This window comes from Mesocricetus auratus, unplaced genomic scaffold (assembly GCF_017639785.1).
Source record: "Mesocricetus auratus isolate SY011 unplaced genomic scaffold, BCM_Maur_2.0 Super-Scaffold_100022, whole genome shotgun sequence".
NCBI classification, from domain to species: domain Eukaryota; kingdom Metazoa; phylum Chordata; class Mammalia; order Rodentia; family Cricetidae; genus Mesocricetus; species Mesocricetus auratus.
This window is the reverse complement of record NW_024429203.1, coordinates 832,477-958,411: the sequence shown is the minus strand read 5'-3', so window position 1 is coordinate 958,411 and position 125,935 is coordinate 832,477. Positions and strand designations below refer to the sequence as shown.

General features: G+C 45.8%; 6 protein-coding genes and 1 pseudogene across 21 annotated transcripts in view; 2 read left to right on the top strand and 5 right to left on the bottom strand.

Moving 5' to 3' along the window:
- Olfm2 (olfactomedin 2) overlaps positions 1–15,073 on the top strand; it is a 73,406-nt gene extending 58,333 nt beyond the window's left edge. For 4 of the 5 annotated variants that reach the window (XM_040729784.1, XM_040729783.1, XM_040729782.1 and 1 more), the window contains exons 2-6: positions 6,395–6,544; positions 9,483–9,629; positions 9,902–10,124; positions 10,457–10,563; positions 14,014–15,073. In XM_040729784.1, the coding sequence (XP_040585718.1) occupies positions 6,395–6,544; positions 9,483–9,629; positions 9,902–10,124; positions 10,457–10,563; positions 14,014–14,691 (1,305 nt within the window). In that variant the 3' untranslated portion in view covers positions 14,692–15,073. The remainder of the gene's footprint in view (positions 1–6,394; positions 6,545–9,482; positions 9,630–9,901; positions 10,125–10,456; positions 10,564–14,013) is intronic. The other variant, XM_005078570.4, reaches the window with a different exon arrangement.
- A 3,475-nt stretch (positions 15,074–18,548) lies between these two features.
- Pin1 (peptidylprolyl cis/trans isomerase, NIMA-interacting 1) lies at positions 18,549–31,063 on the bottom strand. Its single transcript, XM_005078571.3, has 4 exons — positions 30,913–31,063; positions 26,981–27,199; positions 19,862–19,972; positions 18,549–19,090 (listed from the first exon to the last, which is right to left on the bottom strand). The coding sequence occupies exons 1-4, from the start codon at positions 30,968–30,970 to the stop codon at positions 18,981–18,983; spliced, it is 498 nt and encodes a 165-aa protein (XP_005078628.1). The 5' UTR covers positions 30,971–31,063; the 3' UTR covers positions 18,549–18,980.
- Positions 31,064–42,655: 11,592 nt separating this feature from the next.
- On the bottom strand, positions 42,656–44,321 carry Ubl5 (ubiquitin like 5). Its single transcript, NM_001281950.1, is given in 5 exon segments — positions 42,656–42,789; positions 43,535–43,572; positions 43,726–43,809; positions 43,958–44,024; positions 44,313–44,321. Coding segments are annotated over 4 exon segments (222 nt in total). The 5' UTR covers positions 44,014–44,024; positions 44,313–44,321; the 3' UTR covers positions 42,656–42,745.
- Positions 44,322–44,621: 300 nt separating this feature from the next.
- Fbxl12 (F-box and leucine rich repeat protein 12) lies at positions 44,622–51,207 on the top strand. Of its 7 annotated transcripts, none has more exons than XM_040729853.1 (3): positions 44,622–44,941; positions 46,877–46,949; positions 49,748–51,207. In XM_040729853.1, exon 3 carries the CDS (start codon positions 49,748–49,750, stop codon positions 50,567–50,569), a length of 822 nt encoding a protein of 273 aa, XP_040585787.1. In that variant the 5' UTR covers positions 44,622–44,941; positions 46,877–46,949; the 3' UTR covers positions 50,570–51,207. The 7 variants fall into 7 exon arrangements, with proteins under 7 accessions (XP_040585787.1, XP_040585785.1, XP_040585784.1 ...); XM_040729851.1 differs by having other exon boundaries at positions 49,476–51,207; XM_040729850.1 differs by having other exon boundaries at positions 45,919–46,949; positions 49,476–51,207.
- An 8,817-nt stretch (positions 51,208–60,024) lies between these two features.
- LOC101822680 (zinc finger protein 426) lies at positions 60,025–81,614 on the bottom strand. Of its 3 annotated transcripts, none has more exons than XM_013119403.3 (6): positions 81,187–81,376; positions 76,773–76,858; positions 74,375–74,501; positions 69,077–69,154; positions 67,974–68,026; positions 60,025–60,415 (listed from the first exon to the last, which is right to left on the bottom strand). In XM_013119403.3, the coding sequence occupies exons 1-6, from the start codon at positions 81,212–81,214 to the stop codon at positions 60,398–60,400; spliced, it is 390 nt and encodes a 129-aa protein (XP_012974857.1). In that variant the 5' UTR covers positions 81,215–81,376; the 3' UTR covers positions 60,025–60,397. The 3 variants fall into 3 exon arrangements, with proteins under 3 accessions (XP_012974857.1, XP_040585824.1, XP_040585823.1); XM_040729889.1 differs by lacking the exon at positions 60,025–60,415 and adding an exon at positions 63,690–65,301 and having other exon boundaries at positions 81,187–81,614; XM_040729890.1 differs by lacking the exon at positions 67,974–68,026 and having other exon boundaries at positions 81,187–81,381.
- Positions 81,615–93,646: 12,032 nt separating this feature from the next.
- LOC101836995 (zinc finger protein 778) lies at positions 93,647–109,260 on the bottom strand. 4 transcript variants are annotated; one of them, XM_013119402.3, is made up of 7 exons: positions 108,875–109,260; positions 105,348–105,541; positions 102,352–102,441; positions 101,541–101,667; positions 98,655–98,726; positions 97,956–98,038; positions 93,647–96,799 (listed from the first exon to the last, which is right to left on the bottom strand). In XM_013119402.3, exons 3-7 carry the CDS (start codon positions 102,382–102,384, stop codon positions 95,489–95,491), a joined length of 1,626 nt encoding a protein of 541 aa, XP_012974856.1. In that variant the 5' UTR covers positions 102,385–102,441; positions 105,348–105,541; positions 108,875–109,260; the 3' UTR covers positions 93,647–95,488. The 4 variants fall into 4 exon arrangements, with proteins under 4 accessions (XP_012974856.1, XP_021087765.1, XP_005078630.1 ...); XM_021232106.2 differs by lacking the exon at positions 105,348–105,541 and having other exon boundaries at positions 108,875–109,054; positions 109,174–109,233; XM_005078573.4 differs by lacking the exon at positions 105,348–105,541.
- On the bottom strand, positions 98,656–101,391 carry LOC110342530 (annotated as a pseudogene).
- Positions 109,261–125,935: the final 16,675 nt, after the last annotated feature.

Here is a 125,935-nt window from a genome sequence, read left to right as displayed (position 1 = left end):
GGCCCTCACTGGGGATTCTAGGCTGGGGCTCTACCACTGAGCCATGACCCAGGCCCTCACTGGGGATTCTAGGCTGGGGCTCTACCATCGAGCCACACCCCAGCCCCTCACTGGGGAATTCTACGCAGGGGCTCTACCACTGAGCCGTGACCCAGCCCCTCACTGTGTGACTCTAGACAAGGACTTTACCTTTACCATTGCCCTGCATGTCTCAGGCTTAATTACCCCTGAACCTGTTATGGAGCCTTGTGCTTAATTGGGGCAGCAGATTCCATGAAAGTATTGGAAAGCTCCAGCTTACAAAATGTGATGTGAAGAGGAGCTACTTGAGGGCATAGCTTATCCTCTCAGAGCCCATTAGCAGGAATATTAAGATGGGAACCAGAACTCAGCAAAAGAGAGACTGCCTAGGAGGCTGGAGAGATGACTCTCTCTTGCAGAGGACCTGAGTTCAATTCTTAGTGCTCATGAGAGGTGGCTCACAAGTGTGTTTAACTCAAGCTCCAGCAGATCCAACGCCCTCTTTTGGCCACTAAGGGTACTGCACTGAGGTGTGCATATACATACATATACACATAATTAAAATAAAGACCTCCCCCACAAAAGTTGCCGGGCATGGTGGTGCACACTTTTAATCCCAGAGGCAGGAAGATCTGTGAGTTCGAGGCCATCCTGGTCTACAGAGTGAGTTCCAGGACAGCCAGAGCTGTTAAACAGAAAAACCCTGACCGAAAACAAACAAACACTACAAAAAAACCTGTCTTTTGTTGAGAGTATGGGGTGGCTCAGGAGATGACTTGGATGGAATTAACTGGATAGGGTAAAACCAGAAGCCCCTGAGGTCTCACAAGGGGTTTAGGATCTGTCTGTCCTTTCCTGTAAATGGGACCATCCAGGAATTAGGGACTTTGGTACCAAGATAGAGAGACGCCAGCCTTGAAGAAATGGCATTTGGACACTTCAACATCAAGCCTTCTGGGCTATTCCCTCATCTTCCATAGAAGTAAACTTGATTGAGCATTTGAACTTAACCCTGCAGGGCAAAACTCAGGATTTTAGTGTGCTGAGACCCGGCGGCCAAACCCCGGGCATTTAATTACATAGCTACAGGCAAGGCGCGTGCCACACCGACAATTATTTCAGGAAAACCACAGAAGCCTTCTTCGTGATACCTGCTTCTCTTTTACAATTTGCTCTTTCTTGTGTCAGGAGAAGTCTTGTTTGTTTCAAAGGACATGCTGGAGATGCTAATTGTGCGGATGGGCTGCTTTGTGTCTGCATTAATGAGACTCTTTGGGGGGAGCTCTAGCCTAATTGCTTGGGGACCTGAGCCACTGGGAGGATGGCAGAGACGTTTCCGTTCCTGTTCATTGTTCAGTTTAGAAAGAATTGCATTTGTTCTTAAAGGAGACTACGCAATGGTGCTTTCTTCAGGGAGCAGGGCAAGTCTTTCGTGGTCATTTTTCCTGGGTTAGGTGGGGCTCCTGGCTGAGCCTGGTATACTAAGCCTGTAATACCAGTACCTGGATACATGGAGAGTACAAGAGGACTAGCCTGGGCAACTTAGTGAGACTCTGTCTCAGAATAAAAAGTAAAAAGAGGCTGGAGAGATGGCTCAGGAGTAAGAGCACTGGCCGCTTCTCCAGAGGACCTGGGTTCAATTCCCGGCATCCTCATGGCAGCTTGCAGCTACAGCAGCTCCATGGGCTCCTGTGTCCTCGTCTGATCTCTCAGGCATGTATGTGGTACAGACACACATGGAGACATGTACAGGCCACCACACAAGGCTTCACAGTGTGCAGTGCAGGCACCCTTGAAACCAACCTGGTGTGGAACAGCTTTGTTTACTGGAGGCTCTTGTGGAGTGCAGGAAAATTAGCTCACAGACCCAGCGCTGATGAACAGCCCAGCACTCCCAGCTCTGAGAAATATCCTAGAGTAGCCACGAGTTCTCCCATGGACACCAGCCACGGTGCCGTTGGCCTGTCATCCCAGAATTCCAGAGGTGAAGTTTCAGACCCAGCCTGGGCTACATGAAATTCTGTCTCAAAGCAAACAAAACAGAACAAAATCAAGAGTTCTCCCACAGGTAGCTGGGCATGGTGGTGCCACCTTTAGTCCTGGCAGGAGAGGCAGAGGCAGCTGGATTTCTGTGAGTCTGAGGCCAGCTTGTTGTACGAAGCAAGTTTCAGGATAGCCAGGGCTATTACACAGGGAAATCCTGTCTTGAAACACCACAATCAAACAAACAAACAAACAAAAACATTTAGAGTTCTCCCACAGTGGGCTGGAGATTTGGCTCAGTGATTAACTTGGCTGCTGTTCTTCTAAAGGGCCCTGGTTTCATTCTGAACACCCACATGGCAGCTCACAACTGTCTGTAACTACAGCTCCAGGAGACTGAAGACATGTTATATACATTCAGGCAAAACACCCGCACATATAAAACAAAACAAGCAAGAGTTTTGCACAGGAAGGCATGACTCACTAGGACATGGGGGTGAGGACCTTAGGAGTGTTGATGGGAGAGGTGCTTCTAGACTTCTTTCCACAGACTCGAGTAAACACCCACACCCGGTAGACAACAGTGTCTTCTGAGTGCAGAGTAGACTGTGAGAGTGGGAAGTGCATTTTCCTTTAAGTCTTTATTACCACATTATACATAATAATACTTATGACACTTTTTTTAAAGATTTATTTTTATTTTTTTATTTTTTTTGGTTTTTCGAGACAGGGTTTCTCTGTATTGTTTTGGAAGCTGTCCTGGAACTCGCTTTGTAGACCAGGCTGGCCTCGAACTCACAGAGATCCACCTGCCTCTGCCTCCCGAGTGCTGGGATTAAAGGCGTGCGCCACCAACGCCCGGCTTAAAGATTTATTTATTTATTACGAACACAACACCCTGCCCCCATGTACGCCTACACACCAGCAGAGGGCACCAGATCTCATTACAAATGGTTGTGAGCCACCATGTGGTTGCTGGGAATTGAACTCATGACCTCTGGAAGAGCAGTCAGTGCTCTTAACCTCTGAGCCATCTCTCCAGCCCCACTTATAGCACTTTTATAACACACATGCTGTACTTTAATCATATTCATCCCATCACCCTCTCTTGTCCCCTCCCACTCTTGCTAACTCCTCCCTCCTCCCAACCAGCACTCCCTTCTATTTTTGTGACTTTTTTTTTCTCAAGACAGGGTTTCTCTGTGGCTTTGAACTCTGTCTTGGAACTCACTCTATAGACCAGACTGGACTTGAACTCACAGAGATCCGCCTGCCTCTGCCTCCTAAGTGCTGGGATTAAAGGCATGCACCATCACTGCCTGGCTTTTCATGACTTTGTGTGTGTGTGTGTGTGTGTGTGTGTGTGTGTGTGTGTGTGTGTGTGTGACCTAGTGAGTTTCATGGGGGTTGCTTACGGAATGAAGGAGACAGGCTGTTCACAGGGCTGTGGGCTCCTCACCAGTGGCCACACCGCCGTTAATCCTCAGGCATGGACAGAGTGTTGAGCTTCCAACCCCCAGCTACCACTAACTGCTGGTCAACCCTCAGAGGTGGTTGTAGGCACTGCTGTCATTATCTGTCTGTCAACCCTCAAGGAGGCCGCATCATTGGCTTCTGCTGTATGAGTGAGCCTTGACTCTGCCTAATTCTATATGCAAGGTCGGTAGGTGGGTTGGCTCAGAAGGTAAAGGCACTTACCACGGAACCTGATGACCTGAGTTCCATTCCTGGGAAATCACACTGTGGAAATGGAGAACCAACTTCTGCAAGTTGACCTCTGGCTTGCACATGCACTCTGTGGTACACACTTGCCCACACACACACTATAAATAAATAAACATAATTTGTAAAGCTGAACAGAAAACGGAGTAGAGTCCATTCAAGGAAAGTCACGTGAGCTCTTACAGAGGAAGGTCCCCCAGTTTAGGCAGGGTGTATATAAGCACAGCCTGACTCATTACCATGGTCTGTGAATGGGTTATTTTCCTTATAAACTAGTGAGTAGTGGTGCTCACTGTGTAGTTAGCTCATTTACTCACATTTCACTACAAGAATCTGAGTGGGAAGAGAAGGCAGTGTGCAGCAGAGTCCCTGAGATTGCTCCTGACTCAGCCTGGCTTACCTCTGCCTCAGGTCCTGGGTTTTGCCTCTGTTTGGGATCAGTAACAGCCATGCAAATTACGGATTTCATATTGCTTGCTTCTCCAGAAAACACTTGTGGTAGGACACCCTGTAGGCTGGGCCAGGCTCTGCGGACAGCGTGCTTGCCCAGCATGCCCAAAGCCCTGGGTCCCTTCCTCAGCACTGAATGAACTGAGCATAGCAGTACGTGACTGTACAGCCTAGAGCTCACAAGGCAGAGGCAGGAGGATCAGGATTTCACCATCATTCTTGGCTACAATAGGGAGTTCAAAGCCAGCATGGGCTACATGAGCTCCTGCCTCAAAGCAAATCAACCATGCTAGACAGGATCAGGATTCTCCATTTCTTAACTCATGGCCACTACTCACAGTCGTTTGCCTGGACCTGAGCAGTCGCTCTGAGCTGGGCTCTTCCGTGGGTACCTAAGTTGGCGTGCATCTCTCTTCTGCTTAGAACCCTCCATGGCTGCAGCTTACCAGCTCCTTCTCTGTCACACTGTCCCCTTCCCACCCTCGCCTCCCTTCACTTAGCCCCTCGCTCACTCCGCTCTGGTCACCCAGGTCACGGCCCTGTCTCAGGCCCTGTCACTGCTGCTCCTCACACCTTCCCACACACATGATGCCTCCCTCCCTCATCCCCATCTAGTCTGCACTCAAACCATACCTGGTCACACCCTGAATATCACTTGCTTCCCCCACATCCTTTTCCCTGTGTTTCTTTTGTCTGTACTGCTCAACAATTTTAAATATTTGGTCTTCATCTATTTATACCTTTTATGTGTTTCCTCCACTTTTTAAAATGTGTGTGGGTGTGCACACATGTGTGCATACAACAGGCATGTGTGTGTATAAGTAGAGACCAGAGGACAACCCCAGGCATAGTGCGCCAGGAGCCATCCATCTGTTTTTGAGACAGGTCTCCCCATTAGCCTGGAGCTCACCAAGGAGGCTAGGCTGAGCAGACAGCACGGAGATCCTCCTGTAACCATGCCCCCAGAACTTGCACCACCGACTGCAAATTTTTATGCAGACGCTGGGGATCCAAACCTGGGTTCTCTCACTTACGCAGCAAGCTCTTTACCCACTAAGCCATCACCTCCAATGCAGACGTTTGCTCTTTAAGATGTTACCTCCACTTTTTCCTCTCTGAAATAGGGTTTCCTTAAGCACTACTGGGAAATCGCTGTGTTGATTTGAACTTAGTGTGGATAGCACATTCCAGCACAGAACTCCTGCACGTAAGCCATCCTCCTGCTTCAGCATCCCAACTAGCTGGGAGAGTAGTGCATCACTGCACCAGACTGAAGCAGGGTCTCTGTAAGTAGTCCCAGCAGGCCTCCGATTCATGATCCTCCTGTCTCAGACCCCCAGTGCTGGATTTACAGGCATGCAGTACCATGTCCCGCTCAAAGTCACTGCTTTTTCAGTGGCTATTTTTAGGTCCCTTTGCACACTAAGATTTAAAGTGCTGAGAGTTTACCTTCTTGGGCCTGGGGCTCAGTGGGCAGATGGAGGAGGCCCTGGGTTCCATTCCTAGCACCTAATAAGCAGAAGTGGTGGTGCACTCCTGTAATCCCAACACTCGAGGCAGGTAGATCACAGGTTCAAGGTCACCTTCAGCCATATAGTTAGTATAGGGCCAGCCTGGGCCTCAGGAGACACAACATGCACATGGCAATCCAAAGACAATCTTGGGTTTCAGTCCCCGCTGTCCACAGTATTTAAGACAGTGTCTTGTTCATCCCTGTGTACTCCAAGGTAGAAGATCCAAGAGCTTCCAGGGATGATCCTGTCTGCACCTCCCACCTTGATGTAGTAGTGTTAGGGTTACAGACATGTTCTGCTGCGTCTGGCTTATGTGGGTTGCGGGGATCAGAACTCAGGTCCTCACAGTTGCATTTACCCCTTGAGCCATCTCCCAGATCTCTCTTTGTATATGTGCATGTGTGTGTGTGGAAATCAGAGGAAGACCTCAGATGGCGATGTTCCTCAGGTCCCTCCGACCTTCTGTGTGAGACAGGGCCTCTCGCTGACCTGCAAAGGTGTCTAGTTGACTAGTATGGTCAGCAAGGTTCCGGGGATCAGCCAGTCTCTGTCTCTGGCTTTTCTCATGGGCTCTTCAGATCCACACTCAGGTCCTCATGCATGCAAGGCCATCTCTCCAACAAAGGGCTTCTGTCCTTCCCAGCAACATGGAGGGGAGCCCCTCTTTGGGTTCCTACTCTCAGACCACACCCTTTCTTCTGCAGACTCTCTTCCAGAGTCCAGAAGAGGGTTGGCAGCTCTACACCTCAGCCCAGGCACCCGATGGTAAATGCATCTGCACAGCTGTGATCCCTGCACAGAGCACCTGTGCCCGAGATGGTCGGAGCAGAGAGCTTCGGCAGCTCATGGAGAAGGTAGGGACCTGGCAGGAGCCAAGGTGGGGGTGGGGTGGGGGAAGGAGGAGATGGTCTGTGGGCTAAACCACAGAGATCCAGCCACACAGATTGTTCTAAAGTGACCAATGACTGGGATCCTATCTATGCAGATTTTTTATTTGTTTGCTTTTCTTTCTTGTTTATTAAATATGTTTATTCCTTTATTTTTTGAGACAGGGTTTCTCTATGTAGCCCTGCCTATCCTGGTGCTTACTCTGTAGACCAGACTGGCCTTCTGCTCAGAGATGTAATTGCTTCTGCTTCCCAAACTCTAGTTCTTGTAGTGCTGGGGAGGCAGGGAGTACCAGGGGCGGCATCCAAGTCCTTTCTTGTGCACTCAGGCCTGGCAGCCAATGCTCCATGCAGCCTTAGGTGACCCTGCTAAGAAGATACTTGGTACCCTCTTCAGGCAAGGGTCTAACCTGTCAGGGCTCATGCAAAGATTCTGCAGCTGGGAGTGGAACTGCTCACCTCTAATACCGGGACTTTATAGGCTGAGGCACAATGACTGCCACAAGACTGCGTGCACCCTGGACTACATAGGAAGACCCCGCTGGGTGGGAGGTGGGGAGAGGTGGGGAGTTGCCACCAAGCCTGATGGCCTGAGTTCAATCCCCAGGTCCCACATGGTTAGAAGACAGAATGAACTCCCACAAGGTGTACTCTGACTGACACACACCAAACAACAAATGCAATTTTAAGATACTTTAAGAGGGGAGGGGGAAGCTAGAGGTATGGTTCATTGGGTCACATGGGTAATATGGACCTGAGTTTGCATACCCAGCACCTACAAAAGCTAGGTCTGGTGGTATATGTCTGTAATCCAGTGCTAGGAAGGTAGAGAGACAGGCACATCTGGGAACCTGAACCCTCAGTATGAAGTGTGAGCTCCAGACTTGGGGACTGGGTCTCAAAAGAATAAGGTGGAGGGTGGTTGTGGAAAACAACCAACATCAGTCTCTGGCCTCCAGACACACTTATGTAGACATGTATGCACACACAAATATGCGTACATAGACACACTTATGTAGACATGTATGCACACACAAATATGCATACATAGATACACTTATATAGATATGTATGCACACACAAATATGCATACATAGACACACTTATGTAGACATGTATGCAAACACAAATATGCGTACATAGATACACTTATGTAGATATGTATGCACACACAAATATGCATACATAGACACACTTATGTAGACATGTATGCACACACAAATATGCATACATAGACACACTTATGTAGATATGTATGCACACACAAATATGCATACATAGACACACTTATGTAGACATGTATGCACACACAAATATGCATACATAGACACACTTATGTAGACATGTATGCACACACAAATATGCATACATAGACACACTTATGTAGACATGTATGCACACACAAATATGCATACATAGACACACTTATGTAGACATGTATGCACACACAAATATGCATACATAGACACACTTATGTAGACATGTATGCACACATAAATATGCATACATAGACACACTTATGTAGACATGTATGCACACACAAATATGCGTACATAGACACACTTATGTAGACATGTATGCACACACAAATATGCGTACATAGACACACAGATATATATGCACACACAGATACATATACACACAGACATGTATGCACACACACATACATACACGTAGATATACAGATTTGTATACACACACATTCACACACACAATTCCTTTTCACCCTGGCTGCCTCCACTTCTTCTGTCCCCAGGATGTTTTAGACTCTTTGCTGACTGAAGTCCCTGTCACTGCCCATTTGCCAGCTGTGATGCCTGCAGCCACCTCCCTCATTGAACAGAGGACAAAGCTGAGGTTTGGCAGAAGGGAGCACCTGGGCACCTGCAGCGCTCACCACTAACTCCCAGAATTCTGTTCTGCCCACCCGTACAGGAACTGCTTTTCCCCAAAGCTGTGGACTTCCATGTCGTGCCTTTAACTGTTCATAGTGGCTGAAAAAATAATTTTTTGGCATGGCTAATGATGTGTACCTCAAGGTCTTGTGTAGCCTAGGCCAGTAGTTATCGACTTGTGGGTCTCAATGCTTTTGGGGTGCTGAACGACCCTTTCACAGGGGTCTCCCAAACCATCAGAAAACACAGGTATTCACATTATGAATCATAATAGTAGCAAAATTACAGTTATGAAGCAGCAACAAAAGTAACGAGCTGTAGTAAGAGAGCCACTGGCCTAGGCTGCTCTCGAACTCAATATGTACACAAGGGTGACCTTGAACTTCTCATCCTCCTGGCTCCACTTCCCAAGTGGCCTGTGTTTCAGGTGTGCACGACTGCACCCAGTTTATGCTGGGGATGGAACCCAGCTTTGTGCATGCAGGCAAGCACCGAGACGCAGCTCCAGTCCCCTCCCACCCTGCCTCTTGTTCTGTTGTTTTTATTACAGGCAGGGCTCCACTCTGACCCATACTGCCTTGAAATTCATTCTGTAGCCTTAGCTGACCTAGAACTCATGACAATCCCCCTGCTTTGGCTTCCTGGGTGCCAGCATTACAAATGTGACCCACCACTCCTGGATCCTTTTTAAGGCTACTCTTGAAATTCTGAGCCTTTGGCCTCTACCTCCAAGTGTTCAGATTATGTGTGTGTGCCCCACCACACCTGGTTCTGATCTTCATTTCGGAAAACACCCTCTGTCATGCTGTGTGGAGAACAGCTCAGGAGGGTGAAAGCCAAGAGACAGGGAGGAGGTGACAGGTGTGAAGGGACGGGATTGGATGGAACCTGCTATTGGAAGGTTACTAGGGAGATCAGGGGAGAGCAGGGCTGGCAGGCATCTTTGCCTGCCCCTGTTTCTGTGAGTGGCAGGGAGGAGGAGCTTGTCTACTGAATGGTTCTCATTCTAGGTCCAGAATGTGTCTCAGTCCATGGAGGTCCTTGAGTTAAGGACATATCGGGATCTCCAGTATGTTCGCAGCATGGAGACGCTCATGCGGAGCCTGGATGCAAGACTCAGGGCAGCCGACGGGTCAGTCTCGGCCAAGAGCTTCCAGGTAGGTTCTTCCAAGTTCAGCTCAGAGGTCAAGAGAATGGTTGCAGAGGCGTGGGGTGGTGGCTTAGTGGAGTAAGAATGTTTGCTGTGAAAGCAAGAGGACCCGAGTTCCAAAGGATGGGGTCATGTCTGAGAAGAAATGAGAAGTTGACTAGGTTCTGGGGTCCCGAAGGCATCCTTTGGCAAGGCCTGAGCACTGCATCTGAGATGACAGAGTGACGGTATGGGCAGAGGGGCAGGGGTTGGGATCGGCGGCCATTCTCTCCTGGTAAGCAGGAACTGAAGGACAGGATGACAGAGCTCCTGCCCCTGAGCTCGGTGCTGGAGCAGTACAAGGCGGACACACGGACCATTGTGCGCCTGCGTGAGGAAGTGAGGAACCTTTCTGGCAACCTGGCTGCCATCCAAGAGGAAATGGGCGCCTATGGGTATGAGGACCTGCAACAGCGCGTGATGGCCCTGGAGGCACGACTCCATGCCTGCGCACAGAAGCTGGGTATGCATGCCTTAATCCCGAAGCTTGACCCCTTATCTCCACACCCAACCCTAATGCTGCCTCTGTGCTCCAAAGCTAGGCGTGGTTTGGCATCTAACTGCTAACCCCCCCCCCCCCCCGTTTGGGCTCCCGAGCCCAAGCCGACAGCAAGCCCCAAAGCTTGGTTTTGGATCTTGATTTCCAGCCTTTAAGCCCATGTTGACATCGCGGGGTCACACACTGGATGTCTCCTCCCCAGCCCTTGACCCCTTCACTTCCCGTGCAAACAGTGTCCTGCTTTCCTTGGGCTCCTGCTGCATCCTTTTCTCACCCCCACTGTTCCCGTCTCCCAGGCTGCGGGAAGCTGACAGGGGTCAGTAACCCCATTACCATTCGGGCTATGGGGTCCAGATTCGGCTCCTGGATGACTGACACAATGGCCCCCAGTGCAGACAGCCGGGTGAGTGAGTCAGCAACTGCCTGCAGGTGCCCGGAGAACCCACACTTGCGACTCTTAGGCTTTATTTTTATTTAGTGTATATGGGGCAGGGGTGGTAGTGTGCATGACTAGTGCTACTGACGACCAGAACACTGCGCTGGGTGTCCCTAGAGCTGGAGTTATAGGTGTTTGTGGGTCACCTGATGTGAGTGCAGGGAATTTAACTCGGGTCCTCTGCCAGAACAGTACCCTTAACTGTTGACGTTTTTCTTTCCCTGAGACAGTCTCCCTCTGTAGACCAGGCTGACCTCACACACAGAGATCTGCCTGTCTCTGCCTCTTGAGTGCTGGGATCAAGAGTGTATGCCACCATGTTCAGCCTCTCACTGTTTTATTTTCTATTAAATTATTGTTTATTTAGTGTGTATATGTACAAGTGTGACATGGCATGTGTGTGGAGGTTGGAGGACCACTTCCTTGAGTCATTTCTCTCCTTCCACCATGCGGGTCTTGAACTCAGGTTGCCAGGTTTGGCAGCAGGCTCCTTTAGCCTCTGAGCCATCTCAGGAGCCCACTCACACACCATGGACACTCATAGCACATCATCGTGGGTCCCTGGGTCCTTCAACCCTCCCTTGACTGCCTAGTGACCATGTGACTGAGGCTCTTCTACATCTACTGACTAGAGACTATGGCTGCAGGTGCACTCAGGGACACATTCTGAGAACTGCACAGGTAGGCATTCTTGTTAGAGTGCAGACATCAGATTAAAGATGACATAGGGTCAGGGAGGAAGATAGCATAGTGTGCAAGAATGTGTGCTGCACAAATTGAAGATCTGGGTTAAAGCCCTCGGTACCCACATAAAAAGCCACGAGCGGCATATGCACCAGTGCTGTGGGGAACGGAGGCAGGAGGTTCACCGGGGCTTACTGGTCAGCAGCTCAGGTTCAGTTATAGACCCCATCTCAGAGAAATAAGGTGGAGAAGAGTGACACAGCAGGACACCTCTGCCCGCCTCATTTCTGTAGTTGATAAGATTCTCTGACAAAAAGCAAATTAGGGAAGAAAGGGGCTTAGTTTAGCTTACAGCTCCAGGTTAAAGACCATCATTGTAGAGAAATTAAGGCAGGAGTTTAAAACATCGAGTCACATCACAACCACAGTCAGGATCAGAGAGATATCGATGCATGCATCCTGTTTGTGTTCAGTGCAACCTCTCCATTCTCATTGTGTTCAGGACTCCTTGTCTAATGAATGATGTTGCCCACAATGGGCTGGGTTAATGAACAATCACGACAATGCCGTACTGACATGCCCTCAGGCCAACTCAATGTTGAGAATCTCTCATTGACACTCACTTCCTAGGTAATTCTCAGATGTTTCAAGCTGATATTAATGCTAACTATCACAAGCTGGAGAGGAGGCTCAGTGGTTAAGAGCACTGGCTACTCTTCCAGAGGTCCTGAGTTTAATTCCCAGAACCCACATGGTGCCTCACAACTATCTATAATGGGATCTGATGCCCTCTTCTGGCATGTAGATAAAGCACTCATACATTACATACATACATACATACATACACCTTAAATAGCAACCAGCACAAGGGTGGTCACCAACTGTCACAGAGCACAGGCAGTAACTCAACACCATTCCACTGTGATCACTGACCTTGACTGATGACAGTGACCCAACCAATTGGTTAGTTTGGAATCAGATTTGCACTTATCTAGTCTTGTCCATTCTTAGCCAGGGACACTTGGGCAGGTGTCTTAATATTGTTCCTCTAATTTTCTTTTCTTTTTTTTTTTTTGGTTTTTCGAGACAGGGTTTCTCTGTGGCTTTGGAGGCTGTCCTGGAACTAGCTCTTGTAGACCAGGCTGGCCTCGAACTCACAGAGATCCGCCTGCCTCTGCCTCCCAAGTGCTGGGATTAAAGGCATGCGCTACCAACGCCCGGCTCCTCTAATTTTCTTATTCTTAATGTGATCCTTCAACAATGAACCTTAGCTTGATAATGAGGGCATTCACAAGTGCTTTTAGCTGATAATGGTGCTGCTGAGAGATTCAGTGACATCCTTTGTGCTTATGGGATTTAGCCACTGACAATGAATTTGGGTCAGGCATGGTAGCACACTCCTTTAATCCCAGCACTTGGGAGGCTGAGGCATCTCTGTGATGCTCAAGACGAGCATGATCTACATAATGAGTTCCAGGCCAGCCTGGGCTACATAGTAAGATCCTACTTTTTTTTTAAAGATTTATTTATTTATCATGCATGCACTGTTCTGTGTGGATACCAGAAGAGGGCACCAGATCTCATTACAGATGTTTGTGAGCCACCATGTGGTTGCTGGGAATTGAACTCAGGACCTCTGGAAGAGCTGCCTGTGCTCTTAACCTCTGAGCCATCTCTCCAGCCATCTTTCCCTTTACTTTGTAATGCTCATGTTGCTTGTTACAAGTTTCCTTTCATCTCTGTAAGAACTTATCTTAAAAACAAAACAAAAATATCTCAAACAAAATACAGTGACCTCAAAGTGACCCCTTATTACCCAATAATATTACTCGATGAGCGCTCTCAACCCAGTGTCCAGTGAATGTGACCCTGTGAGTCTCCTGGGAGCACAGTGCTCCCTGATCCTTTGGAACACCACCAATTTAGGATTTTTTTGTTGTGTCTGTTCATAAAGATGTGTGCACAGGCAGGTGTGTGCCTGTGCATGTAGCGGCCAAGTTAACAAGAGATGTTTTTCTCTACTGCCCTCCACCTTGTCTCTTTCCTTTTCGTATGTGTGTGATATGCACACAGTTGTGTGCAGGTGTGTGCACTCAGAGGCCAGAGGTGGACATCAGGTGCCCTGTTCTATACTTGCAGTCTTAGTCCCTAGACACAGACTATCTCACTAAGTCTGGCGCTAGGCTGGCAATCAGCAAGCCCCAAAGATCCTCTTGTCTCTGCCCTCAAAAGCACTGGAGTTACAGCACATGTGGCCATGCCCAGCTTTTCACGTGGTCTCTGGGTTCCAAATCAATCTTCATGCTTGCAAAGCAGATCTTTCCCACTGACTCATCCCCCACCCCCGTTAGTGGCTATTACAGAACTTGCAGCTCATCAGTATGGGTATGCAGAGTGGTCAATGAGCTCCAGAGATCTGTCTCTGACTCCCCCAGCACTGAAGGGTACAGCTATGTGCACCACTAACCCCGACTCTTTAGTGGGTGTTGGTGAAACGAACTCAGATCCTCACGCTTGAGTGGCAAACACTTTACCCCCTGAACTACCTTTCCAGGCTCACTAATACACATAGTCACCAAACTATAACCAGTCGCAACGGTCTTAGGAAGGACTATAACTGAGTAGTGACATGAAGATGATGGCTGATCACTGATGACCAAGGTTGAGCTTTCCTGATTGGCCATTCCGTGAGGGTCACAGGTTACTGTGACTGACTGGCTGCTGCTCTCGTAGGTCTGGTACATGGATGGTTATTACAAAGGCCGCCGGGTGTTGGAGTTCCGCACTCTGGGAGATTTCATCAAAGGCCAGAACTTCATCCAGCACCTGCTGCCGCAGCCGTGGGCAGGTACGGGCCATGTGGTGTACAACGGCTCTCTGTTCTACAACAAGTACCAGAGCAACGTGGTGGTCAAGTACCACTTCCGGTCGCGCTCCGTGCTGGTGCAGCGGAGCCTCCCGGGGGCTGGCTACAACAACACCTTCCCCTATTCCTGGGGCGGCTTCTCAGACATGGACTTCATGGTAGACGAGAGCGGGCTGTGGGCCGTGTACACTACCAACCAGAATGCGGGCAACATCGTTGTCAGCCGGCTGGACCCTCACACCCTGGAGGTCGTGAGGTCCTGGGACACGGGGTACCCCAAGCGCAGTGCGGGGGAGGCCTTTATGATCTGCGGCGTCCTCTACGTGACCAACTCTCACCTGGCCGGAGCCAAGGTCTACTTTGCCTACTTCACCAACACGTCCAGCTACGAGTACACGGATGTGCCCTTCCACAACCAGTACTCGCACATCTCCATGCTGGATTACAACCCCAGGGAGCGGGCCCTTTATACCTGGAACAACGGGCACCAGGTGCTGTACAACGTCACCCTCTTCCACGTCATCAGCACTGCCGGGGACCCCTAGGCGCCCCTGCAAAGGCTGTGGGGAGCCCTCCCACACTGCCCGTGACTCCCCCAGCCTTCTCTTGTCCATGCCCTTTCCCTGCCTAGATTCCTTCTCCCCCACCTTCCCAGCCCAGCTTTCTGTTCTCTGCATCTCTACCTATGCGTTTCCTCCATTTTATTGATCTCTGCTTTTGATACTTCACTTCTGAGTCTTTCTGCCTTTTTATGGATGCTCCTCTCCCTCGGTCCACTCCCGTTTTTTCCTCCCCTCCCAGTTTCCCACACATTCCTCATCCCTCCCTCCCTCCCTCCCCTGGATCTGAGTGCATGGATTTTTTTAATTTATTATTTACACCTTTTCTTTTTGGGTTGCCAGAATAAACTGGACCTTTGACATTTGATGCCTGCGTAGTTTTGTACCCAGTGGTGGTTAGAAAAGGAGAGAACTCCGAGTCCCTTTATTCTCTGTGCTTGGCGTGATCTGAGGTAGTGTCCTGTAACACCCCTTCCCCAGGCTGGCTAGCCCTTGGAGGAGCCCACCCAACTCAAAGGTGTTTCAATCAAAAGTGATTTAAAAGCAACCGGGATCACAACAACAGAGAATTCTATTAAGGGGATGAAAACTGGCTTTAAGTGAATATTCCCTGGTTGCTGCCTCACAATGGCACATCACTGAGCTGTCTGGAGATGTTCTAATAATTTGGGTGCTTTCGAAAGGTGTTAGAACGCCCCCCCCCGCCCCCGTTTCTTCTCTGCTTTGTAACTGCAGAAACTGTTTCTACACAAGTCATGCTAGCAGAGTTCTGGGAGGTGGAAGGCTGATGTGGAGGCGTCAGGTTATTTCTCCCTAGGTAACCTCCTGTCCCTAAAAGTCATCTCATTCTTCCTTAGTAAATCTATTCACTGTGCTTAAAAACACAAATCAGTAAGGCAAAGCAAGCTAACAAAAAGCAGGTGGAGGGAGGGTGACAGGTCAGAGCTGGGCAGAGAGGCTGGAGTAAGAAAAAGACTTACTTAGGGAGCAGGGGCCCATGCAGCACAGGCCAGCCTTTGGAAGCTACCAATGACCTTGAGCTTCTGATCTCCTGCTTCTGCCTCCACCACTGTGCCTGACATACATGGCACTGAGGATGGAGCCTGGGACTTCATGCTGGCCAAATACTCTGCCAGCTGAACCCCTGACTTTGTCAGCCCGACCTGCCTGCAGGATGAGGCCAGAGCTGTGGTTCTCAGCCTGAGTCTCAACTCCTAGCCAAACCTCTATCTCCAAAAACATATGACTCGTAACAGTAGCGAAACTAGTTGTGAAATAGCAATGAAAATAACTCTATGGTCGGGGTCACCACATGAAGAACTGTACTAAGGGTGGAAGCTTAGGAGGTTGAGAACCACTGAGCTAGAGTTGAAGCTGAGGTCAGGTGTCAATAAAAATGCGGGATGGGTTGCTAGAGCAGTGAGTGACGTGCAGGGCTTTCATCTGGAACAGGGGTAGTGATACATGCCGCTGCTCCTCCCCCATGTCAACCCATTGAACCCAGAGCAGGCACAGTATGTACGTGAAGATCTCCACTGGTTATGACCCCACCCTGCTGAGGCCACCAGGAGACTGCTGTCCCTATCTCTAATTAATGACCTCTGTGATTAAATCATCTCCGGGAACTTGGACTTGGATGCCGTATTGGGAAGGAAACCATGAATAATGAATGGGGCTGCCTAATGCACTCATTTAAAACCAATTTCTAAAGGCATCCTCACGAAGAGCAATTAATTCTCATGTAAGTGAACAAGCATTGACACTGGGGTGGGGATGAAGTCCTGGGTTAGCATGAAGAGACAGACTTTATGCCACTAAAAGCAGTAAAGGCTTGGCCTGGAGGCACCCCCACTAGTCATCCCAGTTCTTGGGAGGCTGATGTCACCTGTGAGACCTTGTCTCAAAATTCCAAATAAGAAAAAGGAGTTTGTCTGCCTTCTGCCTGTGACTTGTGCTCAAGGTGGTCATGGTCTCAGATATGGAGAATGAGGCTGAATCTGTAAGTTCTGGCCTTTGCAGAGTACACTTGTGCCTACAGACATGCTCCCACAAGGACAGGTCTGATGTGACAAGGTCTGTCATGTGTGGGCATTGAGTGTTTACTTGGGCCAGAGCATCTGGTGAATATCTACCCACTGTATCATTCTTACACACACACACTTAAGTACACACACGCACCCCACAAAGGGTGAACAAGCAGTCCTGCCCTCCTTACTCATCCATGGCTGCCAGATTCATTTGTGTGTCTTCAGCAATGTGGTGCTGAATTAACCAACTTTTCCTACATCATAGATGAGCATTTGGCTACAGTCAGGAAGCTGCCATTCCCTACTGCAGCAATAACAGAATCCCTGTCTGGTCTAAGAATGAGCGGGAGTCTGCACAAAGACATCTTTCCATCCCCAAGAGGAGGTGGGGGAGGGAGGGAAGGAGGGATACTACATTGTTGCCGTCCTAAAGGCCCAGGATTTATAGCCAGTTCCCAGCAGCAGGCTTGGGTGGGAACTTGGAGCAGGTGAGGGAAACCACAGGTAGATAATACATGTTGGGGACACTGAGTGGGCTCCTAGGGCACATTTATCTAACAGCAATGTTCAGTCTTGGGTTTTCACCACTGTATAGAGACAATGGAAGAGGGCCCAGATCATACAGAACAGATACCAAGTCACACGTCCATACACTGGGATGTACAAATTACCACTGTGGTAATACATGTGTCCCACAGGCCGTGGTTCATATGTGGCAGTAGCTCTGGGGAGATCCTTCTAGAATTCTTGCAAGCCAGGACAGGGGTCCTCTCCTTTCCCCTGAAGGAGCTCCACTGCCTCCTGAGCCCACCCAACTGCTGCAAGACAGCAGAGCTGTGGCTGCTTGCCTTGAGTACCCACCGGCCACTGGAGAACACTTTGCTGGAGGTGTAGCTAACTCAGCTCAGCCTGTGCCTGCCTGAGCTGGGAAGAAACTCATTAAAGCTTCCTAATGACAAATGCTCCAGCAGGCAGCTGGCAAAGAGAGATCGCTGTGGAAAGCAGCCAGATGGGAGCAGGTTCAGGTGACTGTTCATGAGACACAGGCCTGTGGGGAGGGAGGGCTCCCTTGGGGTCCAGGCTTAATAATGCTCTGGTCCCCAACCCTTACTGGTTGCAGCCACCTCCACCACTCATGCTGGCCCCATTACTTGTGGGTTACACAAAAACCTGATTGAATTCTGAGCCCTCAGGTCAAACTAGGCTCAGGGGCATCCTTGGAGGCGTGGGCCCCCTAGCCAAGGTGGGAGAGCCCCTTCCTTCTCCCACCAGCCACTTAAAGTAACATCCACTCCCCAGCTCCCTCTACCTGTTCTTCTGAGAGCTGACAAAGCCCCCCTCTCCTCTAGTGGAAGGGGCCTCTGTTACCATGGAAACAGCATCTGGAGGGTGTTAGGTCTGGTGTCTGAACCCAGGAATAACCAGCCAGAAGTGGGTGGCAGGTGCTGGATGCAATATGTTCTCAGCAGTAAGCAGTCTGTGTACAGGGGATGGAGTGTGCCAAGGCAGGTGCTGAGCCGGGCTCCCCCAGGATCTCTCCATGCCTACCAACTGGAAGCAGGGTATTGGGGGGGCGGAAGTGTCCTGTGTATCCTTGAATAATCTCTAAGGGGCTTGGCATAACTGCAGCTGCCCTGGGAGCTTAGCTAGTGGGAAAATTTCGTGCCAGCACCCCAGGCACTTGAAAAGGCAGCTTCTTAGGACTGGAGAACAGTTTGGACACCTGGGCTTGGGACATGATGGGTGACAGTTCCTCCCCTGAGAGAGGAACCCTACACCTCATCAGAAAAGTAATGAAATACAGTATCACCAACCAGTGGTTCCAGGTTTAATGGAAGGCGCACGGGGCGCTGCATCACACCCTGAGGCTAAGCTGCTGCATCGCCAGGTGTGGAACGTCTGCTTTTTGCAACTGAACAGAGAAATGGAGCATAAAACTAAAAAGAAACAAGGGCCCCTTGCCTGCCTCTGGGATGGGGGTGGGGGGGAGGGTTCAGGCCACCTCTGACCCCCTAAGCTTGGGGGCCTCCATACCCCCACTGCCCTTCTGAAGTTAAGGCCTTCAGAAGGAGCCTGGCTAGGACAGCCCCAACTGGGGGCAAACAGGGAAAAGGAAGCTCAGAGTCCTTATCTCAGAGCCCCCCCCCCCCCAGCCATTTTACGAATAATAAATACTGTGTGACAGTAGCAGGAAGGGGCGTCCATGGACTGCTTGGCAGCCTGAGCAGGCTGGCCAGTTGCCCGCCCTCATTCTGTGCGCAGGATGATATGGATGCCCGAATCTGTGAACACTGGCCCACTCATCTCCCCTGTCCGTAGAGCAAACGATGCATCCTCAAACGGTTTCTGCATCTGACCTGTGTGAAACAGCAGAGGTGGTGGGGGTCAGGTGCAGGTTGCACGGAGATGGGGCTCCTGCCTGCACCTAGTCTCAAGCACATTCATCACAGGCTTTATGGCCCTGTCACCCTGCAGCGCTGAGCTGTGGCCCAGCTGAGGGCCACAGGCCCATTAAGGAGGCTCTGGGAAGCCCAAGGACAGCATGAGGGATGGCAGGCAGCACTGCGCTGTACATTTAGACACGCTGCATGATGAACTCTCATGGTTCCCAGCTGAACACCATCTGTCCTGCAGGTAGCTTGGGCTGACAGCAGAGGGCCTTGCCAGACTCCCTCTCCCAGGCAGGTGCCCACACTAGAACCCCAGCCCACGACAAGGAGATGAAGGAGAGAAGGGAGGAGGAAGAATCCTCAGTTCCTCTGCCCTTGGCAGACACTCTTGAGCTCTGGGTCACCAACTGGACCTAACATTGCCTTGCCTGCCCATTTTCCCCATCTGGGAAAGAATAGGATTCTCAGGGATCCTGTCTTATAGCTAGATGCCAATGACAAAACAGAGTCGCCTTGATGGGCTGGTGAGGGTGACAATGACCCTGGAGGGAAGACACCAGGGAGGTTTTACATCCCTTTTTGCAGCACAAAAAATACAGGCCAAGAAGCCCAAGAGCTATGCTGCCACCTGGTGGATTAGAAAGGCACAGAACAGGGCTTCTCCTCCTTCATGGACCCAACCACCCCCAAAACACTATAGGGAAGGGGTTGGGTGTGGTGGTAAACCCTCTTGCCTACCTCTGCTGAAGGCACCCAGGTCTCCCCTGGCTTTGGCAGAGCTGCAATCGCTGAACTGTGAGGCCAGAGATTCAAAGTCTTCTTCGCCTGACTTAATCTTCTGGATGTAGCCTGCAGGGACACAAAGGGAGAGCCCTATGTCAGAGACCCAGGGGCCAGCCAGGACACAGGGAGAACAAGCCACTCTCAGGAGCTGGGTCAGGCCTGGCCTGTGCACCATGTTCCCTATAAAGACATGCTGCCTCCTTTCTGTTCTAACACCTGCCACCCCCTCATGCCCAAGCAATCACAACTGTGTCCTTATCGTGTACACCCATGAAGACCGTCCTCCCACATGCATGTCCCCAGGGTGCAAACCTGTCTCATCCCCATGCACCTACTGCACTACTATGGCCTTAATAGCCAGGTTAGTCACCCATCGGTGCCCAAGATTATTAGGACCCCCCCTACACACACACACACACACACACACACACACACACACACACACACTCTCTCTCTCTCTCTCTCTCTCTCTCTCTCTCTCTCTCTCTCTCTCTCTCTCTCTCTCTCTCTCTCTCAGTGACCTCTTTTCAGCCTTTTCAGCCCTGGAAACAAACGTTGGAACCTCACAGCAGATGACTGCCCACCCTTAGCCCTGGGGCAGTCTCAAGGCTCTGGAGACTACAGGTGGCTAGCACAGTCAAGCTCTGCACAGGAGCTGGTGACATCTTCAGCTGTGGGCATCAGGAGTCCCCACCTGTGCAACATGGGAGGCACAGCAGAGCTCTCACTAGGACACTCTGAAGAGACCCTGAGGCAAGGCTGTAAGGGATGTGTGTGAACGCCTGCACAAGTGTCCCACATAACAGGTGCCACAGTGTACTGGCAGAGCCAGAGCTCAGAGCTGCTGGAAGGAAGGTGAATGGTGACTGAAGCAAAGTCTCAAAATAACAACAAAGTCATGTGTCACAAAATCTGACTGAGTTCCATCCACGGAACCCACAACAGTGGAAGAAGAGAACCAACTCCTGTAAGTTGTCCTCTAACCTTCAAACACACTTGCCAACCACCAAACCCCACACAAACAAACAACAAAATGTAAAGAACCTAGACTTAGGGGAGTGAGACACAGCACCATGTCTGTATGACTTATGTCTCAGGAGCAGGATGCACAGCACCCGGATGCAAGTGAAACTGTTATGCACACACAGACGCGTGTTAGTTTGGGAGTTCAGGCAATGCCTGAAATGGGCAAAAAAGCCAGTGACATACAAGACACTATTCTGACCCAACCTACAACCATGGCACACACAGACTCCCAGGGCAGCTACCCTGACCTGATCAGCCTTCAAATTTTTCCCAGCTAACCTGGCAGAGACTCCCCAGGGAACCCTGTCCCTTTATTCCTGAAATAGAGCATCCTGCGCAGTCTGGGCTACCCTTGAACCTTCCTGCCTGAACTTCTGGAGTGGTGGGGTCACAGGCATGCATTACCATATTAGGCTCCACAACGAGCTCTTTGCAGGTGTGAGGGTGGCCTGACACAGCTGCTACCAGACTTCCAAAGGCTTCTGAACACCTGTGAGCTGCCCACTGCACACTTCGCTGAGGGTCCCAACCGTTGTCTGTCTGATGAGGGAGATTACTAGCTGTTTCACCAGTGTTTGGAGGTCCAGGAATCTAGCTACTTCCCAAGGGGTCTGGGCCTCAGGCTCCTGTAGGGTTCCAATGCCTGGCACATGGGGCAGGCAGTATGACTGAGAGCCCAGGAGTCACCCCTACCTAAATGCAATACAGGGCAGCTCCCTTGGTGTTTGATCTATATACTACCAGGATACACCTGACTATCAGGGGCTCCCCAACTCCCTTCTGTTCTGCCTATCCTTGCTGCCTTGGTCAGAACTAGCTGTCACCACCAAGCACTGCCTACAGACTGTCAGAGCCACACAATGCCATGTGCTTTGACACTTCTATCTGAGAGCCACCCTTGGTATTAAGAATCCCCTTGTACAGAAGGAATCATCTCAGTAACCCTGACCTGGTAAACCCGTTTCTCTTCTCCCTGGATGTCTGACTGTGTTCTCAGCTCCACCTTCACAGCCCTGACCTCCCCATGTTCTTCTGTGGCGATCAAAGGGTCCACCAGTAATCCTTCCCACCTCCAGTCTATGTCCACCTGGACGTAGCCATGGCCACAGGGATCTGTAGATGGGATAGCCAGGGATTCTTTCTTTTTAAATTTTTTAATTTCATGTACATTGGTGTTTTGTCTCCATGTATGTCTATATGAGAGTGTCAGATCTTTGGAGTCATAGATAGCTGACATGTGGCTGCTGGGAATTGAACCTGGGTCTTCTAGAAAACCAGTCAGTGCTCTTAACAGCTGAGCCGTCCCCCGTCCCCGTCCCTGTCCCCAGATCTAGATCTAGCCAGGTGCCCTTGTTTACCATTCCTACCCCTGTACCTAGACCTGTGCACGAGACAGGTTTCTGGAAGCCAAGGGATACATGAATAAGTGAAGCAGAGACTAGCCACGAGGAAGGGTAGCGACACTGCCATCTCTTGTTTTTTGTCACCTGGACCTCTGTACTCAAGGCCGAGGCCAGACTTCCTCCCGGACAAATCTCAGCCAGGACTCTGGAACAGCATCTCCAGAGCTTCTACACTGGAACAGGACCCTCTACTTGCTTTGGGGTTGTGGTGGTTTGAACACGAACAGTCCCACTGGCTCATACATTTGAATGCTTAGTCACCAAAGAGTGGAACTGTTTGAAAGGATCAGAAGGATTAGGTGTGACTTTGTTGGAGAAAATGTATTGTCAGGGATGGGCTTTGAGATTTCAAAAGCCTACACCAGATCCAGTGTTTCTCTCCCTCCCTGTGGATCAGGATGTAAGGTTCTCAGCTACTACTGCTCCAGTGCCATCTGTGCCACTACACTCCCTATGACGACGATAATGGACTAACCCTGGAATGGGAAGTAAGCCCCCAATTAAAGGCTTTCTTTCCTAAGAGTTGCCTTGGTCATGGTGTCTCTTCACAGCAATAGAACAATGACTAAGACAAAGGTGTTCAGGAGACCCTTTGATAGCAAGCCTAACAGGTCCATCTCTGCCGACGTGTGGGTTCAGCAGTCCCTAAGGTTCAGGAGAGATAGCTCTGACTCCAGCTGCTGGGATCTGATCCTGTTCTGTGGTTCCCCAGCATTATGAATATCCAGTGGCCAAGGGGAGGGTGATTCTGCTTCTGGGAGCCTCATAAAACAACTGGTCTATGAACTGGGGTATTGGAAAGCCAGGGAGATGGTCCAGTGGGTAAAGGTGCTTGTGCCATCCCTGACTAAGTCCCGTCCTCAGGACCCCCACAGTGGAACAGGAGAACCAATTCCTCCTACAGGTTTTCCTCTAACCTCAACTTACCTGCAGTAGCATGCCTGCATGCATACAAATAAATGAGAGTGAAAGAAAAAAATTAATGGGTTAATGGGAGCTCTCAGTTCAGAGGGTTATTCTGAGGCATGACTGCCATAGTCAAGGCTAATGCACAAGTCCTTGACAGATATAAATGTTCACTGCTCTGCTAAAGGATGCATGAGAAAGTCCCAATGTTCACTATGAAGAAGCCCTGGTTCCTGGTATGACTATCCTTGGAGATAAGGAGTCTACAAGGGTGGGCCCTGAAATGGTAAGTACCTGTTCATAGAAAGGGACACAGCCAGGCTAAGGTTTTAGCTCAGTTGGCAGAATGCTCGCCTTCGGGTGCCAGACCCTAGGTTCAATTTCCAAACTAGGGATGGTAGGCAAACCTACAATCCCAGCATTTAGGAGCTAGGTGGACAGGTTAAAAGCTCAAGGTCACCTTTGGCTGCACAGGGAGCTTAAGGTCAGGGCGGGCTGCATAATAATAAGCTCTATTATTAAAGGGGGTGGGTAGGGCAAGCATAAGATAGCCAAGGGGCACCAAAGGACACAAGAGAAACAATCTCAGCAGGGCCTGATGGGGAGAGTGAGAAAGGCACAGGTCTGTGGTGGCTGTTGAGAGTGGATCAGAGGAAAAGCGTGGGGCAGAGACTTCTCCAGAACCCTGATAAAAGAAACTTCTGTCACCTAAGCTTGTGGCACTATGTTACAGCGACTAAGGGACAAATGAACCAAAAGGGTGTCTCCTCATCCTTAAAGTGTTTAGACAATCCCCTTCCCCTTCTACAGAATCAAAGGCTCTCTCAGATCACAGGTGGCCATAGGCAAAGAGACTGGTCAGGGAGGAGGGAGTATCATCATTGGATATGCTATTCTAGAAGACCTAAGACCCAGCAGGAGGGGCCCAGAGATCCAGCCACAGGTCATCAGGCTGGATGGGCACCACTCCACCAGAGGAGACAGAAGCCTGGGAAGGGTGCTGTATGTACTCTTAGTTTGGACCTTCCCAAATTCGCAGGGCCTGGATGAGTAGTAAAACAAAGCAGCAGAGAACAGGGAGCTGGGGCCTGTCCACACAGCCAGGCTGCCTCAGACAAGGACACAGTGATGACACCAGCTGGGCCTCAGGTTTCTTCTGGCAGTTGTCCAGAGCTATAGAGGAACCAGTGCTGAAAAGGGAGCAGGGCTGCAGAGGTGCTGCTTCCAAAACAGGCGTCTGCTTCCTCAGGGCACAAGGAAGACTGATAGTACCCTCCAGACGAAGGAGGCAAATGGGGCAGGCCCTGTCCTTATCACTGTTACCTGATTCCCCCTGCAACAAGCTCTGGGTTTAAGGTGAGCCAGTGTCTCAAAACAAACATGGGACTGGAGAGTGAACCACAGGTCAGTGGTTCAATAATCAATGAAGGAATTTTGTTTTGTTTTTTACCTTTGTTGACTTTGGAACTCAACACAGAATTTTCTTCTTGGACCTAGGTTTGGGTCCTGGCACACATATGGCAGATTATGACTGCTTGTTACTCTAGTTCTAGGGGATCTGATGCCTTCTTCTAGCCTCCATGGGTAGCAGACATACATGTGGTACTCACGCATACACATAAAGTAATCTTAACAAATCACAGAAAGGGCCAGCAAGATGGCTTAGCAGGTGACTGCACTTGCTGCCAAGCCAGATCTGAATTTAATCCCCAGGACTCACACGATAGGTGAGAGCTCACCCCTGAGAATTATCCTTTGACTTCCCCACTTGAACACATGCATTCCCATAGACATAAAGATAAATATACACACACCCAAGAGATGGTGTAGAGCACTGACTGCTCTTACAAAACAACCTGGGTTCAGCTGCCAATATCCACATGGCAGCTCACAAATCTGCTTCCAATTTAAGGGAATGCAATACCATCTAGCCTCCTCTGACACTAGGTACACACACGGTGCACATACATACATGCAGGCAAAAGACACACATATATTTATCAAAAATAAACAGCCTGAAAGAAAAATCCCATAAGAAAGAATGATTGAATAACAAAGTCTGTCAACCTTGCTGTAAATTACAAGGAAAAAATGGAAGGGGTCAGCCTTTGTCTGTGGGGCAGCTGACTCCTTACTTTACAGGGCCAGCTCTGGGCTTACCAGACCCATCCAGATGCCCAGGCCCCTCCCTAATGACCAAAACTGCCTCCCATCACTGTACTGCTACAGTGGCTCTTGGGACAGGTAGGTATAAATTAATGTTCATTTTACAGAAGAGAAAACTGAGCCCTGAGTAAGGCTGAGTCTCTCAGACCACAGAGCTTACCTGACGCTGACACCATCTAACTAGGGTATGCTGGCTTTCTAGATCTGGTCACTTCAGATGGCAAATAGAGAGGAAGAGAGAGGGGCCTGCAGGGGCCCAGCTCAACCCACGTATAGGCACTTCTTTTCAAGGTCTTCAAGTAGCCTAGGCTGGCCTTGAACTCAGTATGTAGGACCTAGAACTTGAAAAATTTGCAGGGGCTGGAGAGATGGCTCAGAGGGTAAGAGCACTGGCTGCTCTTCCAGAGGTCCTGAGTTCAATTCCCAGCAACCACATGGTGGTTCACAACCATCTGTAATGAGATCTGGTGCCCTCTTCTGGTGTGCAGGCATCCAGGCACTGTTGACAGAATAAACCCTTGCTAGAGTTGGTGGCACACACCTTTAATCCCAGCACTCGGGAGGCAGAGGCAGGCGGATCTCTGTGAGTTCAAGGCCAGCCTGGTCTACAGAGCGAGTTCCAGGACAGGCACCAAGACAATACAGAGGAACCCTGTCTCGAAAAACCAAAAAAGTTAAATAAACAAACAAACCCTAAAAAAAGGAAAAAAAAACCTTCATTTATTCGTGCACATGTGACAGTTTTCACTGAGGTCAGAGGACAACTTGAGGGAGTTGGTTCTCTCTTTCAACTGCGTAGGTCCCAGGAACTGAATTCAGGCCCTTTGCCCACTGAGCCATCTTTCCAGCACCAAGCTCTATGCTGAGGTTACAGATATCAGGTTCACAGGGTACCAGAGACTGAAGCCAGGGCTCCCTGCAAACTGGGTGAGCATGCTAACAACTGAGCTCCACCCCCTTTCAATACAATCATTTCTCTAGATGCTGAGCAGCCTGGGCAGAGGGTCTGGTGGGGCTTCTGAAAGGCCCCCATGACAGTAGTGCTTATGTCAATGTGGCAGATGGGCTCTTGGGAACCCTGTGGGGACTGTCTTGATTATTTAGCTGATATGAGACGACCCATCTTACTTGTTGGCAGGACCATCCCCTGAGTAGGGGATTGAGCACTAACTAGCACAGGCACAGTGTTCTTTGTTTCTGACAATGTTGTGATGCCACTCACTCTTGCCACTATGACTGTCCGACTGTGGTGACCTGTGACCTGGAACTGTGATGTGAGCCCAAACAAACCTTTCTACCCTAAGCTGCTTACCATTTTAAAAAGTTTACATTCATTCGCTGGGAAGGCAGTGGGGGTGGGGGTGGGGGTTGAGAGGACAACTCCGGGGACAGGGTATCTCTTGCTGCCATGTATCCTGGGAATGGAATTTGGGTCCTTGGGTTTATCAGAAAGTGACTTTGCTGGCTGAACCCGCCTGCTGGCCCTTGTCAGGGTATTTTGTCACAAAACAGGAAAAGGAACATAGGTAGTCCCCCAGGAGGACCCCAAAAATCCCCCATCTCTCCCACTCACCATTGATCAGCTCCAGGGCCTCTTCCTTGCTCCTGGTGATCTTTTCCTGCCGCCAGGATGAGGGCCTCCGAGACTGGCTGTGCTTCACCAATAGGTGCGAGCAGCGCACCCTGGCAGGCTCCCCCTGGCCATTCTTGCTACCGCCTCCAACACTGCTGCCACCACTGGGCCGCTCCCATTGGCTGGCATTGGTGATGTGGTTGAAGTAGTATACCCGGCCTGGGGGAGAACAGTACCTAATTAGCTGAGGCTGGGTTGAGAAGGACTCCATCCAGAAAGCCAGGATGAGAACTGACTTGGGAGGATGCTGTCCCCACCAGGACCTACCTGTCTCAGACAGGACTATGCTAATGTTCTAGGTGGACACAGACAGACATTAAACCAGCAAACCAGAAGAAACAGCTTCCAGGTCTGCAGGATGGTTCAACAAGGAAAGGAACGTGCCCGATTCTGAGAACTCCAGGAATTGCCTAGTGGAAAGAGAACATACCCACCCCAATATGTCCTCTGACATGTATACTAGCCACTCTACAAAGTGATCAAAATAAGATCAAAAGTTCAGCTGAGAGGTGGTAGCACATGCCTTTAATCCCAGCACTTGGGAGGCAGAGGCAGGCGGATCTCTGTGAGTTTGAGGCCAGTCTGGTCTACAGAGTGAGTTCCAGGACAGCCTGCAAAGTTACAGAAAGAAACCCTGTCTTGAAAAACCAAAAACCAAACCAAACCAAACCAAAAACAAATGCTAGCTGGGCGGTGGTGGCCCACGCCTTTAATCCCAGCACTCGGGAGGCAGAGGCAGACGGATCTCTGTGAGTTCAAGGCCAGCCTGGTCTACAGAGTGAGTTCCAGGACAGGCACCAAGACAATACAGAGGAACCCTATCTTGAAAAACAAAAAGCAAAACAAAACAAAAACCAACCAAACAAACAAACAAAAAAACAAAAACAAATGCTATGGGGCTGGGGATGTAGCTTACTGATACAGTGCTTGCCTGGCATTTGTGAGGTTCTAGGTTCAAGTTCCAGTATCAGACATTCATGAAAAACGTAAGCATGACTGTTTCTATCCATCGCTCCACTGCAAGCAAAACCCAGGCAGCACCTCCTCTATCTCTGCTTACAGCAGCAGCAATTTTATCTTGTGCACAAGCAAAGGTAAACACCTCAGAGCTTTGGGGGGGGGGGGGGATGTCAAGACAGGGTTTCTCTGTGACTTCGGAGGCTGTCCTGGAACTCGCTCTGCACACCAGGCAGGCCTCAAATTCAGAGATCCGCCTGCCTCTGCCTCCTGAGTGCTGGGATTAAAGGCGTGTGCCACCACTGCCAGGCCCAAAGCTTTATTCTTAATCCCTACCCTGGTGGCCTAAAGTGAAGGGCAAGAAAGTAGGGGCCTGATGTCATCTAAGAGACATCTAAGTGACAGTGAGGAGCATAAAGGAGATGGTAACCTAAAACCTTGAGGGAAAAGCCTGGCTTGTTGGGGCACAGTCTAGCACTAGGGAGGCTGAGACAAGATAGGTGTCTGCTGTTTGAAGCCAGTCTGGGTAAGCTTGCAAGACAGTCTCAAAAAAGCGAAGGAGATCTGGTTGTGGTGGTATACACACCTCATTTGCTGAAGGAGGTGGAGGCTAGCCTGGGCTACACATTTTTAGCCAGGCAGTGGGGGGACACACACTTTAATCCCAGCAGGTGGGCTGCAGAGGCAGGCAGATCTCTTGTGAGTTCAGACCAGCCTGGTCTATAGAGTAAGTTCTAGGACAGCCAGGGCTACACAGAAAAACCCTGTCTCAAAAAAACAGAAAAAAAAAATAGTGAAGGAGAAAAGAGGAGGGGAAGGGAGGGGCATTGCAGGAGCTTGAAGGAAGGACCCAGTCGATTCTGGGTCACTCCAAGGACTTAAGAGTCTTTCTGGGTTACATAGGTGACTCAGCAAGCACTGAGAAGGACTGGATGGCAGGGTGGTGGTGGCTCACGTCTTTAGTCCCAGCACTCAGAAGGCAGAGACAGGCAGATCTCTGTGAGTTCCAGGCCAGCCAGAGCTGTTACACAGAGAAACCCTGTCTTGAAAAACCATGAAAATAAAGGGCTGGGTATTTACAAAAGAAGGCTATCATAGCTCCACAGAATAAATGGCAAGAATTGGTTCACTGCTAAGAAGAGGGTCAGGTTTTTTTTGTTTGTTTGATTTGCTTTTTAAAAGTCTCACTATGGGGGCTGGAGAAATGGTTCAGAGATTAAGAGCACAAACTGCTCTTCTAGGGGACAGGGGTTCAATTTCCAGCACCAACATGGAGCTCACAACTATCTCATTCCAGTCTTAGGGCTCTAGCACCCTCTTTAGACTTCACTGTGGGCACTGCACACACAATACCCAAACACATTTAAAAAGTCTATGTTCCCAGGATAATGATGAACTAGAGCCTCCTGCTTTTGCTTCTTAGGTACTAGAAATATGTGCTACCACACCCACCTAGAAGTATGCTTATGCCTGGATAGGAGCAAGGACTCTAGGGCTAAATCCAATAAAACCTTAGTGATAAGACAGGCCATCTCCATGAAGCTCAGCTTCTCATCTGAGAAACTGGGGGAAAGCAAGAGAATAAGGACATCAGAACGAGGCACAGTGGCACATGAGTGTAGTCTCAGTGCTCCAGAGGCTGAAGCAGAAGGACCAAGAGCTGGACGCCAGCTTGGGTTACACAGCAACTTTATTGTAGTGTGTGATCCTAATCTCAGCACTCAGAGAGGTGAGGGAGGGGACCAGAGGTTCAAGGAAGCAAGTTCAAGACTAGACTGCTTGTGCACGCGCACACACACACATTTTAAAAAGAAAATAGCTTTATGGGTAAATGTGCTTGCAGCCAAGTCTGAAGATGTGAGTTTGATCTCAGGTACTCTCAGGGTGGAAAGAAAAAACTGTCTGATCTCCACAGGCATATACACAAACTACTACTATTACTAATAAAGATTCTGTCTCAGTAAATACATTGGGCAAAGTGACGCATGCTTGCAATCCTAGCATTTAAGGGGCTAAAGCGGGAGGATCCAGCAAGTTGTCCATATGAGATCCAGTTTAACACACTTCCACCTCCCCTCCCCCACAAAAGGGTGAAAGACATGTTGATTCAGAGAGAGCTAACGTACAGTGTCCAGCACACTGATGTTCAATAAGAATTTTAAGTGAGCTCTGTAGTCAGCTGGACCCTGGGTTTACCTGAGATGCCTATCTGCTCCTCTGGGCGTTGCCACTGACACTGGCAAGGCGACTCTGGGGACACGAACTCACTGCATTCCAGGGCATTCCCAGTCCCTAAACTGCATCATTTGATGAGTTCTTTCCGTGTCCTGGCCTCAGTTCCCCCACTAGAAAAATGAGAGCAACTCCTCCCTTGAAAGATGGGCACGACAGAGAGAGGTGAGACGGGGAGAGGGAGAGAATGAGCCAAGGAAAAGGGGAGGGAGGGAGGAAGGGGGGAGCGGGACGGAGATGGAGAGATCTAGGGAGGTGAGGGAAAGGACACCGACGTTTAGACTTGGGAAGGAACTTGAGCTCCTTTAAGACATCGCTATCGCAGGATCCCGTGCTGGAAATGAGCCGGCACGTGTCACAGATGCTGCCCGAGAACCCAAATCAGGGTGGCCCACGCCCTCAAGAGGCACCGGGTCGGGGTCTCTTCTTCCCAAAGGAGCTCCGGGGTGCAGCCTGGTCTCCTAGGGACGTCCGGGCCCAAAAGCGAGGATGAGCCCGGCGTGCCCGTATCCGCCCCACCGCTTGCCTCAGCTTCTGGCTCTCCGGGCCCGTTACGCCGCGGAGCCCAAACCTTCACGCCCAAGGCAGGACGGCGGTGCGGCGGCCCTTCCCGGTGAGCTCGAGCCCGACTTCTGCAATCTCGCGAGGCCCTGCCGGGTCCCCGGCCGACCCCCAGGACGTACCTGAGCTGCGACTCATGCGCTTCTCCCAGCCCGGCGGCAGCTTCTCCTCGTCCGCCATCTTCCCTCCTGCCGCAGCGCCCGCTCCGCCTCCGCAGCTCTGACCCCGCGCCAGCCCAGCGCCACTGTCGATTGGCTCGCCCAGCAGAGACGCCCGTTGGCCGCCCCACGGCGCCGCTAGAGCGCTAGCATTTTATTGGACTCACTCGCGGTTTCCTGGACCGCCCCGCACACACTCTCCGCCCCCCGGCCCGACACCACTGCTGATTGGCTCATCTGGGGGCGACGTCCATTGAACGCTCAGGATTCCTTTAAGCGTCAAAAGGTGTCCGCAACCTTCTAGATGGGCTTAGTCCACAGAATAGAGCTTGCTGATTGGTTCCTGCGGCAGCCAATCCCGCCTTATTGAGCCGTTCTCGGAGGTCGGCCAGCCTCCACGCGGAAGCGGCTCGCTGGTAAGGAGGTATTTGGTACTTTTGCTGTATTTTGCCGTTGCCATAGCAATGCAGTTGCCTTGGTGACAAGAAGCCAAGTGCTCAAAGCCTAAATTTGGCTTTTTAGTTCTCCCTCTTCCCACCTGTTTCCTCCAAAGCGAAGTCAGTCCTTTTTGCAAGGCTAACCATTTCAACTGGTCTACCCACCCATTTTCCAAGTCTTTAGAACCCACTTCAACTATTCTCTACTTGACTCCTTCCTAGGTTGCTGGGCTGGGTGATGGCATTGTCACTAGCAGGAAGAAGCGGAAAGGAGAACGTGGTCGGCTCCGACGACAGGTTTAAGTCAATTGATAGTCTGTGGAGGAAACTGAGTGGTGGCACATTCCCAGAACTCAGGAGACAGAGGTCAGCCTGGTCTATGAAATGAGTTCCAGGAGAACCAGGGCTACATACAGAAACTTTGTCTCAAACAAAACAAAACAAAAGCAACAACACCTCCCCCCCCCCCCCAAAAAAAAGGAGAGAAGGAAAAAAAAGGTCTGTGGAGGGCTAACCAGATGGCTCAGTGAGGTTAAGAGCATGGACTGCTCTTCCAGAGGTCCTTTTCAATTCACCAGGTCTGCCCATGGTGCACATTCATGTATACATGCAGGCAAAACATAACGCTTTTAAAATGTTACTTTATGCCAGTGATAGCAGCATACACCTTTAATCTTAGCACTTGGGAAACAGAGGCAATAGGATTTCTCAGTTTGAAGCCAGCCCAGTCTACAGAGGTAATTCCAGGACAGCCAGAGTTACACATAGAAACCCTGTCTCTAAAAACCAAAAAAGTTACTTAAAAAAACTATTATACTGGGGATGGAGAGATGGCTCAATGGTTAAGAGCACTACCTGTTGTTCCTAAAATCCTGAGTCCAATTCCTAGCAACCACATGGTGGCTCACAACCATCTGTCATGAGATCTGCTGCCAGGGGAAAGAGGGCCATGTATTCCTTTCCATGCTACTTCTTGCTGACTTTGGGACGAAGTTAGGGGACCCAAGAAGGCTGAAATGCAAGTCAAAAGCAAAAAGGGAATTTAGGTAATGGGGTATCTATCTAGGAGCAGCTGATTGGCAGACTGTGTTGAAGAGACAGGGGGTGTCCACATCAGCTGAACTGGTTCACATCCACAGCAAGTTTAGGGCTCCCAGTCTTTAGGAGCAGGCTGTGGTCAGCAACTGATGTTCAGATGTGTTTGCCAGAAGTGGAAACCTGTTTAAGACATGTTTGAAACTGGGAACAGAAGTTAAAACTTATGTATTTAATTGGAACTCTTTAGACCCATAGTATTAGTGATCAGGAAGGTCAGGAATCCCATGACCAGGAGAGAAAATCTCATTCTCAGGAACAGACAGGTGGGATAACTGGCTGTACTTATCTGGAGTCCTCTTTGACCTGTGAGAAGTGGATCCACGCTGTATGACTTTTGATCCCCTGAAGCCTATGTAAATTTTGTTATACAAAAGGACATAAGGGTTATAAGTACATTAGCATTATCAATCTGTACTGAAATCTACATTGTAGAAAAAGCAGATATCTGGGTATCTGTATTTTGTCCTAGCAGAAACTACAGATTTGGGCTAGTAGTATACATTTGTCTTCTGTCCAGGGAGCCAGGTATGAATTGGACAGAGGTATCTTTGGCCTGATGAAAAGCCCTTTAAGTTTATACTTAGATGACAACCAAGATAAACCTAAAAACCTTGAGCTTGTGATTGAATAAGTATTTACATCCTTTGATCCTTATTGAGACATATTAAGGCTTGATTTTTACATAAATAAAATGAGCTATCAAGCTGACTATAGTCTTGTGGATTTGGCTGCCTGATGTCAAGTTGATAACCATTAATACTTTTAGAGATCTGAGAAGGATAAATTTTATACAGTCTCCGAATCTATTAAAAAGTGCCAGGTACCAGTCCATATACAGCCATACCCAAGTCTCCTTTACTAGCACTGGAGGCACAAGTATCAGGAACAGCATCAATCTCTACCAGGCCTGTAAGGTGAGTTTTCTTTCTCTCTGTGGAAGAGGGACATGGAAAAGACTGACCTTGTCTTGTCTCGGCAAAAGGGGTGCAATCAATTTTCCAGTGTCCAGCAGCTTTGTCCACATTCTGGGCCAGGTCCTGGCAGTAGCAGGTGTTACCTTTGAGCATCTTGCTCACTGGTCAGCGTTGACACAATCCAGGTGCAGGGACCGGGGTGCCTCGTAATCTTTTTTGGAGACTTTGGATCACTGTTAGGATCTGGCAGTCTGTCTGATATTACAAACTTTTAAATTAACATTTTAAATGCCATGTTCTGCAGGTCTCTGAAGTATTAGCGGTTTGTCTGCCTTAGGATTAACTGTTGAAAGTATAAATTTTTTTTTTTTGGTTTTTCGAGACAGGGTTTCTCTGTGGCTTTGGATGAAAGTATAAACGTTATTAACCTTTATAAAACTAGAACTTTATATTGTCATGTCTAGCTTTAAACATTTTAACAGTATAAATATTTTATAAACTTATAAATTGAAAACATTTTAAAAACTGTTTTTAAATCCCTTAATTTTTTTTTAATATTGAAAATTAAAATACATTTTAGGTCTTTAAAACCATTATTATCTGGGTGACTGTTAAATTATAAAACTCAGCATTCCTGTGTATAAAAGCATTAACATTTTATTTTACTTTATTTATTTATTTATTTATTTATTTATTTATTTATTATTTTTGGTTTTTTGAGACAGGGTTTCTCTGTGGCTTTGGAGGCTGTCCTGGAACTAGCTCTTGTAGACCAGGCTGGCCTCGAACTCACAGAGATCCGCCTGCCTCTGCCTCCCAAGTGCTGGGATTAAAGGCATGCGCCACCAACGCCGAGCAAGCATTAACATTTTAAATCTGAATAAAAACTTGTTGATAGGTTAACTTCCATGTGGTCACCTTTAGTTAAGATGGTGGATCAGTTCGAGACCAGCCTGGACTACCAAGCGAGTTCCAGGACAGCCTCCAAAACCACAGAGAAACCCTGTCTCGAAAAACCAAAAAAAAAAAAAAAAAGATGGTGGATCAGGTATCTCTTTTAACTTTAGTAAAATGGCTACCAGCCAGCCATGTGGCCAGCTTGGCATGTGACTGACTGTAAAAAGGTGGCGACCTGCACCACTTTTGTTTTTGCTCTATGCTTGTAATAAAACTTAGATTATGACAGAAAATACAGATAGAACTTTTTAACAAAACAAGCATTCATAATTTTTGAGAGATCAATTTTTAAAATTTAGCATTTGTAGAAATGAAACATCATAGTAAACAGTTTATATTTATTTTTTCTCTTGTAGTTATAACTTTAAGGCCATTTAGTTTCTGTGGAAAGACCGGATCTGGCCAAATGGCTTACCTACTCCAGCCCTGTGTGCTTGAGCAGGGAGCTCTGGTGGAAGGAAAAGCTGGCAGATGGCTCCTTTGCCAGCATACCATGTGCATGGGGCAGAGAGAGAGAGAGAGAGAGAGAGAGAGAGAGAGAGAGAGAGAGAGAGAGAGAGAGAGAGAGAGAGAGAGAGAGAGAGAGAGAGAGAGAGAGACCCCCATCCTCACATCCTGCACACCTCAAAGGCAGGCCGGAGAGGACGGAGCAGGCTCAGCTGTGAGGGCTGCAGCAGCAGTTGGAGAACAGAGCAGCTGCCTCACTGCATGCTCAGGGATAGGAGACCCTGCTGCAGCATGCTCTATACCATGGCACATGGCAGGAGAGACTTTTGCCCAGCATGCCATGTGTTCAGGACAGCAAGAGAAGACCCCTGACCTGCACCACGTGTATAGGCGGGCAAGAACAGAGACAGAGGGATAAGATGGGCCAGTGACTAGCTAGGCTTGGCTGAAAAACCTCGGCATCAAAGCGCCGGGCACTGAACCGAACCCTCTGCCCAAGAACCGGGGCCAGACCACTGGCTGCAAATGCAAGAGGTGATTTATTGAGTACACAGGCACCTGCGGATGCTACTGCAACTCGGGTGCAGAGCATACCGGGCTTTCAGGGAGTACAATATTTATAGAGTTTCAATGGTTACATAAGTAACAGGCATTTCATTGGCTCATCTTGGGGGCAGGGGTAGTTCCCACGGACTAAGTTTCCTGGTATTACTTTATGAAAGACCCAGGCATACTTCAGCAATTATTATCCTGGTCCCATGACTACTATGGTGATCATAGACACAACTGGGGGCAAGGGTAGTTGCCAAGGACTAGGTTTTCTAGTATTGTCATATGAAAGTTCCCAGCACGCTTCAGCAATTATTATCTGGGTCCCATGACTGCTATCACAGACATCCTGTTTTGAGGGTGAGACACCTGGTCTGGGTTTCTTTCATTAGGCAACGGCCTGGCCTTGCTTTTCTTTTCCTAGGGGGTCCTGGGTAGGGGTCTTTCATGGCCAAAGTCCTCAGCCATAGGACCAACTTATAAAAAGAATTGTTTATAAAAAAAATTGGCATGCAACAGCTGTCTTAATGTGAAAGTCATCTTATTAACAGACTGTTGTAAGGATAGTCATCCAGGGTTGAAAAATTATTTAAAACTTGTTACTTGTAGTTTTCCCCTTGTAAGATTTCTATGAGAACCGCATCATCTAGGGGTAGATGATGATCTGGAGCTGGGACAGGGACCAAGGGTGAAGAAGGGGGGAGGGGAGGAGCCGACGGTTTTCTCCGAGACTGCCTTCGGAGGAGGTAGGAGAGTCACAAACAGGGCTGCCCATGTTGGGGGTCTGTAGCCAAATTTTCCCTAATAACAATGTATGCTATCTGGTCCAGGTGTCCATGGGGTCCCTTGTCAAAGACCCGATCCTAAACCTGTAAGATAATTTCTAGGTTAAAGGTCCCATCCCTTGGCCAGCCCACATCGAAGGTTGGCCACTCAGATGTGCAGTTTATACTGGTTAGAGGCACGAATCTGCACTTCATTCCAGTGATCTAAAGTAAGGCTCAGAGGGGTGGTTATGGTTTGTCCCATGCTTGAATCAGAAAACTCAAAATACAAAGACAAGTAGACAAATAAGACAAATAACACAATTAAGCAACTCATGACCAGACACGCTGCGCGCTTTCGGCGGAGAACCGAAAGTAAATACTCAGACGGGTCAACAGAAGTAGTGGTCCCGTTTTTCCCTTTTCAGGCCCATGAGCTCCAAACAATTGAGCTCTCCAGATCCCTGGCACGTCTGCCAGGGTGTCGGGGGAGAAGTCTGGGCTCGTCAGCCCCTTCTCAAGCCGCCCTAGTTACTGAATGACTACATAGCCAACCTTTTGAACGCTGTGCGGAGACAGATTAACATACATACATAAAACAAAGAATAAAGCAGACAGGGTGCTGGCCAGCTTGCCTCCCGGTGGGACTGGTGGTTCTGGGGCAGAAATCTCAGTGGAACCTCCAATGAAAGACCTCGGCATCAAAGCTCCGGGCACTGAACCGAACCCTCTGCCCAAGAACCAGGGCCAGACCACTGGATGCAAATGCAAGAGGTGATTTATTGAGTACACAGGCGCCTGCGGATGCTGCTGCAACTCGGGTGCAGAGCATACCGGGCTTGCAGGGAGCACAATATGTATAGAGTTTTAATGGTTACATAAGTATCAGCATAGCAACAGGCATTTCATTGGCTCATCTTGGGGGCAGGGGTAGTTCCCACGGACTAAGTTTCCTGGTATTACTTTATGAAAGACCCCGGCACGCCTCAGCAATTATTATCTTGGTCCCATGACTACTATGGTGACCATAGACACAACTGGGGGCAGGGGTAGTTGCCAAGGACTAGGTGTCCTGGCATTGCCACATAAAAGACCCTGGCACGCTTCAGCAATTATTATCTGGGTCCCATGACTGCTCTGGTGACCACAGATCCTGTTTGACATCCTGCCAGCTGGGGGAGGCACCTGATCTGGGTTTTTTTCATTAGGCAACGGCCTGGCCTTGCTTTTCTTTTCCTAGGGGGTCCTGGGTAGGGGTCTTTCAGTTGCATGAACTCATGAAAGAGGATTAAAAGCAAGATGTGGTGCTTGAGTTCAAGGCTTGGCTCTGCCACTTGCTGTGAACTGCCTAATGTCAAAGATTTAGCCTCTCCCATCACAAAGCATAGATACTGATAATACCTCTTGCTGATCTGAAGGTCAAATAACTTATCCTTATATAAAGTCCTCAGGATGCGGGTGGTGGCAACAACGGCACACACCTTTTTTTTTTTTTTTTTTTTTTTTTGGTTTTTCGACACAGGGTTTCTCTGTGGTTTTGGAGGCTGTCCTGGAACTCACTTTGTAGACCAGGCTGGCCTCGAACTCACAGAGATCCGCCTGCCTCTGCCTTCCGAGTGCTGGGACTAATGGCGTGCACCATCACCGCCCGGCTGACGGCACACACCTTTAATCCCAGCCCTGGGGAGATGGAAGCAGGCAGATAGATCACTGTGAATGGGAGGCCAGCCTGGTCTACAGTGTGTGTTTCAGGACAGCCAAAACCACACAGAGAAACCCTGTCTTGAAAAACTAAAATAAAAGAAAAGAAAGACCTCAGGACAGGTAGGTGTTAAACAGCAAAAAACTTGCTGGGTGAAAAAAAGCAAATCACAAGACACATAGCAATTACAGTATGAAAGTATGGGCCAAGGAGTGGGTAAGAGGGTTTGCCCCCAAACCTCATGGTTTGACACATGAGAATCTCTGTAAGTTTGAGGCTAGTTTGGTCAACACAGTGAGCTCCAGGACAGCCAGGGTTACATAGAGCCACAATCTCAAAAAACAAAACAAAACAAAAAGAAGCTGGGCGTTGGTGGTGCACACCTTTAATTCCAGCACTCGGGAGGCAGAGGCAGGTGGATCTCTGTGAGTTCAATTAAAAAAAATTCCTTGCAGCAGGGCGTTGGTGGCGCACGCCTTTAATCCCAGCACTTGGGAGGCAGAGGCAGGGGGATCTCTGTGAGTTCGAGGCCAGCCTGGTCTACAGAGCGAGTTCCAGGACAGCCTCCAAAGCCACAGAGAAACCCTGTGTGGAAAAACCACAAAAAAAAAAAAAAAAAAAGGATCTCGTCGGGCATGGTGGTGCATGCCTTTAATCCCAGCACTCAGGAGGCAGAGGCAAGTGGATTTCTGTGAGTTTGAGGCCAGCCTGGTCTTCCAGGACAGCCTCCAAAACAATACAGAGAAACCTGGTCTCAAAAATAAAAGCAAACAAAAAGGATCTCACTATGCAGCTCATTGTTATTTTTCTTACTCCTGTAACAAAATATCCGATTAAAGCAATTAACCAATTAGCTATATACCCAGATGCTTTTGAAAGACCCCTACCCAGGACCCCCCCTAGGAAAAGAAAAACAAGGCCAGGCCGTTGCCTAATGAAAAAACCCAGACCAGATGCCTCGCCCAGCTGGCAGGATGTCAAACAGGATCTGTGGTCACCAGAGCAGTCATGGGACCAGGATAATAATTGCTGAAGCGTGCTGGGGTCTTTCATGAGGTAATACCAGGAAACTTAGTCCGTGGGAACTACCCCTGCCCCCAAGATGAGCCAATGAAATGCCTGTTGCTATGCTGATACTTATGTAACCATTAAAACTCTATACATATTGTGCTCCCTGCAAGCCCGGTATGCTCTGCACCCGAGTTGCAGCAGCATCCGCAGGCGCCTGTGTACTCAATAAATCACCTCTTGCATTTGCATCCAGTGGTCTGGCCCTGGTTCTTGGGCAGAGGGTTCGGTTCAGTGCCCGGCGCTTTGATGCCGAGGTCTTTCACTTTCTACTTTTTCACATAATGTCTTTTGCTTAGATTGGTCCTACCTTGGCCACCCAAGCAGCTTTATTTGTTTTTACAAGTATGCATATGTTTCTGTGTGAGCTTAACTGTGGAGAGTGGAGGACAACCTTGAGTGTCATTTTAGGAACACAATCTACCTCCTTTTAGACAGTCATTGGCCTAAAGTGCACCAAATAAGCTAGACTGCCTAGCTAACAAGCCCTAGAGATCTTCCTGTATCTACCTGTTCAATGATGAGATTAAAAGTGTACACAGCATTTTTACATGGATTCTGGATATCACACTCGGATCCTCATGCTTGTAGCACATGCATTTTACCTATTTCTGCACTAAAAAACAAAAACAAACAACAACAACAACAAAAAAAAAAACCAACCCCAAAACTGTAGGAAAAAGGGACCAGTCAAAGAAACACACCTTGAGCAGAGACGAAGAAACACACTTTGGCCCTGCAACCAGAACTAAAGAAATGTACCCTGACCCTGAAACCAGTGCCAAGAGAACAAACTTTGTCCCTGGTATAAGAATCAGTAAAAGAAATGCAACCTGGCCCTAAAATTGGAGCCAAAAGGCTAAAAAGGACCAGAGAAAGATACACACTTTGGCCCTGAAAGCAGAGCCAAATCTGACCCTAATCCTGTGCAGAAAACTAACCAATCCCTGAGCAGAGCTCTAGCCAATCTGTGCTCAGCACTAAAATCTGACCAATCCCCACCCTGGAAGCCCTATACAAGTCTGCTCAGCTTGTGGCTGTTTGGCTATCTGGCTGTCCTCTGTCACTCTGTCAGAGGGCAGCCACTCTCTTGGATTCTTTCCTCCCAATAAACCCCTTCAGTGAGCTTTGGGCAAAGATCTTTTGCAGTGGCAGAGCAGAGGTGACCATGGGCAGAGGAGAGCAAGCAGACAGAGAAGTGCAATCGGGGCTGTAACTTTTGCCCCTGGGAAACCTTCCCCTGGCAGAGCAGAGTCAGCTCTCCACTCTCTGGAAGCAGAGCTGAACTGTAGCAACTTCACCCGAGAAACCTCCTGCCCAGAAAAACTGCTACACTGGGCGAACATCCCCAGCTGGAAGACCCTGTCCTGCAGGAGCGTAGCTGATACACTGAAGAAGCCTTTCCCTGAGGCAAGGCTGTAAGCTGCTAAGCTTACTACAACCTGTGGTGGTCCTTGGCTCCCGAGCTCCAGGATACCTTTCCATCTGAGCTCTGTAACACTCAGTATTCTGTGACTCCCGAGTGCCAGAATACCTGTCCCATCCCAATCTGCCCGAAATGCCTACAAAAACCACAGAGCAGTGCTGGTGCAGGACTTTAATCCCAGCACCTGGAAGGCAGAGCTAGGTGGATCTCTGGAAGTTAGAGGCCAGCCTGGTCTACAGAGTACATTCCAGGACAGGCTCCAAAAGTACAGAGAAAAGCTGTCTCAAAAAACAAAAATAAAACAAAACCCAAAAACATTCTTCACAAATAACTGAGCCTCTGGTATTTCGCAAAATTACAGGAAACAGCCTCACTTTTCTCTTTCAAACTTTCACCACACTGTGAAGAGTAGATGAAGATAATGCATGTATAGGCAGCATTTTCTGGCATTTATTTATTTATTATGTACACAGTATTGTGTCTGCATGTATCCCTGCAGGCCAGAAGAGGGCACCAGATCTCACTACGGATGGTTGTGAGCCACCATGTGGTTGCTGGGAATTGAATTCAAGACCTCTGAAGGGCAGCCAGCTCTTAACCTCTGAGCCATCTCTCCAGCCCCCCCTGGCAATTTCTTTAAAGCAAAAAATGATAGGCACTAGAGTGATGGCTCAGAGGATAAGCACTGACTGCTCTTCCAGAGGTCCTGAGTTCAATTCCCAGCAACCACATGGTGGCTCACAACCATCTATAATGAGATCTGAGCGCCTCTTCTGACGTGCAAGAAAAACACTGTATATGTAATAAGTAAATCTTTAAAAAAAGAAAATGAGCTGGGCGGTGGTGGCACACACCTTTAATCCCAGCACTCGGGAGGCAGAGGCAGGCGGATCTCTGTGAGTTCGAGGCCGGGCTGGTCTACAAGAGCTAGTTCCAGGACAGCCACAGAGAAACCCTGTCTCGAGAGAAAAAAAAAAAAAAAAAGAGACCACACTAAATTGGTCATGGTGGTGCTTGCCCTTTAATCTCTGCACTCAGGAGGTGGAGACAGGAGTTCAAGATCATTGGTGCTACCATAGTGAGTTTGAGGTTAACCTGCTCTACAGGACTCTCGACGATTTCTATTTAGCTCAGTTCTACTGTTTGTCCATCTACTGTTTACAGACCAAATTTGTTGAGTTTGTTTGCTAGTGGGGATTCTGCAGTCAGAGTCAGGGTGAAAAAAAGCATACAAGAAGACAATCCCACTAACAGGCCCACTCTTTTGATAATCCGGCCATCCATAAGCAGAGTTCTCATCACCTAACCATTTCTTGTATTAGTTACTGTTAAGGTACTTGCCCTAAACCTGATGACCTGAATTTGATCCCTGGAACCCACATAACACTAGAGAACTGACAAACTATTCTCTGAACTCATAGCACCCCAGCCCACATAAAAAATAGTAAAAATTGTAAGGCAGACTAAGGAAAGCATTTGTTTTGTCTTATAGTTTGATAAGGGAGAGTCCTTTGTGGCAGAGAAGGAATGCTGGCAAGAACCCGAGCAGCTGAATGGAACAAAGCAGACTGACTAATGCTGGTGCTCAACTCATTTCTCCCCAAGACAGGGTTTTCTCTGTGTAGCTTTGCAGACTTTTCTGGAATTCACTCTGTAGACTAGGCTGGTCTTGATCAGCCTGCCTGTTTACCCAGGGCTGGGATTAAAGGTGCATGCCACCACCGCCACAAGGCTCAACTCATTCTTTCTGTTCAGTCCTGACCAGAATGGTACTATCCATCGATTCAGGATGCATCTTCTCTTAGGTAAACTCTGGAAAAGCCCCTGAATTATGCTCAAAGGTATGCATCCTGGGTCATTCAAAATGCTACTGACAATGAAGGTTAATCATCACATATAGTGAAGGACCTGCCTGTTAATACCTCCCCATGGAGATTATGTTTTACCTTAGTCTTGTTGGAGATATTGAAACCATTGTAGAGGCTTAGGAGGGTAAAGAAACTTGCCCAGAGCAATTCAGCTGTGGGGCAGGCGTCCTACCCATAGTCTTGTGAAGCCAGATCCTGTCCTGGCTAGTACATCTACCCTCCCTATGCAGGTTAATGGTTTATGAGGATGGCAATACTCACAGGATCTCTGCCCATCAGTGACCCAGAGCCAGCAGCAGAGCTCTGGGTCCCATTCTACTAGGCTACTCCTCCCTCATGACTTCACACCAGACCCTGGCTCCATTCAGTCTCCCTCAAGGTGCAGCATAGCAAACCGTACCCACCAGACACCAGTCTCCCCTCGGATACGACTTTCATGTAAGTATGACAGCAACAAAGCAGCATCGAAGCCTTTATTCATGTGAGCTGTTAAAAATGTGCATCTATGCCAGTGTCAGATGAGGATGGGAGAGGAAGGCAGGGTGGCCAAGGAGAAGGGATTCCCGTCTACTGGTAATACAGCTCCAGGTTCATCCCATCATGGATTTCATCTGAAGACAGGTATTAAGGAATTTTCACTAGGGCTAAGTCTACCCTTAACCCATTCACAGTTGGATCCTTGTGGAATGAGGAAGCAATTTTGGAATGTGCACTTTGATCTAAGAACTCAAACTATAAATAATGTACAGTGGCCCTCAAGACCACTGAGAAAGCAAAATTGCTTGCCATCAAAGCCTGGTAGATTCTCGAGTGCCCCACACCCCCAGGCCGTCACACACAGCAGTGATTGACACATTTTCTTAAATGTTCACACTCAGGCTGAAGACAGCTCAGCAGTTGAAGGGCACTCACGGCTGCTCTTGCAGAGGAACTCGGTTCAACCCCAGCACGCACACGCGGTCCCAGGGAATCTGAAGCTTCCTTCTGGCCTAAGTCAGCACCAGGCACGAGTGTGCACAAACGTAATTGCAGCAAAAGACCCAGAACCTCTCCCCCCACCCCCATTAAAAACCATACTGGTTGTCAACTCGTTATATCCGAGTTATATCCACCTTCACTTCCTGTCCAACATCCATGTGCTGTTCAGTCATAAATATTTTGAACCTCAATGTCAAAATCCTTCTGAACCAAATTAAACTATTCCACCACCCTTCTCACCTACAAAATAAATCCATACTTCCCATTTCTCAGTAGTCTCTATAGGTCACGTTCTAAGTTAAACATCCCGACAAGGTTTAAGTATAGAACCAGAACTCAAGTATATGGATTCTTTCACAAAAGTCAGGAAAAGGATACAATCTCCCAGAGACACGTGGTCCTTAAAAATCGTGTACCTACGGGAGAGATATCTTTCAGAGAGAAGCTTATTTGGCTGGGTGGGGGGGGTGGGCTTTTGTCTTGAAAGCTGGCTGAGCCCTCATCGGCGTTGCCTGAGGCACTCCCCCAACCTAAACCTTCTAGCCTAATCCCGACCAGCCTGCACTTACCACTTTTTAAGAACGATCTTATTCCAACGGGTGCCAGTTTGGGCCGCTATCAGTTTCTTCAAGTCCCCGATGGTGTCATCGGTGCTGGGCACGAAGGAGTTAAGGTAAATGGAAGGAAGAAGTAGAACGAGGAGAACGATATTAGGCCTCCCCATCTACGTCATTTAACTACAATTTGCCCAACACCACCAACTGCCCCAGAGACCACTGCGGGTCACCCCTGGGTGGATACTTGCACTTGACGCGGACTTTCTTTCCTAGACGGTCGTTGCAAACAACCTCAATCATTGTGGCTGGAGCTGCACCGGGTGGAGGCAGAGGATGGAAGACGGATGAGTAAGAACTCTGGTGACCGCCCAGGCGCCCAAAGTCCCTTCCCGAGTTGAGTTCTTTGTTCACACTACCCCGAGCCCAAAACCCCGGCAGCCCCAGGCCAGGGTCTCAATGGCGGGGACACAGACAGTCGCGCCTCCGTCCCGAACTCCCGCAGGCCCAGCCCCGGACCTCCGGCTTCGTCTCCCGCAGCCCCTCGATTCCCGAGTTTCAGCCGCTTCCCGTGATCCCGGGAATCAGTTTAGCTCCCTCACCTCTAATCCCCTCGAATCTGTCGACGACACAACTTGTAGCTCGAACGCTGAGCCCTTGCCCGATTTAGGGCTAGTAGCAGGAAGCGGAAGTGATATAACGGAAACATCCGCCCTTAGGTGCTTCCGGATTCCGGTCTTTCAAAGATGCGATTCTGTGGCGCAGTTTTGTTGAGCCGAGGCTGGGTAAGAAGACTGTGAGATTAAGTGACCGTCCGAGTAGATTTACAGCCGACGCTGGGGGCGGTGCTGGAGACCCCTTTGCTGTGGAACCTCCCAACGCAGAGTCCCGGCTGCCGAGGGACGGAACTGGGGTCCCGCGGGTCCCCTGGCTGTCGGGCTCTCCGATTTCATTCAAAGCTCAGTCTCGGACCCCGAGCTTGCCTTTGCCCTCTGACTATAGTGACTGTTTCCGACATGCTGCTTACCACCCCGTGTGTCGGCGTCCGACCTGCGAAGATGATGGGAACAGCATACAGGAAAAGAACGTTTTCTTTTTTAAAAAAGCTTCAAGGAACACCTTCTTACATAATTGCGAGAGCTGATGGGAAAGGAATCCCTCCCTAAATTCAACCAGTTCCCACCTCTACGGAACGATTTATTCCTTCGTAGCAGACAATACTCTCAGTAAGGTAAGCATATATATAGACTCATTTTTAAAGAGTAGCTTCATTTTTTTTTGAGATGGGCTATCAATATATAGACCAAACTGATCTCGAATTTGTGAGACTCCTGTCCACCCTCGGAAGTTGCTGGTATTATATAGGCCTGTGTATTAGAAGCTATCCTGGTCTATAGCGAGTTCCAGAACAGAGCTATTGTAGAGAGACTGTTTCAAAAAGAAAAAGAAAAATCTACCAGGACCTTGTTCTTAGCTAATACCACTTATACAAAATTTATCCTTATGAGTAGGCAGAAAAAAGCATTACTTTTTCTTTTTATTGCGACTTGTGGCCACGCCTCCCTGCAGTCCTGCTGGCCCCCAGCCTCACCCCAGATACATCTTTCGGTCTGGAATGAAGTCTTCATTCACGTCCTTAGTGCTTTGATCTGTTCCATCCTCTCCCCAGTGCCTCGTTTCCGTTAGGAAAATACTTCCCAGGCTCAAGCATACGTACCAGAAAAATGGGGTTTCTTGCTTTCCTTTTCTTCCCTTTTTTCTTTTCCTTTCCTTTCCCTCTTTCCTTTCTTTGATGTTGGAGATCGAACCTAGGGCCTCTTTTAGCATGTTAGCCAAAGGCTCTCCCACTGAGCTGCACACCCAACTCCTTGCTTAGCTCTTGTTTCTGCCTCCAGCGATGCTTTTAGGGCTCTGTTCCTGCTCTTAACCATTCCTCAGGCCCCCAACCCCTCCCTGCGACACCCATCCATTCCAAACTTGACCCAACCCTCTATATCTGACGTTGTTCCTTCTAAGCTAGGCTTTACAAGTTTAGTCATCGGCCCCAGCTAGGACCCCTGGTTCTTGACACACCTCTGAGCCCCTTCAAGTTATGGTTTCTGGTTTTGCGGCTCTGTTAGCTTTCTCCTACCCAAGTCATGCCTTCTGGGCATAAGGTCAGGTCCCAGCCTGGTGTCTGACTTGGCCACATCCCTGAATCTCTTCCAGCTCAAGTACAGTCTCTGGGCACGCCACTAGTGCCTTGGTGATAGGCGCACCGGCTGACCTCTTCCTACTGAAGCCACGCCTTCCTACTGAGGCTGACAACCTCCCATCTGCTCCTCTGACCCTGGCTACACCCTCCACTCAGGCGCGTTTTTTCAAAATGCCACGCCCCAAACACATCTCCCCTGTCTCTCGGTCTCGTCTCCCTCTCTGTCTCCCTTCCTCTTCCCCCTCCCCCGGAGCCCCGTCTTTTAGGCGTGCGTCTTCAGTCTGCCCCGAACCTCGTCTATACACGCCTCGGCCGCCACGTCTCCTGGCTCTGGCCACGCCCTGAGCCCTCTTCTGCCGGAGCCACGCCTCCTCGGCTGCCCCTGGCTCCTTTGGATTTGCTGCTACACTTAGCTCCACCTCCTGGCCACGCCTCCGGGACGTCCTCGCCACTCCTTCTGGGCTCGCTGCTCCTCCCCGGCCTGGCCGCGCCCTGCACCCTCTCCTCTCTCAAGCCACACCTTCTGGGTTTGCTACCCTCGGTGCCACCCGCAGGCCAAGTCAGTCAGGCCTGGGCAGACACCAGCCCCGGCCTCCAGCCGGCGGAGAAGCCGGCCCGGCCCAGCTCCGGGTCTCAGCCACATTCCCAGGAACGGAAAGCAGGGCTTCTAGGCAGGCCGCCCAAAGTCGGGCCGGTTTGGCCAGTCCGGCCACCTAAGCGCCCTCAGGGGAGCCCGGGCCTCGCCGCCACCGGAAACGGAAGCGTGGGACAGCAGGACCATGGCGACGCTGTTTGACCTCCCGGACTTGGTGCTCTTGGAGATCTTCTCATACCTCCCGGTCCGGGACCGGATCCGCATCTCCAGGTGCGGCCCCGCTCCTCGGGGGAAAGAGCCGGGCAGGGGCTCGGCAGGAGATGCGAATCCGGTCCCAGCGGGCCAGGGTCGTTCTAACGGCCGGTCCACCCCTCCAGGGTCTGTCATCACTGGAAGAGGCTAGTGGACGACCGGTGGTTGTGGCGACATGTCGACCTGACGCTCTACACGGTATGCGGCACGCGGGACCCGCGGGCGGTGCTCGGAGAGCCCTGGGGCAGAGTGGGGTCTGCTTTGTTTTGTTTTCTAGTGCTTGTTTGCTCATTTATATATTTATTTGAGGCTTATTTTTTTCCAGATATTTTGCTTTTTCTTGGGGGGAAGAGGAGGTTGTTTTGAGACAGGATCTCTAGCTCAGACTGGCCTCCAGATTCCTAGGAAGCTGAGGATGACCTCGAATTTCTGATCCACCTCGCCCTTCTAGATACTGGGATTACCAGCATGGGCGCCTATGACTGGCTTCTGTGATGCTGGGAATGGAATTTAGGCTTCCTGAATGCTAGGAAAGCACTCTACCGACTGAGCCATGTACACCAACTCACTACAACTCCCCTCAGCCTCCTGAGTGCTAAGATTACAGGTGTGGGCCACTCTGTCTGGCCCAGGAAGTGTTTGGTTTTTCTGGTTTTTGCTTTTTTCCCACTCATGACAGGGTTTCTCTGTAGTCCTGGCTGTCCTGGAACATGCTTGCTTTATCCCCCTGCCTCTCCCTCTAAAGGCTGAGTGTGGACCACCATAGCCAGCTGGTTTGGTTTGGTTTTGAAGTGAGTTCATGCTTGGAATTTCCTGAATGTCTATCCTGACACTAGCCTTTACCTCCTCCTCTCCCTCCTCAGCAACCCCCAGACCTCAGTTTCTCATCCAAAAAAGTGGGGATTAAAGAGTGCTTGCTGGACCCTGTTGAAGCTCTGGGCTCCATCCCTAACACCAAGAAAAAAAGAAAAATTACCTACCTGTCTGGTGTATTGTAGGACTTAGTCAGTTGCATAGGGAGCTGGTTTAGACCAGTGTCTGGTCTCCAGCATATGGTTAATACAAACTTATAACTACTCGCAATTTTCTGGTTTTGTTGTTCTCTTTTGGTTTTTGAGAAGGGTTTCTGTATCCCAAAATAGATTTAGCTATAACTGTTGATCTCAAAGTGGACAAGAGTTTATTCTGGAGCCAAATATGAGTGACCATGGCTTGAGAATACAGTTAAATTTCCTCAAATACATGTTCAAACCTAACAGTTACATAGAATTTTACTTTTTTTATCTTTTTTTTAGACAGGGTTTCTCTGTGAGTCCTGGAACTCACTCTCTAGACCAACCAGGCTGGCCTTGGAATTCAATGGATCTCCTGAGTACTGGGATTAAAGGTGTTGGTTGCTACCACTCAGGGAAATCTTATAGTAACAGAATAAACAAACTCATAAATGGTCTGGTGTTGGTGGTGCACGCCTTTAGTTCCAGCACTCGGGAGACAGAGGTAGGCTGATCTCTGTGAGTTTGAGACAAGTCTGGTCTATAAGAGCTAGTTCTTGTTTCAAAGCCACAGAGAAACCCTGTCTCAAAAACCAAAAAGAAAAGAAAAGAAAAAGAAAAAAAGAAACTCATAAGTCAAAATGCCTTTTTAAAGGATGAACCATCTCTCCAGCAACTACACAAAATAATTTAAAAAAGAAAAAAAGCTTTGGAGGCTGTCCTGGAACTTGCTTGGTAGTCCAGGCTGGTCTCGAACTCACAGAGATCCGCCTGCCTCTGCCTCCCGAGTGCTGGGATTAAAGGCGTGCGCCACCAACGCCTGGCTCGAAAAAAAGATTTTAATTTCTGAAAAAGTGGTCAACAAAATTTATGCCTTAAAGCTGAGCCTGATACAGATCTGTAATCCCAGCTACTGCAGAGGCTGAGGGAGGAAGATCATAAATTCAAGGCCAGCCTGGGCAACTTAGCTGGACCTGTCTTGAAATACAAATTCAGGCAGGCGGATCTCTGTGAGTTCAAGGCCAGCCTGGTCTACAAAGTGAGTTCCAGGACAGCTCCAAAGCTACAGAGAAACCCTGTCTCGAAAAACCAAAAAAAAAAAAAAAAAAGAAATACAAATTCAGAAAAGGCCTGGAACCGTGACTTAGTCCTAGAGTATTTTTCATGCCTGTATGAGGTCCTGAGTTTATTCCCAGTACCACCAAAACCAAGTGTATGTTCTGAGCTGGGGTATAGCTGAGTTCATGGCATGTCCTTAATATGTGTGAGGTCCTAGGTTCCATGGTTCCATCCCAACCCCAGCAATGAATCGCTTTTGTTTTGTTTTGTTTTGTTTCTCTGTATGGCTTTGGAGCCTATCCTGGCTCTCGCTGTGGAGACTAGGCTGGCCTTGAACTCACAAAGATTCACCTGCCTCTGCCTCCCTTCTCTTTGGGAAAAAAAAGTGCATTTTTGTGTATGCACGGGTGCAAATGCATATGTGTAGAGGATCATGTAGAGGCCAGAGGTTAATGAGGGCATCTTCCGCCCTCCGCCCTCACACACACACACACACACACACACACACACACACACACACACACACACACATTTTGTTCGAGACAGGATCTCACTATATAGTCTGAACTTGGTATGGAATTTAGAGAGATTTCCCTGCCTCTGTGCCCACCAGTGCTGAGATGAAAGGTGTGTGTCATAACCCTGGACTCTGCCTTGTTTGTGTTTGAGACAGGATCTTCCGCTGAACTTGGAGTGACTAGACAGGCTGGCCAGAATTGTGGATCCTCCTGCCTCACCCTTCCCTGTGTGCTGGCTGGATTTAAGAGCATGAGTCTTGATACCCAGCAAAAGAAACTGCCTTGCTTTAGGGAAGGAAGCTGGCAGAAGAACCGAATCCCAGGGGGACAGCAGAACCCAGGTGCTAAGCATCTGTTCCCAGATAGGTGGATCCTCTGGGAGCCCCCATACCTCTCACCCAGTCACCCCACTCTCTGGCTCTTACAGATGCGTCCAAAAGTCATGTGGCACCTTCTGCGCCGATACATGGCATCCCGGCTCCACTCACTGCGCATGGGCGGCTACCTGTTCTCTGGCTCTCAGGCCCCACAGCTGTCCCCTGCCTTGATGCGGGCTCTGGGCCAGAAGTGCCCCAACCTGAGGCGCCTGTGCCTGCATGTGGCTGACCTGAGCATGGTGCCTATCACCAGCCTGCCCAGCACGCTGAGGACCCTGGAGCTGCACAGCTGCGAGATCTCAATGATCTGGCTGCAGAAGGAGCAGGACCCTACAGTGCTGCCACTGCTGGAATGCATCGTGCTGGACCGAGTGCCGGCCTTCCGTGACGAGCACCTGCAGGGCCTTACCCGCTTCCGAGCCCTGCGCTCACTGGTGCTGGGTGGCACCTACCGAGTCACGGAGACCGGGCTGGATACCAGCCTGCAGGAGCTCAGCTACCTGCAGAGGCTGGAGGTGCTGGGCTGTACCCTGTCAGCCGACAGTACCCTGTTAGCCATCAGCCGCCACCTCCGAGATGTGCGTAAGATTAGGCTGACCGTTGGGGGCCTCTCAGCCCAAGGCCTGGTCTTCCTGGAGGGAATGCCTGCCCTGGAGAGTTTGTGCTTCCAGGGGCCCCTCATCACCCCAGAAATGCCCACACCCGCTCAGATTGTGGCCTCCTGCCTTACTATGCCTAAGCTCAGAGTGCTTGAGGTGCAAGGGCTGGGCTGGGAGGGCCAGGAAGCAGAGAGGGTCCTGTGCAAGGGCCTACCCCACTGCATGGTAATTGTCAGGGCCTGTCCCAAAGAATCCATGGATTGGTGGATGTGAAGACACCACCCTCCCATCCATCCCTGGGACCTATCCTAGCCTTTAAAGTTGACCTTCTAAGCAGCAAACTGAAGCATGTAAATTAACCAGCCTTGAGGAAACTGTAGGTCACAAGGAAAAGAAGCTAGAAACTTGGGACCTGCAGAGCTGGGGTTGTCTGCCATTTGTATGACCTCAGCCTTGCCACCCAGCCCAGCTGGGGAGGCCCAGTTCACACTTTTAGGAAATGGCATCATAGCTACCTCATGATTCATTTGCAAATCTCCCCCCCCACACACACACCTTTTCCCCAGGACCTGGGCATCAAACCCACAGCCTTAGGTATATTAGTCCAGCACTGCTGTGCTCCTGAGCTATACTGGAGCCCTGGAACGCCTTAATCTCTAATAGACCCCAGAAGACCACTGTAGAGGGGTCATCTTACAGATGGACAGGGTTCAGGGCTCTGTGGTCTGCCTAGTTGTCTGCCTATATGCTTGGGAGATGAAGTAAGGGGCAAGGGAGATAAGCTGTTGAATTGTCCTAGTGTTCTAAAAGGTTCTCAATTGTGTTTTCTGTATTTTGTATCCTGCCTTTTTCAAGTTTTCTACATCATATAGTATTTTACTATTAAAGAAGATGAATGATTTTTTTTCAAAGTATATTCCATTTATTTAACAGGGGTTGCTCCTCACCCAGCACTTAATATTCACAGACAGCTTTATTTATCCTTTTTTATTATAGTAACTTATTTTGTGTTCATGTGTGCGCGCACTATAGTACATATGGAGGCCAGATGACACTTGTGGGAGTCGGGTCTTTCCTTCTGTCCTGTGAGTTGTAGGGATCAAATCTAAGTGACAAGTGCCTATACTGTTGAGCCATCTTACCAGGGTATTATTTTTAGGCAGGAGCTCATAATTTCAACTCCTAATATTCCTCCTCCCAAGTGCTGGGATTTTAGATGTATATTTGTGAGATGCTGAGGATGGAGCCCAGGGTTCTGAGCACCAGGTACGTGCTCTACCCACTGAGGCCCATTACCAGCCCCTTCTGGGCACCTTTCTAGGTACTGGGCTACACAGTGAACAGAGGGAAGACCCTGCAGCTGCGCTGTAGATGGCAGGGGGTCTAAGGAAGTAAACACATCTATGGCCTGACATGGCACAGACCTGTCCAGTATTCAGGAGGCTAAGGCAAGTTTGAGGTCAGCCTGGGCTACAGTAGAATGAGACCCAATCTCGAAAACGAAAACACATCCTTGGGATCATTTCAGAGCCCCTCAGGTGGTGAGCCAGGGTTGTGTCTTGGGATACAGATACCTGGTAGAGAGGGTAGGGTGGACCTCAGAAGTCTGAGAGGTGAAGAGACACAAGATGTGAGGACATCTAGGGATGACAGGAAAGGCCACAACTGAGATTGTGAGTTTGATCCCTATGGTGACTAGAGAACTGACTCCTGCAAATTGTCCTCTGATGTACACACATATGCTATGGCACAAGTAGATACCTGCATTTGCATCCGTGTATGCACATACACATGCACGCACGCAGCAACAAAAAGATCCTGAGATGGGGAATGAATTAGGCATTTCTAGAGATAAGAACATTTCTGTAGCATAGTCAACAAGGGAGAGAGATGGAGTCTGTCAGGTCAGAGAGATGGGGCAGGGCCTGTTTGTGGGGCTCAGTGTGTACTGGTGCCTCTTCCTGTTTTTGGAGTTGAAATAGCTTGATCCTGCAGGTGCCAACTGCTTGATGACACTGAGCACATGCCTTTGATATGAGCATGGGGGGTAATGCACATCTGTGGTCCTTACCACCTGCTGTGGGTGGAGCCAGGGGTGCAGAGAGCTGAGTTAGAGGCATTCACTTCTTATTCCAAGCTCACCCATCAGAGGGGAGCTGCTATGTTTCTTGCCTTAGAATACAATCTTCATGTGGGCCTTCAAGGGGATTCAGAGCCACTCAGGTGACCCATTCACGTGGGACTTGGTATTTTTATTTCTGCCACTTGGAACTTTAGGTTATCTGTTGAAGCTCTAAACCCAGAGGTAACTACATTAGAAGATATGTGTTTGGTAGGGAATTAGGGTAAAAGGGCAAGTCCCTCATGAATACGATTAGTGTCCCTATCGAAGATAATTCTGAGAATGGCTAGGCATGAGGTCCTAAGTTCAAATCCCCCACCAGCCACAGAGAAAGCCTGGTGAGGTTATGCCAGTCTAGCTCCTGTTTCAGGGAGAGACCTGGTCAGTCATAAGGGAACAAGACAGAAAGTGACAGCAGCATATCTTAGCATGTGCACATTTGTGCAGCCTTCTTCCCCTGCATAATTAAGAACTGCTCCTTAGATCCTCTGAGGACATAGAGGAAAGGCAGATACCACACCTACTGCTTGATCTTGGACTCTGAAGCTTCTGTAGTTGTAACCAATACCTTTCTGGGTTTGCTTGGAGAGGGGTTGGGTGGTATGTGAGTGCAGTCATGTGTATGACAGTCAGACGCCAACTTTCAGAAGTCAGATCTATCCTTCCACTGTGGGTTTCTAGGATCAAAGAAAGCCAGGTGGTCAAGCTTGTGGAGCAAGCATCTTTACCCACTGAGCTCTCTTTAATTTTTTGAGACAAGGTCTCCCTATGCTGGCATTAACTCACTATGTAGATGAAGCTGGCCTTGAACTTGTGGTTTTCATGCCTCTGCTTCCTCTGTGCTGGGATTAAAGGTGTGTGCTACCATGCCTGGCCAATATTTATTTTAGTTCTAATTGCCAGTGTGTATGTGCACACACTCTGAAGTTGTTCTAGGTGACTAGAAGAAGGCATTGTATTCCCTGGAACTGGAGTTAAGGTGCTTATAAGATGACAGATGTGAGTGCTGGGAACTGCACTCAGGTCTTCTGAAAGCAGCATCTCTCTGAGAGAGCCATCTCTCCAGGCTAGCGATCAAAATATGAGAGGATAATGTTGATTCTGGAGCTCTAGGTCATTCGGGGGCTCCCTAATGCACCAAGGCCCAAAGCAGAACTCAACGATTTTTTTTTCTTTTTAAAAATTATCCTTGGCTGGGTGGTAGTGGTGTACACCTTTAATCCCATCAATCAGGAGACAGAACCTCCAGATATATGTATGTATTGTGTATTGTGTGTATGTGTATGGAGGTTCACATGTATGTATTATAAGGACTGTGGAGGTCAGAGGACAGCTTATGTGCCTCTGCACTCTCCTTCCTCCTGGGATCTAACTCAGGTGTCAGTCTTGGTGGCAGACATCTTTACCCACTGAGCTGCCATCTAGGCCTGAGTTCAACATTTTTAGTTTTCCAGAAAGCTCTTTGCAGTCATGTCACTCCTCCGACTTCATACTTAACTACTTTCTATTCTGCTTGACTTGCTCAAACCCAGACACTGATTTCAGAGGCCAAGTCATCTCTTGCCACAGGGACTTCAAACTTGTCTTTCTTTCTTGTTGTAGGCATTCAAACTTTCTTAACTCAGCATTTTGCTGAGGGTGAACTGGAAAGGCCAGCAGCTGTGGAGTGGTGTCTGGAGGCATATCTCGAAGCTACTGCCAGTAACTTTTTGGGGGTTTTTTTTGAGACAGGGTTTCTCTGTGTAGCCCTGGCTGTCCTGGAACTAACTCTGTAGACCAGGCTGGTTTCGAACTCACAGAGATCTGCCTGCCTCTGCCTCCCTAGTGCTGGGATTAAAGGTGTGTACCACCAACACCCATCCCATGCAGTTCTTTTAAGAAACCTTTACTCCAGGAAGTCATGTGGTAGCTATTCTTGGTTATCAACTAGACTGTACCTGGAATTCTAAAACCCAAAAATAGAGGGCATATCTGTGGGTGATTTTTGTTTAATTTGGAGTAGGAAGATGCATTTCTAATTAGGTTTTTTGAGTTCGGAAGGCACACCTTTAATCCAGATCTTTTGAGCCAAGACAAGACACATTTACTCCAGACCTGGAGGCGGGAGGACACACCTCCTGAAGACTAAATAAGGACACGGAGAAGGACACTTTTGCTCTTTGCCTGCTTGCCCTGGGCTTCCTAGAACACCCATTCCTTCACTGGCCTGCTTTTTCTGAAGACCAGCTGAGACATCTAGCCTAATGAGGCTGAGCAACTACTAGATTCTTGGACTTTTCGTTCATAGCTAGCTATTGTTGGATTAGCTGAACTGCATCCTGTAAATCACTCGGGAGGCAGAGACAGGTGGATCTCTGTGAGTTCAAGGCCAGCCTGGTTTACAGAGCTAGTTCCAGGACAGCCTCCATAGCCACAGAAAAACCCTGTTTCCAAAACAAAACAAAAACAAACAAAAAAAGAAGTTGGCAGAATTCTCACATTGGTTCCCTGACTTGTGGAGTAAGGGCTACTATGGTTGGAAAGGCTAAGTGGAAGCCTTTAGAGTTGCCTCTGCCAGGGAAGATAGTAAATCAAAAACAGTATGGCATCCCTGGAAGAACTGCAGAAATTAGAGACACCATCAAGGACTTAGAAGATGCAGGGGTGGTGGCTCCGACCACCTCTCCCTTTAACTCTAGGATCTGGCTAGTGCAGAAGGTGATGGATCATGGAGAATGACAGCCGACTACTGAACACTCAGTCAGGAAGTGACTCTGAGCTGCTGGACTACATGCGTTGTCCTTACTTGAGCAGATTAACACACCTCCCAGTACATGATATGCAGCTATTGATCTAGCTAGCCAATGTCTTTTTCTGGTACCAGTTCATAAAGATCATCAGAAGCAATTTGCTTTCAGCTGGCAAAGCTAGCAGTACATGTCTTAGTTAAGGTTCCTATTGCCGTGAAGAGACACCATGACCATGACAATTCTTATAAAGAAAACATTTCACTGGGGTGGCTCGCTTATAGTTCAGAGGTTCAGTCCATTATCATGACTGGGAGCATGGTGGTGTGCAGGCAGATGTGCTGGAACTGAGAGCGCTACATCTTATAGGCAACAGGAAGTCAACTGACTGTCACACTGAGGAAAATTTGGAAGAAAAAAAAAAGAAAAACCTTAAAGCCTGCCCCTACATGAAACACTTCCTCCAACAAGGCCATACCTCCTAATAATGTAATTTTCTTCAAACCACCACAGTATACCTTTACATTATTTTTGTTTGTTTGTTTTTGGTGTTTTGTTTTGTTTTTCGAGACAGGGTTTCTCTGTATTGCTTTGGAGCACTCACTCTGTAGACCAGGCTGGCCTCGGGAATTCATAGAGATCCACCTGCTTCTGCCTACCAAGTGCTGGAATTAAATACCTTTACAGGTTTACCTCAAGGATATATTAACTCTCCAGCCCTGTGTCATCATTAGAAGAGATCTTGTTCATCTGTCTCATTCACAAAACATCCCATTTGTGCACTATATTGATGACATTGTAGTAATTGGACCAAGTGAGCAGGAAGTAGCAACCACTGTGAACTCATTGGTAACACATGCATATAAGAAGATGGGAAATAAATTCAACCAAAATTAAACTGCCTTCTACCTCAGTGAAATTCTTAGGAGTCCAGTGATGTGAGGCATGCGCCGGGTGGTGGTGGCGCAGGCCTTTAATCCCAGCACTCGGGAGGCAGAGGCAGGTGGATCTCTGTGAGTTCGAGGCCTGGCTGGACCAACAGCCTCCAAAACAATACAGAGAAACCCTGTCTCCAAAAAACAAACAAACAAACAAACAAAAAGATAAATTATTGCACTTGGCCTCTCCCACCCCCAAGAAAGAAACACAATATTTGAATTCTTGAGATAGCACATTCTTCACTTGACTGGTCCATATACCAAGTGCCTGGGAAACTGCTAGATTTACGTGGGGTCTGGAACAGCTCCAGGCTGCTGTGCAAGCTGCTCTACCACTTGGACCATGTGATCCCAGGAGACTCAATGGTACTTGAGGTGTCAGTGGCAGATCAGGACGGTATTTGTATCCTTTGGCAGGCCCCTTAGGTCAATCATAGAAGAGACCTTTGGGATTATGAAGCATAATCTGCAAACAAACCTTTAAAAGACAGGTCTTGGCTTTGCTATCGGGCCTTAATGGAAACTGAACATTTGGCAATTGGCCACCAAGATTCTATGAAACCTGAGCAGCCCATTATGAGCTGGGTGTTATCTAACCCACCAATCAGAAAGTAGGACGTACACATCCGCAATCTTTTATCAAGTGGAAGTGGTATATATGTATCAGGCCCAGGCAGGTCCTGAAGGCATCAATAAGCAAGTTACATGAAGAAGTTGCTTAAATGCCTATGGTTTCTACTCCCATTACAATGCCAGCTGCTACCAAGTATGCACCTATAGCCTTGTGGGGTGTTCCCTATGATTGGTTGACTGAAGAAGAAAACCAGGGCCTTGGTTACTGATGGTTCTGTGTGCCATCCAGGCACCACCCAGAAATGGACAGTTACAGTATCACAACCTCTTTCTGTGACAACCCTGGAAGATACAAGTGAAGAGAAATCTTTACAGTGGGCAGAACTTCAGGCAGTATACAAGGCCATACTGAAAGACCACAGAATGGGATGTATGGTTTAGCAACCTTAATTGCAGAAGGGCTGTAAACCCACAAAAGGCCAATTCCGGGCTGCTGACCACCTGTGACGAACTGACCAGGGCGTCAAAGATGGGCAAACAAGATTCGTGGGAAACAAGGAGATGATAACCATTTACTTAGGGAGAGATGATTAACTCATACCAAGGTCTGAGGAATTTACAACAGGAAGACACCTACTTCCCCTGGTCAGTAGTCATGTACCCCCGGTCACAAGATAGGGACCCCTCCCAAAGGCTTGTGGTTTTTGTCTTTAAAAGCTGATAGTAACTGAACCTCGGGGCCAATCGGTCTAAAAGCTGACCGAGAGGCCCATCTGCAGATGCCTAATTAAAGCCTCTTGCGTGTTGCATCAATTGGCGCGTGGACTCTTGATTCTTGGGGCGACGAATCCAGCTTGGGGACCCCTCCTCAATTCAGGGAACCCCAACAATACATTTTTGTTTGGAAGGAGAAATGGTCAGATGTGTGATTGTTCACTGATTCATGGGCTGTAGCCAATGAACTGGTTGGATGGTCAGGGACTTGGAAAAAACAGGATTGGAAAACTGATGAGAAAGACATCTGGAGAAGAAGTATGTGGGTAGATCTCTCCCAGTGGTTGAAGGGTGTGAAGTTAATATTCACACGTAAATATTCATCCAAAGGTGACTTCACCTAAGGAGGCATTCAGTCATGAAGTAGGTAGGACGAGCCATTCTGTGGACAGACATTCTTTTTCTCCCAGCCATTCCTGTCATTGCCCAATAGGCCCATGAACAAAGTGGCTGTGGTGGCAGCGATGGAGGTTATGCATAGGGTGAACAACATCTACTTCACTCATCGATGCTGACCTGGCTACAACTGCTGCTGAGTGCCAAATCTGCCAACAGCAGAGACCAGCACTGATCCCCAGCACTGGCTGGTCACCATTTCCTGAGGTGACCAGCCAGCCACCTGGTGGCAGGTTGACTACATTGGACCACTTCCTCCATGGAAAGGACAATGCTTTGTTCTTACTGAAGTAGATAGTTATTCTGGTATGGATTTGCTTTTCCTGCATGGAATGCTTCTGCCAAAACTACTGTCTGTTAACTTACAGAATGCCATATGGACACAATACCGTCATGGTCTTCCACACAGTATTATTTCTGACCAAGGAACTCACTTTTCAGTCAGAGAAGTGTGACAGTGGGCCCACACTGCTCTTACCATGTTCCTTACTATCCTGGAACATTTGGTTTCATAGAAATAGCCTCCCCACATCCCTCTGGTATTTTAAGACAGTTTCTCTGTGTGAGAGCCCTGGTTGTCCTGGAACTCACTCTGCAGATCAGGCTGGCTTCAAACTCACAGAGATCCACCTGCCTCTGCCTCTGCCTCTCAAGTGCTGGGATTAAAGGTGTGCGCCACCATAACAAGCTCTAAGTTTTTCTTTGTTTTTTTTCCCCCATAAGTGTCTTCAAAAGGCTATTCCAAAGCTGGGTGGTGGTGACACAGTTACAACAATTAGAGGACTGCAGTCTGGAGAGCTGAGGAGGGTTCTCCAGAAGGTGGTATATGTTTTGAATCAGCATCCAATTCATGAAATGGTATCTCCCACAGCCAGGAATAAAGGGATACTGAGTAGTTCTGCTCACTATTACCCCTAGTAATCCACTAGGAAAATGTTTGCTTCCTGTTCCCACAAGTTGAAGTTCTGCTGGCCTAGAAGTTTTGGTTCCAGAGGGGTAGCGCTCCAGCCAGGAGCCATAATAAACAGTCCATTGACCTGGAAGCTCAGACTTCCCCTGGCCACTTTGTCATCTGATGCATTTAAGCCAACAGGCTAAGAAAGAAGTAATTATTAGGAGGGATGACGGATCCAGATTACCACAAGGAAATTGGATTGCTTCTCCACAATGGAGGTAAGAAAGGTTATGTGTTGAGTGATCCTTTAGGGAAGTGGTTCTCAACCTTCCTGATGCTGTGACCCTTTAATACAGTTCCACATGTTGTAATGAACGCCAATCATAAAATTATTTTTGTTACTACTTCATAACTGTAATTTTGCTATTGTGAATCATAATGTAAATATCTGGTATGTGGGATAACTGATAGGCAACCCCTGTTAAAAAGGTCTTTGACTCCCAAAGGGGTAACGATCCACAGGTTGAGAACCACTGCTTTAGGGTGTCTCTTGGTGCTGTCATGGCCTGTTACTAAAGCCATTGGAAAACTACAACAGCCCAGTCCGTGCAGGGTGACAAAGGGCACAGACCCTTCAGGAATGAAGGTGTGGGCCACTCCTACGTGGAGCCAAGGCCGCTGAGGTGCTTGCTGAGAGTGGAGGCAGAGGAAGGCAGTGGTAAGTACCAGCTGAGGCCATGTGACCATCGAAGAAATGAATATTAAAACTGACAAGCTTGTTTCTGTTATATTTTCTTAAGAATGCATTTGTACAGATATTTGTTTTCTTTCCTTTCTTTTTATCATGTGATGTAACATAAATTAAAAGAGTATCAATGGTTACTATATTTAAGATGAGATACTAAAAGAATGTCTCTCAGGGGACATTGCCACCTATTCTAAATTTATAATGTGCTTGTGGTTGTATGGATAGTTATATCATGTTTAGGCAAATAACCTGGTTGTTTGCATTTAGAATTTAATTATTAATTCAGTTAATAGATTGAATCAATATGGTGGCACACATGTGTAATCCCAGCACTTATGAGATGAGGCAGGAGGATTATAAATTTGAGATCAGTCTGGCTTACATAGGAAGACCCTGCTTATGGGAAAAAAACAAAACAAAACAAAACTGATCTGCTGATTTATGGTGTCAATGTCAGCATTAAAAACAACACACAGGTTAAACAGCAAACTCATACCTGCAAAAGACTATTCCACAACATACTCCTCACTACAAATTAACAACATAGGTGCACAGGTGTCTTCCATTTGGGGTTTATTGTTGAGCTTGCATTAGATCACTGCTACTCTGGTTAGAGTATGAGCCACAGAAAACCATTGGGTGGCACAGCCCTAAAGGCCTTACAGGACAAAACCCAAAGCTGTTCGAGCACCAGAAATACACAAATTTAGATCACTGAGACTGAAACCTGTTAGTGTGCTGACCTTGGTGTCTACACCCATGTTGCTAGAGATGGTTTGCAACACAGCAGAACATGATGTCAGCCATATTCATTGTGATTAAATTCCAAGTTTCTGTTTCCACACTTTTTGTACACAGGAGAAATTCCAAAGAAGGCTTATCGTCAGTCTCATTGTTGCTCAACTCAGCAATGCAATCTTATTGTGTTGTCAGTCTGTGAAGTAGATCTAAAGGAAAAAAAAAAGAAGAAAATTCAGAGTTCTCACTGTTCCTACATTGCATGATGTTACAGGAATTTCCATTTTCAGTTAAGATTTCTCTGATTGTGAAACTGAGGTATTTCTCACTACTAGCTATTCACTCATCCTTTCTTCAACTTGCCTCTTTTTATACTCTCATTTTTTAATCTACAAATAATAGCTACGGAAGCATAACGTGTGTGTGTGTGTGTGTGTGTGTGTGTGTGCTGTGTGTGTGTTCTGTGTGTATGATGGGGGAAGTCCTGTGTATATGTCAATAAAGCACTCTTGGCCAATAGGGAAGCAAGATAGGTGGGACTAGGAGTCCAGGAGGATGCTGGGAAGGAGAAACACAGGGAGTCAAGATGTAACCGCCATAGGGATAAGAAGCCCGGAAACTTTGCTCCGGTAAGAGAAATACTTAGATTAACATTTACGGGATAAATACTTAAGTCAGAGCTAGCCAGTAAGAAACAAGCAAGGCCAACAGCTTCATAATTATTATAGCCTCCTGTGTGTTTATTTGGGACTGATGTGGCTCTGGAACCAGGCTGGCGGGAAGGTTTCTCTCAAGGAAAAGGCTTCCCTTTACGTGTGTGTGTGTGTGTGTGTGTGTGTGTGTGTCTGTCTGTCTGTCTGTCTGTCTGTCTGTCTGTAGTGCTGGTAATCAAACCTATGCATGCCAGGCAAGCATTCTACTACTGAACTACATCCCCAGCCCCTCAAAAGTTATTTGAACAACATTAAGAGCTGGGCATAGCTGGGCATGGTGGTACATATCTTTAAATCCAGCATTCAGGAGGAAACGGCAAGCAGATCTGCATGAGTTGGAGGCTGGTATTGTCTAAATAGGGAGTTCTAGGCCAGCCAGTGCAACATGGTGAGACTCTGTCTTAAAAAAAAAAAAAAAAGGCTGGGCATGGTGGCCCATGCCTATAATCCCAACACTTGAGAAGCTGAAACTGAACTGTCACAGGCTTGAGGTTAGCATGGGCTGCATGCTAATTTTTTGATAACTTGGCATATAGAGCAAGACACTATCTCACCCCTCACTCCCAAAATAACTGTTAAACCCCAAATCTGGCTGTTAGCTACTGCAGGTGAATCATGGCAACTGGAGAATATATATGCAGGACACACAGGAAAGATACTGCTGAACTTTTCCAAAACAAGGTGGAACAGTCCTTCAAAATTCCTGCTTCACAGAAAAGTCTGTCAGATATCCTAGGCCTGTAGGCTGAAGATGGATGCCTCAATGTTACAGTGGAACCTTGGGTGAATGTCTAGGGAGCCAGATGTCTGTCATTTCATAATTTTGGAAGCTGCTTGCTCTGCACTTCCTATTTACTTGGGTACTATTGTATCCTTCTGGGGTCTTTGATGGAATTGAAGACCAGATAGTTATAATTTTCCTTAGTTATAACAGAAGATAAATTATGTACAAAACTTTGGACTACTCAAGAGAGAATAGATATGAAGTACTTTCTCTAAACTTGCCAAATACAAATAGATTGGACATTGTAAATGTAATTCTTTGTTGTTGTTTTTTCAAGATGGTTTGAGTAACAGCCCTAGCTGTCCTGTAACTAGCTCTGTAGACCAGGCTGGCCTCAAACTCACAGAGATCTGCCCATGTCTTTGTCTCTCAAGTGCTGTGATTAAAAGTGTGTGCCACCACCACCTGGCATAAATGTAATTCTTACTTGATAATTATTCTTATTGTATATAGTTTCATTTACAATTAATACCTTTCCTTTCTATTTAGGCAATATCTGGTAATTGTTCATATTGTATATAATTTTACTATGTATATTAGAGTTAAAATGTTTCCTTAGACAAAAAAGTGGACATTTGTGGAATAGTCTCTTTGTACACTGTGAAGATGTGTCACTCTGATTGGTTTAAAAAAAGATGAATAGTCAATAGCTAGGCAGATTTTCAGTGCACAGAGGATACTAGGAAGAAAGGTGGAGTTGCCAGGAGATTTATAGGAGGCATGACATGTAGGAGATGAGGTAACAAGCTATGAGCCATGTGGCAGCATGTAAATAGAGATGGGTTTATTTAAGCTATGAGAGCCAGTTAGAAACAAGTCTAAGCTATTGGCCGAACTTTCATAATTTAAGTCTCTGTGTGGTTTTTTTGGGAGCTGGCAGGGCAGAGAAAGACTTGATTATATATATTGAATCTGAAATAGGATTTGAGGGTATGGGTACAACCCCAGGGTAGAACACATGTTTAGCATATATGAAGTCTTAGTTTAATCCCATACAACAGATTTATTAGTTAATATTCTGGAAGTTCACTTTTTTCATGGAGCAATCTGGAAGGCACAGTGATTTAGTGGAAAGTGTGGTGAGAAAAATACACACCACTTCAGAACAACTGGGGAAGAATCACAAATGTTCAGAATAAATGGACCTCTACCGAAGGGGCTTGAGTATGTGGCTGCTAACGTGCTTGACTGGCATGCCCAAAGCCCTGGTTTCATTCAGCACTGAATAAAACTGGGTGTGGCGGTACATGCTTGTAATCACAACACTCAGGAGGTGGATATAGGAGGACCAAGGGGCTCAAGGCCATCCTCCGATACAGAGTTTAACTTGTCTGCTTCAAACAGCAACAAAAATCAGAAATTCTATCTCTGTCAGCATATATTTCAAGATGTGGCCATAATTCTCATATACTTTGCACCCATTTTCTCTTGGTTAAAAATTGCCATGATTATTGAAGGCTCAAGGGCAACTTCCTTACCTTCATCATCTTCACTGTGAGATCACGAGTAAAGAACTTGACAGAATAACTTTTCCACATTACGTACAACAGGTTCTCCACTGCAAATCTTGTTTTTCAAAAGTCCACGGGAAGTAGGGCTTTCATATTTGTGACATATATGGCGCCAGGGTGAGCTCACATATTAGTGCACTTTGATGACATTCCATTGGCTCTCATGTTTCTTAAATTCATGGGCATCTTGAGAACAAGAGAGATTTCATGTCTTTCAAGTGAGCTGGTCTGCAGGCTAAGCCACATTTCTTACATTAATAAGACTTCTCACCAGTGTAAATTCCATTATGATTAAGACGTGGAGAATTCTTGAAGGACTTTCAACATTCCTTCCATTCAAAGGGTTTCTGTTCAGACTTACGTATTAAATGTTCAGTTAGCTGATAAAACTTACTGTAGTTTTTTTCCACATTCTTGATACTTAGAGGAAACCTCTATCATGAATTTGTGCATGGTGATAAAGGTTTGAGGATGTTGTGAAGGCTTTCCCACATTCCTTACATTTGTAGGGCTTCTCACCTGTATGAGTCTTTACATGTTCAGCTAGACTAGAAGAAATAGTGAATTCTTTTCCACAGTACTTAAATTTATAGGGTGTTATCCCAGTATGAATTCGAATGTGCTTTATAGGCAAGAGGAATTTCCAAAGAGTTTTCCATATTCTTTACATTCAAAGGAATTTTCCCCAGTGTGAGTTTTCACATGTTCAGTCAGCAGGTAACACCTTTTGTATGCTTTCCCACATTCCTTACATTCATAGGGTTTCTCTCCTGTGTGAGTCCTCTTATGGACAATCAGACATGAGGATGTAGTGAAGGCTTTCCCACATTCCTTACATTCATATGGCCTCTCTCCAGTGTGTGTTCTTATATTTTCAGTTAAACTTGAAGAAACAGTGAAGTCTTTCCCACAGATTTATAAGGTTTGATTCCAGTGTGAAGATGAATGTGTTTATTACAGCATGCAGAACTTCTAAAAGATTTTCCACATACCTTGCAATCAAAGGGTTTGTCCACCATATGAGTTCTTAAGTGTCCATTCAATAGATAAAATCTTTTGCAAGATTTTCCACATTCCCTACCTTTGTAAGGTTTCTCTGCACTGTGAGTTCTTACATGTTTCTGTAGATAAGAGGCAGTGAGGAAGGCCTTCCCACACTTAGCACATTTATAGGGCTTCTCTCCAGTATGTGTTCTTAGATGCTTATGAAGGTAGGAAGATGCATGGAAGGTTTTCCCCCATTCCTTGTATTGATAGGGTTTCTCTCCAGTATGAATTCTTAAATGTTCAGTCATGTTTGACGAAATAGTGAAGGATCTCCCACACAATTTACATATATAGGGCTTCTGTCCAGCATGTGTTTGTATATGTGTAGAAAGTCCTGAGTGCTTAGTAAAAGCTTTTCCACATTCATTGCACTTACATGGTTTCTCTCCAGTATGAATTCTGAAGTGTTCAGTTAGACTTGAAGAAGTTATGAAGGGTTTCTTACATATTTTACATTCATAAAGTTTTTCCCCAGTGTGAGTTCGCATGTGACTATTAAGATTTGAAGAATACCCAAAGACTTTCCCACAAACCTTACATTCATAGGACTTCTCCCCAGTATGGGTTCGCATGTGATTATAAAGATTTGAAGAATAGCCAAAGACTTTCCCACAAATCTTACATTCATAGGCTTTTATGTTATATTTTTGAATAGGCAGAGCTCCACTTGTGGAACATGTAAAATCTCCTGCAAATTGAGTCAATTCACAGAATTTTTCCCCATTATACATTCTCATATGTATTTTAAAATATGACTGATTAAGGAAGTCAGTGCATTCAACAGGCTTATCCTGCAAGTCTGTTCTCTGGGGAGTAACATTTGGGGTCACACTAAAGTCTCCTGCATACTGACTCAACACAGAAGGACCCTGTCTCATAGATGTGTTCTTATGCAGAGTGAGAAAGTGTTTTCCATACTGATTAGAGTCACAGGCATTTGAATTTTCAGTTTTCATATGCCTTTTAAAATATGAATGTTCTCTGAAGATATCTTTATGTTTCATACAATCACATAGTTCCCAAGCACTGTGTCTTCCTTCCTGTTGATGAAACAATGAATATAACTAATGGATTGTTCAAAATTAAGGGTTTCAACCCTTATGAAGACAGAAATATTATTAGATGCTTAACATTCTTATCACATACATACAATTTCTGCTGGTTTTTTCCCCAGTTGAATGTAGGGACCCTAATGTAAGAATTATCTATAATCTGTTCTAACTTTGAAATGTTTCATGCATGTCAAAGCAGAGTTACATATGTGGGGATGCATATTTGTGGAAATTCAGAAGGCCAAACTTTTAAGCATGGATTGGGGTACCCTAATTGCCATGAAGATAGGAGGATCAGGAGTTGCTGTCCTTAGCAATATAGCAACTCTGAAGATAGGGACTACATGAGACCCTATCTTTTTAAAGATGCATTATTTAGAGGATTATGATTTTTATCATTTTCATGACATTCTTAAAGATGCTATATGATTTCTAATCAAGCTGAAGGAACAATAGTGCTAAAATCAGCTTAAATGTTTAAAAAAAATGTTAAGCACGCTATAAAATTGTTTTAAAGAGCCAGAAAGATGGCTTAGCAGGTAAAGTGCTTGCCATGCAAGACTGACAATGGACGATTGATGGCCCCAAACTAGATACAGTAGCATGAATCTGTAATTTCAGCAGTACTGCTTTGAAATGGAAGGCAGAAACAGGAGAACTGGCCAGAAGCTCATGCAGTAGCAAACATAAGAGAGACACCATCTCAACATGGTTGAAGGACAGAACCAACTCCTGAAAGCTCTCTTGACTTCCACAAGAGGGGCATGACATAAACTTCCTGGGGCACATGTAGGCCAGTATGAACATGAGTATACACACACACACCACACACCACATAAATAAAACACAGATAAATAAATTGCTTTAAAAATTTAATGTCTAGACCTACACCTTGCCTGGGCAGCACAGCAGAGGTGACCCTGTTGGCAGAGGCATAGGGTGAGCCAGCCCTGGGGCGTGAGAGTGGGAGAGCCTTCTTGTCTAGTATGTGATGGCCTGGGCGAGGGAAAGATTCCCTCCACATTCCATCACCACCTGCGGCAGGCGGGAGAGCTGGCCCCGCCCCTCACCAGCTGCAGCACTCAGAAGAGTGGGCCCTGCACCCCTCCTGGGCAGCACAGTAGAGTTGGCCCTCGTGGTGTGGATGCAAATGAGCAGGCCTCTAAGGTCATGAGAGCAGGAGAACCAGCCCCGCCTCTTGCTGACTGCTGCACTGGGTGCGCTAGCCCTGGTGGTAAGGATGAGGGGGAGCTGGTGGGCTCACCCACTCATCTCAGAACCACCCACGCCCAGAACCAGGGCTGCGAGTTGGCCCACCCCAATGTCCATCCCATCTGTGAACTGCTGGAGAGGCCAGTCCTACAGATCCAAAGCTGTACAATCTCCATAACACAGGGCAACAACAGAATATCCAAGAGGAGTCCCAGTGAGGGACTATGTTTAAACACCAGCATCTGTAGTGTAGCAGAAGCCAGAGGCCTTGAGCCAGATCAATGACTCATTGCAATGTATACTTGGCAAGTAAAGATGTGTGGACCAAAGGCTGTACTGCGTGACTCACTGGGCCACAGCACAGCTTCCATGACGAGATTTGTTTCTCTTTTAAAGTTTATTTTTAGGGGGGAGGGGGAGGTTGCAAGGGCAAAGGTTGGATATGAAGGGATGGGGTGGTGAGTGGGATTAGGATACAGGATGTGAATCCACAAAGAATCAACAAAAGTTTTTAAAAATTCAATGTCTAGTTACACATGTAGAAATGTGTTCTTGTGAGAACCTTGAAAGATTTGGTTTCATGATGAGTTTGACTGTTGTAGAATATTATTTTAAGGTGTGTTACGTTTGTTTATGCTGTGGAGCATTTGTTTAACAATGTAAAGATGGTTGCTTTTGTTTATGCTGCATTTAACTCTGTGAAGCTGTGATTGTTTGGCTGTCTAAAACCGGGGTGGTCTAATAAAGAGCTGAACAGCCAATAGAGAGGCGGGAGACAGGATAGGTGGGGCTGGCAGGCAGAGAGGATAAATAAGAGGAGAGATCTGGGAAGTTGGAGAAAGGAGCAAGAGAACAAGTAGAGGAGGGTATAGAAAGCAATGGGGTGAGAGTGAAAGTAAGATATACAGAAGTAAGAAAAGGAAAAAGTCCTGAGGTAAAAGATAGATGGGGTAATTTAAGATACGAAAAGCTGACAAGAGGGGCTGGAGAGATGGCTCAGAGGCTGCTCTTCCACAGGTTGCTCAATTCCCAGCAACCACATGGTGACTCACAACCATCTGTAGTGGGATCTGATGCCCTCTTCTGGCATAAAGGCATACATGAAGATAGAGCACTCATACATAAAATAAATAAAATCTTTAAAAGAAAGAAAGAAAGAAAGAAAAGCTGACAAGAAAAAAAAGCCAAGCTAAGGCTGGGTGATTATAATTAAGAATAAATAAGCCTCTGTATATTTACTTGGGAGCTGGGTGGAGGGCCCCCAAAAGACCAAGAACAAAGAACAAAAGAGCCACAAAAGTAATAACAACTACATGTGACACTGTGATGTTGAGCATTTCTGACCCCCTACCCACACAATCCTGAGTGACTGCCACTTATTTTCCATCAGTGGAAGTTTTAGTCTTTTCAGAGTGTGGGAACTAACAAACATCTTTGATTAATCTTACCATTTGCACCACATTGGAAGTTTGTTCCCTCAAAGTGTCTTGCATTTCCCATTCTAAAAATGACATAAAAACAAAACAATCAAGAAATGAGAGGTTTGTTACAGGAGTAGAAAGTGACAGATCTTGCCCAGTGTGGTAGATAGTATCAGGAGGCTTAGGCAGAATGGCTGAGTTTAAGACTAGCCATGGCTACAATGTGAGATCCCTTAGTGGGATAAATAAATAAAAATACAAACAGAAACTAAATTTTGGTCATTTTAATTAAGTTAAAACTTGGCAAGGGTGCCGGGCGGTGGTGGCGCACACCTTTAATCCCAGCACTTGGGAGGCAGAGGCAGGCGGATCTCTGTGAGTTCGAGGCTGGGCTGGACCGACAGCCTCCAAAACAATACAGAGAAACCCTGTCTCATAAAAAACAAAAAAACTTGACAAGGGTAAAAATGTGAGTCATAGTTTTATACAGTTTATTATAATTTTTTCTCCTTTGTTTTTTCTCCCCAAGACATGGATGGTCTCTTAGGCTGGCCTCAAGCCCAAGATATTCATCTGCCTTTGCTCTGAGTGCTGGGATTAAAGGTATATAACACCACTGCCCAACTACAAATTACTTCTTAAAATGAAAACTGATGGTGAAAAAGAACATTATCAAGGATGATGGTAAGAAAAGATCTCAACATAGCATAGGACAAAATTATAAAAAAGAAACATAACAGGCATTTTGTGGTATCACAGAAAAAGTCTGAGCAAAGTGTAAGAAATCCAGAATTATTTCTGAGATAAAGGGTTGACACCTTCTGAGATCAACTGTATCTTTGAAAGTTTCATAAGACTGGAGATATAGCTCAGTAGTAAGAGTGTTCGCCTAAGCAAGCTCAAGGTTTAATCCCCGATACTAAGAAAAAAGTTTCATTATGGCTGGGTATGGTGGTATACACCAACAATTCCAGTACCCAGAAGGTAAAGGCAGAAATATTGCAGGGGCCAGCCTAGGCTACACAGGGAGACCCTGAATCAAAGGGGAGAAAACAAACAACAACAAAACCTTATTCTATTTCCAAATTAAAGGAACTTCTTGGTCACAATTATTACCCATGAATACTCACCCTGGAAGTCTTCTCTTTGCCCTATCTGTAAATCTTCCTCCAACCAGGAGATCAGACTGGGTTTGGTGATCTCACATCCTATACAGAGGGGGAAAGTGTATTCTTGGAAGTGGTTCACACTCAACAGAAAATGATAAATTTTAGGGCCCCCACTCCCTCCCTTTGTGTGTGTATGTGAGTGAACACGAGCTCAGAGTTAATGACAGGTGTTTTCCTTGGTTACTGTCCAGCTTTTATACTGAGGCAGGGTCTTGTGCTGCACTCAGGCCTCATCAGCTCCAGCCAGTCTAGCTCGTCAGCTTTCCAGGAGGATCTCCTGTCTCCTGGGGATCACAGGCAGCCACTGTGCCTGCCCACTTTTCACATGGGTTTTGGGGTGCAAGCTGTGGCCCTCATGATGGTATAGCAAAGTGCTTTATCCTTGAGCCACCTCCCCAGCCCTGAGGCTTGTTTTCTAAGACAAGGTCTCTCACTAGGACTTGAGGGTCACTGCTCATGACTAGGCAGGCTACCCTGTGAGCTCCTGAGATGTTCCTCCATCCAAGCATGCGGATTACAAATGTACACCAGCACATCTAGTTTTGTGAGACAGGGTCTCACTATGTATCCCTGGCTGACCTAGAACTCACAGAGATCCTACCTCTGCATCCCATGTTCTGGGATTAAAGGCATGAATCACTGCACCTTCCTAGCTCCACAATTCTTTGAAACACACACACACACAGAGTACCTGGAACTCACTAATTCAGCTAGACTGTCCAAGGCGGTACCCAGCAACCCTGAAATCCCACCCCCACCCCGTAGGAACTACAGGTGCGTCACTACACCTGGCTCTTTAAATGGTACTGAGGATCTGAACTCAGGCCCTCATGCTTGCCTGTGAAGCATTTTACCAGCTGAGGCATCACCTCCCCACACACACGTTTTTCCTCTTTCTAATTTCTTTACTAGATTTATTCATTTATATGTGTGAGTGTTTTGCCTGTGTGTGTGTGTGGTGCCAGAGGAGCTCAGGAGAAGACACAGAATGAGTTACAGACAGTTGTGAACCACCATGTGGGTGCTAGGACTTGAACAAGTGCCCTTAACCTCTGACCAGCTCTCCAGCCAATAGTATTATTATTACATTATTATAATAATGTAATTTATTATTGTTATTATTTTATGCATATGGTATTTTGTTTGCATATTATGTCTGTTCACCATATATCTGCAGTGCCCAGAAAAGGGTACTGGATCCTCTGGAACTGGAGTTATATGAAGTTGGTTTTTTTTTTTTTTTTTTTTGGTTTTTCGAGACAGGGTTTCTCTGTATTGTTTTGGAGGCTGTCCTGGAACTAGCTCTGTAGACCAGGCTGTCCTTGAACTCACAGAGATCCGCCTGCCTCTGCCTCCCGAGTGCTGGGATTAAAGGCATGAGCCACCAGTGCTTCTAACTTCCAGTCATCTCTTCAGCCCCCCTCCCTGTTCTTTGTTTTTAAGATTTATTTTATTATTTATTTGTGTGCATGTGTCTGTTTATGTGTGCGTACCTACTGAAAGTGCCCTTAGAGGCCAGAAGAGGCATCAGATCCAAAGAAGCTAGAGCTACAGGTAGTTGTGGGCTGTCTGTCCAGTGTGGGTGCTGGGGACTGCAAGAGCAAGTGCTCTTAGCACTAAATCCTTACTCCAGCTGCTGTGATAGACGCTCACACTGTAGCCCAGGCCAACCAGCTCTCCTATCTGAGCTTTCCAAGTGCTAGGAGGAAAGGTATATGCTACTGCTCCCAGCACAGAAGAGCTGTGTTTCTAAAGAGTGTATGGGGAATGTTTCCAAAGGACTAAGCATGTAGATCAACATTTCAGAACCCTAAAGCCCAAGTTAAAGCTCATACACATAGCTGGGTTGTGGTGGAGCACGCCTTTAATCCCAGCACTGGGGAGGCAAAGGCAGTCGGATCTCTGTGAGTTTGAAGCCAGCCTGGTTCCAGAGAGTTCCAGGACAGCCTCCAAAGCTACACAGAGAAACCCTGTCTCCAAAAACCAAAACAAACAAAACAGAAAAAAAAAAAGCTCATACACATATTAACAAAACACTGTCAGTCAAAAAGAAAAAGACTGAAACAAAAATATTTGTTCTAGGGAAAAAATTTTTACCAGTATCTCAGATTATGGTTTATCATAGATTCATCATGGTAGCTTGTTAAAATTTAGATGCTAGGAGCTGGGTGTAGTGGTGCAATCTTTAATACCAGCACTTGGGAGGCAGAGGCAAGAGGATCTCTGTGAGTTTGAGGTCAGCCTGGTCTACACAGAGAGTTTCAGGACACCCTGTTTCAAAGAAAAATTTATATGCTAGGGGTTAGGGGTGTGGTGCAGTGGCAAAGCATTTGTCTAGCTTGTACAAGGCCTAGGTGTAGTCTACAGATCTGTAAAAACGACACCCGCTACAAAGAATATGTGACAAGGGTATACTCAGATTTTCTTACTTGGTAATCAAAGGACATGGATGATTTACATTTCTAACGGGGATGGTATTGATATTGGACCACATTTTGATAACCATGATATTATATTAAAATGTACAGGGAGGCTGGTGAGATGGCTCAGGGAGTAAAAGCTTTTGCTGTGCAAGCCTGATGACCTGAGTTCACTCCCTGGGATCCACAGTTGCAGAAGAGAATGGACTCCTGACAGTTTCCTTAGACCTCCATCCAGTCACTCCAGCACATGTGTGCCCATGCTCCGACACACACACATCGTGCACACATATAATTGTAAAGAGAAAACACCTTTTAAAGGATGAGGAGAAGGCTCGATGGATAAAGCATCTGCTACACTAGCATGAAGACCTGAGTTCATGCCCCCAGAAACCATGTAAAAGTCAAACACAGTAACACAGCATCTGTAATCCTAGTACACATGAAGAGATGGAGGCAGAAACAGGAGAACCCCAGAAACTTATAGGCCAGTTAGCCTGGTGTCTATATAGCAGAAATACAACAAAGAAACCTTGTCTAAGATGGAAGGTGAGAACCAACACCAGAGTTTGCCCTCTTACCTCCCTCCACACATTCCCTGTGGCACACACGTGCCCGCATTCACACATTATAGAAGTCACCTCATAAACCCAATACTAGTTTCTATATGTCAGGAAATTCACCATTAACTGGAAACCAAAAGTATTATACAGAAAAAATCTCTAAGTTTTAAACTGTGCAGTTCTATTAGGAGCCGAAGAAATCTCACAGCTTCCTACTTTACCGAACCTGGGGTGAAGTCACCTTTGCCCACCAGATCCACACTTTGTGTACCTCACTTGTCAGATCACCTGTCACTCAACAGCAACACTTTCTACTTAACAGTTTCCCCATAAACAGTATAGTACTGATGCTGCCAATCTGGCTTTGTCCAACAGAAGACGTAAACTACTTCATTTAAAAAAGGTTCAAGGCAGGTATGGCACATACACTGTAATCACAGTGTTTGGAAGGAGGCAGGAAGATGGTAACTTCAAGGCCATTTTGGGTTCCATACAAAGCTTAAGGCCAGTTACAGAGACAGGCTATATTCTCACAAAAGGAAACGAAACAAAAGTTCTTAATTTAATAAAGAAAATAATCTTATGCTGAAGTCGTATCTTTTTTTTTTTTTAAGACAGGGTTTCTCTGTGTAGCCCTAGATGTTCTAGAACTTACTTTGTAGACCAGGCTGGCCTCAGACTCACTGAGATCCACTTACTTCTGCCTCCCAAGGTCTGGGATTAAAGGTGTGTGTGCCACCATGCCCAGCTAGCTAGTGTCTTTTTTTTTTTTTTTGAGGCAGGGTTTCTCTCCGAGGCTTTTGGAGGCTGTCCTGGAACTAGCTCTTGTAGACCAGGCTGGCCTCGAACTCACAGAGATCTGCCTGCCTCTGCCTCCCAAGTGCTGGGATTAAAGGCATGCGCCACCAACGCCCGGTGCTAGCTAGTGTCTTAATATCTACAGTAAGAATGATTCTTGAACCAGGTGTGGTAGTACACGCCTTTACTCCCAGAAATTGGGAGGGAGGCAGGCTGCTGGTTCTTTGAGAGTTCAAGGCCAGCATGATTTTTGTAGCAAGTTCTAGGTTAGCCATGGCTTCTAAAGAAAAAAGGGATGGCGTGGATTGCTGGAGAGATGGCTTAGCACTTAGGACCATTTGCTGTTCTTGAAGCAGCTCACAGCTGTTCCAAGGGATCCAAATGCCCTCCCTGGGTAATGTTTGCATGTGATGCATTTTCATACATTTAAAATAAAATTAAATCTTTTTTTTTTTTGGTGTTTTAGAGACAGGGGTTCTCTGTATTGTTTTGGAGGCTCTCCTGGAACTCACTTTGTAGACCAGGATGGCCTCAAACTCACAGAGATCCGCCTGCCTCTGCCTCCCAAGTGCTGGGATTAAAGGCGTGTGCCACCAACGCCCGGCTAATAAAATTAAATCTTAACAACAAACTGTCTTTGTTCCTCACCCCTGATTTCTTTTCTATTTATTTATTTACTTAGAAATAGGATTTTGTCACATAGCCTACAATGGTCTTGAACCCATATATTCTAGGTTGGCCTCAAATTCTAGGTGATACTCCTGTTCCACTCTCTGAAGATTACAAAAAGATCCCACAGGGGGTGGGAGAGGTGGCTCAGAGGTTAAAAGCGCTGGTTGCTCTTCCAGAGGTCCTGAGTTCAATTCCCAGCAACCACACAGTGTCTCACAACCATCTGTAATGAGATCTGGTGTCCTTTTTTGCCTTCAGGCATATAAGCAGGCAGAACACTATATATAAATAAATAAATCTTAAAAAAAAAAAAGGATCCCATATCTGACTTTGTTTGTTTTTGGGGGGTGATGGGGAACACAAGAATTCATACAGCAGGCCGGGTGTTGGTGGTGCACGCCTTTAATCCCAGCACTTGGGAGGCAGAGGCAGGCGGATCTCTGTGAGTTCGAGGCCAGCCTGGTCTACAGAGTGAGTTCCAGGACAGCCTCCAAAACAATACAGGGAAACCTTGTCTGGGGGGGAGAAAAAAAAAAAGAATTCATACAGCAGCCAGGCAGTGGTGGTGCACACCTTTAATCCCAGCACTTAAGAAGGCAGAGACAGGCGGATCTCTGTGAGTTCAAGTCTACAAAGCAAATTTCAGAACAGCCAGAGATGTTACACAGAAAAACTTTCGAAAAATACTACACAACCCAAATATGTTTCTTCATTTCCTAGTATATTCAGATCAAGACTGCTGATCTCTCTGTATGCCCGGAACACCATCCTCCCTAAGACACCAGGAGGGGCGATGGCAGTCTTACCTGCTGAGAACAGGTTCTGGTAGTTCTCCAGCATCACCTCTCTGTAGAGGTCTCTCTGAGTTTGATCCATTAGAACCCACTCTTCTTGGGTGAAGTCCACAGCCACATCATCAAAGGTCAATGAGTTCTAAATGACACATGCCAGTCTGAGTAACAAGTCACCCACATTCATTATAGATGAAGACATGAAACCCAACTCTTCCCAGAGATTGGTGGTCTAGGAGCTCTCCCTGCCCACAGTCACTGTCCATTTCCCACAGACATATGTTTTTAGTGACCCTTCTCACAACTAAACAAACAGTCCTCTCTATTTCCCTAAAATGTACTCCTGAGCACACCACTTGGTAAACAGCTTTTGATGAAGTCTTGGGTTGGGAAATATACCTTAGTGGTAGTGTGCTTATTTAGCATATTCAAGGCCCTAGGTTCAATTCCAAGCACAGGAGGAAAAAGAAAGAAGAGAAAAGGAAAAATTATTTTTTATGTGTAATGTATATAGGTATTCAAATGTATGGGTACATGTGTACTAGAGGCCAAACTCAATATTGGGTATCTTCCTCAATGGCTCTCAAACTAACATAATGAGGCAGGGTCTTTGACTTGAAACCAATGCTCACTTACTCTGTTAGCCCAACTAGCAGGCTCACTTACAAGATCCTGGCTCTGCCTCCAGAGGACTGAAATTACAAATACTGAAATTTAAATGCTACCACACCTATCCAGAATTTACATAGGTTTAAGTGTAACAAGCATTCTTCCCGTCAGCCTGGTCCCAGAGCCTCATCAACCCCAAATAACACACAGAGACTCTATTAGTTACAATGCTGTCGGCCAATGTCCAGGGCTTCTCATTGTCTAGTTCTGTCTTAAGTATTATCCATAACTACTAATATATATTTCTATAAGGTCTTAACGAGGATGCCAGGCGACTCTACTTTTTTTTTTTTTTTTTTTTTTGGTTTTTACAAGACAGGGTTTCTCTGTATTGTTTTGGAGGCTGTTGGTCCAGCCAGGCCTCGAACTCACAGAGATCCACCTGCCTCTGCCTCCCGAGTGCTGGGATTAAAGGTGTGCACCACCACCGCCCGGCACGACTCTACTCTTGACTACATTTCCCAGAATCCTCCTCGATTCCTAGTCCCACTTATCTTGCTTCCCTATTGGCCAACAGTGCTTTATTTATCAACCAATAAGACAAACATACACAGAAGGACTTCCCCCATCAGTTAAGGATTTGAACCCTGGTCTTCACACTTGCACAGCAAGAGCTTTACCCACTGAGTCATCTCTCTGGTTTCAGGGATTTTTTTAAAAGAGAACTTGTTTCAGCAAATGGATCTCTGTGACTAGTCTACAGAGCTAGTCCTAGGATAGTCAAGGCTACACAAAAGAAGCCTTGTCTCAAAAAACCAACAAAACAAAAAGCTGAACCAGAGATGGGAGGAGGACTTATTTCTTGGGGCTGGAGAGAAGGCTCAGTGGTTAAGAGTACTTGTTGCTCTTGCAGAGGACCTGGATTCTGTTCCCATCCCAGCATCAAGATGGTGTCTCATAACCATCTATAACTCCAGTTCCAGAGGTTCTGTAGTTACCAGACATGTACATGATATACAAATATACATGCAGGCAAAATACACACATAATTTAAAACAAGAAAACGAAAAAGAACCTGTTTCATTGAGTGGGGCAGGGTACACCCAGCACAGCACACATACGGAGGTGAGAGGACAATTTACAGGATTTAGTTCTATCGCATGGGTTCATGGGAGCATAAACCTTCAGGCTTGACAGCAGCATTTGCTGAGCCATCTCACCAGCCCCAGCATTTCCTAAAAACAGAATCCATGTATTCACAAAGTGGTCTCTAACTGGTTGTGTAGCTGAAGATGCCCTTGAACCCCTGATTCTCCTGTTTCTACCTAAGAGTATGATTTTCAATTTATTTTTTCTTAATTTTACTTTTATTTACGTGTATGTGTGTTTGTGTGTGCATGTGTATGCAGGTGTTCATGGAGGCTGGAAACATGCATCAGATCTCTTGGAGCTGGAGTTACAGGCAGCTGTGAGCAAGTGTTTCACCAACTGAGCCACATACCACTCCCTATACACACAAAAAAGATGTGCTCTTCCACCTTAAAGTTTTTCCAGAATACTTGGCAAAACAACAAACATATCTGTGTCACCATGAGCATCAATATTAATCAGTAGTTACTGAGATCCTGAGTAGAATTTCAGATAACATCTCATCAATAATTGTGGTGCTACCCACTTGGGGAAATTCAAGTGGGCTTTCAGTCTTGATTTTTGGCTCTGTGAAGGTAGAGTCATAGCTACCAGATGGAAACATTTCTATCTGGCACAGGCACACTTGGCATTTTGTGACACAGTCTCTGCATACCTGAAAAAAATCTCTCAGGCAGTGGATCACCATGACCTCTGCCTTTTTCTTTTCTTCAAGGCAGACTGTATCAACAGAAAGACCACCTGGAAGAAAGAGAAGGTGTAAGAAGATTCCCATCTTTCTTGTTCATATTCTTTAGTTCATCTATCCTAGCGTCAAATACACGGAATCCTATATACTTGAGAAAAAGTAGATATGTGTACTATTTTAAAAAATACTTTCAGGGCTGGAGAGATGAATCACTGGTTAAGAGTACTTGTTGTTTTTTGCAGAGAACCCAGGCTCAAATCCCAGAACCCACATGGTGTTTCACAACCATCCGTAACCCAGTTCCAGGATGGACATGATAGAAATATACATGTAAGCATAACACTCACACACATAAAATAAATGAATCTAAAAACAATTAAACATTTTTTTGATTTTTTAAAATTTAAATTAGAAACAAGCTTGTTTCACATGTCAATCCCAGCTCCCACTCCCTCCCATCCTCCCCCAACCCCCACCAACCTCCCAACCTCCCACTCAGTCCCCACTCCACTCTCTAGGGAGGATGAGGCCCTTCATGGAGGATCCCCAAAGTCTGTCATATCATCCGGGGCAGGGCCTAGGCCCTCCCCCATGTGTCCAAGCTGAGAGAGCATCTCTCCATGTTGAATGGACTCTCAAAGTCTATTTGGATGCCAGGGATAAATACTGATCTATTGCCCGAGGCCCCAGAGAATGCATATATTTACTTATTATATGTGTGTAAGTGTAGAAATGTTATAACACATACATGGAAAAAGATAACTTGGAGGAATCAGGTTCTCTCTTTCCACCATGTGGGTTCCAAGTATTGAACTCAGGTCATCAGGTTTGGCAGCAAGTGCCTTTACCCACTGAGCCATCTTGCTGGTCCTATTTGTTTTCTTGAGACAGTGTCTTACATAGCCTAGATTGGCCTAGAACTCCTGATCCTCTTGCCTCAACTCCCAAGTGCTGAGATTATAAGTAGGCCCTACCATGCCTGACTGGATATACACATTATTGATAGATATCAGAGCAGCTCTATTTCATCTGGAGTCAGGAAAAGAATTTGTCAGCCACACTGCCCACCAGGAAAACCACAATGGCCTCACTTTACAAGTAAAGAAGTATCAGCCTAGAGAAATAGTCTTCACTTGCCATGGTGATTAGGCAGCACACTTCTGTCCATCCAGAGAATGATCTATGAAGGCTCTATTTTTCTTTGGAATGAGTTTATTAAGTATATAACAAACAAAAGCAAACATATAATTAATATATAGCAGATAGAGGGAAACATCAGGTATATAGCAAAACATCAGCAAATGCCATGCTCAAAACTTGCAAAAGGCATCTCCTGGGGAAGCCACCTTGAAGCAGCCAGCTGGATCAAAGTGTCCCCTCTGGGTAATTTTGAACAAATACCACAAATTCAAAGAAGTCTGCTTCCAGTGGCACCCCACCTCTCAGCAAAGGGGTGAATGAGTTGAGAACTGCTTAGCTGATGAATAGAGCCAGCTCAGATCTAGAGTAACCCACTAACCATCTAGTGGGCTATGACTACCTTAGGACTGCTATCTGACTCCACTGATCATCTAGTGGGCTATGACTACCTTACGACTGCTATCTGACTCCACTGATCATCTAGTGGGCTATGACTACCTTAGGACTGCTATCTGACTCCACTGATCATCTAGTGGGCTATGACTACCTTACGACTGCTATCTGACTCCACTGATCATCTAGTGGGCTATGACTACCTTAGGACTGCTATCTGACCTTTCAATTTCTCCATCCTAATCCCTTTCTCTTACCCTGTTCTCATGATCTCCTTCTCTTGAAGGCTAAAAAAATCTGACTTGTTTCTAGGATATGATAAATACACAGAGACTTTGCAAATGTAATGAAAACCTAAACTGGAGACCTAAAAACAACTGAATGTGTGTGTAGAAAAAATGGGCACGTGCTTCCCCTGGTACTTATAGCCAGAGGTCAAAGGACAACTTTCAGGGAGTCAGTTCTCTCCTTATACCACAGGATCCAGGAACTGAACTCAGGCTGTCATGTCTGTGCAGCAAGTATATTTACGTAACAAGTCATCTCACCAGGCCAGTTACCTTTTTAATGTTTGTGTATATGTGTACATATGTGAGGGTGTGCATACTCATTTGTGTGCAAAGGCCAGAAGACAAAGACAAATTCCCACAGAGCTGGAGTCAGGCTGTTTGCAGAACACCCTGCATACTTGTGTGCTGGATCTGAACTCTGACCTTCATGGTTACACATCACAACACCGAGCTGTCTCTCTAGCATCCTACAGTGAATTATCAATAGGAAAAATATCTTAATGGGTTTGACCCAGGCAGAGGTGTCTTTATGTGTGTGGTCAATGTTGGGTGTCTTCCTCAGAAGCATCTCCACTTTAAAAAAATGTTTTTTTCTTTTTGAGACGGGGTCTTGCTGTATTACACTAGTTGGCCTGAACTCTCTGTTGACCAGGCTGGCCTCAAACTCAGAAAGACCCACCTGTCTCTGCCTCCCAAGTGCTGGGATTAAAGGACACCATGCCCAATGTCCACCCCTTCCAACTTCCCCCCTCAGACAGGGTTTCTCTGTGTAGCCCTGGCTGTCCTGGAACTTGTTCTGTAGACCAGGCTGTCCTTGAACTCAGAGGTCCGCCTGCCTCTACATCCAGAGTACTGGGATTAAAGGTGTGCGCCACTACCATCCAGCTGTTGGCTTATTTTTTTGAAACATATAACCTGGGGCTGACTGGCTAGACTAGCTGGCAAGCAAGTATCAGAGATCCCCCCTTTTCCACCTCTCTAGTGCTGAGATTGCATGCATGTGCTACAATGTCCAGGATTTGTATGCGGATGCAGAATCGGAATTCAGGTCTGCACACCAACCACTGTTCTCTGACCTCCACATCTACTCAATTGCACACAAATAAATAAATGTAAAAATAAATAATGTAAAAAAAACTTTTTAAAGTACAAACATAAATGTATCATTATTTTCATGTTGGTGTCTCCATTGATCTCCTGGGGACAGAGCTCAGTTGCAGAGTGCACATAGAGCTCTTCCCTAGAATGTGGCACCCTAGGTTCAATCCTCAGTAACACGCACACACACAGAGCCCAATTGCTCCACTATGTCAGCTAGCTCATTAGGAAGCCTTTTAGGCAAACAGAGAAGGCAATGGGAATGTCATTCAGACTCCTGGTCTCTTCAAAGACTCCCCTATAGGGAGGAAGCTTGGGCAGTTACCTATGGAGTGACCCCACCTTCAGATGTGTGGATATGTAGGAGTCCCACAGGAATGGTTACACTAGGTGTTTTTTCAGGGAGTGAGAACCACAATTTGGGTAGTGATAGGAACAAAAAAATCCACCTAAATAGATTGTATCTGTTTACAAATATAAAACACTGGCTTAGCCTGAGAATTACCGTAAGTAATTTGTGTGGTCAGCTTTCCAGTCTCAATCAGTGATTCTGATTCCTGGAACCAACCCCATTTGGCAAATTGTCACTCTCATGTTCTCTCCTATCTGTCCATTATTTACATCATTGGAACACTTAGTCTTCCTGTCAATTATATGTTCCTCAGCTTCTTCCATAACCCAAGGAATAAATAATATTAAACTTGGAAGAGATGCTCTAAGAACTCCACTCTCGTATGGAGCTGTAATCAGCCTGCTAACTGAACATTTAGCATACACATCTCCACTCCCTTCCCTTTAACTATAGCTGCCGCTCAACACCCATGGGGAGGGGGGTGGGGGGAGGGGGAAAGGGAGGGAGGGGGAGAGAGGAAAAGAGAGACAGAGAGAGAGAAGAGAGAGGAGAGAGAGAGAGAGAGAGAGAGAGAGAGAGAGAGAGAGAGAGAGAGAGAGAGAGAGAGAGAGAGAGAGAGAGAGAGAGAGAGAGAGAGAAACCACATGTATGCAGATACTTTCAGGGGCCAGAAGAGGGCGTCGGATCCTGAGGAGAGAGGAGAGTCGGGAGGTTGTGAGCCTTCAAGTGGGTGTTGGGAGCTGCTTTTGGAAGGGCACCAAGTTCTCTTACACAACAGCCATCTCTCCAGCCCCCCTCATCACTTATTATCTATATTTATTAGTATTTTGCATGTATTGGGTTCAATTAAAATGTAGAAAAATTAATAAAAACGTTCATTTGTGGGGGGAGGGGGATAAAAAACAAAACACCCGTTCATTTGCTTAAGAACAGAAAGGTCCTCTTGAACCACTTAAGCACATATATATGTACATATAACCACTATAAATAAAAATGCATACATGCAATATACACCTATAGTCCCCCTCCCCCCCCCAACTTGGGATGGAATCAGGGTCAGCAGACAGCCACGTCCCCACTTCTGAGCCTGATCTCTCCCAGCGCTCACCCGTGCACGCGGCATCTGCCAGGTCCATGAGGCGGGGGACACGCAGGGACGCCCTTTAACGTGTATCCAACGGCGAGAATATCTCTTCCTTGTGGTCTGAAAATGACGGAAGAAAAGTATAAAGGTTTGGAAGCTGAGACGTGGACAAAACAAAAGCTGTCGTGCGGCAGACTCGACAACACGACAGTTTTACGACACTCCCCGCCTGCAGCCGCGACGCCGGCGGCGGCGAGAGACCCGCGTCCTCCCACGACCCCGTCCGCATCGGGCCTCGCTGCCAAGCGGGAGTCCCCACAGCCCGTGTCGACCTCGGGGTCCGGAACCATAACAACTCCGCGTCGCCCGCGGAGACTGGCAGAAGGAAAGGCCGGCCACCAAGACCCTCCTTCCTGTGTTGCTTCCAGCCGGGGGTGGCGGAGCTCTAGGCTGTTGGTGTCCCCAGCCTCAGCTAGGGGAGGGGAGGTGGGAGGCGGCCTCAAGGAATAGCCTTTAGATATGCCTGTGGGCCGGTGACAGGACCCGGACGGAGAGGTCGTGGGGGTTACCGTGCTGAGAAATGCTTATCAAAGGTCTGTGTTTAGTGGTGTTGACGCGTACTGCACAGGTTGTCCCCAACTTGTTCTGTAGCCGAGGATGACCCTGAGCGCCTGAAACTGTTGCTTCCCCCTTGCAAGTGTTGGGATTGTAGGAATGCCGACAACTGCATGCAGTTTAACAGATATAAAACTCTGTCCAAATCCCCAAATCACAGTTCTGTTGATAAATCTGCAGTCCATCGTTTCTTCCATACCCTCAGTCCAATTTCCTCTTCTTTGGAATTACTAATAAACTATAGTTTGAATTTCTTTACATTTTCCTTTGCGTGTGGTGGATGAGCAAGTGCTGTACCACTGAGCAATGTCCTCAGCGTTTTATATTTTCAACTACATATAATTTTAATACTTTGTTGTATGCTTTTGTTTGGGGGGTTATGAGACAGGCTGTCACGATATAGTCTAGGCCAGCCTTCAATTCTAGATCTTCTTGATTACAGGCTTCCCTTGACCAAGTTGCCTGACTAATTTATAGAACTGTAAAATTTTGGAGGTGCTAAGACATGAACTCAGGGCTTTGTACGTCCTAGACAAACGCTCTAATTGAACTATGCCTCCAGCTCTATGTATTTTAGTGCTCCATTGCCTTTATGCCACTGAGAGCATCAGATCCCACTGTAGATGGTTGTGACCCACCATGTCATTGCTGGGAATTGAACTCAGGACCTCTAGAAGGGTAGCCTGTGTTCTTAACCACTGAGCCATCTCTCCAGCCCCTACATCCAGCTCTTAATGATACAATTTTGAGACATTAAATGTTTACACTTGACTGAATGTGGTGACACAGGTCTTTCATGCTAGCACCTGATAGGCAGAGGCAGGTGGGTCTCTGTGGATTCAAGGCCAGGCAGGGCTACACAGTGAGATCCTGTCATTTAAAAGGGACACATATGTAGAGGCCAAAAGGCAACCTGTGGGAATCTGGTCTCCCATGTCAACATGTGGTCTGAGGTTGTCACTGGGTGGCAAGTACCTTGGCCACTGAGCCATCTCACTGGCCCTTTAGACATGTTTTGTATTCATATATCAATGTTTTTATTTTAGGCTCTTATCAAATGAGTCAGAGCATCCTGTAGCTTCTAAAATTGCATGGCATCTGACATTCTTCATTTACTAATTAAAGATTGCATTGTTTCTTATTTAATGTGTTAAGGTTCCTAGCAGTTACCCTTTGTATAGTTTTGTGTTTTACCCTCTCTCTCTCTCTCTCTCTCTCTCTCTCTCTCTCTCTCTCTCTCTCTCTCTCTCTCTCTCTCTCTCTCTCTCTCTCTCTCTCTCTCTCTCTCCCTCCTCTTGCTTTCGCTCTCCATGGCTGGTGTCCAGCTTTGTAAGTTACCTTTAACACTGATTTACTAAAACATTGTATTAAGAAGTCTCATGGCCGGGCGGTGGTGGTGCACGCCTTTAATCCCAGCACTTGGGAGGCAGAGGCAGGCGGATCTCTGTGAGTTCGAGGACAGGCTGGACCGACAGCCTCCAAAACAATACAAAGAAACCCTGTCTCGTAAAAAACAAACAAACAAAAAAGTCTCATGGTTCAGCATTTAAAAGCATTGGTTTCTCTCAAAGAGGATCTAAGGTTGCATTCCCGGCACCCAAATGGTGGCTTACAAGTGTCTGGAAATCCAGTTCCAGGGGATCCAATACCCATTTCAGACCTCCACAGGCACCAAGCATTCATGTGGTACACACATACACATCAAAGAATAAAAATATTAATTAAAAACAATTGCTCATGATACTTGTGCATCAGTATTTATTGCAGCACAGTTCATTTCTCAAGCCAGGCAGTGGTGGTACATGCCCTTTAATCCCAGCCCTCAGGAAGCAGAGGCGGGGGGATATGGATCTCTGAGAGTTTGAGGCCATTCTGGTCTACAAAATAGTTCCAGGACAGTCAAGGCTACACAAAGAAATCCTGTCACCCCCCCCAAAAGAAACAACAAAACAACCAATTTCTCCTCATACCTTCTCTCTGATAAGATCTTTATAAGTTATTTTTTAGTTTCCAAGTATTTTGCCTGTTGTTTTTGACTTCTCATTTAATTTCATCTTCAATTATTATAAATTATCCATAGGTTTTGTTCTCTGTTTAGAGTGTGTGTGCCTGTGTGCATGCTTACATATGCATGCCTGCATGCCACACTTCATACGTGGAGATCAATTAACAACTTGGGAGTCGCTTCTCTCCTTCCATCCCGAGTTCTGAACGGCACCTCTACCCATCACACCTTGAGCCGCCTCACCAGCCCAAGTTCTTATTATGAAAGAGATTTTCTTTGAATGGATGAGGATGGGAGCATCCTCTCATTGTCTCCGCATGTACTCTGAGGCTCTGTTGTAAAGTGTGTGCTGGAGCTGGGTGCGGTGGACCCCTTTAGTCCTAGCACTCAAGAGGCAGAGTCAAGAAGATCTCTGAGTTTGAGGCCAGCCTGGTCTACAGAGCTAGTTCCAGGACAGCCAGGGATATATAGTGAGACCCTGTCTCAAGAAAACAAACAAAAAAGTGTGTGCTCATTTCAGATAGTTCTCAGAGAAAAATGTTATGCATCCTTTTTATCTTTCACCATTTATCTTTTTATTTAGTTTGTTCAATCAGATCCATTCCATGAGAAGTTACTATGAATAAGAACATACATAGATACAGTGTATCATCCAGGCAGGCGTATGTGTTCAGGTGTGAAGCCCAGGGGAGTGCTCAGTTCACAAACCAGGTACTTCAGAGGTTCGTTCCTCAGTGGGTTTGGGGCAGTACTGGAGGCCAAGGCCAAGGCCCTGTATGCCAGAGGCTTCTACCACTGCTGCTACTGAGCTACCCTGAGTTTTTATGTCTTTGGGTCTTGCTGTGTAGATGACATTTGCCTCTAACTCTTGTCCTCCTGAGTGCTAGGATTACGGAGCTGATTCACCTACACACACCTCCTGCTGGTCTTTTCCTTCCTGCCTTCCTTCCTTCTGTCCATCTGTTTGTCCATTCATCCATCCATTTTTTTTAGAGACAAGGTAGCCCTGAATGGCTTGGAACTCAGAGTTCTGCTTGCCTCTGCCTCCTAAATGCTGAGGTTAAAAGCATGTGCCACCATGTCCATCCTGAGTTTAGAGAAAGATGGCTTTGGTTGTCAAGGGTACTGTAACCACATCAGACAGTAGAATATCTAAGGATCAATGCGTGGCCATGCAAAAGGAGATTTCAGAGTGGGTTGTATTTCTGGGATGCCATGTTGCCCATGCTGGCTTGAACTCCTGGGCTAAAGTAATATTCCTGTCTCTGCAGTACCTTGGACTCTAGGCTTGTGTAGTGTGCCCAGCTTTGAGTGTATTAAAGCAGTTTTAAAAGATTTATTACAATCATGTGTGACTTACTGCAGTCATGTATGGCAGCACGCATTAATTCCAGCCCTCAGGAGACAAAGACAAATGGAGGATCTCTTCGAGTCAAAGACCATCCTGGTCTACATTGTGAGTTCCTGGCCAGGCAGAGCTACATAGTAAGACCCAATATCAAAATAGCAACAGTCGGGAGTTGGTGGCACACTCCTTTAATCCCAGCACCCAGGAGGCAGAGGCAGGCAGATCTCTGTGAGTTCAAGACCAGCCTGGTCTACAAGAGCTAGTTCTAGAACAGCCTCCAAAGCCACAGAGAAACACTGTCTCGGAAAAAAAACAAACAAAAATGAAAACAAAAAAACCAGCAACAACAACAGACCAGCAACATAAATGAACCCCAAAATATTTACTGCATAATGAAGCCCACTTCTTAGACTCTGGGCTAAGTTCTATCGGAAAATATTCCTAATAAAAGGGTTCCAAATAAGGCTACTCTGGCCCACAGGGTTCAACATAGCCAAATCCCAATAGGCTCATTTACATATCTGCCTTTAGAATAATTTCAAAATGTATAAAAATGTATAATTCTACCTCAAATGGACTATATTTTTGTGAAACTATTTGACATATTTAGAAAAAAATTTTAAAATGCATTTTGGGAGATAGAGAGATGCCTCAGTGCTTAAGAGCACCGGCTGTTCTTCCAGAGGACCAGGATTAAGTTCCCAGCACCCACATGGCAGCTCACAACTGTCTGTAACTCCAGGTCCAAGGGATCTAACACCTTCACACCAATGCACATAAAATAAAAGTTAAATAAGTTTTACAAAATGCATTTTGATTTTTCTCTCTTTTTTTTTTTTTTTTTTTTTTTTTGGCTTCTCAAGACAGGGTTTCTCTGTATTGTTTTGGAGGCTGTCCTGGCACTCGCTCTGTAGACCAGGCTGGCCTCGAACTCACAGAGATCTACCAGCCTCTGCCTCCCGAGTGCTGGGATTAAAGGCGTGTGCCATCAACGCCCGAAAAATGCATTTTGAAGTTAGCTGAGGTTAATGCACTCTTTGGAATCACAGGAAGGCTGGGAGTTTTGATGAATGAAACCGGTGATGGCAGGGCCTACCCTCACTTCCACACGTGTGTGGTGCTGTGTCTGAATGTGCATGTGGAGGCCTGAGGCTGATGTGAGGAGACTTTTTCAACTGCTATCTACCCTACTCATTGAGGCAGGGTCTCTCAACTGGTCTTGTTAGATAGATTGCTTTGGAGAGCCTGCCTTCTGGGTGCTAAAATTACATGTGGGCAACCACACCCACACACCACTTACTTGGGTCCTGGGGATTCAAACTCTGATCCTCACATTGGTGAGGAATTGCTTTATCCACTGAGCTATCTGTCTCCTAGCCCTACTATCTACTTAATAAGCTATGGTTTATTCATGCTTAGATTTGAGGGTAGATTTCAATCTATCATTGCCCTGATACATATCAAATGCTACACTGAAGGTTAAATACAGGAGTTGAAGAGCTGGTCAGTGGTTAAGAGCACGGACTACTTTTCAAAGCCCCCCCCCTCCCCAAGTTCAAGTTCCAGAACTCACATGGTGGCTTAACACCTGTAACTGGTTCCAGGGTATCCAAAACACTCATATACATAAAATAAAATTTAAAATGTAAAGGTCGGGGCTGGAGAGATGGCTCAGAGGTTAAGAGCATTGACTGTTCCTCCAGGGGTCCTGAGTTCAATTTCCAGCAACCACATGGTGGCTCACAATCATCTGTAATGAGATCTGGTGCCCTCTTCTGGCCTGCAGGCATACATGCAGACAGAACACTGTATACATAATAAATAAATATTAAAAAAATAAAATGTAAAGGTCAAATATAATGTTAAATCTGAACCTGCAGAGGAAAGGATCTCAGTTTCTATGGCAACAGTGATATTGAACAGTGTGAAACTTTATACAAAAGCTGTCCACATTACATTAGCACCGTGGACACAACATATTGGAGTTTTACAGAACTCCTTAAAGTCCCCTTGTACATGTAATTATTGCTGTTTTCTATTTTTTGTCTCATTTGCTTGTTTTCCACGTGTATGTGTGCATGTGTTGCTGTGGTTCAGAGGACAGCCCTAGGTAATTGGTTTGCTCTTTGCCCCCTGTGAGTCCCAAACATCACTCAGGTGGCAGGCTTGGTGGCAAGCACCGTTCCTTGCTGAACATTTCACTTGCCCTGGGAGCGTTTCCTATTGCTTGTTTTATGGCCTTGTATTGCATCTTGGTTCCCTAAAGTTTCTTACTTTGAAGATAGTTTTGCTTTTGAAGTAGGGTCTCACTATGCAGCCCTGGTTGACCTAGAACTTAACTATTCAGACCAGGCTGGCCTCAAACTCACCTGCTTCTGCATCCCCAGAGCAGGAAGTATAGGTGTATGATACCACACTTGATCAGGTAGTTTTTATTATCCATTTAAGGTACACTTTGATCTTCAAAGTCTCTCACTTTGTAACCGAAACTCTAGCAGACTCAATGGTGGCACTAGGATCTGTCAATCTTTCCCATGTCCTTCCTCTAAATCTCTCCAAGTTTGATGGATTCTCAATGTTTTATATGTCAACAAAAGAAAATGTAGAATTAAAAGATTGGACATAGCTGTTTGTTGTCTGCCACAGTCGACTCTGATGGGTTTAGGAGGTAGGAAATAAAGAAGTCTCTTAGCCTGAGTTATGTTTCAGTACAGATGTAAGAAGGGAGGCCATGCGGAGGCTGAGTTTACTGCAGGTCTCTCTTGCTTGGCTCAGTGGCTTTGTTGGGTTCTGGGCAGCAGAAATATTTAAGGGAGTCACCAGTTACACTTGAATAAATCTACATAGCAACCCCACTCAGGCCACAAAGGCTCTACCTATCTCCACAGACACACAATATGTTTTTACTGGATGGAGACCTGTGTAGAATCCATGTAGGTGGCCACAAGACATGTGAACCCCATTCTTTTAATTGCTGCTTCTCTATAGGATTACAGTTTTCTATATTTTCCCCCTTCCTTCCGTCTATTTTTCTCTTTCCTTTCTTTCTTTGTTCTTTTGAGATAGGGTTTCTCTATAGTCTGGAACTTGCTTTGTAGACCAGGCTGACCTTGAACCCACAGAGAACTACTGAGTGCTGGGATTAAAGGTGTGTGCCACCATTGCCAGGCCACCCCTTTCTTTCTTTGATAGGGTCTTTTCTCTCAGATTGGCACTGAACTCTCTATGGCCAAAAATGGGCCTGAACTTCTGCCTTTCCTCCTCTCTCATCCCGAGTGCTCGGGTTACAGGTGTGAGGCATGGCCTGGCTACTTTTTTTTTTTTTTAACAGTGTCTCAATGAGTCCTTATTTTGAGAGTCTTACTATGTAGCATAGGCTGACTTGGAACCTGCTCAGCTTCCCAAGCAGGTGGCATGATTCAGAACCCTCATCCCTTTTCAGAGATTAAAATGTCCATGTGCACACACACTTCTACTTGATCAAGAAACTGAGGTAGAAGCCGGGCGGTGGTGGTGCAAGCCTTTAATCCCAGCACTCGGGAGGCAGCGGCAGGCGGATCTCTGTGAGTTCGAAGCCAGTCTGGTCTACCGAGTGAGTTCCAGGACAGCCTCCAAAACAATACAGAGAAACCCTGTCTTGAAAAAAAAAATCCTATGAGGACTACAGATACTTGTCTAATCAGGCAACTCACAAAATTGGGTCCAGCGTGCAAGTTTCCTTCATCATTAAAATTCTATTAATTGGAGGAGGTGATGGCAGGTGCATTACTACAATGGCAGTTTTCTTCTACCGTCTTGTGGGTTCCAGAAGTTGAACTCAGACCAAGCATCTTTACTCACTAAACCACTCTGTAGAATGCAAGTTTAATGAACATTATGTGGGGTGCGGCTTTGATGTAAATTCTAATTTCTAGGCCTTTTTAGGCCATATTTTGAAAGGGGAAAGGAGCCAGCAGTAGGGGAGATGGGCGGAAAAGACAGGGAAATGGGAGTAAATATTAGCACATATGTGGAAGTCAGGGGACTACTTGAGGATATTGGTTCTTTTCTTCCACCACGTGGGTCTTAAGAGATTGACAGATGGTCAACGGGCTTCAAGGCAAGCACCTTTACCTAATGAGCCATTTTGCTGGCCTGAAACCCACTTTTTTTTTTTTTTTTTGAGACAGGGTTTCCTCTGTATAGCTTAGGAGGCTGTCCTGGAACTCTTTCTTGTAGACCAAGCTGGTCTTGAACTCACAGAGATCCACCTGCCTCTGCTTCCCACGTGCTGGGATTAAAGGCGTGAGCCACCACCATCCGGCTGAAACCCACCATTTTGTATAATAATTATACACGTTTTATTCTTTTGTGGAGAGAAGTGAAATTGACAAGTGTGTGTGTGCACATGCCAAGACCAAAGCAGGACAAATTTGATGAGCTCTTTGACCACTCTATACCTTTAGTCTCTTGAGACAGGGTTTCTCACTGAATTGAAAGCTCCCTATAGAGTAGACTGGGTAGCCAGTGAGCTCTCAGGATCCACCTGTCTTCATCCCCAATGCTGGGGGAAATGATGTTTACAGCCATACTCAGCAGTTCATGCATGTGCTGGGATTCAAACTCAGGTACTTATGCTTACAGAACAAGCAGCCTTTCTCATTGGGTATTCAGGAGGCAGAAGAAGGTGAATCTCAGATTTTGAGGCCAGCCTGGTCTACAGAGCAAGTTCCAGGACAGCCAGGGCTACACAGAGAAACCCTGTCTGGAAAAACAAAAAACAAATAAAACAACAATAAACAAAAACCCCAAAACACTCCCTTCTACTGCTTTTGTCTGAAATAGAGGTGCTATGACTATTTTATGCCTATAGGGAAAAAATAAGATTAGATATAAATTTTGTCACCAGTAAGCTAAGTATACAGAATTGGAACTGTGACTACAGAAAGCATGTGAGGGTATGGGTACACCTCTGTAATTCTAGCATTTAGAAAGAGGAGGCAGGAGCTAGAGAGATGGTTCAGCAGTTAAAAGCATGCATTGCTTTGGCAAAGGACTCAAGTTCTGTTCTGAGCAGTTCAAAACTGCCTGTTACTCCAGCTCCGTGGGATCTGACATCTCCAGTCACTGTGGGCACCTGTACTCATCCACACACAGATGGCACAATATACATAACTTAAAATTTCTTTAACTTATTATTTTTATTTTATTGGTGTTTTGCTTGTATGTATGTCTATATGAGGGTGTTGGATCTTGGAGATACAGACAGTTGTGAGCTCCCATGTGGGTGCTGGGAATTGAACCCAGGCCCTGTGGAAGAGCAGTCAGTGCTCTTAACCACTGAGCCATCTTTCCAACCCCTGTTGTTTGTTTTTTGAGACAGTCTCACTTTGTAGCTCTGGCTGTCGTGGAACTCACTATGTAGACTAGGCTAGCACTGAACTCACAGAGATTCATCTGCTTTTGCCTCCCAGGTATAGTGATTAAAGATGCATACCATTATGCCCGGCCAAAAACAAAACAAAACAAAAACAAGAAACCAAACAAACCAACCCTGAAAAAAAAACTTTAAAAAAAATGAAAGTAGAAGCAGGAGGATTACAAGTTTAGTGTCATCCTGAGCTATATAGTGAGTTTCAGACCTTCCTAGGATACTGTCTCAAATAAGAGACTGCCTCAAAAAAACTTAAAAAAAAAAGTATAAAAGGCACTGCAACAGAACACATTTAAGGTTATCAGGAAAACTTCTAAAATCAAAGAAATAGTTGGAGAAATCTGGGCTGGCAAAATTAAGAAATCCCTAAGGTAACATCACATGCAAATTGTACAGCCACATGGAAATAGTGTGGCAGTTCCTCAGGGAGCTGGGAATAGGTCACCTCCAGACCCAGCTATACCACTCTTTGGCATATACCGAAAGGACTCCACATCCTATCACAGAGACCCTGCTTAATCATGGTCATTGCTGTCCTATTCATAAACAATTAGATGTCCCTCAACAGATGACTGTGATAAAGAAAATATGGAATATTACTCAGCTGCTAAAAAACATCAAAAAACGAAATCATGAAATTCACAGGTAAGTGGATATAACTAGAAAAATATCATCCTGAGGTATCACAGACCCAGAAAGATAAATATGGGCTGTGTTATCTTATATGTGAATATTAGCTCATTAAATATTAACCACAGTCCATACACCCAGAGGTTAAGATTGGAAGAAGCAACTAGATGAGACACATGGATCTCCCTGGGAGGTAAAATAGAACAGATAGTTATAGATGGGAGGGGCAACTGGAATGGGAAGATCAAACAGGGAGGGAGAGGGAAGAGTAGGGCGAAGGGGGGAATAAAGGGCGAGACTGTGGTGGTTTGAAAGAAAATCACTCCCAAAGGGCGTGGCATCATTACAAGGTATGACCTTATTGGAGTAGATGTGGCCTGCTGGAGCAAGTGTCACTGTGGAGGCAAGCTTTGAGATCTCATAAGCTTAAGCCATGCTCAAAAAGACAGTTCACTTCCTTTGTAGATCAAAGCTACAGAATTCTCAGCTTCTTCTCCAACACCATGTCTTGTCTATACTCACACCGCATGTCCCACTACAATGATGATGGACTGAAACTGAGCTGTAAGCTGCCCAATGAAATGTTTTGTTTTATAAGAGTTGCCGTGGTCATGGTGTCTCTTCACAGCAACAGAAACCCTAAGACAGCTAAAACTAATGATGATCTGAGGGGTCATCTGGAAAACATACAGTAGAAGCTTCATAAGATATATGTCTTGGGTGAAAACCAAATACTACTGTTCTGAAGGAATATAGCAGTAAAACAACTCCTAACAACACTGTGCTATACTTAAATATCAGTGTCTTGCTTGGTCATCAGCAGAGAAGCTCCCTCCTACAGCAGATGGGAACACACACACAGACCCACAACTAGACAGTGTGCAGACAGGGAGAGACCTTGGAATTCTCCGTCCTAAATGGGACTTTCCATCAAATCCCTCCCCTCAGGTGATTGAAGAACCAAGGAAACAAGGTCTTCTAAACACAGCAGGAATGACAGACACACTTATAAAGAGACTGTGGCAGCATGCAATGGTCTAAGCCAGATGGCATCTATCCCAGTGTCGAGAGGGTAAGGGGACAAGTCCCCATACCTAACCCAGAAGCTGTTTCCAATTGATAACCACTCCCAAAGGAAAAATTAGTTTTCTCAACGGAGCCTCACTGGACATACAAACCGCTCTTAAGGGCAGGCTCCGTATTCAGCAGGAGATGACCAACACAAAACAAACACAATGGCATTACTGGAGAGTTGTCTCTCCCATTTTTTTGTTTTTTGAGACAGGGTTTCTGTGTATCTTTGGAGCCTGTCCTGGAACTCGGTCTGCAAACCAACCTCAAACTCACAGAGCTCTGCATCCTCCACCTCCCAGATGCTGGAATTAAAGGCATGTGCCACCACCATCTGGTTGTTTTTCCCCATCTTAAAGGTCTCTGCATATGTATTACTTTACAATTTTGTGTTTTTTATGGGATTTCTATATGTGAATGTGCCTTTCTCTGTATCTATGTTTCTTCTGTTTTTTTCTTTAGCTCTTTGTCTTCTGTATGTTTGGTTACTCATACTATATTTTATTTTATTGTTACTTTTTAGGTGTCTTTGGAGGGGGTTGTTTTGTTTGTGTCAGGGTTTCAATCTGTAACTCTGACTGTCCTGGAACTCTATATGTAGACCAGGCTGACCTCAAACTCAGAGTTCCTGAGTGCTGGAATTAAAGGCACATGCCACTACCTCCATCTGAACAGGAGGGGAGATGGTTGAGGATCTTGGAGGAGTTGGGTAAGAGAAACCCTAATTAGAATATATTGCATGAAAAAAAATTTTCAATTGAAAAAAAAGATACGATCACAAGAATGAAAACTTGTAAGATGGAAACTCCTACAACACCTTCCACTGCATCTTCAGATTTTAAAATGATGTGGTTTAATCCTTGCATATTAGAGGCTGAAAGTGGATAGCATGATGAGTCCCAGGGCAGTCTGGACTATATAGTAAGACCACATTATCAGAAAGGGTGTGTGGGGGAAAATTCGGAGCTAGGAATATAGCTCAGGTTAGACTGACTGCCAATAAAAAGAAAGAGAAAACAAACAACAACAAAAAACCAAGCAAAATAAAACAAAACCCTATAATTATGAAGCAATTTAGGATGCCCGAGTCTTAAGAATCAATTAAAAACATAAAGGGGACCCCCAGATGGCTCAGCATGAAGGGACACTCGCTGCTAAGCATGGCAACCTTGCCTTCTACAAAATAAAAATGGAAGAGAGTGGCAGCTGTACCCTAGGTACTGTCCAAAGCACAACAAAGAATAGATAAAAACACCAACTATGACGAGATGGTTGCTATGAGTTTCTATGGGAGGCCATAATGATGGCTAATTAAATGAAGTTTCTTATGCATCATACTGAGAAAAGACCCACAGAAGCAAAAACAGAGTGACAGAGGCTGGGATGTAGCAAAGCAAAAAAGTATTAGCCACAATATTTATTGAATTTTCTGTCAAGAAGGAAAAGTATGGCTGGAAAAGATTTAAGATCAATAATGCTGAATAATTCTAATGAGTAAGAATATTCTCTATATTCAGCTGTCATCTAGATTGATTTAGGACCTGGAACACACAGTTTTGGTAGGTTCCCAGAAAACAATAGGGTTTGACCTCTGGGTTGGTTTTCTTTTTGAAAAGACTTCATAATTTATGTGTGTGTTCATTTGCACATGTGTATCCAGAGACCAGAAGAAGGAGTGTGATCCCAAGGCTAAAGTTACAGGCATTTATGAACATCTCTATGTGAGTGCTGGGAACTAAACTCTGGTCCTCTGAAATAGCAGCAAGTATTATTAACCACATAATCATCTCTCCAGCCCCCCAGTTGTTTTGAATCTGCAAAGTATGGACCAGTGAGATGGCTGAGTGAGTAAAAGGTGCTTGCCAAGTCATGCCTGATAAGCCAATTTTATCTCTGGGACCCACATGGTAGAAGGATCAAACAGACTCTGGCAAGTTGTCTTCTGATGTCCATATGTGCACTGTGACACATATGCCTTTCCCACTCCCAAGACACACACACATAGAAAACAACCTAAATTTAAAATGACTATACAACATATGCTCCCAAGCATTTGCATTGTTTGTAATCTTGAGGAATTACCAAAACCTAGGAGGGACTGTATTATGACTTGTATCTGAAATGTACCCTGAAGCTTATATATCAAAGACTTGATCCCCAGGGCTGTAGTAGGGGGGAAAATGTGAGAGATATCTGGGTCATGAGGGCTCTGGCTTCATCAATGACTGATTTATTTAGGGATTCACAGCTTAATGTGTTTTGGGGAAAGGACTTTGCTAGTTTGTTTGCTTATTTATTTATATTTCCTTTTACCTAAAAGTTGTGAAAGAGGAACAAGGAGACCATGAGAACTGTACTATGAAACTTAGCTGCTGTAAGTTATTATAGGGTAATCAACTTATCTATACTACATTAAAACAATGTTGCCGGGCGGTGGTGGCGCACGCCTTTAATCCCAGCACTCGGGAGGCAGAGGCAGGCGGATCTCTGTGAGTTCGAGGCCAGCCTGGTCTACAAGCGCTAGTTCCAGGACAGCCTCCAAAGCCACAGAGAAACCCTGTCTCGAAAAACCAAAAAAAAAAACAAAAAAAAAAAACAAAAACAATGTTTATATTCCAAAAGTCCTCATGTCATCAGCTTGCTATCCAGAAGTTTTAACAACCAAGATGAAATGGCATTGCTTAGAGGAAAGAAAACATATCACTCTAGGAATTATCAGGACAGATATCAAAAGTTCAAAATAAACAGTATCATTCAACAGGCCTTCCTGCTGCCAGCAATACCACATTTCGGGGTACATGGACAACATTTCCAGATAGTTGATTTCTCTTGGATATGAATTATGTTTACTAAACACTGAGGATTAAGTTCATGTGTCTTCCTAACATTTCTTACCTTCAAAAAGTTTTCTAACTTTTGGAACAAATGAATTAAAAATACTTAGCAGAACTACAACCTTTTGTATATCTTGTATCAGTGTTTCCCTTCATTGTGAAGTCTCATATTCAGTAAGTTCCTAGAAAATAGTGAGGGCTTTAATATTTCTTTCCTTAATTCATAGTGCATCTTGAATAGGGGTTCTTTAATGTTTACAAAGGAAACTGTCATAACTGGGGGCTGTTCCACATTAGTTTCTCAATATTGTAAACTCCAATATGATGTAGTCAAGACATGAGGGATTAAGGATTTTTGGCATTCCTCCTATCTGAAGTCATTTTGTTCACCATGAGTTATTAGTGTTCTGTTAGTAGGTAAAATCTGCTGTAGGCTTCCCTACATTCTCAACAAAAGGTTTCTCTCTAGTGTGGATTTTTACATGGTGAATGAGGTTAGAGGATGAAGTAAAGGTTTTCTCACATTCTGTGCACTCATAGGGCCTCTCACCAGTGTGAGTTCGGATATGCTCAGTTCGGCTTGAGGAAGTAGTGAAATCTTTCCCACAGTATTTACACTTATACGGTTTTGTTCCGGTGTGAATACGAACGTGTTTAGTAAGGTATGAAAAATACTGAAAGGATTTTCCACATACATCACATTCAAATGGCTTTTCTACTGTATGAGTTTTTAAATGGTCATGCAGCAGATTGTACCTACGGTAGGCTTTCCCACATTCTTTACACTCGTAGGGTTTGTCTCCAGTATGAATGGTTAAATGCTTGCGTAAGTACGAGGAGTTGAGGAAGGCTTTCCCACATTCCTTACATATACATGGTCTCTCTCCACTGTGAGTTCTTAAGTGTCTACGAAGGTATGAGGAAGCGTGGAAGACTTTCCCACATTCACCACATATATGAGGCATCTCTCCACTGTGAGTTTTTCTTACATGGTTATGTAGGTATGAGGAATTGAGAAAGGCTTTCCCACATTCCTTGCATATATAGGGTCTCTCTCCACTGTGAGTCCTCACATGTCTACGCAGATTTGAGTAAGAATGAAAGGCTTTCCCACATTCTCCACACAGATAGGGTCTCTCTCCACTGTGAGTTCTTCCTATATGGTTCCGTAGGTAGGAGGAAGTGAGAAAGGCTCTCCCACAGTCCTTACATATGTAGGGTCTCTCTCCACTGTGAATTCTCACATGCTGACTAAGGCGTGGAGACGAAGCAAAGGCTTTCCCACACTCTTTACATGCAAAGGGCTTCTCTGAAGCATGGGTTGATATATGTGTTATAAGGCCTGACCTCTTAGCAAAGGCTTTTCCACAATCCTTGCATTTATACGGTTTCTCTCCAGTATGAGTTCTAAAATGTTCTACTAGCCTTGAGTATGTAGTAAAGGCTTTCCCACATTCCTTACATTCATAGGGTTTTTCTCCAGTGTGACTTCGTAAGTGTCTGTTAAGATTTGAAGAACGTCCAAAGGCTTTTCCACAAATCTTACATGGATACGTTTTTATGGTGTGCTCTTGAACAGAGGCATCATGACTTGAGTGAGTAAAATGTCCGGTGTTGCAAGTACTGTGAGTTTTCACATGTGTCTTGAAATATGAATGTTCACTGAAGATTTCTCCACATTGTACATAGTAACAGAGTTCTTGTGCACTATGGCTTCTGACCTGTTGATAGAGGAACGACTTACGGTTAGAGAATTTTTCATCCTTATTGAAGGACTCCTTAAGTGAGGGCAGAAAAATGATGATTTTTGCCATTTTGACTACATGCAAAACTCCTATCCTAAAGTCTAGAACCATCAATTTTAATTTGGAAAGCTGCCTCAGTATTTTAGTAGTTTTGCTTTTGAAACAGGGTATTGCCATGTAGCAATGGCTGGCCTGAAACTCAATGTGTAGAGAAGGCTGGCTTGAAACTCACAGAGATCCACTTTCTTTTGCCCTCTGTATGCTAGAATTAAAGGCATGTGCCACCACACCCGACTCCTTGCCCCCCCTTTCTTTTTTTGACAAGGTGCCTAGGTGCCTCTCTTTTAAATAGCTCTGGTTGTCTAGGAACTTGATATGTAGAACAGGCTGGCCTCAAACTCAGTGATCCACCTGCCTCTGCCTCCCAAGTGCTGGGATAAAAGGTACGTGCCACCACCACAGCCGAGCTCATGTTTTCTTTCAAACTGAAAGATAAAACAGTAGTTGCCATTTGATCTAAACTCAAAGTAATTGTTATGATATACACCAAATTGCCTTAAAAGCTAGTATCTGGTTACACATGTGGGGCCATGTATTTGTGGGATTTCTTTCTTTCTTTTTTCTTTCTTTCTTTCTCCCTTCCTTCTTTCCTTCCTTCCTTTCTTTCATTATGCTGGGTAAGGTATGCAGATTTTACTGAGTTTGAGGTCTTTCTCATCTAGAGAGTGAATACCATGCCAGCCAGTGCTATATGAGATCCTGTTTTAAATAAATAATCAAATAAAATTACATTTATTTTGGAGGTGAGAGTATATGTGTCAATGTGCATGATGAGGTAAGAGGCCAACCTGTGGAAGACAATTCTTTACTCTTACCATGTGGGTCCTGGTGATCAAACTCAGGTTGTCAGACCTGAAATCAAAGAGTCTTTATCCACTGAGCCATCTTGGCAGAGGGATCTCTTATCGAACAGGTTTTGTGATAGGTTTGGAACACCCAAAAATTCATTATGTTCAACATACTTCTCAGATAGTCTGCTGCACCCTCCTGGGTGCATGCTGTTTGGCTTTCTAATGAAATTCACAATTGCCTATGAATGAGGGAAATAACAAATATCTCTGGTCAATCTTACTGTTTGTATTCCACTGGAAGTCTGTCTCCTCAAAAATTCCTGACACAATGTTGACTCTTTGGTGCCGAGTGGCATTTCCCATTCTAAAGATAAACAGAAAAAAAAATTAAGAGTTGGAGAAAAATAAATGATCAGTTTCAAAGTTAAAAGACATAGGGCTTTTTAGATTGTTCCAACTGAACCTAACTAGGAAGAAAGAAAAGTGTGATCATTTTGACCAGGTTAATAAATTGACTACACTAAGGATGGGAGTTTTAAATGTTTTATTTCAAACTGACTCTTTGAAAATTAAAACTCATGGCAAAAAAGGAGCTGCTAAGTAGGGAAGACCTGAGTAAAGATATTATCAGCAGACAATAAGCATGAAACACAATAGGTCATTTTGCAAAATTACAGGAAAACCCAAGAAAGCAAAAAATAAGTCTAAGAATTCGTACCTTTTCGGGTACATGCCCATACTTAAAGTCATCAAGTACATCTTTAAAAGATTTCACATTTAAGCCGGGCGATGGTGGCGCATGCCTTTAATCCCAGCACTCGGGAGGCAGAGGCAGGAGGATCTCTGTGAGTTTGAGGCCGGGCTGGACCGACAGCCTCCAAAACAATACAGAGAAATCCTGTCTCGTAAAACCAAAAAAAAAAAAAAAAAAAAAAAAGATTTCACATTTAATTCTAAACATGATCTTCACAAACACTCACCTTGGAGATCTTCTCTGTGCAAATCCTCTTCTTCCAACCAGGAGATCAGGCTAGGTTTGATGACCTCACACCCTTATACATGGCAAAGTGCATTCATGGAGGAAGTTCATGCAAAAGAGTATAAAAATCAGTATAATTCAGGACCTTTTTTGTTGGTGTTCTATTTTGTTTTGCTATGTTTTTGGACAGGGTATCACTATGTAGTCCTGACTGTCCTGGAACTTGATATGTACACCAGGTTGGCCTCAAACTCACAAAAAGCTGCCTGTCTTCTTCCTGAGTACTTTGATTAGAGGTGTGTGCCACCATGCCAGGCCATGAAGCTGTGCTTCTAATGAAAGCAAGGCAATTATTTCAGAGAGGTTAGACAAGCAAACACTTCCCTTTCTATGTCCTGATGATGAATTACTGCTGAATTAACACTCCAATTAATGATTCCATACACTCTAATAAAACACTAATACTTCAGGTCAAATAGAGAGTAAAGTAAAACAAAGATAATTTTACTTTCAAACAGCAGCTACACAGCATCAGACTCATCTGGGTCAAACTCATAAGTAGAATGTACTCTGAGTTTTTTATTCAGTACATCAAAGGAAGAGAATGACTACATTTCTATATTCTTTTCTCTCTTTTGGGGGGACAGTGCTGGGGATTAAATACAGGGACTTGCATATTTTGAGACAGGTTCTCACTATGAACTTTGGCTGTTGTGGAGTTCACTCTATAGACCAGGCTGGCCTGAAACTCACAAAGACACATCTGCCTCTGCCCCCCAAATGCTAGGATTAGAGCTATGCACCACTATGTCCAGCCAATAACTTATGTTTCTAACACGGTGGTTGGTAGTGATGCCATTCACCTAGTACAGCATTTTGAGAACCATCACAGAAAACTAAAAGGTATAGTGGCCCCCACTTATTCATGGTTTTGCTGCATGTGGTTAGTTACACACTACCCACCTGTCCTGGAAATATTAAATGTAAATTTCCAGAAAAGACTCACATAAAGTTGCACACCACTGTGTAGCATTATAGAATCTCACACTATCATGCAAATCATCCTTGTCCATCACAGCCACACTGCACCTGCGACCTGCTTCACAGCCTTTTAGTGCCTTTCTGAGGAGCTTGCTTGTTGCAATACAGTAAAACTTGCCAGGCATGGTGGTGCAAACCTTTAATCTCAGTTCTTGAGAGACAGAGGCAAGTGGCTATCTGAATTCAAGGCCAGCTTGATTTACACAACGAGTTCCAGTTCAGCCATACTGAGACTGTCTCAAAACAAAACACAACACTTGTGCTCATCTAGCCCTCATTTTACTAATGACCTCAAAGCGCAACAGTAGTCATGATGGCAATTCAGATGTGCTGAAGAGACGTTGTAAAGTATGGAGGAAACCTGTACACTGAGGTTGCTAGTATCTACTCTTAGGAGTTATACTTTTCTTTTTTCTTTTTGCAAAACAGGGTTTCTCTATGTAACAGCCCTGGCTGTCCTAGAACTAGGTCTAGGCTAGACTGGCCTCAAACTCAATTCTGCCTTCTGAGTGCTGGAATTAGAGGTGTGTGCCACCACACTTCACTCAGGAGTTTTACTTCTTTTTATTTTTTTCAGAATCAAACAATTTTATTTTCATTAACTCACAAAAAACAATAGTTGGCTCAAGGAGGCAATCACCTGCCCAGTCTCCAACACTACAAGCTGAGTGAATAACTACAGTTAGGACTCTTTCATGGCTATTCTGAAGTAATGGAGCTACTGGAAATAAGGTTTGTTTACTCAGGGTCCACACTTGCACTATAAATTAGGCAGAGCCCATTTCAATTTCTTCAGATGGAAGTTCTTGATTAGATTAAACCATTTGCAATTCTGCACTGTCGCAACACCTTGAAGCCCTCGCAGAGCCTGATGTCACTCTGGTTCTGGGCACATTCCAGAAACTGTTTGACCCCAAGAGAGCATGGCCCTGGAGACTGCTGGCCCAGCATCTGGGCTCCCTGGGGCTCCTGGTAAGTGATTCAGGCCTTGCAGGCTGGGTACTGCCTCCTCCACTGAAGCCCCCAGTGGTGGCGTGACCCAGGGTGTGACCCACTGAAGAGCCCACAGCCACGGCAGCTGCAGTGGTGGCTGCCTAGGTGCAGCAGCAGGGGAGCAACTGCAGGTGGTGAGGCTGAGCTGCAGGCGCGTGTCTTGGAGCAGCCCTCAGCCGAGGGGCCTGGCTGGCCGGAGGGGCCACCCGGGATGAGCGGCACACTCTTCAGTCCAAAGGCGACAAACTGCCGGGAGTTTTATTTCTTATTTGAGTGTTTGGCTTTCATGCTCATGTGTACTATGTGCACACAGTGCCCCAGAAGCCAGAAGAGGCAGTCAGTCCCTGGAGCTGAATTTACAGGTAAAGCTGTGAGCTGCTGTTTGGGAGCAGGGAGCCAAACCTGGGTCCTACGCAAGAGCAACAAATGCTCTTAACTACTGAGCCATCTCTCCAGCATAAAGGTAATTAATATCTACTCTCAACAAGTCTCCAGCCAGATGTTACGGTACATTTCTATAATCCCAGCACTTGGGAAGTGGAGACAGGAGATCAGGAGTTCAAGGTCAACCTTAACTACAATGAAATCTTGTTTCCAAAAATTAAATCTCCAATCTATAAAATCAGGAAAAAGGAACTCAAAATGTTATCACAACTGTATATACAGTTCAGTTCCATGTACAGCTGTAGGCGTCCACTGGGCATCTCGGCTCTAATCTCCCACAGTCAGACTATGGCATTAGGACAAAGTCTGTGTGTCTCTACTCACCACTGCGTTTCAATTCCTCAGCACACCCAGGATACACTGTCCTCCTCCTCCCCCAAGAAGCCATAAGGACTGCTGGCAGTCCTACCTGCTGAGGCCAGGTTCTGGTAGTTTTCCAGCATTACTTCTCTGTAGAGGTCTCTGTGAGCTTGATCCAATAAAATCCATTCTTCTTGGGTGAAGTCCACAGCCACATCATCAAAAGTTACCGAGACCTAAATCACACACACACACACACACACACAGACACACACACACATACAGACACACACACGAGAGAGAGAGAGAGAGAGAGAGAGAGAGAGAGAGAGAGAGAGAGAGAGAGAGAGAGCGAGCTTGAGTAAACAATAGCATATGCACCAATGTTCTCTACAGTTGAGGAAGACAGACCCAATACTCTACATAAATCTGAGAGCTTCCATTGACTGTCCCAGGGCTTGGCGGCCCTAGCCTTGCCCACACCTGCACTCAACTTGTAGCTCTGCTCCGGACATTTACTATTAATGACCATTCTGACAGATGAACAGACCTTGCCACAACCAGACTAGAAGTCCTTCTCTCAATTTCTTAAAATATACTTCTAAGCACACTACATAATTACCTTAATGGTGATAGATAAATACTTCAAAAAAAGACACTAGATCCTCCTTATCATCTGTCAGAAAAACTACACTGTACTGGCCATAAAGTGTAAAGATTAATTAGTAATTATTGAAATCCTGGGGTGATATTCAGGTAATACCTCAACCGTATCAGAGTCCCTACTCTCTCAGAAATCCAGCTAGGTACTCAGTTCTTGAGGGGGCTTTTAGAAGCTCTGGACATAAGTCTGCCCCAAAGAAGGAGTGTCTACAAGGTAGGGGTACGCATGTCATTTGTGAGACACAGTTCCTACATACCTGGTAACAATTTGTCAGGCAATCAGCCACCATCTTTTCTACCTTTATCTTTTCTTCAGTAACGGAGTCTGAGTCTCTTACAAAGAGTTCCTGGAAAAGACAGAAGACATGAGAACCTAGAGCTGCCTTTAATTCTTGTACCCCTTGACATCATTCTGTCTGCCTGTCTCCTTTCCTGTTGCCATGATAAAATATACTGACAAAAGCCACCTAAGGAGAAAGGGCTTATTCTGGCTCACAGTTTCAGGGGACAGTCCATCACATCATGGTGGGAAAGGAAAGGGTTTTAAAGCAGCTGGTCACATCACAATCAGGAAGCAGAAAAGCAATGACTGCATTGCTCAGCTCATGCTCCATTTCCTACAGTCCAGGATCCTTGCCCGAGTTAAATGGGTCTCAAAGGTATGCCAGAGATCTGTCCCCTAGGTAATATTAGAACCTGTTGACAATTAACAACAACCATTATACAACCCTAATATGAAACCCATGCAATCCTGCACACCTGAGAAAACTCACCCACTACACAAACATGTGATGCCAGAGCAGGCCTGTGTCACCTACAACCACGAAACAAACCGATAAACCATGTTACCCACTGGGAAAATGTCCCATTTTATAGGGAAGACAACTTCAAGTCTGAGAGGTAACACTTTATTTTCCCCTTGTAATATCTCATGAGGATTTATATAGTACTTTTCAAAACACACACATCAAGGGCCAGACTTACTCTGCACTATTATGGTTTGGGTATTGAAATGGTCTCACAAATTCATGTGTTGACAGCTTGGTAATACAGCAGTGTGCTCCTCCTTTGGCAGGTGACTGGATCATGAGAGATCTATTATCAATTGACTAAACAACTGATTAGGCTATGGACACATAACTTACTGGGCGTGAGGTAGCAGGATTTAGGGTGTGGGACCTAGATGGAGGGGGCAGGTCACTGGGGTTGTGTTCCTGAAGAAGGTACTGTTTCCGCACTCTTCCTCTTGCTCTGCTTCTGCTTCCGGGCTGCGGAGGGACGAGCAGCTCCGCTTCACAGTACCTTTCCCACCATGCTGTTCTGCGTCACCACAGGCTCAGAAACAGGCCAAGTGAGCCTGGATTAACACCTCTGAAATCTCAGCAATAACTTTTTTCCTTATAAGATGCTGGTGTCAAGTTTTTCTTTGTTTTGAGATAAGGTCTCATGCAATCTAGGCTGGCCTCAAGCTTGATAATGTAGCCAAAGATAAACTTGAATTCCTAATCTTCCTACCGTATCTCTCAAGTGATGGAATTACAGGTGTGCACTACCATAACTGACTTATTCTAGGCAACTGATCTACCAGCTGATCCCAGCCCCAGCTCCAATGCCAGGTATTTTATCACAGTGACAGAAAATTAACACAAGCATCCACTAGTCTACTAAGTGGGCCTAAAGTAAACCAATCAGGGTAGTATGACTGTTCAGGACTAGATCGCAGGAAACTTTATTATTCAGGAGACTTAAATCAAATCCTCTGAAAATGAACAGCAGGTCTGGCCACATCAGTAGTTGCCATCCTGAAGGTGGAATTGCCCATATGCTCCTTTCTCCATGCTACGGCAAGCTCACTTAGGTATCTCAAGGGATGGAGAAACTCTACACTTGATTCGGGGTTATCAGGAGCCTGTTCCTACCAATCATCAAGAGCAACAGTTCATTATCATACATGAGCTCACTTTCCACATATGATGTAAGTAAAAGCTACTAAAGACAGTGCATTAGTTATTAGTAATAAGAGTATTACTAATAACACTGTCAATTTACTAAAGACCAATGTGTGAACGTGCAATATACACGTGTATTTATATATGAACCAGTTGATTTTTTTTTTTTTTTTTTGGTTTTTCGAGACAGGGTTTCTCTGTGGCTTTGGAGGCTGTCCTGGAACTCGCTTGGTAGTCCAGGCTGGCCTCGAACTCACAGAGATCCGCCTGCCTCTGCCTCCCAAGTGCTGGGATTAAAGGCGTGCGCCACCAACGCCCGGCTAGTTGATTAGTTTTAAAAAGTAATTAGATTTTAGTTTGTGAACAGAGAAGTGTCCACCTTGAACATATGGAGGTTAGAGAATAACTTAGTTGGATCTCTCCTTCCACCATATGGGCTTGGGGTCATCTGGCTTGGGGCAAATGCCTGTATCTGTCACAGTGGACATATTGGAAAAACAGGTCTAGACACTGCAAGTAACTATTTCAATATGTTACATGCTGGTGAATTTAGACTGAATGCAGGAAGTTGTTGCAAAGTTCTGATCCTGTCATATTTTGTTTTCTAAGACTAGAATTAGAGACTCTCCTGCTTCAGTTTGTCAAGTGCTGGGATTACAGGTATGAGCAGTCATGCCTGGCTTTAATCTTCTATGCCTCAACAGGATCAGAAGTACAGAAAAGACCTGTACTGTACAATACAATAGTAACTACCAAAAGTACTACTGATCACTTCTATAAAGTCAGGATTCTTTTTTTTGAAACAAAGCCTCATGTAGCCCAGGTTGGCCTTGAACTTGTTAAAAAGACTGAGAATGACTTTTAACTCCTGATCCTCCTGTCTACATCTCCCAACTGTTAGAATTACAAATATGCAACACCATACCTAGCTTGAAGTTAGTATTTCTAAAGGGTATTTGGTTTGTTGATTGGTTGGTTGTTTAAGACTAACCTAGAATTTGAGATGTAGAACAGGCTAGCCTCAAACTCACAGAGATGCACCTGCCCTTGCCTCTCAGGCACTGCCATACCCAGCTGAGCTTTGTAATTTTACGGTACCCTGGTTGACTGGCAATTTTTGTTGTTATTGCTATTGTTTGGTACAGTACTCGGAACCCTGTCCACGCTGGGCAGGCACTCTACTGCTGAGCTACACTGCCAGGTTCCAGTTTACCTTTAACAAGTCTTAGAGACGCACTAACCAAAGAGCAGGCCAACCCTGCGGTTATTTTCTTACTTTCTATATGTGTAACGAGAATACAGACCTTCTTGGCTGGCAGAATCCCTTCAATTAGTTGTCTGGCATATGGAGTGGAGGCTTTTATGACCGAAGCAGACAGAGCTGGGTGTGGCAGCTCCACACACCTGGGAGGTTGAGGCTGAAGGACCACAAGTTCCAAGCCAACTGGAGCGACACAGCAAGACCCTATCTCAAAAGCTGAAGAATCTCCTTCTCATTCTTCACAGAAATAGAAAAAAAAAAACAAAACAAAAAAACTATCTTGAAATTCACATGGAACCACAAAAGACCCTGGATAGCCAAACAATCTTAAACAAAGACCATTCCAGATCTTAAGATTTATTAGAGTCACCGTCATACAAACAATATGGCACTGGCACAAAAACAGACACCCGTGGGTGGGGGGTGGGGGTGGCGGGGTGGACAGTCCAAGAGATTTCTAAAACATAGAGGCTATTTCTATTACTCTTGCTTGCTCTCACCCCCCTCGCCCCCACCCCAGAGATTGAAGGACATCCCTATTGCTAAAGACATCATGAACTTGTATTTATGTATGTAATAGGAATCAATGAAAAAGGAGGCAATAAATTTGAAAGAGCAAGTGGAGGTTTAATGGGATGGTGTGGAGGAAGGTAAAGGAAAGGAGAAATGATGTAATTATAATATCAAAAATAAAAGAGAAAAATTGAAAAAAGAAATAATTGGAGTCTTGGAGGTCCCTACCCCCATGAACAATAAACCAGACATAATAAGTGCTCCTGAGAAGTTTAGAAATGAATATCAACCTTGACAGGCTTGATATAACTAGCAGTCATGCTACTTATTTAACTCATCCTGCACAATTTATCGCTGTCTTCACCTGACCTACAACACTGAGCCTTTCATTGGCCAGATTAAAGGTCCCCGAGTCTTGAAGTAAAACCATTAGCTACATGAACACAGGCAGATGGTCACACCAATTGTTTTGTTTCAGGACAAGACTTCATTATTTAGCCCAGGCTAGCCTCGTGATCCTCTGCCTCACTTTCTGAGTTGTCTCTTTTTGTATCACTGCAATTACTGGCCTCTGCCATATGTACATCTTCAACTGATTTTTCAATATGGTGCACACTGACAAAGTCAATGTCATTGTCTCCATCCTAGTTTGTGATGAACTGAAGGCAGTTCGCACTGACTTGACAAGATGAACAATGTATCTTTACAACACCATCCCTCTGTCTGTCTGCTCTCCTGGTTTAGACAAGTCCCCAGAGGACTTGGCAGACAATGATGCAGCTCACAGGTAAACTATGATGACATTGTGCTGATTGGATTCAACGACAGAAGTGTCAAAATTCTATAATAACTTTTAGAAGAGATACGCAGGTGGGATAGTGGCATGTGACTGGGGAGGCAGAGGCAGGCAGACCTGAGTTCCAGGTGATCATCATCTACTGATTCCATCTACGAACCACGCAGGGATACACAGTGAGACCCTATCTCAAGAGTGGGGCTGGTGAGACGGCATAGCAGGTTAGGGCACCCGCTTGCCTCTGACCGACTTCAATCCCCAGGGTCAACAGAGTCCGGGGCAGCTGCAGGTTACCCTCTTGCCTCCACGTGTCTGTGGGGCATCTTTGCACACACACACAAATATGAGAGTATACTAAAAATATGTAAAGTGAGGCAGATTTAGGGGTGGGATTTTTCTAAAGGTTCAGTGCTGAAATCACTTGAAGATTTCATTTAGGTTATTGCTGCTCATACCAACCAAAATATGACGTAACACTTAACAGATATTTGAATTTGGAATGCAACATTTTCAAGATTTGATTGTGGTTTTTTGTTTGTTTGTTTGTTTGGTTGGTTTTTTTATTTTTTTGAGACAGGGTTTCCCTGTATTGTTTTGGAGGCTGTCCTGGAACTCCCTCTGTAGACCAGGCTGGCCTCGAACTTACAGAGATCTGCCTGCCTCTGCCTCCCGAGTGCTGGGATTAAAGGCGTGTGCCACCACCGCCTGGCTAAGATTTGACTGTGTTTTAACACATCTACCTATAGGGCTCCAGTTTCAAGTGCAGGTCGGACCAAGTTAAGACAACTATAGTAGAAGGGGTTCAGCAGGCAAAAGAGCTTGCCACGGAAGCTTGGAGACCTGAATTCAATCTCCAGAACCCACAAAAGAAAGAAGGGACTCCACAAATCTGTCCTCTGGCCTCCATATATGTGCTGTGGCACATGCAAAGCCACACCCACCACCATACACGTGTAAGAATAATAAATAAAGACCGTAAGGAATATAATAGAAGGTTTTCAGGCACCTGGACAGAATCATTCCGCAGATCCAAAGACATCCAAGTGCCAGACACCAGACAACGCCTTAGCCTTCTTGGTACTTTGAAGCAATCCTAAGCCTTTTGTGTACCTGCTGCAGGCTAAACTCACAGCTTGCCAAGAAAGTTCACTACCATTGAGCTACACATGCTCCAGGCACCATGCCCTCTTTTAAAGATTAACTCCTCTGCTTTTGAGAAACAGTTGTGGCTCACAACCAGGACATCACAGGCTAACTACAGACACGGAGTTACTAAAGTAGAACTGAACAATTCCCAGCTGTACGGCCCAAGAAGCTTATACTACTTACTACCACTCTTACTGCAGCTTACAAACCTCTCCTTTGGAGCCACTGTAAGTAGACAGGGGGAAAAAGGAAGAAAAAGGCATTTTTAAACATCCCAGGAGACTTCAATTAGAAACAGCAAAACCTATGACTTTCTTAAAGAATATGAGACTCTTCAAAAGTTACTACAGAGCCAGGCGCGGTGCCAGACACTAGAAAGCCCAACACCTGGGAGATAAGAGCTGGAGGATCAGGAATTCAGGGTCAGCCTCAATAACATAGCAAGGCTGAGACCAGCCTGGGTTACTTACATGAGACCCTATTTCAAAGAACAGAGACCACGGACATGGATTAGGGAGTAAAGGCCATGCTAGATCTCCAGTACCCAGAACCAATTCCTGAAGACTGTTCTCTGACCTCTGAGCCAGGGTAGTTCCCGTTTTTGAAACTCTCTAAGGTTGCACAGGCCTAGCGACTTCAGAAGAGGGCAGGTTAGAGTACTCTTATTTACACAACCAGAAAGCCATAGTCACACAAAATACTCAGGGCGGGGGTGTGTACAAGTTTTAGTAGCGATAAAGTAAAGAGAGAAAGAAAAGAGAAAGGAAAGGCAAGGAAAAGGAAGGAAAGAAAAAAGGTAAGAAACGATTAAAGAAATGAACATTCAGGGGGGTGTGGTGGCGAACGCCTTTGATCCCAGCACTACGGAAGCAGAGGCAGGCGGATCTCTACGATTTCGAGGCCAGCCTGGTCTACACATCGAGTTCCGGCCCGGCCCCCCCAAAATAAGAAATAAACAGTCACACTCACCCCCAAACAGAAATGCTTACCCCTAGACACCTAAGACTACTCTTCCTACCCCAGTGTCATGTGACAGAATTAAACAGACAATGCCAAAGACAAAGCCACACTCCGCGGGGAAGATTCCTTCACAAACCGCAGCCCGCGGCACTCACTCGGGCTCCACAGTGTCGCCGGGTCCTGCGGAGGAGGCGGCGGCGGCTGCAGGGCGATGCCGAGCGGCGGCGTTCCGTCCTTCTGGAAGACTGGCTAATCTGGAAGGCGGCTTGGGAGTTTTCTGCGGAGCAGGGCCGAGCGGACCGCAAGTCCCGAGGAGGCCGGGAGAGCGCTTGGAGCTGCGGAGGGAGGCGACATGCACGTGAGACCCGCCCGTCGCGGGCCACCAGCCCCTCCGCGCAGACTGCGGACACGGCCACGCCTTAAACTGGCCCTCCACGGCCGCCGTCGCCCCCACCTCCGCAACTCCCTAGGAGTAGAGATGGACCAGAGGCAAAGAACGGTACTGCGAACTACAGAGCTCAGCCATCGCTGGGGAAAAAAAACCAAAAAAATCAGGGGGGCTATGCTGGCGTCACTTCCGCTTCCGTCCTGGAGTGTAGCCCGGGAGATTCGGGTCTCGGCCCCCCTAGACAGAGGCTGACTTCTAGGAGCTGGCAAATGGCCCTGGGGTTGATATTCTCTCCTTTTCTGATACAGTAGTATCTGATACATATAGCAGACTGCCTCGTGTAGCGGACCCATGTTTGATTCCCAGCACCCAGGTGACAGCGCATAGCTGTCTACAGACACGCCTCCATCACGCCTGGTTTAAATCTTTTTTTAAAGATTTATTTATTATGAATACAACATCCTGCCTCCATGTATGCTTGCACGCCAGAAGAGGGCGCCAGATCTCATTATGGATGGTTGTGAGCCACCATGTGATTGCGGGGAATTGAACTCAGGACCTCTGGAAGAGCAGTGCTCTTAACCTCTGAGCCATCTCTCCAGCCCCCTGATTTAAATCTTAAACCTGTCTGTCTGTCTGTCTGTCTGTCTGTCTGTCTGTCTGTCTGTCTGTCTGTCTGTCTGTCTGTCTCGTTCACTCAAGAGACAGAGGCAGGCAGAGCTCTGTGAGTTCAGGGCTAGCCTGCATTGTGACACTGAGAATATTCTCAAGACAAATATGAGTGACTATGGCCCGGAAACAAATTTAAAGTTATCCCAGATTCCACATGCAAATGTGGTAACTGTTTCATGAAATTATATAGTAACAGAACAAAAAACAATAATAAAGTATAAGCCGATAAAAAGTCTTTGTTAACCAGCTGGTGACTACACTGGGTGGTCAAGATCCCAGTGTAGCCCCAGGCTTTCTCAGCGTGAGCTTTTGAGCACAAAAGCCATGTTCTGGATAGACATACCTCAGTTAACAGGAACAGTTTCCCAGAAGCAGAACTATAGAAGCTTAAAAAAAAGTCAGGGTAGTACATTTAGAGATTTTCCCAGAAAGTTTTGGCAGGTGATGTCTTACAGCATGAATGATACTTCCATGATGGAGTCAGGTGTGCTAAGGTCTGGGGTCCTGTTACAGTAGGACGTTTCCTTAGTGACTGATGTGGCAGTGTCCAGCCTATTGTGGGGTGTGTCACCCTGGGCTGGTATTCCTGGGTTCTATAAGAGAGGAGGCTGATGGGGGCTGAACAGATGACTCAGCAGTTAAGAGCACTGGCTGCTCTTCCAGAGGACCTGGGTTCAATTCCCAGAACCCACATGGCAGCTCACAACTGTATGTAAACTCCAGTTTCAGGGGATCTGACACCCTCATACAGAAAAATAAATCTTTAAAAAAGAATTTGGTGGGTGCAGGGGAAGGCTGAGCAAGTCATAGGAGCAAGCCAGTAAGCAGTACCCCTCCATGGTCTCTATCAGTTCCTGCCTCCAGGTTCCTGTCCTGTTTGAGTTCCTGCCTCGCTTTCCCCCAATGATGGATTGTGCTGTGGAAACCTAAGTGAAACAAACCCTTTTCTTCCTAGCTTGCTTTCGTCATGCTGTTTAATCACAGTGACGGAAGCTCTGACTGAGACAGGTCTCTTGTTAATCACATCTAATTCTTTAGTCTAGTTGGCCAGAAGCCTTCAAACTTACCATAGGAGCAACTCTTAAACTTCTCTCTGAAATGCCACAAGCTATCCCTCAGTTGTTTAAATTGCTCTCTGCATCCTTATCTTCCAAACTCCCACAGAATATCTCATTAAGCGTAAGTTTCAGGCAGTCTGCTATATGTATCAGATACTACTGTATCAGAAAATGAGAGAATATTGAACCCCAGAATATACAGTAGATAAGACTTTTAATTCTGAACTAACAGGATGGGTATTCTGGGGAGTGAACTATACTAGACACTGGGAAGATTGTACCTCCTCAAAGAATTCAGCCAGTGAGAAATTCAGGAGACAGATAGGGAAATACAATTAGTAATATAAAAGCCACTGTTTGTGTTTTAATATCCTTAAAAAGCATGCACTTATGTATAGTGGTAACAAGGTTGACAACGGACTGCTGGACACAGGTAAAAAAAACTGGGGAGCAGTAAAGATCCCAGAAATGGGGAGACCCACCCGAAGCAGGATGGCCACAGTTGTGATTGTGAGAAATGTCAAGCTGTGTCTTGGAACTGTTCTAGTTGTGTGTAATTGTTCAGAGTGGTCAGATAGTCTGCATAAACCAGAGACTTTCTGGCATCCCAGTGGCTCTTTCAATAAGAGATAATCTAGTGCTGCTCAGTTTTGTGATACAGCTGTCTTTGTTTTGTTTTGTTTTTTGTTTTGTTTTTTGTTTGTTTTTACGAGACAGGGTTTCTCTGTATTGTTTTGGAGGCTGTCGGTCCAGCCCGGCCTCAAACTCACAGAGATCCGCCTGCCTCTGCCTCCCGAGTGCTGGGATTAAAGGCGTGCGCCACCACTGCCCGGCTCATGATACAGCTGTCTTCTCCTAGTTCTTGATTTAATCCTCCTAATATTTGAGCTGTTATATTAGCTTTGTTAATAGCCCAGGCCAGTTTTGTAGTCTTCTGCTGAATTCCTACAAGGCCAGGTACAAGCAGAAGAAAGGTAGCTACTGTAGCTCTCTCAGGCATGGACGTAAGCGTTAAATGGTCATCACGATCAATGAACATTCTGTGCATAATGCAGTCAGTGTGGAAAGATGTGACCACGGGCACATAAACCAAAAACATTTCCTGCAGAAAAGGGACCAGTCCACAGGTAAAGCTTTTCAATGCGTTAAAAGTTAGTTGTGTACAACCCCACACTGAGACTTTTCCTCAATGTGTCAAAACATAAAAAAGAGTTATAGAAGACAAAAGACATGGAAGCCCTTGAATATCCCTTAGGCTGGAATGTGACATTGTCCCTAGCAATGTTAACATATTCAATAAGAGGAATTCCTAATCCCACCAAATTTGTCTTTAATTAATTTGGTATATATCTGGGCAGTGGTGGTACACTCCTTTGGTCCCAGCACTTGGGAGGCAGAGGCAGGTGGATTTCAGTGAGCTTGAAGCAAGCCTGGTCTATAAAGCAAGTTCCAAGACAGCCAGGACTGTTACACAGAGAAACCCTGCCTCGAAATCCCCCCCCAAATTGATGTAGAAGGGTCACCAAAAATGAAAAAATAGTCTTATTAAGCATCCAATAGCCAATTGCAGCCATAGATTATTGCCTAAGAGTCTTATTGACCTTATAGCTAATTCAGGGATGGACATATTACTGTGTGCTATAATAGTATCTTTTTTTTGTCCTTTTCCCATTTTTGATAATGATGTAGCCCTTGATGCCCAAATTCAGCTTGTAATTTAAATATTCCAAAAATCATTATTCCCATTTTTTATTGATAAGTTATGTCATATCATATTCTCAAACTCAGTTTGTTTAAAATTTACTCCTTCCTTATCGTTCTAATTAACAATGCCAACCTCCAGAGTTCCATTAACATGAACACTTGAGCATCTCAGTACTATTGGTACTTTGGTGGCACCTGTAACTTTAGAGGTGGACAACTTAGTGTCATTTTCAAAAGAAATGAATTCAGGAGTTATATCAGGAGTTACAGCCTGATGATTTTACTTCAAGGTTCATTCTGCTTCCTGACACATTCTCTTTTTCTTTTCCTTCCTTCCTTCTTTCTTTCTTCCTTTCTTCCTTCCTTCCTTTCTCCTTCCTTCTTTCTTTTCTCTTTTCCTTCCTTCTCTCTCTCTCTCTCTCTCTCTCTCTCTCTCTCTCTCTCTCTCTCTCTCTCTCTCTCTCTCTCTCGCTTTGTTTTTCAAGACAGGATTTCTCTGTAGTTTTGGAGCCTGTCCTGGAACTCAATCTGTAGACCAGGCTTGTCTTGAACCCACAGAGATCCACCTGCCTCTGTGTCCCAAGTGCAGGGATAAAGGCATGTGCCACCCATGCCCGGCTCTGACACATTTTCTTAATCTGTCCCCACACAGGGATCTTGGTTTTGCTGGATGAGACTGTCGAGTTGCCTCTTCTTTTTTCCTGGTGATCTTCATCTTCTTGAAGGATGTTTTGAATGGGTCCTTATGTTGAAACTCCCATTGCTTTACAGTAGTGGTTTATATGCTGTTGTGATATTCACAACAATTGATCTGAATCTGAAACAACACAAGCAAACCCACCTCTCCATGTCTCCATGTATCTGCTATGCCATTCTTTCTCAGATGGGCAATACCACCATATAGTAGTTTTTAGCTTATATTTTAATGACTCTCCTGTTTCTTTCCAATGGTTTCAGCATAGGGTATGTTGTGCTCATCCAAGATTTCAAAATTTGGAGTTTACAGAGATTTCAGAAGTTGGTCATGAGGGGAAACTTGGAGAACTGCCCCCATTTAGCTTATCAATATAAACCATCAAGGGTGATGGTTTGCTTTAGGGTAAACTTTGACAACATATAGAAGACTACATAAAGGGAGATATAAATTAGTCTCACCCTCCATTCTTGTCTGTAAATTAATTACATTTGTTTGAATGACTACAAACATAATTCTGGGCATACTAAATACATTTAATTGTCCCGTGCCACAGGACACTCGGATCCTTCTGCAGTAAAGCTTTAATGCATCTTGAGAGATAGATGATCAGCTTCTGAGGGGGAGACCCCAAGCTAAGAAACCCAGCCCCTTATATAAGCCTAGGAGCTCCGAGTGAGAAGTGAGACGTGTAGAGCCGGGATTGGTGGTTTGCTCATCACCCCAGATGACGCCACGGGAGAGGCAGAGCTTAAGCAGTGGAAAAACACCTAGCACATGCGTACCAAGGTTGTTTACTCCAACCAACAACGGATGTCGGCGCCATCTTGTAATGGCGATAGCGAGGGCGGCTCCTCACATTTAATGATTTATAAAGTAACAATACTTTTTAAATTACCTTTTAATAGTTTATTATAAATAAGTAATTTTTGTAAGATTAGAATTTTATAAATTAAGGTAATTTATCCCCATTAAGATTTGGGTCTTAATTGAGAAACTTGGAAAATTCCCAGGAATCCACAAGGATGACCCCAGTTAAGACACTCAGCGTTAGTGGAGAGGGTGCCTCAACTGGCCTTCTCCTGTAATCAGATTGATGACCACCTGAAATATCATCATGGAACCTTCATCCAGTAACTGATGGAAGCAGATGCAGAGATTCCACAGCTGAGCACTGGGCAGAACTCCCAGAGTCCAGTTGAAGAGAGGGGAAGTGATGAGCAAAGGGGTCAAGACCAGTTTGGGGAAACCCACAGAAACAACTAACCTGAGATAGTGGGAGCTCACTGACTCCAGACTGACAGTGGGGGAGCCTGGATAGGACCAAACTAGGTCTCTGAATGTGAATGACAGTTATGTGGCTTGGGCAGTCTGTAGGGCCACTGGCAGTGGGACCAGGATTTATCCCTAGTGCTTGAACTGACTGACTTTTTAGAACATATTCCCTGTGGAGAGATACATTGCTCAGCCTGGATACAGGTGGGAGAGGGCCTTGGTCCTGCCTCAAAGAGATGTGCCAGACTTTGTTGACTCCCCATGGGAAGCCTCACCCTCCTGAGGAATGGATGGGGTTGGGAAGAGAAAGGTAGGGAGGAAGGAGGAGGAGAGGGAATAGGATGTAAAATCAGAAATTGGGATGTAAAATGAGAAAAGATCATTTTAAAATAAAAAATGTTTAAAAAATATTTGAGCCTTAAAACTTACAATTTTTGAATAGAAACTGTTTAGCACCAAAGTAAACTTTAAGTTATAAATACAGTCCAAGAAAAAACTAGGAACTCTAGGAACTTCTTGGGCATGGTTTGAACATACGAGACCTCAAAGCCCACCGCCAGTAACACTTCCTTCAACAAGACTACTACTTCAACAAGGCCACACCTCCTAATAGTGCCACTTCCTATGGGCCTACAAGGACCATTTTTTTTGTTGTTGTTGTTGTTCATAATTAAAACTTTGTTGAAGGGGGCTGGAGAGATGGCTCAGAGGCTAAGAGTGCTGACTGTTCTTCCAGAGGTCCTGAGTTCAATTCCCAGCAACCACATGGTGGCTCACAACCATCTGTAATAATGCCCTCTTCTGGCCTGAAGGCATATGTGCAAACAGAACACTGTATACATAATAAATAAATAAATCTTTAAAAAAACTTTGTTGAAAAGCTGACACCAAAATAGGAGATCATCACTGTATACATAGTTACATTGTCTTGGTAGAGTCACTGAACTTGATAAGGCTTTCTGTGAAAAACAAAAATTCAGGAACGTGTATAGATGATTAGTTGCTTTCTTCTAAATGAACAGCCTTCTGAGCCTGGCTTTTCCTCCTGTGGGCTGGCACAGCACTGTTGAACAACCTACACAAAGAACCACTGTCTGAGCATGGCTGGAACTGTAGTAGTGTTGTAGCAACCTGGCCATTTCACATCCATGAAGTAAGAATTTGGGCTCTGAAGCAGAGTTTCTTCTTATGTTTCTTTTTTTCCTCTTTCAAGGAAGGGTGTAATAAGTGTCTAGCCAGAGGCATGGTGATGGCTCCACCAGCACCAGTGACCAGATCTCTGAGGTGAGGCGCTTGCTGGCCACGAGAACCATTTTTATTCAAACCACCACACATTTTTTTTTGGTCTTTATCTGTTATTTTTAATTGTAGGACAAAAATCTCATTTTATCATATAAATCTGTTCTTATCCAAAACTTTCCCCCCAAAATATATTTGACACGTGTTAAAATGTGTATTCTAAACATATTTTCCATACTTTAAATGAGAATGACTCATGTATTTCAGGCTTAGCCACCATGCAGTGACACTATTTGAAAGGATTAGGAATGGCCTTGTTGAAAGTGTGTGTGTCACTGGGGTTTCAAAAGTCCCTGTCAGGCCAGGTTCTCTGCCTGTGGATCAGGATGTAGCTCTCAGTGCCTTCGTCAGCACCAAGCCTGCTGCCATGCTCTCTGCTGTGATGAAACTAACCCTCTGAAACTTCGAGTGAGCCTCCATAAAATGCTTTCTTTGTAATCGTTGCCATGGTCATGCTGTTTCTTCACAGCAAGAGAATAGTGACTAAGACGCCTATTTATTGTTTCTTTTTATTTCCCTGAACAAGAGTTGAATCCAAGCTACATACATGGTAAAATGTACCATGTTAAGATAACCTGTACACATTAATTTTTGTTGTAAGTTTTTTTTTTTTGAGACAGGGTTTCTCTGTGGCTTTGGAGCCTGTCCTGGAACTCGCTCAGGCTGGCCTCGAATCCACAGAGATCCACCTGCCTCTGCCTCCCGAGTGCTGGGATTAAAGGAGTATACACCACTGCCACCACCACCCCCTGGCTAAAAATTTATTTATATTTTTATATGCATTGGTGTTTTGCCTGCATGTGTATCTGTGTGAGGGTGTTGGACCCTGGAGCTACAGACAGTTATGAGCTGCCATGTGGGTGCCTGAGTTGAACCCAGTCCTCTGGAATAGCAGTCAGTGCTCTTAACCACTGAGCAATCTCTCCAGCCCTAGAATTTTACAGTTTTTAATTCTCCAATGCCACACTTTATAGAACCTGAGAGTAAGAAATTTGCATTTTAACAAGAGACTCAGAGATATTAATAACCTTGAATGGGGAACATTTTTTTGGAAACAAGAACCAAAACGGGATGCAGCACTCAGAGAGCCAAACATCTGTAACTGTATCAGCCATCTGTACCTTTAGGTGCGAGTCTCTTGATTGAAGGCTTTTAAATACCATATATATAAAAACACTAACAAACAAATCTATCATTTTTGTAAGACATTTCTCTCGATTGAAAGTTTTAAATACCATTTTATATAAAAGCATTAACAAATAAATCTACCATTTTGTAAGGTATTTTCCTTAAAGGAGGGGGTGTCAGGCAATAACTATTTTTATTAGCTTATGCTCAGTATATTTAACAGTCTTTTTGTAGCTATAAAGGTGGACTTGCCCCCTCTGTTCTTAGCTTTTAGCCTGTATATTGTGTGAGGTTTTACTCTTTTCCTCTTTGGCCTTTCTTGAGGGGCCTTCCATCCAGCTCCCAAGTAAATCATTCATGGAGGCTTATTCTTAGTTATGAATGTCTGGCCTTAGTTTCGCTTGTTTCCAGCCAGCTTCCCTTAACTTATATTATCCCATCTACCTTTTGCCTCTGGTCTTTTCCTGTTCTCTTACTTGGGTAAATCTTACTCTTGCTTCGTGGACTGCTGTGTAACTGGGTGACTGGCCCCTGAGGTCCTCCTCTATTACTCCCCTCCATCCTTGTTTCTCCTATTTATCCTCTCTGCCTGGCAGCCCCGCCTATCCTTGCTCCTGCCTCACTATTGGCCATTCAGTTCTTTATTAGGACCACCAGGTGTTTTAGACAGACACAGTAACACAGCTTTACAGAGATAAACAAATGCAGCATAAACAAAAGTCACACACCTGAAAATAATATTCCCCGACACCTGTATATCTTAGTTCCTCCAGGAAACCTTGAGGTCTGTTGGGGAAGTCTTATGTCAATAAAGCACTGTTGAGCCTATAGGGAATCTAGATGGGAGGGACTAGGAGTCCAGGAGGATTCTGGGAAGGAGAAACACAAGAGAGTCGAGATGTAACGCCATTGGGGTAGGAAGCCCGGAAACTTCTCCGGTAAGAAACATACTTAGGTTAACAATTATGGGGTAATTACTTAAGTCAGAGCTAGCCAGTAAGAAACAAGCAAGGCCAACAGCTTCATAATTAATACAGCGTCTTGTGTGTTTATTTGGGGACTACAAAGCGGCAGAGCCCAGGTGACTGGTGGGGGATAAACCAAAGCGATTAGCAAAGAAAAAGCTTCTCTTAACAGAGGTCTAATGCAATAAGGCCTATTTCCACACAAACAGCTAAGAGGAGTGACTGGACACTCAGGTGAAGGTCCATTGCCCTTGTGTATTGCCTCCTTTTTGAGGGACTATTAACACTTAACGAGCCCAGCTATGATTATTTTAAGCTGGGTCCATAAGAGTTACTATGAGAGATTTTAGATAGAGGGTCACTTTTAACCTTTATATACAAGCATCCTATTAGCTGATTTTCTTATATACACATTTATATCACTAGATAAATAATAGTAGTCCCTACTAGAAATAGCTTATATATTGTTATTAACCACACAGTGCCTTTTAAAGGAGCTTTTGTTGATCTCCTTTTGCTTGTCATGGAGTTGGGGGACCAGCTTGACTCGGGACAGGAGCTCTGGGGGAAACTTTGAAACAAACATGTTTAGGTCTGAAGTGGGCAGGCCAAAACACAGATCCAGAGCCAGCTTTTCGGGGAGCTAAACATCATGTGATAATGTATTTTTAATATTGTCCATGCCCAAAATGCATTTGAGTCAGACATCTAAGTAGTGTCGTCTGTGTCTGTTTATAACTGAAAAGTAGATACAAAACCAATGTTATCCGGTCTTGGTGGGACAGAAACAAAGGTGTACCACATCAAAGGGCAAGTCAGTACCGAGAACAGAAAGAATATCCTATCTCAGGGGAAGTGAGCTTGGAGACCCCATTATCATTGTAGGCTCATATATAATATAAATTGACATTTCTTGCTCAAATTAGGCGTAGTCCGAGAGCATTGTCAAAGCCTAATGTTTCTAATGACACCTTTCTGAGATCAGATTTAGAGACAGTTTCTTCATGCAACCAATTCACAAATAGAAGGAATACAGCAGGGTTTTAGCAGGTTCTGGTCATCTTGTTCCAGTCATGGGGTATGAGACACTCTGTCCCAGCTAGCTCTCTCAATAGCCCCACAGCACGTGGAGATTTAACTCTAAGAGGAGATGGCTTGTTTAAAATCTCTAAGTATCTTGTAGGGAGGAGGCTCATGTTCTGCATGTATTTTCCTCTTTCCCATAGGAAAATTATCATCAGCTCTGGGTAAAAAGGGTTAGAAAGGAACTGGTGAGGTAATGATTGCCTCAAGGCCCCCTTCCTTTTAGCTAAGTCCCTTGAGCTAATGCAGAAACACCAACTTTTACAGAAACAGAGAAGGTTAATAAACAACTTTTCACAAAAAGACCAAGCTACACAATTGACACTCACATGCAGAGGGCCTAGGTTGGTCCCATGCCAGCTCCCTGGCTGTTCATCTGGAGTCCATGAGCTCCCACTAACTCAGATCAGCTGTCTCTTGGTTTCCCCATCATGATCTTAACCTCCCCATTCCTCCTTGCTCATACAATCCCCCTACCCTCTCTTCAACTGGACTCCCGGAGCTCAGCCCAGTCCTTGGCTGAGGATCTATATCTGCTTCCATCAGTTACTGAGTGAAGGTTCTATGATGACAACTAGAGCAGTCACCAATCTGATTACAGGGGAAGGCCAGTTCAGGACCCTCTCCGCTATTGCTAGAAGTCTTAGCTGGAGTCATCCTTGTGGGTTCCTGGGAACCTCCTTGGTACCAGGTTTCTCCCTAACCCCACAATGGCTCCCTCTATCAAGATATCTCCCCTGTCACCCTCCCCCTCCATCCCGCCTACAACTCGACCATCCTGATGGCTCATGTTCCCATCCCCCCATCTCCTCCCCTCTATTCCCTCTCAGTTTACCTAGAACATCCCACCTATTTCTCTTCTCAGGGAGATCCATGTGCCCCTCTGAGGGTCCTCCTTGTTACCTAGCTTCCTTGGGCTGAGGATTGTAGCCTGGTTATCCTTTGTTTTACCTCTAGTATCCACTTATGAGTGAGTACATGCTGTGTTTGTCTTTCTGGGTCTGAGTTACCTCACTCTGGGTGATTTTTTTCTAGTTCCATCCATTTGCCTGCAAATTTCATGATGTCATTGTTTTTTTGTTTTCTGCTGAGTAATACTCTTTTTGTGGTGTCCCTAGTAGTGGGACCAAGACCTGTCCCTGATGCATGAACTGGCTCTTTGGGACCTATTTCTATGGTGGGCTGCCTTGTTCAGCCTTGATGCAGTGGGGAGGAGCTTGGCCCTACCTCAGCTTGAGGTGCATGCTTTGTTGAGTCCCGTGGGGAGGCCTTACCCCATCTAAGTGGAGAGAGGGGAGGACTGGATGGGGAGATAGGGGAGAGGTGGGGGAGGGAGTGGGAGGAGAGGAGGGAGGGGAAACTGTGATTGGCATGTAAAATAAATTAAAAAACGATGAAAACACAACTTTTCAACTTCTGAATCATCAGGAGTCAAAAGATGGGGAACAACAGGTAACAAAAGGTTTAAGGCAAGGCTCATTTACATCTTCTCATTTGCCATCTGAAGGTGCTATCTAGCTCTTGATTTCTCCTTCTTGAGAAATACCAATGCTGGGTGTTCCCTTGCCCAGATTTATATTCTTCATAACTGTTACAGCTTAACAGCAGGTGAAAACAGACCACAACAGACGACAAAACTCATGTTGGAAGCTTTAATGACAAGGTGCGCAAAAGAAGATCGTGGAAGCATGGCTCAGAAAGGGAAGGTGGGGGAAGAGGAATGGGGCTGGTGGCAGGGGAGCTTTGAAGGGGCTTTAGCACCTGTGTACAGAGGCTTACGAAGCCAAACAGAGCATGCACACGGATTACATAGTGACACATGGCCATGATAGGTCTTGAGAAATGCAGGTCCTCAGGGGTGGGCTGCAGATGGGTCTTGACAAAGTGAGACAGAGCTTGGCTATTAGGATGAAAAAGCTGGTGTAGACAGGACAGAATGTGTTGGGTTGTTAGGAGGTGACAGTGGGGGTGTGGGTTGTGGTGCAAGGATTCCCTGTAGTGGGTGAGCTGAGTCTGAGCCTTAGAAGGCTGCAGCTCTAGCTGCCTTCTCAGTTCTGTTGTTTCCCCTAGAGATGTTGGAGCTGACGGTCTGATGAGACCAGCAGTGAATAATTCCTATAGCTTTAGGGAGATGGGAGGTTTTTAGCATGGCCATAATGTGACCTGAGGTTATTGTAAGTAGCCCTTTTGTTGTAAGTAGCCCATGCTCTTTCCAGATGGCAGCATGGGATGGGATATGAATAGCTTATTTGGAGTCTGTATAAATGTTTAGGGATTTTCCTCATGCTAATTGGAAGGCACATGTGAGAGTTATTGGGTTAACCTGTTGGTTAGTAGTGTGGGCAGGGAGTACCTTGCTTCAACCACCCCATTATCTGACACTAAAGCATAGCCTGCTTTTCAGGTCCCCTCATGTAAAAAGGAGCTGCCATCTGTGTACCAGGGTTAGGTGGCCTGAGGCAATGTGCCCTCCTGTGTGTGTGAGGGATGGGGCAGTAGTTCTTCTAGGGGTTCAATGTAAGAATGAGATGGGGAGTGGTTAGTGTTTGGTCGAGGAAAGAGATTCGGAATATTAAGGGGTGGGAAGAATGGAAATGAAGTGTGGCATCTCCTGCTAATGTCACCTGGAGAGGAAAGAACCGGAAGGAGGTAGAGTTTGTAAGCCTTTGTACGTTAAGAGATGGGACAGGTTGTGGGGAGAAGATAGTAGTGGGTGAATCAAAGTTTAGATTTCTATTTTAAGGAAAATGAGGAGATCAGTGACTGCTAAAGCATGTATTCAGGGTGCCAATCCCTGGGCGGTAAGGTCTAGTTTATTGAAAGGTATGCTACAGGTGCAAAGGGAGGCCCCAGATGGTGGCCTATAACCCCAAAGGCATATCCCTCTTTTTCTGTTACACAGAGGGAGAAAGAATGAGTCTAGGAGATGAAGGGCTTGAATCTGGATGAGAGCCTGTTGGAACTTCTGAAAAGGCTTGGTAATGAGACTAAGGAGATGTTTATGTGGGGACCCAAAGCTGTCTCATATCCTTATGAGCAAGGAGGGAAAAATAGGGAATCCAGGAACATAAGAACCCAGCTATTCCTAGGAATGATAACATTTCCTCTTTAGTAGAGGGGACTGCAAGAGACTGGATTAGATGTTTTCTATCTAAAGTAATGTCTTTGTGGGTTGGGGTAATTAATGGTTAGTCCCAAATAGGTGACCTGAGGAGTTGACAGTTGGCTGGACAAGAAATTTAGAAGAGCTAATTTGTAAGGATGGACTGCAAAGGAGAATGTCATCCACATACTGTATGAGTTTGGATTTGGGAAGAGACAAAGAGAGTAGGTCAGAAGCTAGGGCCTAGCCAAATAGGTGTGGACTGTCTCAGAATGCCTTGGGTAGGACAGTCCAGGTGAGCTGTGTGGAGAGGTGGGTGTCAGGGTCAGTCCAAGTGAGAGCAAAGATATTTTGAGATGGAGTGCAGAGAGGGATAGAGAAGAAAGCATACTTGAGATCCAGAACTGAGAAATGAGAGGTCCCTGGATGTATAGTGGAAAGAAGGTGTAGGAATTAGGCATCACGGTATAGGTGGGATCCATTGCAGAATGAATGAGCTGGAGGTTTGAACTAGGTGGTAAGTCCTGTTAGGCTTCTTAACTGCAAGCATAGGGGTGTTAAAAGGAGAAGATGTAGGACAAAGTAGTTTTTAGAGACGGTCAGAGATGATAGGTTTAAGTCACCTGAGTCTCTGGAGCAAGGGTGGGTACAGAAGAAACTATCAGATTCTTGGAGCTGGAGTTCCAGGCAGTTGTGAGCTGCTTGACATGGGTGCTGGGGAACAGAACTCTGGTCCTCTGGAAGAGCAACAAGTGCTCTGCTGAGCCATCTCATGTAGCCCAGGCTGGCCTAGAACTAGTTATGTAGTGGAGTATGACCTTGATCTTTTGATTCTCCTGTCTCTACCTTAGAGGACTGAGACTACAGGTATGGACCATGCCAACATCCCCAGGACTCACTGTCTTGTTAGATAGTAAAACTTAGAGCTTCAGTTTCCTGTGAGATTTGCCATTTGGGGTAAGGTTTCATGTCTCATTGGGATTTAGGCTCTAAATTATAAGGCCTCACAAATCAGGACTCAGGCTCCAAGTAGTCAAGATCTGATTGTTGAAGTGAGAATTTTACTTTCATTTTTGGCTTCTTTTTCTCTATTGTATCATGAACCTCAACAAAGAATCAGAATGATTGTTTGTGTTCTTTGTTCTGTTGTGTGTGTGTGTGTGTGTGTGTGTGGTTTTTTTTTTTTTTTTTTTTTTTGGTTTTTCGAGACAGGGTTTCTCTGTGGCTTTGGAGGCTGTCCTGGAACTCACTTTGTAGACCAGGCTGGCCTCGAACTCACAGAGATCCGCCTGCCTCTGCCTCCTGAGTGCTGGGATTAAAGGCATGCGCCACCAACGCCCGGCAGTGTGTTTGTTTTTTGTAATTTAAGATTTTATTTATTGAACAGTTGAGAGGTATAGGCAGGTGGATATCTGTGAACTCTAGGCCAGCCAGGGCTACACAGAAAGATTCTCTCTCTTCCTTTCTGTGATGGTCAACTTGAATTAACTAGACCCACTTGTAATGGATTTTTGCTTAATTTGAGGTAGGAAGGTCCACTTTTAATCTGGATCTTTGAGGTAGGAATATATGCCTTTCATACAGATTTTTAAAAAAGCTTTATTTATTTTTATTGTGTATACAGTGTTCTGTCTGCTTGTATCCCTGCAGGCCAGAAGAGGGCACCAGATCTCATTAGGGATGCTTGTGAGTCATCATGTGGTTGGACTCAGGATCTCTGGAAGAGCAGCCAGTGCTCTTAACCTCTGAGCCATCTCTGCAGCCCACTAAACAGATTTTTTGAGCTGGAAAAAAACATGACTCTAATCCATTCTTGAGGTGGAAAGTACACTTTTAATCTAGATCTCTTGAACTGGGAAAACCCACCTTTAATATGGTCCACACCTTCTGCTAGAAGCCTATATAAGGACATAGAAGAAGGAAGCTTCTGAGCTTTGCCTGATGACTGTCACCTCACTAGCAAGTCCATTTCTTCCCTGGAATTAGAGCCTACTTCTTCAGGATCCCAGCATATACTGAAGACCAGCTGAGACATCTAGCCTTGTGGACTGAGGGTTCTTGGACTTTCCATTAACAGACAGCCATTGTTAGATTAAGCTGGACTGCAGTGTATAAGCCATTCTAATAAATCCACTTTCTATATACAGAGATCAATTCAGTCTATAAGTTCTGTTATTCTAGAGAACATTAATATTAATACACTCTGTATGGGGATACACACACACACACACACTCACATAAGATATAGTGTTGGGCCTAGAAAGGCTCAGATGTGAGGCCCAGTATAGCCTCCTGAGCTTGGCTAGAGTTTATCACCTGTCTCTGCCCTTGTAACCTGCACGTGGGGTGACTCAGCAAGGCCTGATGTAAGATTGCCCGATGCCTAGCTACCTGCCAGCTTGGTGGAATATTATTGGCCCTTACTCCTCATGTCACCTTACCGTATCCTAAGATTCCCATCCCCTACCTCAGCCCCGTATAACTTTCTGCCTGTTGGAATACAGCGAGATCCTGCTTCAACAAGTCTCCCAATTAAGTGTGTATTTTCTCCCCAGTAACTAGGTGGAGTAGTCGACACTCACCATCCCCCTCAGTCCCAGGAAGAGACAGACTGGACCAGCCCTTCCCCAGCCCTACCTGCCAGAGGACAAGGCAATATAGCACCAATGACAGAATGAAGAAGTAATTTAATGGGGTCAGAGTGTTGGATTAGTATTTAAGGTTATATACTGCTTTTGCAGGGAACTAGAGTTCAGTTCCTAGCACACACATTGTGTGGCTTACAACAGATTCTAACTCCAGCTTCAGGAGGATCTGATATTTTTGGCCTCTGCAGGCATGTGCATACACACACACACACAATTAAAAAACACCTTCTTTAAGGGGCTAGAGAGATAGCTCAGTGGTTAAGAGCACTGGCTGCTCTTTCAGAGGTCCTGGGTTCAATTCCCAGCATCCATGTGGTAGTTCACAACTGTCTGTAACTCTAGTTTCAGGGGATCAGATACCTGTACATAGATATATATCCAGGCAAAACACCAATTGACATAAAATAAATAAATTAATCTTTAAAAAACACCTGTGAAAAGATTTTTATGCTATGTGTATGGATAGTTTTGCCTGCATGTATGTTTGCGCAATATGTGTGTGCAGTTCCCAGGAAGACACTGGATCCCCTGGAATGGTTGTGCTGCCACGTGGGTACTGAGAACTAAACCTGATTCTCTGCAAAAGTAGCCAGTGCTTTTAATCATTGACTCATCTCTCCATCTGCTAATTTTTTATTTTAAAAAAGAATAATTTAAGGTCTATAGGATGGTTTAGTGTATACAGGTGCTTTCCCTAAGATACAACATTCCATCTCATAGGGAAACTCTATAAAACTCTGGGAGTAAACAACTCAATAGCTTTAGGAAGTCCCTAAAACTGGTCTTTTTCCACTTAGCCTAGCCTATTTACTTTTCTGTTCTGTGATAAAACACCATGTCTTATAAAAGAAGGAATTTAAATTGGGGTTCATGATTCCAGAGGCTTACAGTCCATGACCATCATGGTAGAAAACATGACTACCAGCAGGCAGGGAGGCAGAGAGGCAGGGAGGGAGGCAGGCAGGCAAGCAGGCAGGCAGGCAGGGAGGCAGGCAGGCAGGGAGGCAGAGAGGCAGGGAGGCAGGGAGGCAGGGCGGCAGGGAGGCAGGGAGGCAGGCAGGCAGGGAGGCAGGCAAGAATAGTACTAGAGCAGCAGTCAAAAGCTTACATTTTTAATCCACAAGCACTAGGCAGAGAAAAAGGCAAACTGGGAATAACACACCCCGCCCCTATTGGGAACATTTTCATTCAAACGACAC

What these genes read in the sequence shown, in the direction of transcription:
- LOC101836995 (XM_013119402.3), bottom strand. Translation starts at nt 102,384, where the DNA reads ATGGTGGCTGATTGCCTGACAAATTGTTACCAG. An exon ending in CCAGAACCTGGCCTCAGCAG is followed by an intron (nt 98,727 to 101,540) that starts GTAGGACTGCCA and finishes GCCATGTATAAG; the next exon opens with GGTGTGAGGTCATCAAACCT. An exon ending in CTTCCAGTGGAATACAAACA is followed by an intron (nt 96,800 to 97,955) that starts GTAAGATTGACC and finishes CTCTATCAACAG; the next exon opens with GTCAGAAGCCATAGTGCACA.
- Fbxl12 (XM_040729850.1), top strand. Translation starts at nt 46,820, where the DNA reads ATGCGAATCCGGTCCCAGCGGGCCAGGGTCGTTCTAACGGCCGGTCCA. An exon ending in TCGACCTGACGCTCTACACG is followed by an intron (nt 46,950 to 49,475) that starts GTATGCGGCACG and finishes TGTTTGAGACAG; the next exon opens with GATCTTCCGCTGAACTTGGA.
- LOC101822680 (XM_040729889.1), bottom strand. Translation starts at nt 81,214, where the DNA reads ATGGACCTGGCAGATGCCGCGTGCACGG. An exon ending in GGCAGATGCCGCGTGCACGG is followed by an intron (nt 76,859 to 81,186) that starts GTGAGCGCTGGG and finishes TCTTTCTTCCAG; the next exon opens with GTGGTCTTTCTGTTGATACA. An exon ending in GCCTGAGAGATTTTTTTCAG is followed by an intron (nt 74,502 to 76,772) that starts GTATGCAGAGAC and finishes TGTGTCATTTAG; the next exon opens with AACTCATTGACCTTTGATGA.
- Pin1 (XM_005078571.3), bottom strand. Translation starts at nt 30,970, where the DNA reads ATGGCGGACGAGGAGAAGCTGCCGCCGGGCTGGGAGAAGCGCATGAGT. An exon ending in GGCCCTGGAGCTGATCAATG is followed by an intron (nt 19,973 to 26,980) that starts GTGAGTGGGAGA and finishes GTGTCCCTGCAG; the next exon opens with GCTACATCCAGAAGATTAAG. An exon ending in CCTGGGTGCCTTCAGCAGAG is followed by an intron (nt 19,091 to 19,861) that starts GTAGGCAAGAGG and finishes TGTTTCACACAG; the next exon opens with GTCAGATGCAGAAACCGTTT.